This window comes from Lycium barbarum, chromosome 2 (genome assembly GCF_019175385.1).
Source record: "Lycium barbarum isolate Lr01 chromosome 2, ASM1917538v2, whole genome shotgun sequence".
NCBI classification, from domain to species: domain Eukaryota; kingdom Viridiplantae; phylum Streptophyta; class Magnoliopsida; order Solanales; family Solanaceae; genus Lycium; species Lycium barbarum.
This window is the reverse complement of record NC_083338.1, coordinates 8,345,621-8,488,943: the sequence shown is the minus strand read 5'-3', so window position 1 is coordinate 8,488,943 and position 143,323 is coordinate 8,345,621. Positions and strand designations below refer to the sequence as shown.

The 143,323-nt window shown below is 35.5% G+C and overlaps 13 protein-coding genes, 1 long non-coding RNA gene, 4 other non-coding genes and 2 pseudogenes across 20 annotated transcripts; 16 read left to right on the top strand and 4 right to left on the bottom strand.

Moving 5' to 3' along the window:
- The first annotated feature begins 14,503 nt into the window (after positions 1 to 14,503).
- LOC132626064 (uncharacterized) lies at positions 14,504 to 23,173 on the top strand. The gene is made up of 10 exons (XM_060340790.1): positions 14,504 to 14,637; positions 17,581 to 17,660; positions 17,751 to 17,860; positions 18,562 to 18,680; positions 18,801 to 18,898; positions 19,984 to 20,071; positions 20,188 to 20,322; positions 20,555 to 20,663; positions 22,414 to 22,565; positions 22,673 to 23,173. Exons 2-10 carry the CDS (start codon positions 17,599 to 17,601, stop codon positions 22,715 to 22,717), a joined length of 918 nt encoding a protein of 305 aa, XP_060196773.1. The 5' UTR covers positions 14,504 to 14,637; positions 17,581 to 17,598; the 3' UTR covers positions 22,718 to 23,173.
- Positions 23,174 to 25,628: 2,455 nt separating this feature from the next.
- On the bottom strand, positions 25,629 to 28,297 carry LOC132629293 (uncharacterized). Its single transcript, XR_009578166.1, has 3 exons — positions 26,644 to 28,297; positions 26,288 to 26,568; positions 25,629 to 26,204 (listed from the first exon to the last, which is right to left on the bottom strand). It is a non-coding gene; the product is annotated as an uncharacterized LOC132629293 (long non-coding RNA).
- Positions 28,298 to 30,849: 2,552 nt separating this feature from the next.
- Positions 30,850 to 37,694, top strand: LOC132626063 (serine/arginine-rich SC35-like splicing factor SCL30A). The gene is made up of 6 exons (XM_060340788.1): positions 30,850 to 31,005; positions 34,242 to 34,404; positions 34,763 to 34,840; positions 35,740 to 35,907; positions 36,741 to 36,872; positions 37,242 to 37,694. Exons 2-6 carry the CDS (start codon positions 34,262 to 34,264, stop codon positions 37,510 to 37,512), a joined length of 792 nt encoding a protein of 263 aa, XP_060196771.1. The 5' UTR covers positions 30,850 to 31,005; positions 34,242 to 34,261; the 3' UTR covers positions 37,513 to 37,694.
- Positions 33,144 to 33,223, top strand: LOC132629659 (small nucleolar RNA Z102/R77). The gene has a single exon (XR_009578419.1). It is a non-coding gene; the product is annotated as a small nucleolar RNA Z102/R77 (small nucleolar RNA).
- LOC132629661 (small nucleolar RNA Z102/R77) lies at positions 33,693 to 33,769 on the top strand. Its single transcript, XR_009578421.1, has one exon. It is a non-coding gene; the product is annotated as a small nucleolar RNA Z102/R77 (small nucleolar RNA).
- LOC132629660 (small nucleolar RNA Z102/R77) lies at positions 34,020 to 34,097 on the top strand. Its single transcript, XR_009578420.1, has one exon. It is a non-coding gene; the product is annotated as a small nucleolar RNA Z102/R77 (small nucleolar RNA).
- Positions 37,695 to 51,945: 14,251 nt separating the features above from the next.
- LOC132628315 (uncharacterized) lies at positions 51,946 to 54,627 on the top strand (annotated as a pseudogene).
- Positions 54,628 to 63,185: 8,558 nt separating this feature from the next.
- Positions 63,186 to 70,124, top strand: LOC132626062 (glucan endo-1,3-beta-glucosidase 4). Of its 2 annotated transcripts, XM_060340786.1 has the most exons (6): positions 63,186 to 63,561; positions 64,023 to 64,132; positions 65,294 to 65,434; positions 67,475 to 68,722; positions 69,521 to 69,548; positions 69,826 to 70,124. In XM_060340786.1, the coding sequence occupies exons 3-6, from the start codon at positions 65,362 to 65,364 to the stop codon at positions 69,956 to 69,958; spliced, it is 1,482 nt and encodes a 493-aa protein (XP_060196769.1). In that variant the 5' UTR covers positions 63,186 to 63,561; positions 64,023 to 64,132; positions 65,294 to 65,361; the 3' UTR covers positions 69,959 to 70,124. The 2 variants fall into 2 exon arrangements, with proteins under 2 accessions (XP_060196769.1, XP_060196770.1); XM_060340787.1 differs by lacking the exon at positions 64,023 to 64,132.
- A 1,966-nt stretch (positions 70,125 to 72,090) lies between these two features.
- LOC132626060 (constitutive photomorphogenesis protein 10) lies at positions 72,091 to 75,450 on the top strand. Of its 2 annotated transcripts, none has more exons than XM_060340785.1 (4): positions 72,091 to 72,434; positions 73,066 to 73,139; positions 74,163 to 74,310; positions 75,052 to 75,450. In XM_060340785.1, the coding sequence occupies exons 1-4, from the start codon at positions 72,275 to 72,277 to the stop codon at positions 75,147 to 75,149; spliced, it is 480 nt and encodes a 159-aa protein (XP_060196768.1). In that variant the 5' UTR covers positions 72,091 to 72,274; the 3' UTR covers positions 75,150 to 75,450. The 2 variants fall into 2 exon arrangements, with proteins under 2 accessions (XP_060196768.1, XP_060196767.1); XM_060340784.1 differs by having other exon boundaries at positions 72,101 to 72,479.
- Positions 75,451 to 75,590: 140 nt separating this feature from the next.
- Positions 75,591 to 78,230, top strand: LOC132626059 (extensin-1-like). Its single transcript, XM_060340783.1, has one exon. It carries the CDS (start codon positions 75,994 to 75,996, stop codon positions 77,932 to 77,934), a length of 1,941 nt encoding a protein of 646 aa, XP_060196766.1. The 5' UTR covers positions 75,591 to 75,993; the 3' UTR covers positions 77,935 to 78,230.
- A 1,661-nt stretch (positions 78,231 to 79,891) lies between these two features.
- LOC132628314 (extensin-3-like) lies at positions 79,892 to 81,328 on the top strand (annotated as a pseudogene).
- A 2,324-nt stretch (positions 81,329 to 83,652) lies between these two features.
- Positions 83,653 to 84,876, top strand: LOC132628313 (extensin-3-like). Its single transcript, XM_060344110.1, has one exon. The coding sequence runs from the start codon at positions 83,653 to 83,655 to the stop codon at positions 84,874 to 84,876; it is 1,224 nt and encodes a 407-aa protein (XP_060200093.1).
- A 3,563-nt stretch (positions 84,877 to 88,439) lies between these two features.
- Positions 88,440 to 89,882, top strand: LOC132628311 (extensin-1-like). The gene has a single exon (XM_060344109.1). The coding sequence runs from the start codon at positions 88,452 to 88,454 to the stop codon at positions 89,880 to 89,882; it is 1,431 nt and encodes a 476-aa protein (XP_060200092.1). The 5' UTR covers positions 88,440 to 88,451.
- A 2,561-nt stretch (positions 89,883 to 92,443) lies between these two features.
- LOC132626058 (fatty alcohol:caffeoyl-CoA acyltransferase-like) lies at positions 92,444 to 96,481 on the bottom strand. The gene is made up of 3 exons (XM_060340782.1): positions 95,608 to 96,481; positions 93,509 to 93,780; positions 92,444 to 92,830 (listed from the first exon to the last, which is right to left on the bottom strand). The coding sequence occupies exons 1-3, from the start codon at positions 96,423 to 96,425 to the stop codon at positions 92,565 to 92,567; spliced, it is 1,356 nt and encodes a 451-aa protein (XP_060196765.1). The 5' UTR covers positions 96,426 to 96,481; the 3' UTR covers positions 92,444 to 92,564.
- Positions 96,482 to 102,657: 6,176 nt separating this feature from the next.
- LOC132628310 (uncharacterized) lies at positions 102,658 to 103,941 on the top strand. Its single transcript, XM_060344108.1, has 3 exons — positions 102,658 to 102,759; positions 102,920 to 103,285; positions 103,375 to 103,941. Exons 1-3 carry the CDS (start codon positions 102,658 to 102,660, stop codon positions 103,939 to 103,941), a joined length of 1,035 nt encoding a protein of 344 aa, XP_060200091.1.
- Positions 103,942 to 114,134: 10,193 nt separating this feature from the next.
- LOC132629292 (feruloyl CoA ortho-hydroxylase F6H1-3-like) lies at positions 114,135 to 116,952 on the top strand. The gene is made up of 2 exons (XM_060344991.1): positions 114,135 to 114,675; positions 116,062 to 116,952. Exons 1-2 carry the CDS (start codon positions 114,170 to 114,172, stop codon positions 116,642 to 116,644), a joined length of 1,089 nt encoding a protein of 362 aa, XP_060200974.1. The 5' UTR covers positions 114,135 to 114,169; the 3' UTR covers positions 116,645 to 116,952.
- A 5,578-nt stretch (positions 116,953 to 122,530) lies between these two features.
- Positions 122,531 to 124,251, bottom strand: LOC132626057 (probable polyamine transporter At3g13620). Its single transcript, XM_060340781.1, has one exon. It carries the CDS (start codon positions 124,116 to 124,118, stop codon positions 122,706 to 122,708), a length of 1,413 nt encoding a protein of 470 aa, XP_060196764.1. The 5' UTR covers positions 124,119 to 124,251; the 3' UTR covers positions 122,531 to 122,705.
- A 2,446-nt stretch (positions 124,252 to 126,697) lies between these two features.
- On the top strand, positions 126,698 to 131,481 carry LOC132626056 (uncharacterized). Its single transcript, XM_060340780.1, has 5 exons — positions 126,698 to 127,006; positions 128,932 to 129,066; positions 129,468 to 129,505; positions 129,658 to 129,724; positions 130,997 to 131,481. The coding sequence occupies exons 1-5, from the start codon at positions 126,776 to 126,778 to the stop codon at positions 131,354 to 131,356; spliced, it is 831 nt and encodes a 276-aa protein (XP_060196763.1). The 5' UTR covers positions 126,698 to 126,775; the 3' UTR covers positions 131,357 to 131,481.
- Positions 131,482 to 131,624: 143 nt separating this feature from the next.
- On the top strand, positions 131,625 to 131,785 carry LOC132629476 (U1 spliceosomal RNA). Its single transcript, XR_009578255.1, has one exon. It is a non-coding gene; the product is annotated as a U1 spliceosomal RNA (small nuclear RNA).
- A 2,630-nt stretch (positions 131,786 to 134,415) lies between these two features.
- LOC132626055 (probable polyamine transporter At3g13620) lies at positions 134,416 to 136,044 on the bottom strand. Its single transcript, XM_060340779.1, has one exon. The coding sequence runs from the start codon at positions 135,991 to 135,993 to the stop codon at positions 134,554 to 134,556; it is 1,440 nt and encodes a 479-aa protein (XP_060196762.1). The 5' UTR covers positions 135,994 to 136,044; the 3' UTR covers positions 134,416 to 134,553.
- Between the last annotated feature and the right edge of the window lie 7,279 nt (positions 136,045 to 143,323).

The window sequence follows — 143,323 nt, the reverse complement described above, 5'->3', positions numbered from 1 at the left end:
TTTTTTCATAATTATTCTTTTATATTACAAGCATTAATATATGCTTAAAAGGTTTTTGTTCCCTTTCATTCTCAATTAAGTAAATGGAATTTTAAGTTTTGGTTACTATTATTAAAAATACTTATATGAACAAATTTTCTAATTAAAATGTCATTCTGCTCAATTATCAAAAATACATAAGTTGAAAAATTATTTTTCATATTTTTTACTTAGTTTATTCTATAAATAAGTTAGGTCCATAATATATATTTGGTACTTTCGGATACTGTATTTGGGACAATTGTTCCTTATGGGAAAAAAGGTGTTGTGCGGTGGGGGGGGGGGGGGGGGGGGTTGAACGTGGGGGCTGTTAAACGAGAAAATAAATCATAATATTTTAAAACTAAACAAGAACAGATTAATAATTTAGAGGGTAAGAAGGTAAAAGTTTAATTGAGATTTGTGGTGTGTGGGGGAGGGGGGTCCAACTTCGGTTGAAGGTGTTTGACTTTTAAAGCTAAATTAGAGGGAAGAATGATTTTTATCCATAAAAATGGTGATATAATTTTGATCGAAATTAAATAAAAATATTATTATTTAAATATTTTGTTATTAAGTTCGTTGCATTAAAAAATAAGGTGAGAATTGAATTTTCTTGAAGTATTATATGATCCAATGTTATTAAAAAGGCCAGATTACAATTTGTCATAAATACATTTTTTAATAGTTTCCGCGTATAGCGCGGGTACGAATACTAGTTGAGATAAAGGGACAAACATATATTATTCAAATTTGGAGGAAGTGTTTGATTTTTAAAAGCAGAATCAAAAGGGAATTTTTTTTCGTCGAGGGTAGGCATAAAACCGAAAAAATAAAACACCATACCGAACAAATTAATTTAGTTCTTCAAATTTTTAGGTCGATTTTTTATTTTCGTTTTTAAAAAAATCGATTTTACCATTTAATTTCGGGTCATTTGCTTTACTTATATTTTGAGTTGGTCTTTAATTTTTGCCTCCGGCGGGGCATAAGTTTATATTTTCGCATCATTTTATTCACAGAACCACAACCTCGCTAGATATAAGTTTGATTTTGAATGACAAAAATTAAAGACCTGCCTATTTGAACGACAAACTGTGCAATCTCTTCTTTTAATTTCGGCCAAAATAATGGATAACTTCAATAAGATACAATCCATCATAAAATATTTCATCCACATAGCCATATTTTTTATTTAAATCTTCATAGCCATTTTTTTTTTTTTTGCAGCAGTGTTTATACAAACGATATACAACATTATCCATACTGTAGACAATGTATAAAAGTGTATAATGATGTATAAAGGTGTCATGTCGGCTAATATTAGAAATATGGGCCAGCGCATCCCTTTTCTTGCTCGTTAGCGCTCTTTGTTGATTTTGGAAAGAAAGGGCGAGGTTCAGCCCTCAGCGTGGGGATCTGCAGGTGTTGCGTTGTTGTTGTGGTTCGCCGAAGACGGAGTCACCGGCGGTGAAGAGCAGTTAACATATCTGGAGGTGTTGTTGTTGTTGTGGTGGTTCGCCGGAGACGGAGCCACCGGCAGTGAACAGGCGTTCACAGGAGCTCCGGAGCCAAAGTAGTGAAGATAAAATAGATTTATAAATAATAAAAATAAAGCATTCTATTATAAATATATATATATAGCTATTAATTGTATTTAATATATTACTCTTAGCTATAAGATGTAATTAATTTAAACTATAGCTACTAAATATAATTACTTAGTAGAAGTTTGTCAAGTCATGTAGATTTCCCTTAGAACAATGGCTGGACTTTAATTGACAAGGTCATACTACCTAATTTTCTCGTTAAGTTAGTCCAAAGCCCAATACCCCTTAAGTCCAGGTATCAATTCCTAAGGGCCCGTTTGGCTATAAATATCAAAAACTTTTTCACTTTTTTTTGGAATTTTTGAAGTTGGAGTTAGAGTTGGAGTTGTGTTTGGCCATAGTTTTTGAAATTGTAGTTTTTGATGAAATGTAGTGTAAAAAAGTGAAATTTTTGTGAAAAACTTTTTTTTTTTTTTTACCTGAATTGCATTTTTTAATCTAATCTGCCCCTCATATGTATTTAGTTTCTTACAGGTGTATTTGTTAACTTAAGTCACAACTGAATTGGAAATAAATTTGTTAAATGAAAGCTTGTTTTATCCATTCCTCTTAAATATAAGGTGACAACTTTACTACCAAATTACCACTCAATTGAAAGATTTATATAAAATGCTTAGATAGCACATTAAAAGATTCTTTTTTGACACTTGGTTTAAATCATTCTATGAGAATATCATTAGAAGACTATAAACATAAATGTGTTATTTTGTGATGTATTTTACGAAATAAAAAATATTTGCGAACCATTTGAGGGAGGATTTTGGGCCTACTTAGTTCACTTATGATATTTCTTTTAATAACTTGCATAATTTTATCATTATTTTACTCATGCCACGTATTTCAAAACTTTTTCACTATTTCATTATTGGTATATATTTCAAATTCCATGAAAAAAAATTGGAGTTTGAACCTTTATAAGTTCATACTCCATAAATAGTTTTTCGAGTTTCAAACTTCAGGAACTTTTTGACTTCCAACATCGTTTTGTGAGGTTGTTTTTGTATTTAGCTAGAAGTATTGTTGTTCCAGATGTTATTTTCACATTTTAAAATTACTACTTTCTAATTACATTTAAAACAAGGGGAAATTTCATAAATGACTACATTTTAAGGGTTAAAAATTTGGCATAGCTACATTTTGCTTAGTTGCAGCTCGTAGCTACTTTTTTGTTCGCTGTATTCAATTTTTACTTTCGCTGTATTCATGAATACAATGGTTTTTTTTCACTGTATTTATGAAATGACTATCTGTATTCATAAACGGACTCGCTGTATTAATGAATATAACGAGTAAAACTGAATACATAAAAACATAGATACACCAAAAATTAACAAATATACCACTAAAAAATTGAATACAATCTAAAAATTTAACAAAAAATAACTCAAAAATGTTAATACAATCGCCGTATTCATGGATACAACACCACCAACCACTAGTTCCAGCCAGATCTACTGATGATTTCCGGCCAGATCTGCCGGAAATTTCACAACAATAACAGCCCTTATGCTAACAAATACACCCTAAAAAAATGAATACAATCTACAAATTTAACAAAAAAAACTCAAAAAAGTGAATACAAGGGCGGAGTCGGATTCAGTGGAAGTAGTTGTGGTGGTCGGGGTCCAGATCTGGAGGCTCTCTTTAAGGCTACCATCGGAGATGGCTTCATTTTCACCGGAATTTGCCTTTGTTTCTGCGATAACACCGTCGTCTTCCTTCTCACAGGCGTGGTGGTTGTTGTGCCATCTCCGGTGGTGGCGTGACAGATCTGCAGGTGTTGCGTTGTTGTTGTTGTGGTGGTTCGCCGAAGATGGAGTCACCGGCGGAGAAGAGCAGTTAACAGATCTGGAGGTGTTGTGTTGTTGTTGTTGTGGCGGTTTGCCGGAGACGGAGCCACCGGCAGTGAACGGGCTTTCACAGGAGCTCCGGAGCCAAAGCAGTGAAGATAAAATAGATTTATAAATAATAAAAATAAAGCATTCTATTATAAAAATATATATATGTAGCTATTAATTGTATTTAATAAATTACTCTTAGCTATAAGATGTAATTAATTTAAACTATAGCTACTAAATATAATTACTTAGTAGAAGTTTGTCAAGCCATGTAGATTTCCCTTAGAACAATGGCTGGACTTTAATTGACGGGCCATACTACCTAATTTTCTCGTTAAGTTAGTCCAAAGCCCAATACCCCTTAAGTCTAGGTATCAATTCCTAAGGGCCCGTTTGACTATAAATATCAAAAACTTTTTCACTTTTTAAAAAAATTTTGAAGTTGGACTTAGAGTTGGAGTTGTGTTTGGTCATAGTTTTTGGTAAAATGTAGTGTAAAAAAGTGAATTTTTTTAAAAAAATAAGTTTTTCTTGTTTTTAGTATTCCGAAATACAACTCCGGAAAAAAGTGAATAATTTTTATGACCAAACGCTAAAAGTAAAAAAAGTGAATTTTTTTTTGGAAAAAAGTGAATAATTTTTATGGCCAAACGCCCACTAAGTTTTAGCACTTACTAGTTAGATTGTAGTAGACTTGTGCTAACTGGTAAAATCTCAAGCTAAATATTTCTGCAATTTGATTTTCTTTTTTGTAGTTTAATTCTTTGATTTTCTTAGAGGTGATAACTTGCTTGTATAGTTTGTCAGAGCTTTGAGGATTTTTTTTTTTTTTTTTTTTTAACGAACACTCCGGCCATTTTTATATTACCATTTTGTGTGTGTTGATTAACATACATAGTACTTTAATTTTCAGTAAAGGTGATAACTTTTTGTGTAATTTGTAAGAGCTTTGAATGCGGTTATAATTCAAAGCTCTTACAAATTGCTCTTGCTAATCTGTAATTTTGCATACTTAGTATGATAATCATCTAGTTAATAAAAAAAAAAAAGTGAGTGCTTCAAATGATTACATACATAAAGTTAAAAAGGGAAGATATTCATTGTGTGCATTAGAGAGCGACATTCAGTTGTAGAAAGTTTCAAATGGATCAACTCTTGCGACCACAAGCTTCAGCAGTTTTGAAGTCAAAAGATCTTCAAGGAGATGATTATTGTTCCATGTATTATACGAAATTTCAGTATATATCTTACTAGTGAATTAGCCCGCGCTTTGTGCGATCGTAAGACACTTTGCTAAATTTAAGAAATAATAATTTTATAAATTTAATTATGATAAAAAAGATTTTATATATCTACTTACAAAAGTAATTCTATAAGTTGATCAATAACGAATGTAAATATTGTAAGTGATTTTCAATTTTTATGGTGCAATTTACATACTTCAAGTAGTACTGTATATGTTATAAGCTGTAGTATTTCAAACTTCTATAAATGAGTTAATCAATTGAAAGTTATTTTGTACATATTAAGCAATTTTTTTAATTTCTAAAAATTGAAAAGAAGTTTGAACAATTATAATAGAATTGTTAACTATAATGTGATTTCATTGAGAAAAAGAACATGATAAATCAATATAGGACGGGGAGGAAAAAAAAAGTTAGCTCGGAATGTTGGCAAGACTATGTGTTCTCCATGCTGTAACCATGCTATGGAGTACATACATTAGGTATTCTCTTTAAACCTTCTGAAAAATAATATGACTCTTTGTTACCCTCATTCAATATGACTCGTCATTGTCCTTCACAACTCTTTATTACCTCTATTACCATTATAAATAAATTATTTGGAGGAGGGGAGATGACCCAAAAATGAAGAAAAAACTAAGATCAATGAGAAAAAAAGATAAGTACTTTATCTTGGCCTATAAACTATGATCACTTATTGATATCAGCTTTTTGATTGGATATTAATGTCATATTGATTCTACTATATATCTTTTCATAGTTCCTTTAATAATCTATATAAAATTCTTTGAAGAAAGAAGATATATCTTTTGTTGTAATAGCGGAAGACTTAATCCTTAGAATTAGAAAGAGAGAAAAATTACACAACAAAAATACGGAGCAATGGAGGAAGAAACAACATTACTAAAATACTGAAATGACTTTGAGAAGGCTTCCGTGCAATACCTTTCTAGTTAGAAGGATCTATGAAAAGAACTTCCATTATAAAATTCTTATCATATTAAAAAACTATAGATTGAAACATCCAGGTAAATATGAAACAACTCTTAAAATCATAAACTCCATTTATTTTTGAATATGTAAGACAAAAAAAAATTATCAAAAAGATTTATAGAAAAAACTAATGAAGAATATTAAGAACGCAAACCTAAGATGTCACCCACTTTTTTATTTTTCTTCCTCTAAAGCGTTCTTTTTAGTATTTTGTTTTTTTTACGTGAACTACGCACAATTAAGTTAATATTAACATCATTTACATTCCCTCAAATAAAATTTATAAGAGAAGGACAAAGAAAAAAAAAAGACCTGAAAAAAGTAAAAAAAAAAATAAAAAAAAATAAACAATTAGTATAAGTGTTCCGTGTTCGATGGAATCAAATTCCCTAATTTCTAGTACTTACACGGTTTCCTTTTTTTTTTTTTTTAATTCCATTTATTTCTTTCCTTTCTTTTGTAGATCATTTTTAAACAATAAAACCGAGAAGTAATACTACAAAACATTTTTCTATATTTCATGAACTTAATACTAATTATGAAATAATTAACATCAGATGGCAAGAGAATGGCAAGTATTATAATTTTTATTGTCTAAGAATTCCATTTACATTATTCACAGAAAAGAAAAATAAATAAAAGTGAAAGAAGACCCAAAATGAAAGGAAAGTAAATTTTGAATTCCAAATAGCAAAACACGTCAATGACGAAATTAATTTGTCGCATCTGGCTTACTCCTATTCCGTATACTTTCTTTGCTCTTCTTCTTTCTGTAAAATATTCCTATCTATACTTTTGTCCTTTTATGTCTGTTTGTTCCCTAATTTCCTATAAAGTTCCATATATTTTTTTTCGTTTATTAGTTTTCTTACCATTTTAGAATGGCCACTGCATACATTCTCTCTATATAAAAAAGAAAAGAAAAAAAAGCGAAGAACGAAAAAGACATAATTTTGAAAGGCAACATACATAGTTTGTATTGTTCATCTATCTCGAATGGTGACTTGGTGCAAATTTCTTGCTTATTAGCCACTTGGTAACGTTCCTTTCTACTCCACCCGTTCGAAGAGAATGAACACATCCACAATAGACCATGTATAACTTTTAGCTACTAATATTTTTTGGAGTGCTTTGTGATTCTTTACTTGATTTTAAATATCATTGCCCGTCAGATTGATCTTGTATGTATATACAGAAGAGATAACTCTTGCTCTCCTCACATACACGTTCAAGCAGTTTTTTCTTTCCCTTTTAATTCTCAATCAATTACAATGTTATAACTCCAGCAATTAAAAATGTCATAACTGCAAATTAAAGGTCTGTTTTCTTCCTTTTATCTTCTTCTTTAGTGTCGCTTTTAAATCATAAAAAGAAGGAAAAAAAGGAGAAAAAAGATAAATACAATTGCTAGCCATAGAGAGGTGCCACATCACCTTGTCTATGCCTAGTTTTATATTATATATAGATTCCAGGTGGGAGGACCTGGACCAGACTGACACAATAGCGGAGCCAGGATTCATATTAAGGGGTGTCAAAAATTATAGATATGTCACAACCCAGGTTCAAACACGGGACCTTAGGGAATTTTCGCAACCCCTTAACCACTGAGTTAAACATTGCTTGTGTCAAGGGGTGTCAGCACTGTTATATATACCTATAAAGCTAAAATTTCACCAATCTATATAATGTAATTTTCTGGCGAAGGGGTGTCGCTTGACACCCCTCGGGCAAGGGTAGCTCCGTCCAGTGACAGAGGTACTGGAGCAAGTTGTGTGATGTAAACACTATTGAATTGTAGAAATTGAAAGGAAATAAGCTAAGAACTAGAGAAAACTAATTGGTATTTCTTAACCGATAAAACTGCTCAACGAGCATATGAGCTACATATATCCCTTTCCAGATGGAAATAAAAGGATTGAAATGTAAATACCAAAACATGATAACTAACTTAACCACCCGAGCATGTACAACCACTCAAGCAAACGTACAACCCTCTGAAGCAGCAGAATAAAACAGGTCATGTAAGTACTCCCCCCTCAAAATATTCCTTGACCTCAAGGAATAAATGCAGGAAACCTCACTTTGAGAGCATTGACATCTTCCCGAGTAGCATGAGCTTCACTGAGTTGATCCATTGCATAAGAAATTAAACTACTGCTTTGTTCCCTTTCTGAATCATCCTCCGGTCCAACACCTTAACATGAGAGGGGCAATAAGGACTAGCTAGATCCGAGGATGAGAAATGTTGACAGGAACCTCGTAACAGTATTTAAGAAGGAAATGGTGATTGGAGAAGCAAGTGAGGGGAAGGGGAAAAGTGGTAAGCAATATTATACAAACTTATACAAGAGTTGTTTATACACTCTTCTACACTGTATAAAATTGTATAAGAGGTGTTTATACATATTTTATCCGGATCGGATCAAATCAGTGACGGGATAAATCTAAGTGAAGATGAAGATTAGAGGTTTATGGGTGGAGATCCGGCGGTATAGGGGTGGTTTGATGGTGTAACAATGGATCTGGATAGCTCAACGATGAAGCTGAAAAACAAGCTTCTCAGATGGTGCTTTATTGGTGGTGAGAAAGAAAGGCAAAGGATGGAGCTCAAATTGTGATTTGGTTGTCGTACTCTCAGCGGAGAGGATGAAGGAGACGGCCTCTCCGAAGGCTAACGCGGGTGAAAAATGGGCTAAACCGGATAATTACTTTTCCCAAATCAGCATATCCCTATATTTATGTTGTAATATCAATCAGTTTGTATAACCGTGTGCCTTCATTATCTTTTAAGATATTAAATAAATGACGTACAAGTACTTTGTCACCAACATCTATTACTTAACTTCCCATTACATCAAAAGGTTCAACAAAAATTAAACCACAAATAAACGTTTAAATAATTAATGGTATAAAATGCGCTAATTATTGGCTTGCGTTGGTAGGTCTTGCCATATTTTCAAATGTAAAAAATATAACTGTATAATATTTTAAAAATATTTACGATTTCTTAGTAGAGTTACGTAATTTAAATTCTTTAACATATATATACATGCATTTCAAACTAGATTCTAAGTTACCCCGTATCCTCATCACCGATCCACGATTTTTTTTTTTTTTTTTTAAAAAAACTTTTTAATTACATAGGGGGTAGGAAAGGGAAATAGGGAGGGGATGACAGGGTGGGAATCGAACCCTCGCCAACAAGGTGAAAGTTCAGGTAGTCAACCAACTGAGCTACTAAGATTCTTTCCCGGCGAATAATGTTATCTTTCTTTCTCTTCTTTTTTTCATTATTATTGTTATTATACTCACAATATATTTGCCATTCAGACCTTTTGGACCCAGAATTTTGTTTTGCCAAACAATGTCTTGAAAGCTATTGAATCCATATGCAGAACCTTTCGTTGGACAAAGAGTGATGTGGCTTCCAACAAGGCTATGATCTCTTGGGAGCAGCCCTGTATGCCAAAATCCCTGTTGGAGGACTTAATATTTTGATGCTATAAAATTTATGCAGAAAAGAGTATAAGTTATGACCGGGGACAACCAATGAGGGACGGTCATAATAAAGTTTACAAGTCATTTTCTGATGTAATTGAATATTAAGAGGGTTCATTCATACTATATAAAAGGACAACCTCTTTGGAATTGCTTGCCTGCTCAAGCTTCACGGATGCTATCAACAAGTTCCCTGGAGAAGGCTTATATGCAACAATGATGGGGCACCTAAATGGATCTTCATTGTGTTTCTGGCTCTCCATACGAAGTTATGAAGGGATAGGCTCAAGAAGTACTGGAATATGATTAATCACAATGTATGTCCACTATTGATGAAGATTATGTTGATCACTTATTTTCAATTGCTCTTTTTCTACTTCTGTAAGGAATAAGTTGATGTCTTTGCAAAACTACACCAGAAGAGCAATGAAATGGACTGGAGAAGGTAGTTTAGAGTGACTCATCTCAATGGTAGAAATGCACAAGCTGAAATGTTTAGAATTGTGGTAGTTGACACTGTGTATATACTATTTAATTTGACAGGAAAGGAACAATAGAGTATTTTAGGCAAAGCAAAGGGGCCCATAAGTTTACAAGCAGTTTGAAGTCAAGGCCAGCTAATAGGATATCTGAACTTCATTCTACCCCTGAATGTGCCCTTAGCTTGTTCTTAATTTTAAAGGTTTGGTTTCTCTCTGGAAGCATGGGACTATGTCCAAGATCCAGTTTAAATTTTAATCTCTGTACATAACTACTCCATTTTGGTCAAGAAATTCTTTATTACCAAAAAAAAAATCATAATATTACCGGTACAATTAGTATTCTCTTTGTCCCAATTTATGTGAAGTAATTTGGTAAAGAGAGTCAAAACACTTAATTTTGACCATAAATTCGGGTGTATATTCTTCAAATATTTTAAAATAAAACTTACATATTTAAAAACTACACGAAAAGTAATACAAATCAACATAGCTAATAGTTTGAAATATTTTAAAAACGCTTGAAAAAATTATAGTAAAGAAAAACTGTCCGACTCTCCAAATAATTTCACATAAATTGGGATGGAGGGAGTAATATATATTATTGTACTTATAAATATTACTGATTAATTAGTAATATACATTATTATAATTATACTCATAATATTATTAGTATACTTCGTAATATATATGATTATACTTATAATATTACTGATATAATTATTAACATACATTTTCATACTAGGAATATCATGGACGTGGAAAAGTTTCTATAAACTCATGCCTCGCAAATTAGTTAATACATAACTTATGTCGAATAATTTAGTTCCTACAGAACTTATGCAGGATAAGTAAAAGGTTCTCTCAACTTAGGCCTTGCGAGTTTTTTTTTTAATTATTATTTATAAGAAAACAACAAATTCATCGCCTCTGCTGGGGATCGAACCTAGAATCTCTGGTTTTATAGACGAACGAATGAGGGTACGTTGGCCACTGATTTTCATTAAAAGAGAGGCAGGGACAAAAATTAAAGACCAGTTCGTAGGAAGGACAAATCGCGCAAAAAAAATAAATTTGAAGGGGCAAATGGTCATTTGCACTTTCCCCCTATTTTGTGTTGGTATTTAATTTTTACGCCTCAAGGCAAATAATTTTTTCGCGGGGCATAAGTGTCACGACCCGACTAGGGCCGCGACGGGTACCCGGGGCTAACCACCGAGCACCGCTCGTTTCCTCACTTGTCATAACCATTTTACACTTCTTTATCATTCATAACCTCATAATCATAAGACAACCATTTTTCATTTGACAACACAAATGATTTTATATGCATGTGCCCATTAGGCCATCAAAATAACATATACAAATATAATATAGTAATCTTGTGAGACCATCTAACCCGCACTGCGTGTCTACGAGCCTCTACTGACATATTTTACATATAGACGGAACAGGACTCCGTCGTGCGCGAAATACATAAAGGAACCAAAAGAATAAACATAAGCACCTCCGAACAATGGAGTGCTCTCAATCAGCTGACAGCTACTAAGAATCTGGATCAAGCTCACCTCCCTGTTTACCTGTGGGCATGAACACAGCGTCCGAAGAAAACGGACGTCAGTACGAATATTGTACTGAGTATGAGAGGCATAAACAACAACAATATATCAATGAAATATGAAGGCATCAATGAGATAAGGAGGCCTCAAGAAAGAGCAATCTGTACTGGCTATCAAGTATAACTGAAATAATGCATGCTGACTTACTTATAATCATTATCATGTCATGTATCTATACATATATAAGCTGCCCGTCCATATAGGTACGGTGTGGTAATGTATAAGCTGCCCGTCCATATAGGAGCGGTGTGATAATCATAGCCTGCGTCCAGGCCTCCCGCGTCCGGGGTATAAGCTGCCCACTATAGTGGTGTGCACATCTACGTGCCTGCTCGGCCGACTATAGCGCGACGCGGTGTGAGAAAATACATACATATATATATATATATATATATAAAGCATGCACAAGAGCCCAATCAAAAGTCATAACTATATCGGAGCGACGTAAGGTCGGTGGCTTCCGACGTCATTATGGAACATTCATTGACATCCTGCCTCACCTTGAAGGAATTAGCATATAAGGTGAGTGTAAGTAATAAATAACATCATTAACATCATAGGATCATCACAACATGAGTATTGGGATTTCTATACTTTACTCATTACCTTGTGTGGCTAATTATGGACATAGACTCATATTTTTCGGAATTTAAGGAAACTCATGGATAAAAGAGAGTCAAGCTATAAGATTCATGTCATAGAAAGAAAGGACTAGCCTCACATACCTTGAACTCTATCTAATGTCCAACGTCTACTTCTCGAGCTCGCCGGTCTAAAATTAAGATAACATAGGCCACATTTAGATTATCCACATCACTTACTAACCAATCCAAGTACGAATGAAACTTAACAAAATTTGGGCAGCATTTCCCCTGTAAACTTGACAATCCTCGAAATTCCAACTTAGCCAAACATCAATAAAAATATCAACAACAACAATACCAACAATTTCATATCAAACTAGAATTAAATCCATTCTTAAATTACTCCCAAAACAGCCCAATATACATTCGAATTCCAATACTTGTGTACACTTCTTTATTTCTGTATATCCATAATATAACAACAAACACAATAACAACAACTACAGCCAATCCCACGATATTCCAGCACGCCAAACAATTTATAACACCCACCAAACAGTCCACATGATGACAATAACAGTTTATCCGATTTCCCGCAATTAATTTCGTATTTCCCATTTCACAATTTAGCTATGACTGGGATGAATTTAAATATCTCAAGAATAAAAGAATCCTTACCTATGAAGCTCTTGGACAAGCGGAATGAAATCCAAGTCGTATTGGAAAAGAGTTGCTCAATTGAGTGAGCTACTTTTGATCAGAATGTTATATCCGTGGAGGAACAGAAAAGTGCATATCTAATCGTTTTATATAACTTGGGAAAGATTGAGAATTTTTTTTGTTTTTTTCCTACTATGTAAAAGATATATATATCGTCCAATTTAGTGTAAAGAAACATGTTCATCATTCAATTAGTGGACAATCACGTGTAGGGAAACTTAGACACATAATTGTCTTACACGAATAAAGTAATGGGATAATTATCTTCTCCTCCCTTTCTTTTACTCTATATAAATGGAAAGTGGGCCAATTTAGCATTTAATATAATTGCAACACACAGCCACCAAATTGTATATAAAAGAGTCATTTATTCCCCTTGCATAAACGTGCCACGTGGAAATTCATGGATTTGTCCACTAATAATCTAGTTAATCCCTTTTGTCTTTCTCTATCCAACAGAATGATGAATTATACACCAAAAGATGGATATGTTTTCATCCACCTAGTGGACTGTGGGAACCACATGCTAATTAATCTATAATGCCACCACCAACTCATACATTATTAGTCACACGTTTTTTTTCCCCTTGTGTTTTACAGGTAAGTTTTATTTGGCCCACCCACTATCATAAGATGCCACTACACATTTTAATACAAATAATCTCATCCCAAAAGCTATGCCAACAGATTCTATACATGGCATTAGTCATCTAATTCTTACTTGAAATGGACCCACGTGTCCATGTTAAATATAATAGTTATCCACTTAATCTTTAATTAGTTCCTTTTTCCTTTCCACTACAATCCAACATTTAATTACTTACCCATATAATTAATTTCTTGATCTCAACTCACTTAAATAAGGAATTATCCTTCACACACTTTCTTATCACTTGTTCAGAATTACATCAATACTTATAACCTCGAATTTAATCTTGTCCTTGAACCTACGTCGGTTAACTTACGAATAATCCAACGTACAAAAATACAGGATGTAACAATAAGTTTATACCTCCATATTATAATATTTCATAAATTATGTCCCGCGTCAGAACTTATGCCCTGCTTGACATAAGTTTGATTAAAGATCAGCCCATTTGAAGGGCAAAAATTAAAGGGAAAAACAACACCAAACACCCCTAATTTAAAAAATATTACCCGCACTATGCCCCTCCTACAGTAAATTTGCTTCTACCCCAGCAAGCCGAAAATATTTACCCGACGTACCCCCTCGACCGTACCCCATCCTCCGTGATACCATTGCAGTATATTTATATATCATGATGGTATCATGGAGGACTAAGAGAAGGACTAAAGCAATCCTCTATGATACGAGATTAATATATTTATATACCACGATGGTACTATATTCCTGAGGAGTGTCTCATAGAAGGACTGAAGCAGTCCTCCATGTTAGCACCATAGTATATGTATATAAGACGATGATATCATAGAGGTTTTTTTCGAGAAAAGTGTGTCTTTTTGAATAACTGAACATGATCATCCATAATACCATCTCAGTATATTTATATACCATATCAGTATCATAATTAGGGGCATCTCAGGTAAATACTTTTGATTTGACGGAGCCAATTTTTTTTTACTAAGGGGGTTAAAAAATATAAAGAACTAAACACACGAAGAAGCCAAGAGGTTCAACATCTATTATAAATACATATTAAATATTTTTCACCTTATATATATAGTATAATTTTTCATCGAAGGGGGTTCAGATAACTCCACTTAGTTCCGTCCCTACTGGGGGTACGAAAGTAATGGAAATATAGGCGAGTAATTATTTTGATTTGTGGGGACACACGCATTCTCTTCCCAAAATTAAAGATCAGTCCATTTGAAGGCCAAACCGTGCAATTTCTTCTGGCCCAACCCAATTAAAATACCCACAGCCCAAAGTCTATTATTTTTCCAAGCCAAGTTCTGTAGTCTTTACACTTTCTCTATTCACTTTCAGTCAATTAGTATAACTCATATTTCTAGGGTTCCAAATAGTTCATCTTCCTCGTCGTAACTCAGGTAAACTTCATAGTTTTTTTTTTTTTTTTGTTGTTGTTCAAATGCGTATATAACTTTAAATCAAAGGTTACAGAAAGTGCAAAGCCTAGCTCTTTTTTTTTTTTTTTTTTTTATGACATGAGAAGCCGCAGCCGCTACCCTTCGGATGCGCACAAGTAAACTCAGCTCCTGTGCAATAACTCGCAAATCACATTGAAGAGTTAATCCGCACTATCCCGTGCCACGAGCTTGACCCAGAAGACAAATCCCTTGCTGTCTTGCTGTTATAGGCAGGGGGTTTCGAACCTAAGAATGAAAACCCCATGCTCAATCAGCTGATGGTTGTATTATTAGTTAAATGATATTTTATAGGTGAATTTTAGGGCACATGAACCCATAGTCACTCCGCAAAATTAGATATTTTTGGTATATAGGTTTTTTAAAATTGATAGTATCTGCTGGCACCCATGAAACAAGAAAACTAAACGGTGCACTTGGGTTGAATGTTGAGCAGTGTTGTGAAAGGCGAGCGCCATCTCGCTCGCCAAAGGCTAGAGGCGTGGCGAGGCTCTACTGCCTTTTATGGCTGTGGCGAGGCGACAGTCCTTTTAAAAAAAAAAAAACAATTAAAAGAAGTAGAGGGCTTAAATGAAACTTATTTTCAAAAGAAAAACAGCAGCTAGGGTTTTTTTTTGCCTCCTCCTCTCTTCTCCTTCAAGGTTTTCAGGTACCTCTATTTCCGGCCACCTCTGCTTTTTTTTTTTTCCTTCTTCTATTCTCTTTTTCTTTTTTTTTCTCCTCTGTTTTTCTTTTTCTCAACAGCACCAGTGAGGCAGTGGCTGTTTTGCTCCTGTTTTTTCTGTTCAATAATTGTTTAACTTTTGTTATAAACTTTTGTTGACTCATTCAAGTTCTAGACTTTTAGTATCTACTATCTACTTTTAATTTTTGAATTGAAATATTTGCTAATATGTTATTACTAGTGAGATTTTGATTATTTACATATGCAATTATATATTTTAATTTTTTGGTATTTATTGGCGCCACACTTCAAAAAGGCGAGCCCTTGTCGCCACGCGCCGTCCAAAACACTGATGTTGAGTTATTTATAGGGCACGAGGGATCAATTCCTGATAAATACATTTTTTCCTTTTTTTTTGTTTTTGTTTTTTAGTGGTGCACCCATTATCTAGAAATCCTAGATTGGCGTCTGTGACATGCGTTGATACAGCCATTTAGAGCGAATGAATACAAGTGATATAAGCTGGTAATAATTGAACATTAACTACCGAATGATAATTAGGCAAACTGTAGTGCTTTATGAAAATTCCTCGTTAGTAATTATCTTTAATAAAAATTGCAGAAAAGTATTATCTGTAGCTCTGTTTTGTTCTCGAGTAATGATTTAAGAGTTATTATTTACTGACAGTGTGATGTTATCTCCTATAGGATTGAGCGTATGTATGTTTATTGTTCCATATAAGAAATTGATCACGTTTTCTGAAAATTTTGATCTGTAAAGAACAATGCTTTTAAGGAAATGAGGTAGAAATAATATCTTAAAGTTCATCACTATAGACTTCATGGCTATAAGCATCCATGCCTTAGCTCCCGTTCGGCTTTAGATTTGAAGTTGGAATTTGATACTTGCAAATTTGAGTTTTTGAAGTTGTGTTTGGACATGCATACTACTTGGGAAAAATTCAAAGTTTTGTGAGTGGAAGTGAAATTTCTCTCGAAAACTGGTCTGTTCCAGTTTTTGGAACTTGAAAATTGAAGATAAATTTTCAAAATATCATTAAATTTCATGGCCAAACAGATATTTGAAGGTAAGTTTTCAAAATCTGATCCAAAATCTATGGCCAAATGCTAGCTTTAGCTGCTACAGCTCTATTTTTACCCAGGAATTTCGCATAGCTGCTATGTATTTCGTGGCTGCTACAGCTCTATTTTTACCCAGGAATTTCGCATAGCTGCTATGTACTTCGTGGCTGCTACAGCTGAATTTTGCACAGCTGCTATATAGCTTTATTGTTGCACAGGAAGGTAATATGCAGCTTAGCAGGAAAGGTATAGAGTAGATATTTTACCCCATTGCTCAGCTTCAGCGAACACATGTGCAATCAGGAAACCAGCACTATGTTAAGGGCAACGGGTCCATTTTTAAGGTTGTTTCCAAATAGATTTGTGACCTGACGCACTCAGATGTTTGTTCCTTGGTGTAGGGAAAATTTAAAATAAGGCGAGTAACTATCTCCAGATAATTAGGTGACATATTGACCGAGGTTTGATATGGGTGCAATCAATTTCTAGACCTTATTATGTGGGGGAAAAAGTCCAAATTAATAGCCCAATATGGCAGGCCCAAATCGACCAAACCTAACCAAATTAGCAAAAAATCGAAGTAATTTCGGTTCGGTTATTGGTGCACCAAATGAAAAACCAAAAACTGAACTGAATTTCTTAATAACCAAACCAACAGGTGCTCACCCCTAGTTCTAACAGTAGTTATGTTAAGAGCCCGTTTGGATTGGCTTATAAGTTACTTATAAGCTGTTTTTAGCTTTTTTGAGTGTTTGGTTGGCCAGCTTAAAGTCATTTTGTGCATAAAATAAGCTCAAAAAAATAATTGGGCCCATTTGGCTTAGCTTATCTAAAGCAGCTTATAAGCTGCTTATTTTAAGCCCATCCAAACAGGCTCTAAGTGACCACTTCTGCTATCCATATCAATGCATTGAGTTATTATCACTTTGTTAGTAAAGTACCAATTGAGTTAGCTTCTGTATTTATTTTACATCCGAAATTGTACTGTTATAGCATCACTGACGTAATTCCAATGAAGGAATACTTAAGCATTGCTGAAATTGTATGTTCAAACAGTGTGTATGTTGTATATTACTTAAAGAAATTAGGTTTGAATTTGTCCGCTGTTATTATCCTGAGTTTAAATTTGTCTCTAACTAGGTTTAAAAGTGAGAAAAGATGCAGCACGATGAGGTTATATGGCAAGTTATCAGACACAAGCATTGCAGCTTCATGGCCAAGTGAGTTCTTTTTAATTTGAGTTTCATTTCGTATACCATTTGTTTGACTGTAGGTCTTTATTTGATTTCTTTTTGTTGCAATATTCACAGGATTGAGACTGGGATATTTTGTCGAAACCCATATAATGTAACTGGGATTTGCAACCGTAGCTCTTGCCCTCTGGCTAATAGCCGGTACGCCACCATTCGGGATCATGATGGTACTGATTTGCAGCTTATTTTCTTGTCACTGTTGAAATGATATAAAGATGCTGCAGTTTTTCTTTAAATAAAGAACACACACAAGAAGGTAGCTGCTTTTTCAAGTTTCAGGGAAAAAAGGAATAAGAAAAGGCTAGTGAAAATTAAGAAAATAGTTTTCATCGGAATGCTACTATGCTAGGGCATTCAGGATGTATGAGTTAAAGGTCCGGCTGGTTGTAATAGGAAACGTGTTTATGTAGTCTCATTAATGAATAACTTGGCTGCTACAGGAATTACCATATACTTTATCTCAAAAAGAAACAGGAATTACTATATACTTGGATTATATTGGTTTAACATTTTCTTCTGGCTTTTGAGTTATAAATCATGAGGTTAACTTGAACTTTTTGTTGATGGGATATTAAGCTAATATGGTCGTCTTAAGTGTTCTGATATTTATAGGAAGCTGTCTAAAGAATCTAGTCTAGTTTGTCAGAAGGTTCTCCAAGACTGCTTCTTTCTGGTTTGGTAGTTTTCTCAATTACTATATTTTTAGTGGAAACCGGTACTCTGCTTATCTTAAGGATTGAAAATTTCTAATCATGCACTTTGGTAGAGTGACTCTATCGGAGGAACTAGAACTTTCGTTTGGATCCTCTGATGAACTCTAGTTGGTGTGCTTTGCTTATTACCTGATATTTTTATCCACGCTATGCAGGAGTGTTCTATCTGTACATGAAAACAATAGAAAGGGCTCACATGCCAAACAAACTTTGGGAAAGAGTTAAATTGCCAAGAAATTATGAAAAGGCTCTTGAAATCATTGATAAACATTTGGTAATGAAATTAACTTGTTTTTCACTTACCATTGTATACCTATTGTTCTTCAAAGCAATAACTTCTCTGCCTTCCTCGTTCTCTCTCTCTCTCTCTCTCTCTCTCTCTCAACTACCACAGATGTACTGGCCAAAGTTTCTTGTGCACAAGGCAAAACAACGATTAACAAAAATGACTCAGATGCGAATAAGAATGAGGAAGCTTGCTTTGAAAACAAGGTTCGACCTCCCTTCTAAGAAATCTGGTCTAAAGTTAAACTTTTCTCCTACACTCTTAAAATGTGTATATTATTGGTGATTTATTGTCTTAAGTTTACCTTTTTTTACGGCCTTGAGCATTACTATAGAGGAGATTAAAGGTGCATGCTTGAAAGTTATAGATTCTCGTTTGTTTTATCAATCTGTCCCTTCATTCCGTTTCACATTCTCTCACCCTTTTTCCAGAAGAATGAATATAAAACAAGTAATGTTCTGGCTTGTTAATGAGCAAAAGCTGGAATGAACTTGTAGTTAGATGTTCATCTAACAAGCCAGGAGAGAAAGACAGTGTGCTGCTTTGATAAAAAAGGGCGGGGATGTGCTGCTTCATCAAAGAACCTTTATTTATTACATCTTCGTATTACTACACGTCTATACCAATGGCCTGCGATATGGGATAAGGACATACCCAGTGTATGCGGAATCATAACTATCCCAGCTTATCAAGTTAGAAAAGTTTAGCTGCAATTTTTACCCATGGTGCGTTTATGCAGCTAATCATCCGTGGAAGAATCTGCTCTGATAAGTTTCTTTGAATTGCATAGTTATTGCTATTGACATCATTTAGATAGTTCAAATTAACTGGTCAATTGGTCATTGCTTCTGACAAGGACATGAGCATTCTTTTATTCCTTGCCATCCAGATTTATGTACTACATAATCGCCATAGCTGTAATAGCACTATGTTCTTCCTTTCAGTATTTGATATGATAATGAACCTTTTAACAGCTGCGTAGTGTGAGACTTGTTTAGGGGGCGAAATCTCCCGTGCAATTAGGTGTTGGTAGGAGAACATTCATTTTCCTCCGAATTCAAACCAGTACTTACAGAAAAGCTTGCTTTAAACCCAAAATATTAACGGTACCACTTGTGTTTTGAGCTCAAGAACTGTCATAAATTCTCCTCCCAACTTTATCTAGAAGGGACTTGTTTACTTCCATTTTTTGGTACCTCCACCTTAGGAAATAGATTTTTGCTTATGAATGTTTGACTGAACACATTTTCCTGTACTAGCTAGTATATCTTTTAATTTGTTGTGTGTTCAGGGAGAAGATAATGACCACACCAAGAAAAGAAACAAAAAGAGAATCTCGTCGACAGGAAAAGGCTGAAAAAGCGGCTCTTCTCGATAAAGTGAGTTTATGCTTATAATTCTTTCTTTTTTGTTCATGGTAGTTTTGCTGTCTTCCTTCTATTTTTTAGATCATCTGGCTATTTCCTTTACAAGTAATGCCATTTGTATTCTGCAGAGTATTGAGAAGGAACTGCTAGAACGCCTTTCAAAAGGAGTGTATGGTGATATATACAATTATCCCGAGCAGAAGTATCAAGAGATTCTTGACAGGGAAGCATTGCAAGTGGCTAGCGAAGAAGAAGATGAGGAGGTCTTGGTTAAAAATCCTTGTGATGTTTTCTCCTAAATTTTCCTTGTCTTTTCCTAGTTTTTCCATCCTCTCTTGATTGCTAACCCCCTCCCTGTTGTTTTTTGGGGTTTTGGGGTGGGGTGTTGTAACTACCCTCTCTGGCGAAACCTATCTAAGGAAATTGGTTAACTTTAGTTGATACAGTAAGATGAGTCAATTTATTCATTCTTCTGTTAATGTCTGAAATAAGCAGGAACCTGAAGTGGAATATGTTGAAGGCTATGAAGATCTTGAAGAGGAAGATGATATGGAAGATTTTGATGGTCTTGGAATTAGAGACAATGGCTTGGATGATGATACTGGTAAACTTCTAGATGGATGTGCTCTCCTTTGCTCATCCCATCCCCCCTTCCCACTGTTTCATTAGTGTAATATATTAAGGACACATCATCCTTTTGAGTGATGACGCAATGCACATAATTAACTCAGAATTAACAGTTCTCATAGTTTACCTAAACATCAGGAAGTAAAAGAATATGCATTTGTATTCTTGTGATGTTTAGTACGCATTTGGACAATACATTTTTTTTTACAATGGTAAACAGTATATATTTATAATAAAGGATACTTACAGAAGTTGTGTTTGTGTCCAGAACACAAAAGGGATTACAATAGGAAGACCAAGAAGCTTACTAAATGTAATCTAGGCACCATCTTTATCTTCTGGATAGAGTTTTCTTTGTCTTCAAAGCATCTTTGATTCCTTTCCTTCCATAAAGTCCACCAGATACATGCAGGGACAATTCTCCACCTCTCTTTCTGATTGGATAGCCTTCCTTCTCTGTTCCAACTAATTAAAACATCAGTTAAGACTGGTGGCATCACCCAACTAATCCCCCTCAGGTTGATGGAAATTCTCCAAGTTGGTCTGCCCATTTACAATGTAAAAAGAGATGATTGATTGTCTCTGCTTTCTCACCACATACGAGACATCTTGAGCATAAATGATAACCCTTCTTTGCTAAATTGTCCTGAGTAAGGACTCTGTTTTTTGCCAGTAACCAAACAAAGCAAGCCACGTTGTGAGGAATCTTGACTTTCCATATCAGTTTCCAGGGCCAACCTCTATCACAAAATTTGATCTATTGAGAACTTTATACGCTGACTTGACAGAAAATAAGCCGTTGCTATCCTTTTGCCACACCATACAATCTTCACTAGTAGACAGCCCTGAATTGCTCTACGATGTTCAGAAATTCTGCCGTTCTACCAATATCCCAGTCATTTAAGAGTCTTCTGAAGCTAAAATTCCATCCTTGCTCTGACCACATTTCTTCTAAGGTTGTTGTTGCTGCTGACAGAGAGCACAAATGTCTGGGAAGGACTGTTTCAAAGAAGATTGTCCAACCCACCAGTCATTCCAGAAAGAGATTTTCTTTTCATTTCCAGCTTGATAGTTTGATCTGCTATGAGTGATTGGCCAAAGGTTGATGGTTCTCCACACACTGACCATAGGGGCTGGTCACCATGTTTGTAGTCCAACTGTTTTCCTCTCCATAATTTCCTTTGATCACCTCTTTCCATAGGGATCTCTGTCCTGATGCCATTCTCCAATTCCACTTGCTGAGCAGGCTCTGGTTCTGAGCTTTAAGATTGCATATGCCTAGCCCTCCATCTTTCTTGCTATTCAACAGAATGTCCAATTTCACCAAATGGAATTTCCTTTGTCAGACTTTTCTTGGCAGAAATAGTTTCTTCTCAAGGCATCTATTCCATTGGCAATCTCAACAGGCATGGGACACACTGTCATCATGTATGTAGGCGTTGAAGTCGAAAAAAGTATTTGAAGATGAAAAAGAGTACTAGCTTGCACCGGAATGAAGTTTTCAGCTTTTGAAGTAGAAGTTGCAAATCTGTATCAGTCACATCCTTCCGGTGTATTGTGGCTGATACACATTTTTATCTCGGTTGAAGCATTTATTCATGTCCCAATGGATTAAATCCATAGTTGTGAACTGGTTATCAATTAGATTCTTGTGTCTTTTAACTATAATGTTAATCCTTGTTTATGCTTTATATATACTTTGTTTGATGTCTGAATCACTCCACCAGGAATGGACGACGAAGATGATGATGATGACGAAGAAGAGGCTGTTGCAGTTCATCGGAAGAGCGGTAGAAAAGATTCTGCTTTAGCTAGAAGAAGAGCCGAGAAAGATGATCCGAGTGCCAAAGCAAAGAAAAAGGCGAAAGTGCTCGTGGAGGTAAACATTAATAATGCATAATCTGTTTCCTAATGCGTATTGCTTTACACACTTAAGTCTGTCTTTGTTTAAAAAAAATCACTTTTGTTTTTGTTTTTATCTCCTAGGTTGAGCATGATGATACCGGTGCAAGACAGACAGCAGTACAATGAGAGCTTGGACAATTATCAGAATGCTTGCTTTTAAGTGGTACAGTAAAACAAATTCGGTTGGAAACACAAATGTTACGCGAAGAGATGCTAGTTTGTTTCTCAGAGTATGCGCCTGACTTTGAAATGGACATATGAGCGAACCGAGAGTCGTACTAAATTTTGATCTTGTAATAGCAAATTTTGTGGTAATTGCTTGTGTTAGAGTGGAATTGTACTAAGAGTAGCCTTTAGTGACATTTATGAAGTAGATTTACAAGACATTACGAAGTAATTTATCATGCCAAGCATAAGCTGATCAGTTTATGATTTTCATGAATTTTTCACAAATGGATTGTGCCTGGCCCAATATTTGCGGGCTTGTAATTTCATTTTGCTAACGTGTCAGGCAACTGGGCTGTAATTTTTAGTTGTTTTTCCTTTTGTGTGACAATTGTTTAGTAAATGGCTTTTTTTTTTTTAATTGATGGATCTTTTAGATCACGGTCTCTTTTGAGGAAATTGAATCTTACGAAAAAAGATAGACGACAGATCTAATTTTTTTTAAGTTATTGCAATGTTAGACAATAGTCTAATGTCTTGTGTTTATAAGCTTCAGCTATATGCGCAAGAGTCAGTCTTGGTTGTGTTGGTAATTTTTTCAGAGTTATATTTACATAATTCGTAGAAATAGGGATAAAATCTAAATAGTGACCTCAAAAGGACATCTGGATAGAATAGTCCCAACGAGGTGACAGGTCAAAAGAAGTCCACCCTAAATGCTCAAAACATTTGTAGTAGGTACAAGAATTACACCCAATGACTTTGAAGGTGGGTGATCTTGAGCTTTTGATACCTCGTAAAATCAAAACTTGAAGTTTTGTCATGAGGGAGCCCGGACTAAAAGTTTAAAACCACATATCTCTAAGGCTATTTTTGTAAATCATCTAACTATTGGTATTGGGCTTAGCACTAAATCTTCGGGCCATATGCAATATGGCCCAACTTTTCCATGAGAGCTCTCAACCTATTTACCCAATCCCAGCATAGCCCGATAAGTGCTCCAAGACAAAAAGTTATCGTGCTAAAGTCATACTAGTATTTTATTCTTCACCTGAAAAAAGGCAATTTATGTTGTTTTTGTTAGATTCTTCTCAAAATGTGATTGGCATTATACTATGCAACTGGTTTTTGTTTTAGAAAATATTAGAAACGGGAGTTTGGGGTACGAATAGGGATACCTTGGGGATTTCATAAACTTTTAAGGGTAAAGTGGTAATCCTACGTGAGTTGCCACGTGTGCCACAAATAACTTTTACAAGCCACGTATAGTGCACAAATTCAGCTATAATAGTACTTCCTTTCTTCCACGTCTCTCTGTGATTCTTTAATCATGACTTTTTCATGTTTCTGTTTGGCTTCAATTACTAATTTAACTCTCTATTTTTTAAACAACCCTTACATTCTTGTCATTATCCAAAGGAAATATTATACGATGAGGTGTTTTCCCTAGCCTACATGTCCGCCGTTGGATCAAAATCCAATCGACGGCCTTAAATCAACCTGCCAAAAACTCTGAAAGAAAATAATTTCTACTGGAACGGCATAGTACGCATTAGAGAGAATCAACATTAAGGAATATTACGCATTACAATTTTCTAGAGAACTAAACGGAGTACGATTACGCATTAATGACAGAGAATCAACATTAAAAACACATTACAATTTTCTTAAGAACACATTACAATAGAGAAAGTAGTACTAGAAACTGGAAACATAAAGACAATAATTAACCTAAAAATTATCTCAAAAAACAATAGAACCCAGATTTATTACAAAGATGGTATCCTCCTTGAATAAAATTTTCGAGCATTTTGTCAAAACCTATAGCAATGAATAATCATCTGGGAGACGTTTTTATGGATGCCTGAATTATAGGGTAATCATCTTTCAAATTACTATACATTAACCTATATGTTTTTTCCATTAATCATCCGGTTAAATGGTGTGATTTAATTTTTTTCAGATTACTGGTCGTGTTGCTTGTGGATTCTTTGGTTGGTATGATGATACATTCCCAGCCCAAGCAAAGGCTGTTATTCTTGGCTTGAAAAGGGATAAGAAGGAACTTGAGGATGAATTGAAGAAGAAGAAAAATTTGAAGATGTTGTTGTTTATTAGTGTATGTTTTAATGTATTTTGTTGTTGTTGTTCAAATGCTAGGGAGCCTTGTGCAAGTTTGAATATTTTTGTGTAATATGAAATTGGTGAATGTAATATGGAATGGTATTTTGTGTAATTTGTTTGTGTAATCTGTGCAAATCGTTCTCCATGAAAGAATTATCAAAGACAGAAAATGCCTATGTTAAGAAGAAACATATTGGCTTATAGTTTAGCTTGGGAAGTAATAGAGGTGTCATCTCCAAAATAGTGACAAATTCTAATTGAACCATACTTGCATTAGCAACAATTAAGACTGTTTAAGTCTTAGAGCCCGTTTGGATTGGCTTATAAATTGTTTATAAGTTGCTTATAAGCTGTTTTCAGCTTTTTTGAGTGTTTGGCTGGCCAGCTTAAAGTCATTTTGTGCTTAAATTAAGCTCAAAAAAATAATTGGGTCCATTTGACTTAACTTATCTAAAACAGCTTATAAGCTGAAAACAGCTTATAAGCCAAAAAAAAATAAGTTAGACTACCCCAACTTATTTTTTTTAGCTTATAAGTTATTTGCAGCTTATAGGCATAAGCCCATCCAAACAGGCTCTTAGCAACATTTGTGAAAACTCCATAAATTTATTCTAAAACCTTTGGTCTCGCACCGTAATCCTCATTTCAAGAAGTACAACAACAACTATTTTAATACACACACTAGACTATTTGAACAGAACTATTCATACGAAAGAATCTTCATAGCTTCCTCTCAAGCTATTTTAATTTCTTGTACCTCAATCTTATCTCTATTCACCAACAAAACTTCCTCCTTTTGTTGTTCTCACATAACACAACAATAATCATACATTAAAAACAACATTCACTTAAAGAACTGAACTGAATGTTAAACAACACCATTCAATAACTACTAGTCAAAAAGCAGTCACCATACAATAACTATTTGGGCTGCAAATCAGTCACCATACATGACCAAAAATCAGTACTACCATATTCACAATCAAAATACATAACTTAAAAATAGTTTGAACCACAACAAAAAATCAGTCTCGTCTTTCCTAAACACTTCTAGTTAAAGTAGTTCGAACCGCAACAAAGATCAGTTAAGTCTTTCCTAAACACCTCCAGCTTTTGTTGCACTTTGTGGTGAAGCTTGTGACTTGGTTTTCATATACCTAAGCGATACACTTTTATGTTGAAGTTGCCTTCCTGTGATTGCCTTGTTTCCATTCTGTTTGAGACCTTTACTTGGTGCATAACCAAGATCACCAGTCACAACTGCTGAACTTATCAATTTCTCTTGTGCTCCACTTTTGATTACCCTACTGGTAGGTCATCCTTGCTGCGAAGTAATAAAAGAAATGTTAAACTATTTTAAAGAGGTGTCATTAAGGAGATAAATTTACTAATGTTCCTTGTTCTTACCTCAGCACAAGTAAAGCCGTTTTTGCTCACAAACACGCCATGGACCACTACTCTTGGCCTCTTAAATGTATTGTTTGTACCTTTTTTACTTCCACTACCACTACCACTTTTCACTGTTGCTTGAGATGGTTGAGAGGATTGAGATTGTTGCACTGCTTGAGAGGGCTGAGACGAATAGATTGCTGCTTGGGACTTCCTTTACCACCGTTGCTTGTAGCATCTTTTTCTATGTGCGCCCTTGATTTTTTTACACTGGTGGATACTTGTGATGTAGCTACTCCCTTTGCAAAAAATAAGTTGAAACTGTTAAAGATGTTAATATGCTATAAATAAACATTAATAGATATATAATGTACCTTTGAAGTGGCGGGAGGTTTGTTTGGACATGGTCTTATATTGTGATTTGTTGGCCTACAAACTGAGCACCTCGTGATTTTTCCCCTCTTTGAAAGCTTTCCACAATTTGATACCTCTCCAAGCTCCTTCTTTCTCTTTTTTGAAGGCCTTCTGGGCATTTTCCTAAAAGGAGGTAGCTCAACTTTTGGATTTGATGTCTCAGGCCACATCTCTATATTGGTTATTGGTTGTAAGAAATTTTCATAAGCTCTCAGGTAGGTCTCTTTTCTGTACTATGTAGAAACTGCGTCAAAGGGATTGGCTTCATCGTGATGCATGGCTGCTATTACATGTGCACAAGGAATCCTTTTCAGTACCCAAATTCTGCAAGTACAAGTTCCCTGAATTAGGTTAACCACATGTTTACATCGACCATCCTTCACTTCATATCCAATATCACCATTCCACTTAATGTCCACCCTAGTTGACATCTCCACATTTGTATTTAATACCGACATTGCCAATGGGGAATGTCATAGGTCCAGCTATCTGCAAATGCTGCCACCTTGGTGAACCTATTCATTACCTTTGTCCTAATCTGTTCAAGCATACTGATAATAGTCTTGTGCCTAGTACCCAACACCCAAGCATTGAAGCTTTCAGCCATATTGTTATCCACACTGTCACATTTTGAAGTTGTCTTGAACATTGCTTTGGACCATCTTTCAGGATTAGAGCTTGCTAAGCTGTTAGAAATACCTTCACCTAATAGTGCTAATTTGTCCAAGTTCCTCCTGAGTTGAGCTTCAAATGTTGATCTGGCACAAGCCCAAAATTTTTTCTTGTTTCAATACCCTTCCAATCTTGTGACCATCTTGCAAGTATATGCCTTGCAAACATTCACATTCTGGAAGTAACTCTTGAACAACTGGATTTAATCCTTGAAAAACAGCTCAAAATCAGATGCTAAAACAACAAAACTAAGAGCTGAAATTAGCTAAAAAGGAGCTGAAATTATTTCAGCTAAAACAGCAGCTAAAAAGAGCAAAAATAAAAGCTGAAATTAGCTAGAAACAGCTGAAAACAACAGCTAAAAAGAGCAAAAAAAGAAATTGAAATTAGCTAAAAACAACACCTAAATAGCAGCTAAAACCAGCAAAAAAAAATGAAATTACCTAAAAACAGCAGCTAAAACAACACCTAAACAACAGCTAAAAAGAGCAAAAAGAAGAAGCTAAAATTAGCTAAAACCAGCAAGAAAAAAAAATGAAAAATTGAAATTAGCTAAAACAGCACCTAAACAGAGCAAGAAAAGAAGTTGAAATTTGCTACAAACTGCTGAAAAACAACACCTAAAAAGCAGCTAAAACCAACCAAAAAACTGAAATTAGCTAAAAAGAACCGCTAAAACAGCACCTAAACAGAGCAAAAAAAAAATGTTGAAATTAGCTAAAAACAGCAACTAACAAGAGCCAAAAAAGAAGCTGAATTTAGCTAGAAACAACACCTAAACAGCAGCTAAAACCAGCAAAAAAAAAAAAAACTGACATTAGCTAAAATAACACCTAAAAAGAGCAAATGTTATGTTCTATGAGTCCTTTCAGATCATTGAGGTATTTGGAACCAATATGACTTGGATGACCTTCTGCAGCTAAACCATAATGAAAATCATACGGTGCTCCAACCATATTTTCGCCATCTTTGTAGCCTTGTTCTCGCAAAGCTAATATCAGTTTGTCTAAACAGTAAGTAAAACAAAATCATTTCCAGTGTTATTATAAGAAAATAACACTAATATAACAAACTAGGAAAAAGTAAAACAAAATCATTTTCAGTGTTATTACAACTAAAATAGTAGTTAAAGAGACCTAAAAATAGAAGCTAAAAAGACATGAAAACATAAACTAAAACAATTAACAGTAGCAAAAATATAGCTAAAACCAGTTTGAGAATCATACCTTTTGCATGTCACTTATGATTGTTTATCCTGCTCCTTCATCATTAACATCCAAATCAAATTTCAAAATCCTCGGAAACCAAGTCCAAGTATCTTTACTTTCAGTTCCAACTACAGCCCAAGCTATTGGGGACATCTAATTATTTCCATCCTTTGCAATAGCAACAAGCAATTGGCCCTGAGATATCCCCTTCAAGAAGCAACCATCTAACTCAATACACTTTTTACAACCCTCAATAAATCCTTTTTTCAAAGTTGAAAAACAAATATAGAAAGAGTGGAAGAGTTTTTTTCCATTATCACAATCTGTCACCTTTACCACACAAGTGCTTCCTGGATTTGATTCAAGAAGCACATCTCTGTAGTCATAGATTCTACTAAACTCAGCAATATGATCACTCATTACCTTTTTCAACACCATTTTCCTGGCCTTCAAACACACAAACTTACCAACATATAACCCCATATCTTCCCTAACCAAATCTTGTATTTCCCACCTCTTTATGCAAGGTTGAGAAATAATCCTATTTCTATAGTACTTAGCCAAATACTTATAGTTGCACATTGTATTAGTGTTGGTCTTATAGCACTTGTGTCTTGGATTATAGGTTCTTATAATGAAATCGGGAGATTTAGTCTTTGCTAGTATAAAGTAGCCAAGGACATTCACCAGTTTTCCATTTAACTCTTAACTTTTTTTTGATCATTATGGATCTTATCTAGTTGACAACCTCTCTCAATTGCATACCTACTGATTGCTTTTCTGAATTTTTCCACGTCCCCAAAGACCATATCTAGTTGCCACACGACTTGTTTCCATGTTGGATTATATGAGACCCTTTTGTCCTTCTTCCTTGCTTTTAAAATACCAGTTTTTTCAACATCTGCTTCCCCATCACTTTCACTCTCAAAGCTGTCCGCATCTGAACTGTCATAAAAAGGCTCATCATCTAATAGCTTACCAGTCAGATTTTTCTTGGGTATGTCAATATCTTGAAAACCTGGATCTATGCCAACTTCTCCCAGAAAACACTCAGCAACTTTTTTCTTTCTTGGCTCCATTTTTTTCTTCACATATGCTTTCAAATCTGCCTTAACTATGTTTAGCTCTTCATGAACATCATTTCCATAACCATTCTCATCATCAGAAAGGTTAATATTTTCATTGTCTTCAAAAACACTATGCACAATATCTTTTACATCATCTTTCTCTTTACTAGACAACCCAAATTCATCTTCAATTTCATCCCCTAATATAAACAGGCCCTAACTCACTCACAAGTATACCACCAATATGAAACCTTAAATTTATGTATTTGTCGGTCATTTTCCTGGAACAATAGATATGTGCAAAGTTTAATAAGCCAACTATCATAAAAACTGTATCAAAATCCTTATAAAGCCCTGACTTTTTTTAACATAAATGATAAAAATAGGAGAAAGTTAGTTCTCAAGTAAAATTCAGATTCAGCCCTAATTTAAAAATAAAGAAATTCCTGGGTGAAGAAAGAATACCTGTATGTAGTCTATTTCTACTTTCAACTCTTTTCAGAAGAGACGAATCACAAAACCCTAAATTTTTATACAAAATCCCCAATATTTTGTGACACGAAGAACCCTAACTTTTCTTTTTTTTTAAGAAAATCAGCAACTAATATGGAATCCACGATGAAATTGAAGCTTAATGGGGGAAAGCAAGACAACAACCACAGCAGAGATGAGATCACAGTCGGAGAAGAAGAGAATATCCGATGTAAATATTACAAATTTCTTACTATGACCGGTGATTTCTAATTTTACCCAAATATATTACCCCTTTAACTTTTAACCTTTATTTATACATGTGGAATTAACTTCTGCCACAGTGGAATTATTTATCCACGTGGAGTGCCACCCGACACTATTTTTAAACAAAAAAAGAGAGCAGTACACGCACCATAGTATATAAGTCCAGGTGTGTTTTGCTAACTATGTAGTATTAATTTATGTGTGTTTTGCTCACTTCGGATAGTTTAGGTATGAAACACACAAAAAAAGTGATAGTTGAAGTGTGTTTTTGAGCCTTTACTCTTTTATTTAACTTCAAAAATCTGATTACTAATTCATCCAAAATTTATAGGATTAGAAAATTATTCGTACTTTTAATATACGTAGATAGATAGATATATTATTATATATAGATAAAGCAAGAAAAAAAAAAAGAGAGAGAGAGAGTGAGGAAAACAAAAACATTTTGTATAAATGGGAGGTTGGAGTTACACATAATCATAACTTTGGGGGTTACAAAAATGATTTTCACCCAATTTGGAGACCATAAAGAGAAAATCAGACAAGAATATATACCCACCCGTTTTCCCTTCAATTGTAATCTCCATTTGCCCTAAACTTGTCTCTATTCGCCGTCATCTTGTTCTTTCTTTCATAGGTATAAATTAATTAATTCTTTCAAATCTCATAGTTAATGTTTTTTGAATATCTATTGTGGGTTCTTTGAATCTTGATTTTTTAGGGTTTTCAATTCCTTTGCATTTTTCTTTTATTTTTTGCTTGTTCTTTCTTTATAGGTATAAAAAAAATTCTCTCAAATCTCATATTTATTGCTTATTCTAGTTAGTTTTTGTGAAAAACTATTGTGGGTTCTTTGAATCTTGATTTTTTTAGGGTTTTCAATTACTTTGTATTTTTTTTTTTGCTTATAATGATTGTTTGTAACGTGTCAAAATTGTTTATTAGCTTTTATTTATTAGGGGTTTGCTTATAATGATTGTTTGTAATGTGTGTATGGGTTAAGTTGTTGGTTTTTTGGATGGTTGAAAGTTAAGGTTTTTATTTAATCTATGGTTAATTTTTTTTGTTTTGTTTTTATTTGAATATATACTTCAAATCAGTTTGTTATTTCTTTATTGGTATAAAAAAATCAGCTCAAATCTCATATTAGTTGCTTTTTCTAGTTAAAGTTTGTGAAAATTATTGTTGGTTCTTTGAATCTTGATTTTTTAGGGTTTTCAGTTACTTTTATTTTTAATTTTTTTGGGTTTTGCTTATAATGATTTTTTGTAATCTGGGTATGTGTTAAAATTGGTTCTTAGTTTTTTGATGGTTGAAAGTTAAGGTTTTTATTGAATCTATACTTCAAAAATCAGCTTGTTCTTTCTTTATAGGTACATAAAAATCAGCTTAAATCTCATATTTATTGCTTCTTCCAGTTATCTTTGTTAATATTGTTTGTTAGTTTTTTGGATGGTTGAAAGTTAGGGTTTCTACATGAATATCTTGAGAACTGAAATTGCCTAAACACCTAATTATATGCTTGTTCTTTTTAGGTTTTGGTTCTAATATTTGTTTTGTGATGTGGGTTTTTGTTAAAATCTTTAATGGTGAAAGTTTGGGGTTTTCTGGAAGGTTCTATTAATAGATTAAGTCAAATGCTTAGTTAGTGTGGTGTGTCTAATGTTGGAAATTATTGTTAGGTATTGCTCCCTTTGTCCCAATTTATGCGATGCATTTTCCTTTTTAGTCTTTCCCCGAGAGAGTGATACATTTCTATATTTAGAAATAATTTAATTCAAAACTTTCCCTTTTACCCTTAATGAAATGATTTAAGGTCACAGAAATATCACATAAAATTACAATTTCTTTTTCTTGAACAGTTTAGGGTGTCAATATTTCTAACTTTCTGGCTTTGCTTTGGTTTAATTTGCTTTGTGGTGTGGGGGTCTGCACTGAAATTTATTTTTAGAGTTTAAGTAGTGGAAAGATTGGGTTTTATGCTGGGATTATCTGAATGGGAAGGACTAAATCTATCTTATGTGTTCTTTTTTGTTGATTGTATTTGCTATATATGGACCTTCTTTGGTGAGTCATTTTGATATATATATATATATATATATATATATATATTTTTTTTTTTTAATTTTTTTGATGGGTGTTGGAGAAGGATGTGATGATTATTATAACATGGAATGCTGAGATGACAGCAGCTTTTATTGTATTCGTACTGTCTGATCACTTCTGCAGCAACTACCCATATTGTTTTATTTTGGTCTTAATTTAATTTTGTAGGGATTTGACCATTTGCTTTTTTGGTCTTCTTTTGCACGTCTTTAGTATGTTTTAGATTCAAACTGTCCTTGAGCTTCCGATTTTTTTTAAATCCAAAATATTAACTATTTATTATTTATGCGGAAGAGAACGAAATGACGAACAGTGTACTGTCATGACTGCTGTATGATGCCATTTATCATGTATTCGTACTGGCTGATCGTTCTTCTTGAATTATATCTGTGTGTGTTTATTAATATATGGTTTATATTTTGATTTTGGGTTTTGAAATGTTTTTCTTGAATTACCTACTTGTTGAATATGGCTTAATAACTGAAATCTTTTCACTTGTGTTTACCTACCACATTTTGAACCATTCATTATTGTGGACTATGTTACTCGGACTCTCCTAAAATGTTGTCATCAGGTGCGTGTCGGATCCTTCAAAGGTAATGTATTTTTGGATGATCCGACATTGGTGCAACAACACATTCGAAGAGTCTGAGTAACTTAGATTGTGGAGAATGAAATGATGAGTGTTATACAAGTTTGATAGCTGATATGATGGCAGATTATCATGTATTAGCTCTAGCTGATCATTCTCTATGGTGCCTTGAATTGGTTCTTCCTGCGTCTTGACTAGACTTGTTATTGCATTTGGCTGACGTGCAGCAATGACTGGTCGATCTTCCTTATAAACATACACACACATAGAACTTCAAAAATAAATTGCATTGTCTTCATACTTTTACCTTTGACATTTTATCCTCCTAATGATCAAAAGGTAGTTTTTTGCATGTTGGCGCACTACCCCAAAGATAGATCTTCTATACCTTATAAAGCCTGAAGGCATTTTGGCTTCTTTTTCTATCAACACTTTTTTTTTTGTTTTTCTAATTGGAATGTCAATCCCTTTTTCCATTGATTGAACTTTCCCTTGTGTTATTCATAAAATTTTATCCAGTGTCGACTCTTCCTGCCTTTATGCACATACATAATTGAGTTTGATGAGCTGATGAATGTCTTTGAGAGAAGTTGATTTCTTTTTGGGTTTTATCACTTGTGGATTGAGAATGATATGATGAACTTCATACAAGTGATTGCTGATGTGATAGCATTTATCATGTATTAGCTCTAGCTGATCATTTTCTTTTCATCCACTCTAATATTGTTTCTTTTCTCGTATCGATTTCCTTTGTGTTGGCTCTTTTTGGGTTTTTGCATTTGTGATTGAGAATGATGTGATGAACTTCAGACGAGTGATTGCTGATATAACAGCATGTTATCATGTATTAGCTCTAGCAGATCATTTTCTTGCCATCCGCTCTAATATTGTTTCATTGCTTGTATCTATTTCCTTTGTGTTGACTCTTTTTTGGTTTTTGCATTTGTGATTGAGAATGATATGATGAGCTTCATACGAGTGATTGCTGATATGATAGCATGTTATCATGTATTAGCTCTAGCTGATCATTCTCTTTCCATCCACTCTAATTTTGTTTCCTCTTATATGATTTCTCCTTTGTGCTATCTAACGTTATAATTTATGTATTGGTTGATTTAGTTGTGGCTTTTATGTTTATATAAGTTTTTCCTCAACTCTTTCTGTTCTGTGGACAGGTCATTTTGATTCTGGTACAATGAGGAGGAGAAGTTACAGCCCATCACCACCTAGAGGTTATGGCAGGAGAGGAAGGAGCCCGAGCCCCAGGGGTCGCTATGGTGGTCGTAGCAGAGATGCTCCTACTAGTCTTTTAGTTCGAAACCTTCGCCATGATTGTCGGTATGCAATAACTAGTATCCTTCAAATATTTGATATGTTGGTCTTGAAGTGTGCATGTATTTTTGGGCCAATCCAGGACTGAATAGCTATATCAGTTCTTAAAGTGATTTCATGTTTGTAATGGATCACGTAAACATAATACTTTTATAGAAAATTCTCAGATGATGTCCTTTGGGGAGGGGTAAGATGTCAAATCGTTCGTATAACAGAAACAGCTGTTAAAACTTCTTATTGAGGAGATTCAATCAATATAAGGCTTATTAATCTGATTATGCTACTTTCCTTCATTGTATTACATTACATATATTCTTGTACTTGTGTAAATCGGTATTCCACACAGTTTGCTGCTTTCGTGCAGGCCAGAAGACCTCAGAAGGCCGTTTGGGCAATTTGGCCCTGTCAAGGATATTTATTTGCCGAGGGACTATTACACTGGGTGAGCTTGTTTTGCATGTGATTGTTCATCTGCTCAATTCTTCCACCTCAAAAGGAAGAAGAAAGAAAAACAGAGTGGAAAGCATAACAACCCCCCCTCTCTGCCAGATGTCTGCCAAAAAAATAATACTTAAGATTTTATTTCGTCAAGCACACACTGTTTTGTACCTTTTCCCCCTTAAAAGTTTTTGCCTAAATTGATTTTGGTGATACCATAATTTTTTTTTTAAATTTGAAATTTAATGGTTATTCTTTTTCTTATTACAAATTGGGCTGTTCTTTATTAAATTGTGAAATTTAGCAGCGAAACTAAGAGTCTTGAAGACTTCAGTCAAGTAGTAAGAGTTCTCTTGACATCATTCAAGTAATAAGAGTTGAAGGTGAAAGTTAATGGTAGTGAAGATTTGAAGGAAATTGGATTTGAATACAATGTGAAGATTTCAAGATGTCAAGTCTTGAAGAACTTCAAGTCATAAGAACTTCAAGTCATCTTTAAACTGATACATTCAAGGTCAGCAGCCATGTGCTTGCTTATGTGCTTATGAAGACATTATATTTTAGTGGGATTATTTGTACTTATGTTGTTTTGGGGCTGTTTGAAACTCTTCTTACTCTGCAGGCTAGTTCTTTACTTTCTTTGTTGCATCTCTCTTAGTGTAGAGGTCCTGATATTCTGTTCTTGGGCGTGCCTTTTGGGGTGAGGCGGAAGTTCACTGATGCTTGAAAATTGTGGAATTTAAGACTTTATCAGACTTATTTTATGATTAGGTCTTACTTTTTAAACAGTCCCCAGAGGACTGTAGCTAGAGTGGTCGTCTGCCGAACTCCATATTATATTATACTTTTAAAAGATATCTAATTTTCTAACTCTGTTCATGTGTTCCCACCTCTTTTTTGTAGTGAACCGCGTGGCTTTGGATTTGTCCAGTTTGTGGATCCCGCTGATGCTGCAGAAGCTAAGTATCAGATGGATGGACAGGGTTTCCAAGGTCGGCAACTCACTGTGGTTTTTGCAGAGGAGAACAGGAAAAAGCCAACTGAAATGAGAGCCAGGGAGCGTAGTGGAAGGTACTACTTTCTATTTCATTTGCTTACATCATAGTAGTTCATTTAAATTCTGTCTTGAATAGTCAGGGGTACAACTGCTTGAATATTGGTTTTCTTGCCATGGATGGTTTCAGACGAGGTAGGGGTAGGCCAAAGAAGTATTGGGGAGAGGTAATTAGACACGACATGGCGCAGTTACAGCTTACCGAGGACATGACCTTAGATAGGAGGGTTTGGAGGACCCATATTAGGGTAGAAGGCTAGTAGATAGTCTCATTACCCTGCCTTATTAATAGTCGCATTATCGTAGTATAATTTCTTGTGCTCTAATTTATGCTATTATCTGTTATTTTTTGTGCTTTGATTATTCTATGTTATCTGTGTCGCTTGCGTTACTTCATTTCCATATCGCTTTGAATCTCTTAGCCGTATCTGACCTCTTTTTATGTTTTTATTGAGTCGAGGGTCTCTCGGAAACAGCCATCCTACCTTGGTAGGAGTAAGGTCTGCGTACACCCTACCCTCCCCAGACCCCACGTTGTGGGATTTCACTGGGTTGTTGTTGTTGTTGTTGTTTGTTTTGTCTTTCATGTCAGTATTCAAAGTTTGGTGCTGATCATGATGTTCGAAAACAAGATATCAAGTAGTCTAGATTGTTGCTATACAATAATCTTCACCTTCACATTTCCTGTTTCCTATATCATTTGCCAATGAGTTTAACGTTCCTGCATATTTTAAACAAATTTTGAATGATATTAGATGTGAATATGTGATTCGATCAGTAGATGTGAATATGTGATTGGGTGATTGTTCTGCATTTGGATGTTTATCCATTTAATTTGTTTTTCTTACAGTGGTAGGAGTAGCCGTAGCTATAGCTATGATCGGAGGCGGAGTCCCCCTCGATATTCCCGATCTCCACCTTCACGCTATGCACGATCACGCAGCCGTGGCTACTACTCTCCCAAGAGAAGGCACTACTCAAGGTAGACAAAGATTACTTTTTTAAGTTTTATCTTACATGCTCTTGATTTATTTAATGACTTGTGTTCGCATTCAGCTAGGTGTTTGGAACACGGTTTGTGTGTATTTGTATCTTCTGATTCATTTTAGCTGATAAAGCATGTTGCCTCTGGTTTGTATTTATCTTTATCCTTTTTTTGCTTGTGAAATTAAGTTCAACCTGTTTAATTGCATGTGGATCTTTAGGAGCTTAATCTGACGTTTTAGAAGATCATATTTGACTGACTGGCTGATTGAAACTTGGAATTTTGCTCCTTCGAAATTCTTACTAATGTTCCATTTTGAACAAAGGCTATTTTGCAGTTGGTGATTATTTACCCTTCACTTTGCAGGTCTCTTTCACCTGAAGACAAAAGATACAGTCGTGAGAGATCATATTCGCGTTCCCCAGCGCGTGAACTTTCTCCTCCACCATACAATGGGTCGAGGAGTCGCAGTCAAACTCCGGTCAGAGAGCGTTCACCATATGATGGTGGTCCAAGGAGCCGCAGTAGAACTCCCGTTGGGGATCGTTCTCCGGTGAGGAGCCCCAGTAGAAGCCGTAGCAGGAGCCCTGATGATGCTCGCTACTCGAGGGATCCAGACCGCGATGTCTCTCCATGATACTGACCTATGTTTTTAGTAGATGAATGCTGTAATTTGGATCACCTTCTAGTTGTATGACTCTTTGGTGTTAGTTTCTAAACTTAGTAGATCTAAGTTTGGCATTTAGACAACATGAATTCTGATTGGTTATGCCATTGGATTATCTATGAAGTATGGTAAGAGTGTGCTTGTTACTGTGAGTTTATGAATGTTTTGTGTCCGATATTGGGCTGGCGGTAATTGTTCGAAGGGAGTCTATAAAATATAAATAGTGTTTTGGAAGATTACTGCCAATTGGGGAATAGTTAAGTAGGAAAAAGTAGTGCATTGAGCCTATGTGTGTTCTGTTTAACCTAGAATTTCAAAGATTTAGTGTCTTATCTGATCTTAACTTGTTCACAAATGAAATGAGGTTGTCAGATTTATAAAAGTCGAGACAAGATTCGCAGATCAATAATGAGTATTAAGTAGTGAACGTTTTTAGCAGTTTACATGATACCGTGAAGGCTCAGAAATTGCATTTAGTTTATAAAGTTGATGTCGCTGCTAAATATGTTTGACGGGCACCAAGCTAATCTGTGATCTTGACTGCTCGGAATGACACAGCCTTGGCCAATTTTTTTCGTCAGTGACACCGGGCAGTCACTCACAATGACAGCCTTCACTCTTTCCTTTGACACTTGTTTGACACTTAGGGGTCGTTTGGTAGATAGTCGAAATTATCTCGGGATTATAATCTCGGGACTAATTTATCCCATCTATTGGGATAAGAAGGTATAAGCTGGGATATCTCAGCATTAATTTTTATACCATGTTTGGTACAAGGTATAAATTTATCCCAGCACTAATTTAGACCTTGTACCAAACATGATATAAAAATTAGTGCTGCGATATCCCAGCTTATACCTTTTACCAAACGACCCCTTAAAATATTTTTAGGCAATGAAGCATAACACAAGACACACGTTTACCAGAATCACTTCCCAATTTTGTATTAACTCATCCACAAAGAACATTTAAAAAATGTTTTAGACCTACACAACCTAATCTGTCTATTGACAAGGCTGCCTGTGCCTTTATACGTATACTCCGGATTTTCGCACGTTAAAGTCGCATCATGAGTTAGCCGACGTAAGTTCAAAAAGAAATTATGTTGAGGATAAAAGGGATTGAGTTTATTAATAAAAATGATTACAAGAGTATAAATAATATTAGTAAGTGGCGGAAGATTTGGAGGGTGAATGAATCAAAGAAGCATGAGTTTCGTTAAAATTCGGCAAGTTAGAAATACGATAACTTGTAATTTTTGGGTGAGATTAGGAGTGCTCCACATGGTAAGCAAGTAATGATATGAAGTATTTGAATTGTATAATCGTCTCTTGTTAAGTTTGGAAGTCAAACGAGTTGTAATACGAAAGTCGACAAAGGGCGTCGTAAGTTAAGTTTGTAAATTTCACTGAAATTTGGGTCAGATGTGTCACGACCCAGCCCCGTGGGCCGCGACTGGTGCCCTACTTGGACACCCAAACAAACTTACATGCCGGATGATCGCATCCCACACTGAATCAAACTTAGCATACATTAATTAAAGCAGATACTGGAAGCAAATATTGTCTTAAGCGGTTGCCCGTAGAGAAGCACCATATCAAACCCTGTAGACTGGCGGAATAGACATCGCCCAGATATACGCACATATACAAACAGATGGGCCATTTGGCCATAATAGTAAACGGGACCGCATTAAGACGCAGATCATAATCACACACGGACAAACATGACCCATGACCCACGTACATGACTACAGGCCTCTACAAAACATGACAAAACATATGACGGCACAGGGCCCCGCCGTACCCAAATAGTCATATATACAGAATGGGTATAACAGAAGATATGTACCAAAAATATAAGCTCCGAATCAAAAGGAGTGATCCAAGTGGCAGAGTATTTATCCTATACTGGGGGGTCTCCAAAATGAACGTCCGTACCTGCGGGCATGAAACGCAGCCCCCGGAGAAAGGGGGTCAGTACGAAATATGTACTGAGTATGTAAAGCATGAAATACTGAAGTCAGAATCATAACCAAAGTAAGGAGTGCAGAATATGGATATCGAAGAATATATCAAAATCTGTGCAGAAGACACACATATATATATCATGCAAATAAAAATCGTGCATACGGCTCAGGAACGTGGTCGCCACTCCGACGCTGGCGCCACAATACATCATACTCCAGAAAGTTTCAGATCTCCGTACAAACCGCGAACATATCATATCATCATAACGCATCACAACACCAAAACATGTCATATATCATATCACATCATAACGCCGTATATAAGCGGAACCCGACCCTATGGCGAGGCCTCGGGAACCGTAACACATCATACTGCCGAATATCACATAGTGCGCACGATCACAAAACCGGCCCGGGACCCGGTGAACGATATCATAGTAATAGGCACGAGCGGAGTAGTGCGGAAACCATATGCATACACGTAAATAAATTCCAAGGCTCGACGAATAAATATATATACTGATAGCAGAAGGCTCAAAGTAAGTATAGAGTCCATCGGAATCATTATACAAATGCTGCGAGCTTTTAAATTACCAAACTTTCGAAATCACTTCATAGGTCATTTTCTTGAAAATTAAGTATCATTTATTTTTAAGAAGCTTTCAAACAACCTTATACAGTACTTCAAATGGAGCCTTAAAATCATATGCACATCTCTAGAATATACATATCCAAACTTTGGCCATAGCAAATATTTTCCAAACCATATCCGGAAGCGTACCGACTAATATTTCAAACATCATAAGTATGTGACAAGTCATATGAAATAGTTCATGGAAATCAAAGACATAGGCCATCCTAGTGGCTCTAAGAGTAGAATTTTCTTTGGAACATACATACATACATACATACATACATATATATATATATATATATTATTCATTTACTTCATAAGGGTCATGCCAAAAAGGAAGAACGCTAAGCCTTACATACATCGATCGCTCACTACCAAATCTCGATCGCTTGCCAACAAATCCCGACTCAGGTCTCGGGCTCTCCAATATTTACAATAATGTTATCAATTTTCCAAAAAAATAGCTACTAGTACTTAGAATTTTTAATTCTAATTAGTATTTGTCTACCGAAATTTCGGCAGCACCTCTCCTGTAAATTCAACATCCCCGAGAATTAAACTCGGCCAAATTTATCAACAACCATACCAACAATACCAACAACCAAACCAATAACATCAAAGACCAATCTAAAATGCGTTCCAACACTAGTAACCTTCCTTTCAACATAATTCATCGACATTCAATTTAACTACGAATTTTTCAAGCCAATATCGACACATACACATTCATTACCAATTCAAGATCATTCAAAAGCATTTCAAGGCATTTCATACCATTGTACAAAATATACAAAAAATCCCACCAAGACTAGAATTCATCCGGAATCTCCAACCTTCGACACAACATTCACAACACATTTTTTTTCATCTTCCCATTTCATCAACAACAACCACAATTACTCTTTAACAATTCCATTTCCATAATTTCATAATCTATAGTAACATCACATACTTTCCGACCACAACTCAACAACAAATTTTTCATGCTAACTAGAACCATAAATCTTCATTCACATCACAAGGTCACAACAACATAATTTAACATACTAAACAAACTCAATTCATCTCCCTTCACAAAAAGGGCACCACACGGCCACAACCCCCCCCCCCCCCCCCCCACACACACACGGCTCACACACCACACACCACATCTCCATATTTTTCATTAAATTCTATTCACTATAACAATATAAATTTCCATAAGAAAGGAGTGGAATTCTTACCTTTTTCCAAATTCTCCTCTTTGTAAAAAAAGTACTCTTTTGCTTCCAACTTTGTATCACCTTGAAGAGGGTTTCCAACTTAATAGGAATTCAAAAGAGATAGATTTCAACCCAAGGATTAAGGCTCCACAATTTATTTATTTTTCTTTCAATTCGGCCAAGAGGCCTTTCTTGTAGCCTTCCTCGATATTTTCATATCAACATTTCATAGACAACACACATATTTCAAATAGAGATCAAATTATGGCCTTATTTTTTACAAGTCAAAATTATTTCGAATTTTTCTGAGCATGCGAAAATACGGGGTATAACATTCTCCCCCCCTTTAGAACATTCGTCCTCGAATGTTAAATTAGCCTTATAGGTCTTATAAACATTTTGGGGGAGGTTCTTTATATGGCAACATATATAAATCATTCAGTAATCAACATAACCAAACACGGAATTTAGATTACCTGAAGGCAGAGGAAACAGGTGAGGGTACTTCTTCTTCATCTCGTCCTCCGCTTCCCAGGTCATTTTTTCTCTATTATTATTTCGCCACAAGACCTTAACAGAGGGTACATCTTTGGTGCGTAGTCTCCTCACCTGACGATCCAGAATAGCTATAGGTTGTTCTTCATAAGATAATTCCTCCGTTACCTGAATATCCTCTATGGGGAATACTCTGGAAGGATCCCCAATACATTTACGGAGCATTGACACATGAAATACCGGATGTACTACCTCCAGATCGGACGGTAAGTCTAGCTCGTAGGCAACCTCGCCTATCTTTCGAATAATCTGATAAGGCCCAATATACCGCGGCCTGAGCTTTCCTTTTCTGCCGAATCTCATCACACCTTTCATAGGTGACACTTTCAGAAATACCCAGTCACCAACCTGGAACTCTAACGGTCGACGTCGTTTATCTGCATATGATTTCTGTCGACTCTGAGCTGCTAATAACCGTTCCCGAATGAGTTTTACCTTATCGACTGCTTGCTGGATCATATCAGGTCCGATAAAATTTGTTTCACCCACATCGAACCAACCGATCGGAGATCTGTCCTTTCTACCATATAAGGCTTCATACGTGTGACGATCCCCTTTGGGTCCCACTACTCAAGGTATTGTCTATGCCAGGGTACAGCCCATCCACACAGGGGCTTGCCCCATTATCCCTCTTCACGCTGCAGCGCTACGGGGGGTCGAACGCGGAACCTCTGGCTCCTTTACATTCCCCAGAGGGAATCGCCTCTTACCAATTGAGCTGCAGCTCAATTGGTAAGAGGCGATTCCCTCTGGGGAATGTAAAGGAGCCAGAGGTTCCGCGTTCGATACCCCGTAGCGCTGCAGCGTAATGAGGGTTGGGGCGAAGGCCTTGGGCGGACGGGCTGTACCCTGGCATAGACAATACCTGAGTATGTAGGACCCAGAGGGGATTCCTCACAATACGGTGCCATCTGGATACTGGAATGATAACTGTTATTATAGGCAAATTCAATAAGCGGCAAATGATCCTCCCAACTACCTCTGAAATCAATAACACAGGCCCGTAGCATATCTTCCAGCGTCTGAATAGTACGCTCGGCCTGTCCGTCGGACTGAGGATGGAATGCTGTACTAAGACTCACCTGAGTCCCTAATCCCTCCTGAAATGACCTCCAGAAATTTGCTGTAAACTGAGCACCTCTGTCGGTGATAATAGATATAGGAACTCCGTGAAGCCTTACTATCTCTTTAATATACAATTTGGCATAATCCTCAGCCGAATAAGTAGTCCTGACCGGAAGAAAATGGGCTGATTTCGTCAGTCTATCAATAATAACCCAAATAGAATCATACCTGCGTGGAGTGCGCGGTAAACCTGTAATGAAATCCATATTAATTATTTTCCATTTCCAAGTTGGGATTTCCATTTCCTGCAATAACCCGCCGGGCTTTTGATGCTCGATCTTAACTTGCTGGCAATTCGGACACTGAGCAGTGAACTCTGCGATATCTCTCTTCATACCATCCCACCAATATAAGCATCTGAGGTCGTGGTACATTTTTGTGGATCCAGGATGAACAGAATACCGAGCATAATGTGCCTCTCCCATAATCTGTCGCCGCAGTCCTGCAACATCAGGCACACATAACCTGCCACTATATAGCAATACCCCATCAGGTGACATCTCGAATTGGGTCTTTTCCTTATCAATGGTTGTATCTCTGTAATGTACGAAAATAGGATCCTCAAACTGACGCTGTTTTACCTCTTCCATAATTGATAATTCAGCAACTTCTCGGACAGAAACCCCAATATCTCCAGAATCGGCCAAACGGACTCCAAGGCTGGCTAACTGATGAATTTCACGAACTAATTCCTTCTTCTCTGGCTGCACGTCGGTCACACTGCCCATAGATTTACGGATAAGTGCGTCTGCTACAACATTAGCCTTTCCCGGATGATACAAAATATCGACATCATAATCTTTCAATAAATCTAGCCATCTTCTTTGCTGCAAATTTAGATCCTTTTGCTTAAAAATATACTGAAGGTTTTTGTGGTCCGTATAGATATCAACATGGACCCCATATAAATAATGCCGCCATATCTTCAAAGCATGAATCACCGCTGCTAATTCCAGATCATGGGTGGGATAATTCCTCTCGTGCGGTCTGAGCTGCCGGGAAGCATAGGCTATAACTCGACCGTGCTGCATTAGTACACAACCTATCCCAATACCAGAAACATCACAATAAATAACATACCCGTCTGGCCCCTCAGGAAGAGCTAGAACTGGAGCTGTAATCAATTTTCCTTCAGCAACTGGAAACTGCGTTCACAAGCATCGGTCCACTGAAATTTTGCTGCCTTCTGAGTTAATTTTGTTAATGGTGCCGCAATAGAAGCAAAATTCTCCACAAACCTCCTGTAATATCCGGCCAATCCCAGAAAACTGCGTACCTCAGTCGGTGTCGTGGCCTAGGCCAATTCTGTACAGCCTCGATCTTCTGTGTATCAACCCGAATACCATCTGCTCCGACAATATGCCCCAAGAATGCCACTGAGGTTAACCAGAATTCACATTTAGAGAATTTAGCATATAATTTCTGTTGCCGAAGTGTGCCAAGTACGGTCCTCAGATGATCTGAATGTTCCTCTGCTGATCGTGAATAAACAAGTATATCATTAATAAACACAATCACGAACATGTCGAGGAACGGCCTGAATACCCGATTCATCAAATCCATAAACACTGCTGGGGCATTAGTTAGCCCAAAAGACATCACTCTGAACTCATAATGCCCGTACCAGGTCCTGAAAGCAGTCTTTGGAATATCTGCCTATCGTACTTTCACCTGATGGTAGCCCGAACGCAAATCTATCTTCGAAAAATATTTAGCACCCTGCAGCTGATCAAATAAATTATCAATTCGGGGAAGGGCATATTTATTCTTGATAGTCACCTTATTTAGTTGTCTGTAATCAATACACATCCGCAGCGACCCGTCTTTCTTTCTTACGAACAATACCGGCGCTCCCCAGGGCGACGTACTAGGTCTGATGAAGCCTTTTTCTAATAGATCTTTCAGCTGCTCCTTCAATTCTTTCAATTCTGCAGGTGCCATTCTGTAAGGAGGAATAGATATAGGCTGGGTATCTGGCAATACATCTATCGTAAAATCTATCTCCCGCTCAGGGGGAAGACCTGGAAGCTCGTCCGGAAACACATCTGGAAATTCATTAACAACCGGAACTAACTGGAGAGTAGGTGTTTCTGCTTTAGTATCATGCACTCGAACCAAATGATAGATATACCCTTTCTGGATCATCTTCTTAGCCTTGAGGTATGAAATAAACTTACCTCTCGGCGATGCTGTATTTCCTGCCCATTCTATAACTGGTTCCCCTGGAAACTGGAAACGAACCACCTTTTTCTGGCAATCAACATTAGCATAACAGGAGGCTAACCGGTCCATACCCATAATAACATCAAATTCCATCATATCTAATTCTACCAAATCAGCCTTAGTGCAACGACCACATATAATCACAGAACAATCTCTATATACCTGCCTCGCTATAATAAAATCCCCAACCGGCGTAGCTACCTCGAATGGTTCTATACGTTCAGGTGTTATCCCAATTTTACTAGCAACGAGGAGAGAAATATACGATAAAGTAGACCCTGGATCAATCAATGCATATACGGCTCTAGAAAAGACCAATAATGTACCTGTGACCACATTTGGCGACGCCTCCTGATCCTGTCGGCTAGCCAATGCATAAATGCGGTTCGAAGGACCGCTAGAATCAGAAACCCCGCCACGGCCTCTACCGCGGCTCCCTGGTGCTGGCATACCTCGCCCCGCAGGGCGTATAGCTGAAGGAGTAGAAGACGAACCAGCAGCTGATCTGGTCGGCTGAGCTGCACTACCAGAACCACCCGCCAACGGACAGTCTCTCATAACATGTCCTTGGCGGCCGCAAGAAAAACAGGCACCTGTGGCCCTGTAACACTCTCCTGGGTGCGACCTCCCAAAATAAGAACATCGGGGCATAGGTGGCCTGGACTGACTGGGACCTCTGCTCGTCTGAGAACCTGAGGCTCTGGAACTCTGACCCGCTCCAGAATACCCTGCACTGCCAAATCGTCTACCCGTAGACTGTGTACCTTGGCCTGACGAAGGAGGATATCTACTAGACTGCTGCTGCTGAGGCTGCCCGCCTCGAAACTCTCCAGAATACCCGGCTGACCTAGCCCGCTTGGGCGGTCTCCTATCACGATCTCTGCCCGACTAATCCTCTCTGTGCCGGTCCTCCATCCCTTGCGCATAAGCCTGTAACCGGGCAATGTCCATACCAGTCTGCGATGTCATCGCCATACAGCTGTCAATCAAATAACGATCCAATCCTATCACATACCGGTGCATCCGATCAGGCATCTCAGCTACTATGGCAGGTGCATATCTAGCCAAAGAATCAAACTCCAAGCTGTACTCTCGGACACTCCTGCCTCTCTGCCGCAGCTGCAGAAATCTATCAACTCTTGCCCGCCGCAACTCTGGGGGCAAAAAGAGGCTGAGAAAGGCGGCTAAAAACTCATCCCATACGGCCGGTGGAGCATCCTCACCTCTGGACAGCTCCCATGACTCGTACCAATTGATCGCAACATCTCGTAATCTGTGTGAAGCTAACTCGACAGACTCGGTCTCAGAAGCCCTGACCAATCTCAACGAGCACTGCATCTGTCGGATGAAATCCTGGGGGTCCTCATCGGGCTTTGACCCGTAAAACTCTGGGGGACCACAAGTCAAGAAATCCCGAACCCTCAGACTGTCACGTCTGTCCATATCATCACCTCCTAGCCCGCGTCTGCGAGCCTGACCTGCTACTAGTGTCGTCAATAACTGCACAACCTCTCTCATCGCCCTGTCCTCCGCCCCTGGCTGAGGAGATGGAGGCTCGGGTGCTAGAGTCTCTGGGGCTAATGGTGGAGTTGCTCCAGGCTCCTCTGATAATGACGGCATAGTGGAGCCCGCTGACTGCGACGCAGTATCAGACGTAGTCTGAGTATGAGTCCGAGTAGCTCTCTGTGCCTGACTGGTCTCTCCTGCCACTGCTTTTCCCTTCTGGGCAGCCGTCGCCTTCTTTGGAGGCATCACTGAAAAAACAATATAACAGCCGGTCAGAAAAGAGTCATCCTAATAGCACAGCTCTATCGCACGATCTAAGATTCAAAGAAAGGTAACACCCTAAATGTCCTGTAGCCTCCTGTTTATAGATGTGGTGCACAACACATCGATAAACAAGACTCTACTAGACACGGCCTATAGACATTCCGAGGACAAACCGCTATGATACCACTTCTGTCACGATCCAGCCCCGTGGGCCGCGACTAATGCCCTACTTGGACACCCAAACAGACTTACATGCCGGATGATCGCATCCCACACTTAATCAAACTTAGCATACATTAATTAAAGCAGATACGGGAAGCAAATATTGTCTTAAGCGGTTGCCCGTAGAGAAGCACCATATCAAACCCTGTAGACTGGCGGAATAGACATCGCCCAGATATACGCACATATACAAACAGATGGGCCATTTGGCCATAATAGTAAACGGGACCGCATTAAGACGCAGATCATAATCACACACGGACAAACATGACCCATGACCCACGTACATGACTACAGGCCTCTACAAAACATGACAAAACATATGACGGCACAGGGCCCCGCCGTACCCAAATAGTCATATATACAGAATGGGTATAACAGAAGATATGTACCAAAAATATAAGCTCCGAATCAAAAGGAGTGATCCAAGTGGCAGAGTATTTATCCTATACTGGGGGGGTCTCCAAAATGAACGTCCGTACCTGCGGGCATGAAACGCAGCCCCCGGAGAAAGGGGGTCAGTACGAAATATGTACTGAGTATGTAAAGCATGAAATACTGAAGTCAGAATCATAACCAAAGTAAGGAGTGCAGAATATGGATATCGAAGAATATATCAAAATCTGTGCAGAAGACACACATATATATATATCATGCAAATAAAAATCGTGCATACGGCTCAGGAACGTGGTCGCCACTCCGACACTGGCGCCACAACACATCATACTCCAGAAAGTTTCAGATCTCCGTACAAACCCCGAACATATCATATCATCATAACGCATCACAACGCCAAAACATGTCATATATCATATCACATCATAACGCCGTATATAAGCAAAACCCGACCCTATGGCGAGGCCTCGGGAACCGTAACACATCATACTGCCGAATATCACATAGTGCGCACGATCACAAAACCGGCCCGGGACCCGGCAAACGATATCATAGTAATAGGCACGAGCGGAGTAGTGCGGAAACCATATGCATACACGTAAATAAATTCCAAGGTTCGACGAATAAATATATATACTGATAGCAGAAGGCTCAAAGTAAGTATAGAGTCCATCGGAATCATTATACAAATGCTGCGAGCTTTTAAATTACCAAACTTTCGAAATCACTTCATAGGTCATTTTCTTGAAAATTAAGTATCATTTATTTTTAAGAAGCTTTCAAACAACCTTATAGAGTACTTCAAATGGAGCCTTAAAATCATATGCACATCTCTAAAATATACATATCCAAACTTTGGCCATATCAAATATTTTCCAAACCATATCCGGAAGCGTACCGACTAATATTTCAAACATCATAAGTATGTGACAAGTCATATGAAATAGTTCATGGAAATCAAAGACATAGGTCATCCTAGTGGCTCTAAGAGTAGAATTTTCTTTGGAACATACATACATACATATATATATATATTATTCATTTACTTCATAAGGGTCATGCCAAAAAGGAAGAACGCTAAGCCTTACATACCTCGATCGCTCACTACCAAATCTCGATCGCTTGCCAACAAATCCCGACTCAGGTCTCGGGCTCTCCAATATTTACAATAATGTTATCAATTTTCCAAAAAAATAGCTACTAGTACTTAGAATTTTTAATTCTAATTAGTATTTGTCTACCGAAATTTCGGCAGCACCTCCCCTGTAAATTCAACATCCCCGAGAATTAAACTCGGCCAAATTCATCAACAACCATACCAACAATACCAACAACCAAACCAATAACATCAAAGACCAATCTAAAATGCGTTCCAACACTAGTAACCTTCCTTTCAACATAATTCATCGACATTCAATTTAACTACGAATTTTTCAAGCCAATATCGACACATACACATTCATTACCAATTCAAGATCATTCAAAAGCATTTCAAGGCATTTCATACCATTGTACAAAATATACAAAAAATCCCACCAAGACTAGAATTCATCCGGAATCTCCAACCTTCGACACAACATTCGCAACACATTATTTTTCATCTTCCCATTTCATCAACAACAACCACAATTACACTTTAACAATTCCATTTCCATAATTTCATAATCTATAGTAACATCACATACTTTCCGACCACAACTCAACAACAAATTTTTCATGCTAACTAGAACCATAAATCTTCATTCACATCACAAGGTCACAACAACATAGTTTAACATACTAAACAAACTCAATTCATCTCCCTTCACAAAAAGGGCACCACACGGCCACAACCCCCCCCCCCCCCCCCCCCACACACACGGCTCACACACCACACACCACATCTCCATATTTTTCATTAAATTCTACTCACTATAACAATATAAATTTCCATAAGAAAGGAGTGAAATTCTTACCTTTTTCCAAATTCTCCTCTTTGTAAAAAAAGTACTCTTTTGCATCCAACTTTGTATCACCTTGAAGAGGGTTTCCAACTTAATAGGAATTCAAAAGAGATAGATTTCAACCCAAGGATTAAGGCTCCACAATTTATTTATTTTTCTTTCAATTCGGCCAAGAGGCCTTTCTTGTTGCTCTCAAAGTTTTTTTTTTTTTTTTTTTTTTTTTAATCTTGTTGGTTCTAGAATGAACCATTTGGACCCTTATCTATTTAATAACTTAATTGATTAGTCACATGGGCTTGGGCCATGTAAGTTGGCCGGCCACCCCTAGGAATTGGGCCCTCTTGTTTTGTTTTGTTTTTTTTTTCTAGCCCAATTCATTTAGGGGCTTATTTGCTAATTCCCGAAACTTCAATTTTTGCCCTTAGCCTTCCTCGATATTTTCATATCAACATTTGATAGACAACACACATATTTTAAATAGAGATCAAATTATGGCCTTATTTCTTACAAGTCAAAATTATTTCGAATTTTTCTGAGCATGCGAAAATACGGGGTATAACAAGATGTCTCAGAGATTTTCTCTCAATCTACTTGGAGTTACGGGGTGATCCACCTACCAAATCGAAGGTCTACGAGTCTAGTTTCCATTGCATTTTACCGTTCGTCGACATGACACCGGAGTAGAGAGATATTCGCATTTTCGTCCATGGACGCAAACTACCGCGGGAACAGTATGCTAAAGTCGGTGGCTTTAAATTTGCCCAAGTATATATATGCCCTTGCACGAATTTTTCTTCCATTTTCTCACCATCCCCAACCTAGAAAACCCTCAAACCCTCTTCAATTAATCCTCCATCAATCTCAATCCAAACCAAGAGCAAATATATCAACTTTAACATGAAGAACAACATGACAACTTCGAAATTGTGATTTCTTCACTATTTCACCTTTCGAAGGAAAACCTTGCTTTGAAGTAACTTGGAGTTTGAAGTGATTTTCATGACCTAAGGTATATTTTAACTTCCTTTTGATCTCTTTGAACTTCTACAAGTAATTGATCATAGAAATTGGTGAAAACCCCCATAGAACAAGCTCTTCTATATTCTTATGAAACTTTCATGAACTTAGCTTATTTGTTGGGCTGTTTTATATGGTTTTGTTGTGTTATTTGGAGTTATGGTGATATGGATGGGATCAAATTGAAGAGGAGAGGTAGAAAAGTAGAATTTGGTAGCGTTTTACGGGAAAATTTCGCTACAAAAAGGGCCTATAAGTTTCTCGATTAAATGTCTAAATGAAGATTTCTATAAGCTATGACCTTGGTTTTGATCTTGAATAGTCTGTATTATGTAGGAAATCATTCGTAAGATGTTCGAGGATTTGGGGAAATGTATATAATTCCATCGATGAGGTATGTAGGGCTTTCTATTCTCTTTGTGGCATGACTAGATTTCAAATGACGTTTCATTGAAAAGTTGTTCCGCTAACTTGGATCGATCACGTTCCATGATAATTGAGCTGACACATACTCATCTATGACTTGTACCAAATTATGGTCCACATCTCCTTTTGGCTATCGATTAAAAGACTTTTCGTTCAACTTGTGTCGATTATGTCCCAAAATGGTTAAGCTTACCCTTTTCTCATGAATAACTTGTATTGAAGTACCTTTCACATTTCGTATCCCTCTTGTTTATCGAATGAAGAATGATATTAGTTATGGTACTCTTCACATCAAAGTTGAGTTGATTATACTTCCTTTAATTGAGTTAATCCTTATCTTCTTGTCTATTGCTCCAAGGTGACGAACCTCTCGTTGGCACACTCTTTCCGTAACAGTTGTGTCGATCATATTTCATAAGAGTTTGGCTAACTTTGGCCTCGTGAATAATTCATAACAAGATGTTTCCTTGTACTTTTACTTCTTTGGCCTAATGATCAAATAATGATAAACGTAGCGATAATAATGATAGTCGGAGGGTAACGACGATAGGTCACTCCGACTCTTTTTATGATATCTCTTCTGAGGTCAGTCTTGCATTGCACTTATATATATGTATTTATTTTCATTACCGAGTCGCGCTATAGTTGACCGGGTAGACACTTATATGTGCACCTAGACATGTTTCTTTCTTTACCGAGCCGTGTTTTAGGCGGCTGGGTAGGCACATAGCTGTGCACCTAGATGTATTTCTTTCTTCATCGAGCCGTGTTGTAGCGCGGCCGGGTAGACATGTAGCTGTGCATTGCCATTGATCAGTTGGGCAAATATGATGTTATGAAGATGAGCTCACCCCATAGAGGGATTTATTATTGTTATATGATATGATATATGCCTCCACAGTGAGGAATGATTTTACGGGCATGCATTTACATTTATGTGATGATTATGGTCGCCTTCAGTGGCCTTGTTCAGAGCTGCAGGTTGTCTCTACATCTTTTCCCAAGTTATCTGTATCTCTTATGCTTATGTTATGTTTATGCTTACCGCCTTACATACTCGGTACATCTTTTGTACTGACGCATTTTGTGCGCTGTGATCATGCCCACAGGTACGGTAGACGGATTGGTGTACCTTTCTCAGTAGGATACCAGAGTTCAACAGGGATGTTCGCACTCCATTCTCCGAAGTTGCTGGTCAGGTATATATATATATATATATATATATATATGTATGTATGTATGTATGTATTACGAGTATGGCTATGGCTATGTCAGGGCCACTGTCCCGACCAGTTGCTGCATATTAGTGCTCTTAGAGGCTTACAGACTATCAGTCAGTGTCCAGGTATTGTGTTTGGCCTTGCTGACCTTCTGACTAGTTGTCTTTCTTGGTTGTGGCCTGGTCGGCCCTAGTTATGCATATATGTGTTGTTAGGCCTTTTTTGCTTGCAGGTTGTTATGATGTACTTCTTACTATTGTTATTCAGCGGCCTTGTCGGCCTATGATTCACGTTACAGGGTTTAGATATCACAGTTGGTTCTCTCGACCCTTTGGGTGCAGGGTGCTGGCCATTCCCCAAGGTTGGGGTATGACATTATATAGGCCACAACAACCTAGTCATGGGCTAAGCATGTGAGGTAAATTCCCACTAAGGCAGTGCCAACATGGCCATTTTATCCGAAAATGAGGAAAACCGCTCAACTTGCCAACTGCTTGCATGTGCCGCGCGCCTGCGCGAGTCTTTGTAGCATTTTGGCACCAATGCTTGGCACCATGCTCGCCTTTCCTGCCATTAGCCTGCGCAGCATGCCTTGTGCACATGCCTGCCTTTGCTGCACGCCTAGCTCGCCCATGATACTGCCTAGCTCATGCCAACAACCTTGCCTTGCCTTGTCGTGCCACATCTTGCCTTGTCTCGGTCATGCCATGCCATGTCTTGTCTTAGCCTTGCCTTAGCTTGCCCTTCCCCGACCTTGCGCATAAACTCTTGTTGTTCGGCCCTTCCCCGACCTTGCACATTGCGGGAGCTGAGTGCACCGGGCTACCCATTAAGTGTATTTATAAGCAATTCACATCTCTGAATACTTTATAACCTTAACGTTTTATAGTTAGTACTCTCTCCGTCCCAATATATGTGATATAGTTTGACTAGACACGGAGTTTAAGAAAGAAATAAAGACTTTTGAAACATGTGATCTAAAACAAGTCATAGACATTTGTGTGTTATAAATGATTTTATTAAGGCTAAAAGGGGAAGTTTTAAGTTAAATTATTTCTAAATATAGAAATGAATCATTTTTTGGGACAAACTAAAAAGGAAAGTGTATCACACAAATTAGGACAGATGAGTAATTTTTATTCGGCGATTCTTTCACTTGGCACCATCTTAAGATTATATCTAGCTATACCATTCAAGTGTAGATATGTCAGAATCAACTTTGGTGAAATGGAACGCGACTGTCTTATATAGCTTACGGTGCTGCAGCCAACCTGCACCAACGCCTCTTCACAATCAGTGGCCTCCTAATGCACATCGCTTCAATTTGAAATATACTTTCGCAAAATCGTTGTATTAAAGCATGACTTTGCTATAATATTACATTATTTTCTTGATTTTAATCGTTTACTTTTAGAATTGGATTTCAATGTAGTAAGTTCTATATTATCCTTTTTCCGTTTTGAATAAAAAACAGTTGAGTTGACCAAATAAAAAATCCAAATGTTTGGGTCGTGTATCTACGTGATAGATTATGTAAATATTTTGTAATATTTTGTAATCTCTTATTTTAGGATAGAATATTTTGTATATTTGTAATCTCCTATTTTAAGTTAGGATATTTTTGTATATTAACTAATTCAAGGAATGAAAGGAAACTACGGAAAATAATTCTTTCATGGTATCAGCAGTCTAGGGTTTTATTTTTCCTTCTCCTCTCTCCTCTCCGCTGCCCTAGCTCCGTCACGGCTGCCACCCTCTTTCCGCCACTATGTCTGACTCAAAATCATCCTTCCACCCCGCTTTCGCCGTCTCCAACATCCGTAATCACATTCCTGTGGTTCTTGAAATGGAGAATGCACAATACGGTACATGGGCTGAATTTTTTAAAATCCACGCCAAATCCCATAAGGTCATACACCATATCATCGCACCAGAGAAAGGGAAGCAGGCAGCCCCTCCCTCCGATGACGAAAAAGAACTTTGGTAGACTCTTGATGCGACTGTGCTCCAGTGGATTTATTCCACGATTTCGAATGACCTCCTTACTACTGTTCTTGAACCTGAAGCAACGGCCATGGAAGCCTGGGTTCGCTTGCGTGACATCTTCCAGGACCATCAAAACTCCCGTGCCGTCATGCTCGAACAAGAGTTTTCCACAACTAGGATGGAAGACTTCCCAAACGCGTCCGCGTATTGTCAAAGGCTCAAGAGCATCTCCGATCAATTAAAAAATGTGAGGGCTCCAGTTTCAAATTCTCAGCTTGTTCTTCAGCTTGTTTCGGGTCTCACCGAAGCGTTCAAGGGTGTGGGAACGCAGATTCGTCACAGCAAACCATTGCCTCCATTCACCGAGGCGCGCTCCTCACTCGTTCTGGAGGAATGAGAACAGGCGATGCAGGCGGCCCACACTACTCCTTCGGCGATGGTGGCTGCCACAGGTGGTGAGGGTTCCACTTCTTTTTTTGATAATACTCACACTTCTGGTCATGCTGTGAATAACAAGGGCAAAAATAACAACGAAGGCCGCAATTCTGGCCGTAGGAACGACGCTGACCGTGGTAACGGCGGCGGTAAAGGCGGCCGTGGTGGCAGCCGCGGTCACAGCAGCGGAAATTCCCAGCCACCGCCAGGCAGCTGGCCGCGTCACCCTTCTTCTCACCCGTGGCAGCTTCCGAATTATGCATGGGGATGGATGCCCCAATGGGCCGTGCCACCTTGCCCATATCTGTCAACTTGGACGACATCTGCGCAGGGCCCCTCGGCTAAACAGCCGGGCATACTAGGCCCTACTCCCCAGCCTCCGCAGCAGGCGTTTGCTGCTGCCCCGTATCAGCAGATGTATGCCCCATCTTATGCTCCAACGGACATCGAATCAGCAATGCATACGATGACTATGAATCCTCTGGATCAGAAGTGGTACATGGACAGCGGTGCCACATCTCACATGATATCCACGAATGGTAATCTCTCGTCTTATTCTAATTTGAGCAATCATCATCATGGTATTGATGTTGGTAATGGTCATTCAATTCCAATTCATGGTTGTGGTCATACTCATTTACCTCCCCCAAACCCTCCTTTATCGTTGAAAAATGTCCTTCACGCCCCAAAACTCATTAAAAATTTAATCTCAGTTAGAAAGTTCACTACTGATAACTCTGTGACTGTTAATTTTGATCCATATGGGTTTTCTGTGAAGGATTTTCAGACGGGGATGCCAATAATGAGATGTGAGAGCCGGGGCGATCTATATCCCATCACCACCACCATCACAAACACAACCAATTCTCCATCAACCTTTGCTGCTTTGACTTCTTCTCTTTGGCATGATCGTTTGGGTCACCCGGGAGCGTCAATTTTGAATTCTCTTAGGATCAATAAAAGCATTAAATGTAATAATTCTAGTTGATCTAGTATTTGTCGTTCTTGCGTGCTTGGTAAACATATTAAGTTGCCTTTTATTCCATCTAATTCGAACACTTGTATGCCTTTCGATATTATTCATAGTGATTTATGGACTTCTCCTGTCTTAAGTTCCATGGGTCATCGGTATTATGTTATTTTCTTGGATGATTTCTCTAAATATTTGTGGAATTTTCCCTTAGCTAAGAAATTTGATGTCTTTGCAAAGTTCTTAGAATTTCGGGCCCATGTCTGAACGCATTTCGAACGAGAAATAAAAAATGTCCAATGTGATAATGGGAAAGAATATGAGAATAATGATTTTTGGCGTCTTTGTGAGTCGAATGGGATGTCTTTCCGTCTTTCTTGTCCTCATACGTCCTCACAAATTGGGAAGGCCGAAAGGGAAATTCGGTCTATCAATAATGTCATGCGGACTCTTCTTGCCCACGCTTATCTTCCACCTTCCTTTTGGCATCATGCATTGCAAATGGCAACTTACCTACTCAATATTTTACCAAGCAAATTATTGAACCAAAAGTCTCCCCTCCATGCTCTATATCAAAAGGAACCTATGTACTTTCACCTTCGGGTTTTTGGGTGTTTGTGCTACCCCCTTTTCCCATCAACTACGATTCATAAGTTGCAGGCCCGGTCTACACCTTGTGTATTTTTGGGGTACCCATCAAACCATAGAGGCTACAAATGCTATGACTTATCATCAAATAAAATCATCCTTAGTCGTCATGTTATTTTTGATGAGACTCAGTTTCCTTTTGCGAACTTTCCTACCCCTCAATCCCATACATACGATTTTTTGGATGAAGGAATCTCACCTTATGTTTTTCATCACCTCCAAAATTTCGGAGCTGCCCCTTCACCGCCCTCTGCCCAGCCGAGCAGTCCCCCTCCACTGCCTCCTGTTATCACTGCTGGCCCCACGGTGCAGCAGGCTGCCCACCAGGCCCCTAGCCCGATCGCCAGTCCCCTTCCCCATGCCACAGCCCAGCCGCCTATCCCCACTCCCCGACCCACCATGGTCACACGCAGCCAACGGGGTATTGTCAAGCCTAAACGTCAGTTTAACTTACATACCACGGTTACAAAATTTCCTCTACCTCGTAACCCATTGGCCGCTCTTCGTGACCCAAATTGGAAAATGGCTATGAATGATGAATTTAATGCTCTTGTTACAAATAAGACGTGGGATTTGGTCCCCCGTCCACCTAATGTTAATGTTATTCGTTCTATGTGGATTTTTACTCATAAAGAAAAGTCTAATGGTGATTTTGAGAGGCATAAAGCCCAACTTGTAGGTGATGGCAAAACTCAGCAGGTTGCCATTGACTGTGGTGAGACGTTCAGTCCGGTGGTGAAACCAGCGACTATCCGCACTATTCTTAGTCTTTCTTTGTCAAAGCATTGGCCTATACATCAACTGGATGTGAAGAATGCTTTTCTTCACGGTGAGCTCAAGGAAACTATGTATATGCATCAACCTATGGGTTTTCGGGATCGCACACATCCTGATTATGTTTGCCTATTGCGTAAGTCTCTCTATGGGCTTAAGCAGGCTCCACGTGCTTGGTATAGACGATTTGCAGATTTTGTGTTTTCCATTGGCTTCTCAAATAGCAGATCTGATAATTCTTTGTTCATCTACCATACGGGGACTGACATGGCATACCTTTTACTATATGTTGATGATATTATCCTCACTGCATCCTCAGACACTCTATGTCGTTCCATCATAGATCGGCTTGGTTCCGAATTTGCTATGAAGGATTTAGGTCCTTTGAATTATTTTCTTGGCATTGCTGTGACCCGTCACAAGGGTGGGATGTTCCTCTCTCAACGTAAGTATGCCGAGGAAATCATTGATCGCGCGGGTATGTCCTCTTGCAAGCCCTCTCTCACTGTGGTTGACACAAAACCGAAGGTCAGTGCTACTTCGGGTGCTCCTTATGAGGATCCCACTCATTATCATAGTCTCGCAGGTTCTCACGAGACCCGATATTTCATATGCTGTTCAACAGGTGTGCTTACATATGCATGATCCGAGGGACGATCATATGCATGCTCTTAAGCGAATTGTGCGGTATGTTTAGGGCACTCTTGACCATGGATTGCATCTCTACCCCTCATCAGTCACCGACCTTGTCTCCTACACCGATGCAGATTGGGGTGTATGTGCGGACACTCGTCGTTCTACGTCGGGGTATTGTGTATTTTTGGGTGACAACTTGATTTCTTGGTCGTCAAAGCGACAACCAACTCTTTCTCGGTCTAGCGCTAAAGCGGAGTATCGAGGTGTGGCTAATGTTGTCTCTGAGTCTTGCTAGATTCGCAATCTTTTATTGGAACTACATTGTCCGGTTCGCAAGGCTACGTTGGTATATTGTGACAATGTGAGTGCCATATATCTGTCCGGAAATTCGGTGCAACATCAACGCACCAAACATATTGAGATGGACATTCATTTTGTGCGTGAGAAGGTTGCACGGGGACAGGTTCGTGTCCTTCATGTCCCGTCTCGATATCAGATTGCAAATATTTTCACTAAAGGTCTTCCTCAGGTCTTTTTTGAAGATTTTCGAGACAGTCTAAGCGTTCGTAAACCTCCCGTTTCGACTGCGGGAGTGTGATAGATTATGTAAATATTTTGTAATATTTTGTAATCTCTTATTTTAGGATAGAATATTTTGTATATTTGTAATCTCCTATTTTAGGTTAGGATATTTTTGTATATTAACTAATTCAAGGAATGAAAGGAAACTACGGAAAATAATTCTTTCATTACGTCCAACCTACGGTAGAAGAGAAGGTTCCATCGGAATAATTATGTTTTTCAATTCATGGTTTCTCATCTTTTTTTTTTCCTTTAAAAAAGAACAAAAAAAGGGGGAGGCTGTGGGGAGAAATGACAATAAGATATTGGAACATAAATTTGGAAGAGATGATGGAGGCAGGAGTTCATTTTGGTCGTGGTACTAGGAAATTGAATCTTAAAATGACGCCTTATATCTCTGCAAAGTGTAGAGGTATTCATATTTATAAATCTTATTAGAACTGCTTGTTTTTTTTTTATTAAAAGCTCGTGATTTAGTTTTTGACGCAGCAAGTATAGGGGAAAATAATTCTTAATTGTTGGTACAAAAAATAAAGCAATTGATTCAGTAGAGTGACTGCAATAAGGGCCAGCTATCATTACGTTAATAAAAAATGGCAGGAAGTGCAAGAACATGGCGAATGTAATAGAGAGGCCCGTGCAAGGTGCACTACCAAAAAGTCATTTTTCCCACTGAAATTTTTCACTGAAAAATATTTATATTCGTGACAATTCCTACTGAATGTTGGTGAGAAAAACCTAAATAATAGTGTTTTCACACGGAGAAACCTAAATAGTAGTGTTTTCAAGAAGTTTCCCAACGTTTCAATAAGAAACTATTTCCCACCATGTGTTTTCCCAGTGAGCTGATTCGGTGGGAATGATATGGGGAAATCATGCTTTGTAAATTTTTCACTAAACGTCGGTGGGAAAAACCTGTATTTCTAGTAGTGGTGGTAAGGTAAGGGGTCCGTTTTGCTGGTTCTGTGAATCATTTTGAAGATATAGTGAAAGTTAATGTGCCATATGGTGCAAAGCTACAATGCCAGGAACTCTTCAGCCTTAGTTTATCTCTCAAGTTGGACACTGAGATTTGCTAAAATGTCTGATTAAGTTTCATCTTCCATATTATACTTGTGATGTTGACATGTTGTTGGTTGCACACTTATCTGTATTAACTGTATATATCTCTAGTTTTGATGGGAAAATAAAACGTCTCTTGTATCTAAACTAGTTGGTTATCAAGTTGAAAAAGTGTGTTTTTCTTTTCAGGCCCTGGTTAAGATCTCAAACTCCTTTTTGGTGTTATCTTTTTGCAAACATAATTTTTTGATTGAATATATTGGAAAAAAGGAAGACTGAATCTGAAGGAGCATGCAACAAAATTAAGCAATGGATTTTAGGAGAATTTCACTTTGAAAGCACGAATTTTTTTCCTATTTTTGTGCTGGATTTAGTTTGTATCTTTTCCTCTTTCAATTGAAACACTTAATGCAGATAGCTCTGGTGGCCCCGCTTTTGCCTCTAGGCAGAGACAACCCCCTCCATGCCCATAGCATAGAGGAGTTGCTCCAAGCCTCAACATCCGCACTACAATAGCTCACTAGAGCGATATATGATACTAAACCAAGACCGAGATAATAGAGAGGACTGTCCTTTTTTCGTTGATCTGAGGCAGTGGGTAGCTTATAATTTCAGTTTCTTGAGGAGTAATTACAACATGCAAAATTTGAGTGCTTACTCTTGTAAATACATATATTCAAGAGACTACTTTGAACTTATACTAAAAGTAAGTGATCATTTTTGTCATTGATGGATGTGGGTCCCACCAGAAGCGTATGCTTCCTGACAGTAAGATTAAAGTAAATAGGAAATCTGGAATTTGGAAAAAAGACAAATATCAACAAAATGTGAATGATGTTGGCCATTATTGAAAAATTGTCACTTTCCAACTGGTATCATTTGCCTGCCCTGGCAAAATTTTTGCAAACATTTGACCAAATTAATGACTTTCTTCCTATTATCTAAATCAAAATGTTACAATAATGGGAAAAGGAAAACATAGAATTCTTACATATGAATTATAAGATTGAAAAAAAAAAAAAACACGAATAGCAAATTCCTTAGAGGGGTGGTTATAAATTACTAGGTAGCCTAGCTCCTTAATCTTAAAGAAGATTTATATTTAATCTACATGCAGTTAAATAATTATGTAACTATATTAACTATTATGTATTGTTTTTAGTGGAGAAGTTTCCCTGCAATTAATATAAAATGCAATTTCATTGAAATATAGCGCTGATAAGTTTGAATAGCCATTCAACCACTCGCTTAAATTCAAATAGCTGGCGAATGTATAATATGTGTGTAATTCATGTTATAATCAGTGTATAATCGTAGATAATTAATGTATACTGGCTAGAAAAAATAAACTGTGAATTCTATCAGCTATTTGTTTAAAAAATTATCACTAGTAACATTCAAATTTACCCTTCATTTTTATTAGTTGGAATTTCTAGGGAAGAAAATAGTCATTATCCGTTGTCACAAATAGTCATAAGTACAAGGGAATTATAGTTCAATTCTTAGTAGTACCAATAACTTTTTCTAAGCTTTAAAATATTTACACTACTAGAAAGTTCAAATCTATGAGATACTTTCTATTATGTATGATATTAGTAGTATTACAAACTAGTGGGGATTGTTATATAGCTTGTAATATTGGAGTAATAATATTTTAAATTACTTGAGTACTGCAGTTGAAATAACTAGTTTGGGTACCATAGATGAAATAGGTACCATCCTTAAAAACTTGTTTTGAATACCACCGCTGAAATGGGCACGGGTACCAAATATTCCAACAGGTACCATTAGTGAAATATTACCAATAGGTACCATTGTTTTGCATAAGGACACAACCTTTTCGGAACAAGTGTCTATCTGAACTACTTATCTTCTCTATAAATAGAGAAGTAATCACTCCATATCAGTCACTTTTAATTCAATTGATAATAGGCTTGTTATATCTCAAAGGAGCGTTGTCTGCTACATGCAATCATTCTTTTGAGACAGTGATAATATCACGCCTCAAGCCATTCCTTTCTAGTCTCTTCATCTAATTTCTAACATGTATTGTTTTTGTGGAGAAGTTTCCCTGTAAATAATTTAAAATGCAATTTCATTGAAATGTAGCTGATAAGTTTGAATAGCAGTTTAACCAATCGCTTAAACTAAAAATAGCCGATGAATGTATAATATATGTATAATTCATGTTATAATGAGTGTATAATCGTAAATAATCAATGTATAACGCCTAAATAAAATAAATTATGAATTTTATGAGCTATTTGTGTAAAAACTTATCACTAGTGTAGTCACATTCAAATGTACACCTCATTTTTATTTATTTGAATTTCTAGGGAAGAAAAATAATCATTATCAGATGTCACAAAAAGAGAAATTGACTCACTTTATACATCACTATTTCATGTAGTGGGCCGTTATAGCGTTTGAATGGTGAGTTCAAGTGAACTCAATGTTTTTTATGCGAAACATAATTTTTTATGTGAAAAATGATAAATATTTTAATTTTTTTTTTTTTTTAATGATTGAATCTATCAAATTAAAATTTCAAATTCATGTTGCATATTTTGTTCTTTTATTTTTGTTTTTGTTTGAATTCTAAGAACCAAAGGCTCCTAGTCCACAGTACACACATGCTTAGTTGTCTTCAACTAAGGAAAAAAGATAGGAATCTATTCATAAATATCAAATCATTCTTCCACATTCTTCCCCATTCTTCCACATAGACTTTTCACGTTCTTTTTTTTTTTTTCCCAACCTGAAATTATTGACTGCTTTTGAGAGGGAAAACATCCCAAAGGTCCTTTCTTTGCACCTTTTGTTACTTTCTTTTATAATCTTAAAATAAAAGAATATTAATCTTCCATTTGTTTTAACAGCAACAAAAATAATAAAATTAAAAATTCCTTTAATGTTTATAATTTATCTTATATTTGCAGTTCGTTAACCTATTGGTTTATAAATCCTCTTAACATAATTTTTTGTATCAAATATACTGTGAACAACTTAAAAAGTTCAAAGATTTGTGAGGGGCATATTCAATTTTTTTAATTATTTAAGATACATTTAAGATAAAAGATAACGTTAAGAATGTTTATGAAAACATAAGATAAATCACAAACGTTAAAGGATACTTTTGACCATCTTTAGAAAAAACAATAAAACCCACCAAATAATTTAAAAAAGAGAGAAAATAAAACAAAGAGGGAATATAAGGGAATGTACTAGTATGGTCACTAGATACACGGCTAAAATCTCGATATGTCTCAAAATGTCTGTCACAGATTTCAAGAATCATTATTTTTAGATCTAGAGAAGAGAAAAAAGTAAAAAAAAGTTATTTATTTTTATTTTTTATGTTTTTCCCTTTTCCATATTCCAAGAATTTTATAATCTTTTATTTCAACCATCTAAAGACAAGTAAGAAAAACAAAATGGTATACACTATCTGTTTAACACAAGCACTACATTTAAGGCCTCTTTATACTTTCTTGTCTTCTTCTCTCATATAGTATGAAAAAAATTAATCTTTTTAATTGTGGATATGTACAATGACATGAATAAAATAGTTTATTTAGTCCACAAGAGAAAAAAGTAATTTTTTTCCCCTTATATTTGTGCCTTTTCCATATTCCAAGAATTTTGTAATCTTTTATTTCAACCATCTTAAAGACAAGTAAAAAAAAAACAAAATAGTATAGAGTACATATCTGTAAAGTTCTGGAATTGAGATTAAAACAAGCATTTTAATTTAATGTATCTTTATGCTTTCTTGTCTTTTTCTCCATATATAGCAGTATGAAAAAAATTAATCTTTTTGATTGGGGATATGTACAATAACATGAATAAAATAATTATTTGGACAATACTGTACATGGGTGTTTGTGTTTTTTAAATATAAGTATATTGTTTAAGATTTAAAATTTTAATCTCTAAGCAAGAAAGTTAAAGTATTTAGCAATAACTACATAGTAATAAATGAACAGCTCTTTTTTGGGTATTGGAGTTACTGCAGTGAATTAGTGTCATCCTTTGTTCTTCTAGTTTCCTTTAGGCAAAGTTTGTGACCACTCATTTCTCTGTTTTTTGTAGCCAAAGTGAGAACTGTCAAAGTGGGGTTAAAGGGTTTTTCAGGGTTTTCTTGAAAATTTTGTTTTTGTGTTGTCAGCTTTGTCACTTAACTATACTGGTGTTTACATTTGAGTTTACTTTTATAGGATCTTGGTAAGTAGATTTTCTTGGTTTTCTTCAGTGGAACAAAGTTATATTCAGGCACTTTGTCTATTTTTATTCTTTTGTTCCTTCATTTTATGCTTGTGTGTTAAATGTTGTGTGCTTCCAACATAGTTATGAGATGTGGGGTTTCTTAATCTTTTAATATTTCTTGGGGTTTTGGTGTTCTTTGTGTTTTTTAAGGTGTAAGATAATGTTAGTTTTTGATGAAGTTTAGTTCTTTGAAGGCTTTCAAGCATTTCTTGCTTAGGAGAAGTGGATGAGAGTGACTATTTACTGGTTATTAGACACTGTTTTGCTCTTTTTGAACTGATATAGCAAATGTCATAATCAATGTTACCTCTGTAGTGACAATATCATTTGTTTTGAAAGTGCCATGTAGTGGATTGATAGCTATATGGCAAAATTTGTGCACTAATAATTAGTTAATGATTTGTTTTTTTGGTTGACAGATTTGTCACTCAACTATACTGGTGTTTATATCTGAGTTTTACCAACTCTTATAGGATCTTTGTTAGTAGATTTTCTTGGTTTGCTATAGTGGAGTTAAAGTTAAATTCAGGTACTTTGTTTCTTTCTTTTTTCTCTTGTTCCTTCATTTTATGCTTGTGTGTTAAATGCTGTGTGCTCCTGAAGTAGTTTTGAGATGTGGGGTTTTTGAACTTGAGGTGGGGTTTTTGAACTTGAGGCTAAACTTGTAAAGGGTTTCTTAATCTTTAAATATTTCTTTGGATTTTGGTGTTCTTTGTGATTTTTAAGGTGTAAGATAATGCTAGTTTCTGATAAAGTTTAGTTCTTGAAGGCTTTTAAGCATTTCCTGCTGAAGAGAAGAAATGAGAGTGGCTGTTTTGTGGTTATTGCACACTGTTTTGCTCTTATGAACTGATAAAGCACATCTCATAGTCAATGTTACCTCTGTGGTGACAATTTTTTTTGTTTTTGTTTTAAAGTGCCCTGAAGTGGACTGATAGCTATATGGCACAATTTGTGAACTAATGATTAGTTAATGAAACAGAAATGCCAAATTCTTGGGAATCCTGTGACCTATTATTTGGGTAGACAAGCATGTTAAACTACCAAAAATTTGAAATCTTTTGTTATGTCTTTGTTAGACGGAACCAGACTGAACTAAGTGCTGTTTGCTCCTGGAATTTTGGGTTCAGCTAGACATCCTTTAGTGGACAAGTATGCTAAGATTTCTTATATTATGGGTGTGTGCGTTCCTTTTTTCTTTTTAATTGCAAGGGGTGGGTGGGAATATAGTATATATTCTTCTAATATAGTTCATGTTGGTAGTACAAGATTCCCATACTTAAGCACAGTGAACAAGTTAGAAAAAAAAAAGCCTTCTATTATCTTTCCGAAAGTGGTTTTGAATTTAATTACTTTGGTCCTCCGTAGAAATAATGTGGTCACTCAGCCAAATCCCTTGAGCTCTTGGCATGTTTATTTTCTTTGCTCAGCCTCTCTACCCGTCAAAAGGTTGAGGGTAAGGTCTGCGTACACTCTACCCTCCCCAGACCCTACCTGGTGGGATTATACTGCGCATGTTGTTGCTGCTCAGTTTTTAGATTTCTGGGGTCGGTTTTACTGGGAAGAAAAAACTTTTTGCCTTTTAAGTTTTGCAGATCTGCTTGTCTTCAAAGTTATAGTCATAAGGCTACGCTCATTTACTTTCTTTTCGATCAAATAGCTTTAATTTCTTGTTCTCTTTTTTGTGTAGCACTCTCTTGACAAATACCGTTTGAAGCAACAGCTGCCGGCTGATTGATATTAGAGTTGGACTTTTGGATGATTCTGATGACGCTTAAACCATGGCTTGCCATCGCTATACTATTTTCTTTCTGTATCTCAAATGTAATAGGTAATGCAATAAGTTTCTACCTATCAGCTTAATAATTGATTCTGAGCATTGGTTAATATCATGCAAGGGTCTTTATTTGGTTATATGTGGAATATCACTAAATATGAGGACCCGCACTTGCATCATCGATTTTGAATTATTAAAAGTTTAGTATAGTGTTGTCTGCATCGTGTATTGAATGCTTAATTGAACTCCTCCTCGTTTTATTTTTATTTTTTTCTGTTGTATTGTCATGCAACTTAAGTGTAAAGATCATCTATTTCCTACTTTATTGGCTTTCTAATTTAGCTTATTAAATAAATGTTCTAATATATAAAACGGGTCTGTAAGCTTTGAGTAAATATGTTAACTTTCAAAGATGAATTTTTTATGAAAAAGAAATTCATAGATGAAGTTAAAGTTAACTGAATATAGTGAATATCTAGTGATATCAACCATCTCCAGTTTTCTGTTATGCTCAGGTAATGTGATTCTGGTCGAGCACATATTATATAGTTACTCAATACACTTAGTTTTAAATGATAGATTAAGTTATCTAGTAGCTTCTAGTTAGAACTTAAAAGGCCTTTGCTAGGTTTCTTTTTGACGTGGCTTATATGCAGTACCATTCATCTATGTTACTCGGACTCTTAAAAAATGGACACGGGTGCGTGTCGGATCCTCCAAAAGTAGTGCATTTTTGAAGGATCCGACACGGGTGCGGCATCATTTTTGGAGAGTCCGAGCAACATAGCCATTCATACCTCCTCAGAGAAGACTTCTCATACTAAGTTTTTCTGCCTCTGAACAAAAGTTAATAGGTTGAGCTTCTATCAGTAATTATTACTATGATGTCTTTAGTTATCTTGATAAAAAATGCTGTCTTGGCATGTTAATTTTGTCAACAGTGCCTCTAGAGAGGCTATGCCTTGAGCTTATTCAAACTACAAGTACTTGACTTCCCCGCTTGTGGAAAGCGCCAGGAATACCCTTAGTTGCAGTATTGCTGCTTTAGGACTGAACTTTCATTCTGTATGAAAGCTTGCCTGAATATACATTTAAATATATGCATGCATTTCTCTTTGTGTTAGTCTAAAATATTTAACATAGTATACATGCTAAGTTCTGCATTGATGCAAACCACTGCTTTTAGATGTCTTCTTACAATGATCTGTCAGCTAGTGTGTTGGATATAGCATGAAGGCTCAGTGGCCAGGACAGGTTAACTGTATAAAGATTACTCAGCCGCTTAGTTAATGTCCTTAATTTTCTTTATGCTGCAGTATATTGATATCGGAATTGTGTGGTTCAGTAGATATATTTCTGCCCAATTGGTATAGCACTAATTTAATGAATCTCAAATTATACATGTAGTGTATTTCCATAATTAGTACTTGACAAATCTAGAGCTTTGAGTCTTTAAGATCCTCAACCTTAAGGTAAAAAGCCAGAAGGAATTTGCAAATCCTGCTTCACAAGCTATTGACAGAACTGAACCAACAACAACAACATACCTAGTGTAATCCTCCCACAAATGGGGTCTGGGAGGGTAGAGTTTACGCAGACCTTATCCCCTGCCTTGGCAGATAGAGGCTGTTTCCGGAAAATGCTATGGAAAGCATTGAAGCTGCTTACAAATTGCTGGTGTCTTATTGACTTGATGAAGAAACTATTAATATAGTAATAATGGCAAGTCGGAAGAAATCTAGAAATCTGGTGTTCCCTTGTTATTTTGTACCTACAAAAGTAGGTGGATATAGCTTTTTTGGAGATGGGTTTTATTTGTGTATCTTGAGCTGGTAAAGCATACTCTGCTTTTGTTCTTTTTTCACTTTGACCGTTTGACTTTACACGAGAAAAGAATTGGAGGAGCAAATGGAATGGCAGCTTAATTTACATGATATATATATTATGTTCTTTGTTGTTCCTGTCTTTTGTGTTGTGTTTTCTGTTGTTCATGTGATTAATTTGTTATAGGATCCAACCGTTTGAGCTTCTAACATATTGGCCGTGCTTTGATTCATTTGGAGTTTTAATGTGTGTGTTATTTCAAAATTGTAGGTGCATTTGTTGGAGTAAACATCGGGACTGATGTTACAAATTTACCCCCAGCTCCAGATGTGGTTGCACTCCTTAAAGCTCGTCAAATAACTCACGTGCGCCTATTCAATGCCGATGCTCATATGTTGAAGGCTTTAGCCAATGCTAGTATCGAAGTTATTATCGGTGTTACAAATGAAGAAGTCTTAAGGATAGGAGAATCTCCGTCAGCTGCAGCTAATTGGGTAAATCAAAATGTTGCAGCTTACATGCCCGGGACAAATATTACAGCTATTGCTGTGGGAAGTGAAGTTCTCACAGCAATCCCAAATGCCGCACCCGTTTTGGTTCCCGCTATGAATTACTTGCATAAAGCATTAGTGGCTTCGCGACTAAATAACCAAGTTAAAGTTTCAACTCCGCAATCGATGGACGTGATTGCTAAGGCATTTCCCCCTTCCACCGCCACTTTCAATTCTTCATGGAACTCAACAATCTTCCAAATCCTTCAGTTTCTAAAGAACACAAACTCATATTACATGTTGAATGCTTATCCGTATTACGAGTACGTTCACTCGGCTGGAATTTTTCCGATCGAATACGCTCTTTTCCAGCCGCTCTCTGCAGTGAAGCAAATTGTTGATCCGAACACCTTGTTTCACTACGAAAGCATGTTTGATGCTTTAGTTGATGCTACGTACAACTCTATGGAAGCGTTCAACTTTTCAGATATTCCAATTGTTGTGACAGAGACGGGTTGGCCATGGGATGGCGGTTCCAAGGAGCCAGATGCTACTAAGGAAAATGCGGAAACTTTTAATAATAACCTTATTCGGCGTGTTTCAAATGATACCGGTCCGCCTAGTCAACCGAAAAATCCGATCAACACCTTTATTTACGAGATGTTCAATGAAGACAAAAGACCCGGGCCTATCTCGGAAAAAAGCTGGGGGATTTTTTCTACAAATGGGACTGAGGTTTATTCCATTAGTCTGGGTTCGTCTGGCGGTATTTCTGATAATTCTAGTGCAGTTTTTTGTGTAGCAAAATCGGGTGCGGATGAGAACAAATTGCAAGACGGAATTAACTGGGCTTGTGGCCAGGGACGTGCAAATTGCAGTGCGATTCAATCTGGGAAGCCTTGTTATTTTCCGGATACTTTGCAAAATCATGCTTCTTATGCTTATAATGACTATTATCAGAGAATGCGTAGTGCTGGTGGAACATGTGATTTTGATGGTACAGCAACAACGACAACGAAAGATCCGAGTAAGTTACCATATCTGGTGTTTTAGTGCGTAATTTCCTTTTTTGTATTTACACGGAGTTTCGGATATTTTTTGTTGATAATGTTGTGGTAAATTCACAATTAACGACATGTTGATATCCCTCTTTTTTTTTTTTTTCACTCCCATATCGTTAGAATCTATTTTGCCAATCTGGCTAAAAGGGAAATGCACTCTTTGAGATCTTTATTATTCCATGCTGAATAAAATAAATATAAACTCCGGTCGAGTTTGGCATGATGTAATATCACATACTCTAGTTTATATTACTTGAACTAGAGTATAAAATGTGTTTTCTATTGAATAAGTCGGGTTTCATTGCTCCATACAGAGGTCATTTCTTTTTCTTTTTTCTTTGTGGAGGGGAGAGTAAGTTGATAAAAATGTCGTTTTAGACTTTTAGTTCTTCAGTATCTTTATTTTTACGGCTACATTAGATGAATGGCTTTGATTTCGTGAAATGTTTGTCTATGAGATATGGGACTGAAACATTGCTTATTTGCAAGAAAAATCTACTTGTATCTATTTAATTTCTTACAGATTAGGCAATAATTAACGTGCAAAGTATGCGTTTTCTGCAATACCGTGAAATGCTTTTAGTCCTTCTGCTCTTTTTTTTTTTTTTGGGCTCCTTCTCCGAATCACTTACATAATCGTCGATAATGATCTAGGCATAATTCATTAGAATTAAAACTTCTTTCATCCGCTTTGTATGTTATCAGAGCTGTCTTTTCACTTTCTTTTCCAAAGCCTGATTCCTTTGATGGTTATCCTTGTGCAGGTTCCAAAACATGTAAATTTACAGGAAGGTGAGACATCTAAACACTTACAGTGCATAAATTATCTTTGTGAATACAGTCAGGCTTCTCTATAACAACCATCCTCTATAATAAACGACCAAGTTTCCTTTGGAACCGATTCCTTATGTTATATTATATGTTCTCTGTAACAACATTTCGCTCTAGCAGCCATAAAATATCTGAACGAACAATGCTGTTATAGAGTAGCTCGACTAGACTAAAAATGCTGCATTTGCACAAATGTTGCCTCTATTTGCACTGATTTTTCTTCCTTTTTATCCGACAGTTCGCATCCAGGTGGGGTGTTCCCTCCTGCAGCATTTGGACCAATCGGTGCGATTTCTCAGAGTTCAACGATTCGAGCGCCTGTTATCATGTCCACAGTGGCTGTATTTTTTGCTTTGTTGATGCAAATGTGAAATGCACATTTTGTTTTCTAGCATGAGCTCTTTGCCTTTTTTGGATTCCCTGGTATTTTTGCAGGAAAACTGAACCAGCTCTGTAGTTTGTTAGTTTAGATGATTGATATTTGTCTGACACTCAACTAGATGATTGAATTCCATTTTTTTTCCTTGTTGGTGAAAAGCCTCCTTACTGTGCCCCCACCCCCCTGCTTTAATCGTAATAATGGTGGTGTTTTGGTCGGCTTGGATGCGCCTTTACTCCTATCAGTACAACTATGATAAGAACTCTATCCATCAATGCTAAGACATACGAGAAGACGTAACTATTCATGAGAAACAGTCACTTTCTATCAAAAGCTTAAACGTACCAAAAGAAATTACTTCCCATTAAAGCTTAGACATATTGAGACGAAATTATTTAACCAAGCTAGCATCTTATTTATAAAATTGTGAATAAAAATACCTAATGTTTTTTAATCTTTATTTTTGAAGAAGAAGATGTGTTAGGATGATAAAATTTGCAAACCCTTTTGGATGAAGTTCTTTTGGATGTTGGGAGTCTAAAAAGATAGAACTTGACAACATGGTTCCACCAATTTCAAAGTTGAAATTCTTTTTGGCAAAAGATCATTATCCTTTTGCGAACAGACAATGAAAGGAACTTCTCTTGTTTAAGGAAATTAGAAGCTTACAAGTATAACCTGTGTCACACTTAATTTTTCTATTATGATAATCGTAATGTTCGAGTCTATTTGTGTAATTTTGTCTTTCAAAACTATAAGGATGAGAAAAAAATATTTATTTTTTGTATTACTTAGAACGAATCTTTATAAAAATATAATTAATAAAGTGCTTAGGGTGTGTTTGGTATGAAAAATATTTTTCAATTTTCTCATGTTCAGTTCGTCAAATTTTTTCTTTAGGAAAAGAAGTTTCTTAATAATGAGAAAAATAACTTCCGGAACTAGAAAAAACAACTCTCACAAATAACATTTAACATTAATGGGTTCCTCCTCACATCAACTTCACCAACTGCCCCCACCAGCCAGGGCAGAGCTATCGAGGGGTGTCAAGCGATACTCATTCGCTAGAAAATTATATTGTATAGATATGTGAGATTTTGATTTTATAGCTATTTATATAGTATCAACACCCCTTAACACAAGTTAAGCCTCATCGCAAAGGTTAAGCGGTTGCAAAAAGTCCTTAAGGTTGCATGTTCAAACTTGGGCAATGACATATCTATATGTTTTGACACCTCTTAATATCCCACAATATTTTCATCACGACTATAATTTCGAAAGAGATAATGGTCAAAAGCACACCTCAAGTGTCCTTTTTTTTTTTTAGTTTCGTACTTGAACTATTAAGCGTGAGAGTTTCCTACCTAAACTATCTCCAATTAGTTTGCAAAACACACCTCAATTATCAGTTGTTCACTTTTTCTACCTAAACCATCGCCAACGAGTTTGCAAAACATGCCTCAACTATCAATTGTTCTGAGTCGTGTTTTGCAAACTAATTGGAGATAGTTTAGGTAGAAAACTCTCACACATGATAGTTCAGGTAGGAAACTCAGAAAAAAGTGATACTTAGGGTGTGTTCGATATGGAGGAAAATGTTTTCCTGAAAAATGTGTTTTTGGAAAATAAGTGAATTTCTACTTATTTTCTCATGTTTGTTTGAATAATGAAAAATAAGTGAATATCTTACTAATTTTCTCATGTTTTTTTAGTTGGTAGAAAACATTTTCCGGAAAAAACCCACCCAAGCCCCACCAACTCCACCCCACAACCCCACCACACCAACCCCTCCCGCACCCATTCCCCCCTCCCCCCTCCTGCACCCATTCCCCCCTCCTCCCTCCCGTAACTTTTTTTTTTTCTTGGAAGTTTTTTTTTTTTTTTTTCTGAAGTTTCTACACCACTACATCCCTGCGCGCGGGGACCCATATCACACCCACCCCCCATTTTTTTTTTGAAGTTTATAATTTTCTTTTTTGGGTTTTCTACACACCACATGGGTTGCGGGAGTGGTTGGGGGTTTGGTAGTTGGGGGTTGGGTGGTTGGTGAAATGTCATTTATGGACTTGTTTCCCTACTTTAATTAAAAAAATTATTTTTTTCTAATTTATTTTTCAAAAATTTTGACCAAACGAACGTGAGAAATTTGAAAAAATTTTCACCAACACACCCTTGATGTGTGTGTGTTTTTTACTTCAGAATAATTTAATCCCGTACCGGAACGACGTCATAGGGAAGCTGGATAAGCCAAAATTCATCAGAAGTAGCAAAATCCTTCCACTTGAGAGATAATAATCTTCTTCTGAAAATGTACGGCGGAGCACCGTCCGGCGGCGGCGGAGGAAGAGGAGGAGGAGGAAGGACGTGGCAGTCGACGACGTCGGTGTCATCATCAGGGAAGAGAATACAAAAAGAAATGACAGAATTAAGTATGGAAGCACCACCTGATTGTGCTGCTGGTCCTAAAGGTGATAATCTTTATCATTGGGTTGCTACTCTCTTTGGTCCACCTGGTAATTCTTTCTTCCTCTTCTATTTCCAGCCTTCTTTTTTCTTGTTGATAAGTATTACAAAGTCTTGGAAAATCAAATATTTTTCACTTTATTTGGAATCTTGAAGTTGGAGTTGTGTTTGATTATAGTTTTTTGCAAAGAATATTTGGTCGTTTGAATGTATTGAAGCGTTCGGCCATATCATGGTTTTGTTATGCGGCTTAAACGTTACTGTTAGTGTATCTTGTATCTTTAAATAATAGGAAAAAAGGATGTTGATCTTTGATGAAAGTAATTATTGTATCCTTCATGTTTATGTGGCTATGCTGATTGTCTGGTTTCCTTATTCTGTTTATCAAGTGTATTGTTTTTGCAAACTGAGTGCTACTATAAGTATTTCTTTGAACTGATTTATGTGATAGTTCCAAATATCATGCTCTAGATAACCATTTTGAGTGCTTGGTGTTTAATTGGTTTAAATGGATTTTAGTAGTTTAAATTTGATTCTATCTTTCTGCTTGAAGATGGATAAGTTTATTGCTTCAATTTACTAAAGAATCCCTTGTGCTTCTCTAACTGCTGAAGCCTATCTTCCTGTTTGTTGCAGGAACACCTTATGAGGGCGGCATATTTTTTCTTGATATAACCTTTCCTTCTGATTATCCATTTAAACCTCCAAAGGTATGTTGAAGATTATACAGTGAATATACTGTGTGTCCACTGTTGTATTTTTTTCAATCCAGGCATCTACTTTTGTATTTTATCTGAACTGCAAACTTCCAATATTCTCCATGAGTTATAACCATAAAAAAAGTTCTTTCTTCTGATGAAAACTTTAAACCTAGGATGAACTTTAAAGATCTGCGCAAAGATCCTTGTTCACCCTCTTCTGATAAAATGTTGCAGAATTCTTTCTGCTGAATAAAATTAACATAAGAAAGGGTAATTGCTATGAACTAGTTGCTTCCCTTCCTTTATGAAGGCTTTCACTTATGTTCTTTTATTTTTGGGTGATGTTTAAATTTAAGGTCACTATGGGAACTTGTTACTCTTGATGAATCTTCTATTTATTTCTTCGAATGTTTGGTGAATACATCACACAATAGCTGGACACTAATCGCTTCTGAATTCCCTTATGAATACTAAACATCATTCCTGAGAATTCTGAAGTGCGATGTCTTAAAATGGTAATTCAAATTTTTTGGTTTACATGTTCTTTTACCCACAGAGTACTGTCATGGTTGAGAATAGGAGCTCCTGTATACATTTACAGGAAGTTTCTTTCCCATTATTAAATGAGAATAATCAAGCAGTTCATTTCAAATCTCCTATTTCTCTACACCTTACCTGATAAAAGAAGAAGAAGATAAATTTGCTCCTTCCTGAACTTTTATTTGTTGTACAGTAAATGAGTAAAGTGAGGTAAGAATTCCGTAAGATCTGGTATCTGTATAGTTGCTTTCACCTTTATACTGTACCATGCTTCCAAATAACGTAGTCGTTATTGTAGTAAAATTAGAAAAGAAAATTATGGCTTCCTTTTGTTTGAAACATTTCCACCGCCAAATTCAGCCGATAAACAAGAATCATCTTTACAGACTTAATAATAGTTCTTGTTTATCGGCTGCATTTGGTGGTGGAAATGTTCCCTGGAAATTAACTCTCCCCCCCCCTTTTTTTTTTTCTGACCTCAGGCTTTTGCAGGTTGTATTCAAAACTCGCATATATCATTGTAATGTTGATCCCTCCGGCAATGTTAGCTTGGACATCCTAACAGAGAATTGGAGCCCAGCATTAACCATCTCAAAAGTGCTACTTGCTCTTAGATCAATGTTCAACAATCCTGAAACCTGTAAGAACATCCGTCCTCTCTCAACTGAAGTGAACAGACAAAAAAAATTACTTATTAATTTTATAAAGAAAGGAAAAAATAATAAACCTAGAAGAGTCTTTGATATATTGCTTGGTTAAAAGCGTTTACGGATTCATGTTGGATGCCAACACCCTCCCCCCCCCCCCCCCCCCCCCCCCTAATTTGTTTGCATGGGTTAACAGGAAAACGAGTTGTTAAAAAAATAAAGACCTAATACATCGACAGCCCCTTGAACTTGCCAGTAAATTTCATTTAGATGCTTGAACTAAGGTTTGTTCCAATTGAGCACCTGAACACATGACAGTTTTCCTATTAGACACTTTCCGTTCAAAATTTTGGAAAACCTTTACTCATGTTTTCAAGTTCTATTAGATAGTTAAGTTAACCACATAAAATATGTGAACTCCTTTAGTTATATACATCAGCCTCAATTGGAATAGGCCTAATGTTTTACGGCTTACTGTGGCTAATGCGTATAATTAAAGAAGGTGACATATTTTAAGTGGTTAACTTATCTACGTACGGGCACTTGAGAACACACATTTTTTTTTTCAAATTCGAACCAAAAGTGTCTAATAGGAACACTTTATCATTTGTTTAGGTGCTCAATTGGAACAAGCTATAGTTCGAGAGTTTAAATGAAATTTACCGGCAAGTTTAAGGGTACGAAATGTACAAAACTTACCTTTCTTCTGTGTCTTACGGTTCTGATTCTTGCAGATAAGCCGGTTGTTCCTGGAATTGCACACCTATACTTGGGAGATAAAGCCAAACATGATGAAATAGCTGCAGAGTGGACACTGAGATTTGCAAGGTGAAAGAAGAACTTGATGTGGACCTTATTTAAACAAATTCAGGTCAGCCACTGCTTAGTTTGAAGTTATCCCTAGCTTTGCTAGTTGACGAGCATAGAATAGCTGTTGTAGACGATATTTAAACTTACAACTTGTATATAATTTGTATAAATAAATTAGACTTCCATTAGCTAATTTTCGGAATTTTACATTGAGACCAGTTGCTTTATTTGTTTGTTGAACACTTCCCTTCACACTACATTTGTAAGTCCTTGAGGATGAACCAGTAGAAGCAGAATGTAACTGGGTGACAGGTTTTAGACAATTCGATTGATCTTGCATCATGTGAAGTTTTAGGTTTGAGATATACGACTCTCAAATCATACATGTATGACGTGTATTCAGTATTCACTGTTTTTCTATGTTCAATATTTAATGTTATGGACTTATGGTGTAGATAGAGGAACATAGAGAATTTCCTTTTTAAGCAAAAGTCAACCTTCTTCTTTGGTAGTAGGATGCCATAACTTGGGGGTATCCTGCCTTTTTCATCTTAAAATTTTGTTTTTGATTTAGTTTTTCGGTGTTACAATTTTTTCCAAGACACCAGAACCAACAAGTACTGACCTAATTTTTATTTGGAATTTTCTATCATATTAGTGGGCAACCATGAAGGCATTATATTGATGTCACATTGCTAAATAATGACCAAAGTTCCTTACTAAATTAAGCAAAGACAAGTCTTAATACTGACCTAGTTTTTCTTGGGAATTGGCTATCAACTTAGTGGTTAACCATGAAGCAAATGCATAAATGTTTAAAAAGTGTGTCATAATGTAGTATAAAAACCAGAGTTCCCTACTCAACTATGCAACACGTCTTAGTTCTTTCCTTCTCTTCTTCAAGTTGCAAAATGAGAAGCTTTGGGAATTTGGGTCAATGGCCTCTACTTGCATTTGCTTTGGCAATTTGCTTTGTAGCCAGCACTGTATTTGCTGATTACTCTTATGACTATACTTCTCTTACACCTTCTTACAACTCTAAGAAGTACTACAAATCACCATCTCCACCCAAGTATCAAGTGCCTACTCCTTTGAAGCACAACTATTACAAGTCGCCTGCTCCTTCAAAGCACTACGACAAATCCCCAGTAGCAGTGAAGTATTATAAATCACCGGCACCTTCAAAGAATTACTATAAGTCGCCCGCCCCTTCAAAGAATGACTACAAGGCCTCAACTCCTTCAAAGAAGTACTACAAGGCCTCTACACCTTCAAAGAAGTACTACAAGGCGCCTGCACCTTCAAAGAAGTACTACAAGGCGCCTGCACCTTCAAAGAAGTACTACAAGGCCCCCGCCCCTGCAAAAAAGTACTACAAGGCGCCCGCCCTTGCAAAGAAGTACTACAAGGCCCCCGCCCCCGCAAAGAAGTACTACAAGGCCCCCGCCCCCGCAAAGAAGTACTACAAGTCGCCTGCTCCATCGAAGCACTACTACAAGTTACCATCCCCAACAAAATATTACAAATCGCCTGCTCCTTCAAAGTATTACAAGTCGCCTGCTCCTTCAAAGCACTACTACAAATCCCCAGTAGCAGTGAAGTATTATAAATCACCGGCACCTTCAAAGAATATCTATAAGTTGCCCACCCCTTCAAAGAATTACTACAAGGCCCCAACTCCTTCAAAGAAGTACTACAAGGCCCCCGCCCCTTCAAAGAAGTACTACAAGGCACCCGCCCCTGCAAAGAAGTACTACAAGGCCCCCGCCCCCGCAAAGAAGTACTACAAGGCCCTCGCCCCGGCAAAGAAGTACTACAAGGCGCCTGCCCCCGTAAAGAAGTACTACAAGTCGCCTGCTCCATCGAAGCACTACTACAAGTCACCATCCCCAACAAAATATTACAAATCGCCTGCTCCTTCAAAGTATTACAAGTCGCCTGCCCCAACAAAGTATTACAAATCGCCTGCTCCTTCAAAGTATTACAAGTCGCCTGCCCCAACAAAATATTACAAATCGCCTGCTCCTTCAAAGTATTACAAGTCGCCTGCCCCAACAAAGTATTACAAATCGCCTGCTCCTTCAAAGTATTACAAGTCGCCTGCCCCAACAAAATATTACAAATCGCCTGCTCCTTCAAAGTACTACAAGTCGCCTGCTCCAACAAAATATTACAAATCGCCTGCTCCTTCTAAATACTATAAATCGCCGCCGCCACCAAAGTATTACAAGTCACCAGTTTACTATAAGTCTCCACCCCCACCTGCTTATTATGAAAAATCACCTTCTTACGACAAGTCACCTCCACCTCCTTCAAAATACTATGAGCAATCACCATCTTACAAATCTCCACCACCTCCTCCAAAATACTATGAACAATCACCTTCGTCCTACAAGTCACCACCACCACCTCCAAAATACTATGACCAGTCACCATCTTCTCACAAATCTCCACCACCTCCACCATACTACAAAGAATCGGCACCTTCCTATAAATCTCCTCCACCTCCACCATACTACAAAGAATCAACACTTTCCTATAAATCCCCTCCACCTCCACCATTCTACAAAGAATCTACACCTTCCTATAAATCTCTTCCACCTCCACCAAAATACTATGAGCAATCACCTCCAACCTACAATGTACCATCTCTATCAGCGACGGTAAAACTACCATCATACTACTTACCTCCACCACCAACGGAATATTACAAGCAAACTCCAACCTACACCTCACCTCCACCACCTAAGAAGTACGAGCAATCAACCACATATGCTTCACCTCCACCCCCACCAAGCTACTATTAATAGCCACTAATTCTATCAGTTCCACCATTTCCATGACTTCTAACTCCTTTTACTCCTAATTGGAGTGTCTCTATTTCCTCTGCCAATAAGTTATGTATGCTTCAAGAAGGTTTTGCTTGTTTTGTTTGCTCCTTTCTTTTAATAATTTGTAATATGTATTGTTTGAATTTTCAGTAAGATCCTCAAGATCTCCCTCACTTTGGCTCATTGTATCAAGATTCTTTTTGGTGTAACCTCTTGAGAGTTCCACTTTGTGTAATACTATCTTCTTCTTTGTCTAATATTGTTTTATCTAATTGATTGAGCTCTTTCATGTTCCATAAGCATTCACTTTGTGGACATCCATTCCAAGCTCTTATATGAAGAGAAACCACCTCTGAGTATAGTCTCTGGTAGTTGTACTTATCAACTTTTGAGAACTAACAGTATAAGAAAGAAATAAAGAGGCATTTGAATTTATGCAATTCATTTCAACCAAAGCTTAAAGAGATGGAAAGTAACCATCTAGCGTTCGAAGATGCCACTTTTCATTATTGAACTTCTTGTTTGAGATGCAACCAAACTTAAATCAGAAAAATGATATTTAGCCTTTTAGGAACTATCACAACTACATAATAAGTTTCCAGTTCTAGTACTTCCAACAAGTTAGTAAATTTAACAAATATATCATAATACTATGATTCTTCTACAAAAAAGTAATATTTTGATATGCATGGTCATTTGTAAGTTGTTACTCGCTAAAACTGCTAGTTTCCATACCCCACGAAATGAGGATAATATTGTTATCAACCAGAATAGTGTAAAAATAACAAGACTTGGAAGAAAAAATATGGAGATTGTATAATGAAGATCTTGAAAAGGTTAAGGCATCAAGATTTTTCTTACGCAAGGTTCCATCAAAATTCACAATTTTGTAGACTACAGTATAAGGTATAATGACCTTTAATTATTAATTTCAATGTTCTCAACCTCAAATTTATGATCAATAAGAATGACTTTTAAAGAGTTAAGGGTCAGTTAAGGAGTTTTTAGAATTACAAGGCTAATGACACTGGTCTCCCAAAATCAATGGGACGAGCCCCGTGCATTGGGTGTTGGCGCATTGAAGGGGTAAGTGCGAGTGCTCAAGACCCCCTGTGTCCAGCTCATACCTTTTAACAAGTGCCTCGCCCCACGCGAGCTCCTAATTTTGCCTTTATACGTGGCAGAAGATACTTGATTGACTCTATATTCATACCCTGTCTATGTTGACATATAGATAGGAATTACTCGAGGTCTAGTTCTAGAGTCCAAAATGAACTAGTGGCTGCACATTAATTACTAGGTTGAATGATTTTTTTATTTTTTTATTTTTTATTTATTTACAGTTTGACCAATTTCTTTTGCCTTTATACTTTTCTCAAATCGATATATTTAAGGTATACTCTGGTGTGTGTATTCGCCGTTTTTCCATGTTGTATTTGAACTTCATGTTCAATATACCGTACTTATTTGTATAAGTCAACTTATATATTCTTGCCTTGCATTTAAATGGAACAAAGGACGCAGTCTTGACATCCTTTTTTTTTTTTTTCTCTCCATTTGTAATATTTATTTCTAAATTATTCTTTCAGTCACAGAAAAAAGCTTGCCACCAAGTATTGTACCTACTCTTTGATTGGACTTTACTATCATCTTAGTAGGTAACAATGAAGCCATTACATAAAATTAAGAAGAGTGTCAAGTTGCAGTATAGGAACCAGAGTTCCTTACTAAATTATGCAAGACAAGTCTTTGTAATGGCATAGTTTTTCTTTGGAATTTGCTATGGACTTAGTGGGTAACCATGAAACAAATACATAAATGTTAAGAAGGATGTTATGTTGCAGTATAAAAACCAGAGATCCCAACTCAACTGTGCAAGGAAAGTCTTAGTTCTACCATTCTCTTCTCCAAGTTTAGTTGGCTGCACAAGCAAATGAGAAGCTTTGGAAATTCGGGGCAATGGCCCTTGCTTGTTGCTGCTTTAGCAATTTGCTTTGTAGCCAGCACTGTTGTTGCTGATTACTCTTACGGGTATGCTTCTCCCTCACCTTACAACTCTAAGAAGTATTACAAATCACCATCTTCACCCAAATATCAAGTGCCTATTCCTTCAAAGCACGACTATTACAAGTCGCCTACGCCTTCAAAGCACTACTACAAATCACCAGTAATAGTGAAATATTACAAATCACCGGCTCCTTCAAAGAAGTACTACAAGGCGCCCGAGCCTGCAAAGAAGTACTACAAGGCGCCTGCTCCTGGAAAGAACTACTACAAGGCCCCCGCACCTCCAAAGAAGTACTACAAGGCCCCCGCACCCCCAAAGAAGTACTACAAGGCCCCCACACCCCAAAGAAGTACTACAAGCCCCCTGCACCCCCAAAGAAGTACTACAAGGCCCCTGCACCCGCAAAGAAGTACTACAGGGCCTCCGCCCCCGCAAAGAAGTACTATAAGGCCCCCGCCCCCGCAAAGAAGTACTATAAGGTGCCTGCCCCTGCAAAGAATTACTACAAGGCGCCTGCCCCCGTAAAGAAGTACTACAAGTCGCCTGCTCCATCGAAGCACTACTACAAGTCGCCTGCCCCAACAAAATATTACAAATCGCCTGCTCCTTCTAAATACTATAAGTCGCCACTGCCGCCACCAAAGTATTACAAGTCACCAGTTTACTACAAGTCTCCACCAACACCAACTTATTATGAAAAATCACCTTCTTACTACAAGTCACCTCCACCTCCTCCAAAATACTACGAGCAATCACCATCTTACAAATCTCCACCACCTCCACCAAAGTACTACGAGCAGTCACCATCTTCTTACAAATCTCCACCACCTCCACCAAAGTACTACGAGCAATCACCATCTTCATACAAGTCTCCACCACCTCCACCAAAGTACTACGAGCAATCACCATCTTCTTTCAAATCTCCACCACCACCTTACTATAAAGAATCTACACCTTCCTATAAATCTCCTCCACCTCCACCAAAATACCACGAGCAATCACCTCCGACTTACAATTTACCAACTCTACCAACGACCGTAAAACTTCCATCATACTACTCACCGCCACCACCAACAGAATATTACAAGCAAACTCCAACCTACACCTCGCCTCCACCACCTGAGAAGCACGAGCAATCCGCCACTTATGCTTCACTTCCGCCCTCACCAACCGACTATTAATAGTCACTAATTCTATCATTTTCCCCATTTCCATGACTTCTAACTCTTTCTACTTCTATTTGGAGCGTCTCTATTTCCTCTGCCAAAATTTCATGTATGCTTCAAGAAGGTTTTGCTTGTATTATGTGTTCCTTTCTTTTAATAATTTGTAATATGCATAATTTGAGATTTTAGTAAGATCCTCGAGATCTCCCTCAGTATGACTCAGTGTATCAAGATTCTTTTTGGTGTAACCTCTTGAGAGTTCCACTTTGTGTAATACTATCTTCTTCTTTGTCTAATATTGGTTGCTCTAGTTGGTTGAGTTCTTTGATTGTTCCATAGGCATTCATCTTCTGGACATCTATTCAGGGGCGGATCTACTAAGGCCCGTGGGGATGCCACGCCACCCGCAAGCTTCGGTGAAAACGCTGTTTATATATGTATATATATACATAAGAAATCGTATAAATAGTTAGATTGCCACCCGGAGTAACAAATGGCCTCATGGTGCCAGTGGCAAAGCGCGTTAGTTTCCTCCTTGGTGACCAGGGTTCGAACCTCACTTACAACATTTAATTGAACTTTTGGCTTGCTGCAGTAAATAGACATTACACATTAAATTCTACAAATTGACTCCACAAATTTATGAACCCATTTATATCAGTTGCCTCTTTCTTTTTTTCTTTTTCTTTTTCATTTTCTTAATTCCTCTTGACTTGCTTTTAATAATTACTATTTTTATTTTCTGGACTTTTTTTCCTCTCTTATTAGTTATTCGTTTAAATATAAGAAGTTAAATTATCATAAGTTTTATAGTCCAAAGTTCTAATCCGTGTGCCAAGTTGTTGTAATTATTACGTGTTTTCATTCTATCGTTTTGTCTAATATAAATGGAAAAAACTAATAACCTGACCCGAAGCCCAACGTAATTGACCAAAATTTTACTCTATTTGGAATCGGAAAAAAAAAGTGGCACCCGGAGCCTCCAAATCCTGGATCCGCCTCTGCATCTATTCAGAACTCTTATATGAAGAGAAGCCACTCTGAGTATACTCTCTGGTAATTGAACTTATTAACTTTTGAGAAAGTTATAAGAAAGAAATAAAGAGGCATTTGAATTTATGCAAATGCATCATTTCAACAATTCTTTTTTCTTACATAGAGAAGAGGAGAAGACCGCATAGAGAAGCCATTTATTGACTTTTTCTCTTCAAAGACTACTCTTTTCATTATTGATTTCTGTTTTGGTGGAGATGAAACTAGTTTCAGATGTCGGAAAATTATTCTTGGTTTTCTAAGAAAAACTAAAATTATATATGCAACTCCAACATTATGGATTCCATATATGTAGTTAATAAGATGATAAACCCCTAACAACACTATGATTCATCTTTAAAAGAGTAGTCTTCTCATATAGATATTCCTAAGTTGTTACCCGCTTACATCTAACTCTTAAATAAATAAGTTTCATATATACATCATGAACATGAAGATGACAATATTGTTATCAATTAAAATTAAGTAGAAAAACAGATTTGTAGAGGAAAATATAGAGTTTGAATAATGAAGACCTAGCAAAAATTAAGACATCAAGATATTTCCGATCAAAGGTTCTATGAAAAGGCTGTCATTGGCGTTCTTGTCGGGGAGAATATGCGACGTTAGACTCTAATAATTGCAATTTTCTCAATCTTTGTTTTGTGATCAGTAAGGGGGGGATTTAAAAAGTCAAGAGCTAGCTATAGAGTTTTTGGGGTTTACATGACCGATTACATACGAGGGCACAGGAGCTACCTTACAAGCCAATATGTGGGCGTTGAACTCATATTAGGTGTAAGTCTCGCGAGACAAAAGCCTCCACATCTGTCCCAAAGTACCTCATCTCGCTGAGTCCCTGGGAGTCTCAAGTTTGTCTTTCATGCGTGATCTTCAGACCGATGTATTTAAGGTGTATTTTGGTATGTTATCCGCTGTCACTACAAAAAAGGGATAATTTTCGGATGTTGAAAGTTGCAATTCGCGGGAGTTATAGTCTCCGTTAGTTGCTAAAGGAGGCTAAAACCTCAGCGATTGCAGCTTTCAACCTCCAAAAATTACCCATTTTTTTGTAGTGTGTTTTTCCCTTGTAGTTTTTCAATTGTACTAGTCAACCTATAGATTCTTGTTCTGGAAAACAAAGAACCTTTGGAAATGTTCATTCTTCTACTCTGCCAATGGGATGGCAGTTGTGGCATTCCTCTTCTACTCTTTTTTTTTTTTCCATCTTTAATTTTTGCTTCTAAATTATTTATTCAATCATCAGAAAAAAGTTTTAAGAACGAAGTCATGGAAAAATGCTTCCCACTAAGTAGTGACCTAGTCTTTATTTGGACTTTGCTATCATCTTAGTTGCTAACCATGAAGCAATTACATGACTGTTAAGAAGTATGTCAATTTGCAGTATAAAAACAAGAGTTCCCTACTCAACTATGCAAGACAATTCTTTGTTCTAACCTTCTCTTCTCTAAGTATTGGCTAAAGCAAATGAGAAGCTTTGGAAATTCGGGGCAATGGCCCTTGCTTGTTGCTGCTTTAGCAATTTGCTTTGTAGCCAGCACTGTTGTTGCTGATTACTCTTACGGGTATGCTTCTCCCTCACCTTACAACTCTAAGAAGTATTACAAATCACCATCTTCACCCAAATATCAAGTGCCTATTCCTTCAAAGCACGACTATTACAAGTCGCCTGCGCCTTCAAAGCACTACTACAAATCACCAGTAACAGTGAAGTATTACAAATCACCGGCTCCTTCAAAGAAGTACTACAAGGCGCCCGCGCCTGCAAAGAAGTACTACAAGGCGCCCGCCCTTGCAAAGAAGTACTACAAGTCGCCTGCTCCTGGAAAGAAGTACTACAAGGCCCCCGCACCCACAAAGAAGTACTACAAGGCCCCCACACCCACAAAGAAGTACTACAAGGCCCCCGCACCCGCAAAGAAGTACTACAAGGCCCGCGCCCCCGCAAAGAAGTACTATAAGGCCCCCGCCCCCGCAAAGAAGTACTACAAGGCCCCCGCCCCGGCAAAGAAGTACTATAAGGTGCCTGCCCCTGCAAAGAATTACTACAAGGCGCCTGCCCCCGTAAAGAAGTACTACAAGTCGCCTGCTCCATCGAAGCACTACTACAAGTCACCATCCCCAACAAAATATTACAAACCGCCTGCTCCTTCTAAATACTATAAGTCGCCGCCGCTACCAAAGTATTACAAGTCACCAGTTTACTACAAGTCTCCACCACCACCAGCTTATTATGAAAAATCACCTTCTTACTACAAGTCACCTCCACCTCCTTCAAAATACTACGAGCAATCACCATCTTACAAATCTCCACCACCTCCACCAAAGTACTACCAACAATCACCATCTTCTTACAAATCTCCACCACCACCTTATTATAAAGAATCTACACCTTCCTATAAATCTCCTCCACCTCCACCAAGATACCACGAGCAATCACCTCCAACTTACAATTTACCACCTCTACCAACGACTGTAAAACTTCCATCATACCACTCACCTCCACCACCAAAGGAATATTACAAGCAAACTCCAAATTACACCTCGCCTCCACCTCCACCATACTACAAAGAATCTACACCTTCATACAAATCTCCTCCACCAAAGTATTATGAGCAATCACCTACAACCTATAGCTCACCACCTCCACCACCACCAAACTATTACAAGCAAACTCCCACCTATGCCTGACCTCCACCTCCTCAAAAGTATGAGCAATCTGTTACCTATTCTTCACCTCCACCCCCACCAACATCTCCTCCACCAATGTACTACTAACATTGAATAATTCCATCATTACCATGACATTTAGATCCTACTTTTATTCCATTTCATCTTCCAAAATTTAATGTATGCTTGCCGAAATGATCGACTTTGCTTATTTTGTGTTTGAAATTGTTTTGTTCTAATGATTTGTATTATGTATTACTTGAGAATTAAGTAAGATCCTCGAGTTCCTTCATTAGTTTTTCTCATTGTGTCAAGATTAATTTGTGTGCTCTTGAAAATATTACTTATCTTAATACCATCTTCTTCGTTGTCTAATATTGTGTGGTTTAACTTCTAATTGACTGATTTTTTTCAAGTCAAGTATACCTCCTGAACATCTATTCTGAACTGTTAATTGAAATGATGTGGTATTGTCTCTAGAGAATTTCTTCCCTATAATAGTTTGTAACCTATCTACTAAAAAATTGTTAAAATTAAAAAAATATTAATTTGGTTTTCATTGACGTGACAAAAATGAAAGGCATTAAGATGGGCCGCTTCAAGTTCTAAGATTTGACGGCGTAAGCTCCGAGACATGTGCAAGACCATGAATCCTTAAATTTTGCTACTTCTTAAATAAAGAGAAAAGGACGCTGTGTGTCCACTCACCCAAACTAATCCTACATTTAACCACTGTTTGGGATTAATCCCACTAGGTATCCGGGCGGTCCAAATTAATGCCAAAAAATGGCCCATCGGCCCAAAATAATGCCAAGGCTGGCCGGCCCAACAGCCCAGTGCTTAAAAAAAAAGAAGACCTTTTGTGGCGACTTACGTCGCAACTAAAGGGCTGCTGCAGCATATATACATATGTTGGAATTATATATACACTTTATATACAAGAATTATACATTTTATATACATATGCTGAAATTAATCTTACATTTATTATACATAAATTATACATTTATTGTACACATATTATACAATAATGATATGATATTTATTTTTAACATATACAATAGTGATACATATTATATACCACAATGATACGGTTTCTATGATACATTTTTTATACATATGATACACTTTCTATACATGACTGATATAGTTTGTATACACATGCTGGAATTATATATACACTTTCTATACAAAAATGATACATATTATATACAAAAATGATACAATTTTCTATTCTATAATACACATTATATACACAAATGATACATATTATATACAAAAATGATACATACCTTAGTTATTCATATTTTATACAGTTTCTATACATTACAGATAGGTACTGATACATATTTTTATACACAAACGATACATATTATATACAAAAATCGCCTCTGAGTTTTTTGGGATATTTCTTACTAAATATACACATATTATGCATGTTTTGGGATATTTAACCTTTAGTGGAGACTTTTTTAATTGTCACTAAAAAGCCTGATTTTTCTGTAGCAGCCCTTTAGTGGAGACTTTTAGTCGCCACAAAAAGCTGACTTTTTAAAAAAAAAAAAAAAAAGGGTGATGGGGCTGTTGGACCGGCCAACCTTTAGTGGCGACGTTTTAAATCCTTTGTGGCGACTATGCTACAGATTTTGGCTACCGGATGGGAATAGTTTATGGGCTAATTTTGGGTTTGGGAATAGATGGGTCAGCGCATGGGATTATTTATGGCCCAGCGGCCATTTGTGTCCTTTTCCCTTAAATAAATAGTTAGATTGTTAAAAATACATTAAGACTACAAAGTTGTAAAATTAAATAGAACACCAAAAAGTAAGCATAAGTTTTAAATTCTAATATAACTATGTGATTTACAATCAACTTTATATAATATCATGATATGCAAATTAGTATGACACCCTAACAATCCAAACATCAGAAGGAAACAAAGTTTATCTTGGAAACAAAATGTCATATGTACCTCTTGAGATATATATAAAACAAGAAACATTTTCTTAAATGTTGTCATTTGAATCTCTCTCTCTCTCTCTCGTAACAAGCGGTGTCTGGACTAACTTGCATGTACCATAACTATTGCAAACGTACCTGCTAACTAACTCCACCAGTACAGGTACCAAGTAGTTAACTCTATCCGCCAAGATTAATTAGGCAGATGGAAAGAAATCCTTTGATGTTTAGAAACAACTCTTTTCATTATTGAATTTCTTGTTTGAGATCCAACCACACTTAAATCAGAGAAATGGTATTTAGCCTTATAGGAATAATTACAATTCCATGATAAATTTCCAGCTCTAGTACTTCCAACAAGTTAATAAATTTAAGAAATATCTCACAATACTATGATTTTTCAATAAAAAAGTAATATTTAAATACGCGAGCAAGCTGACCTGGACACCATGATTATCAAATAAAAAAAGAGAGTAATATTTAGATATGCGTGGTTATTTGTAAGTTGTTGCTCGCTAACACTTCTTGTTTCCATATTCCATGAAACAGGACTACATTCTTATCAATCGGAATAGAGTAGAAAACAAGAGTTGAAGAAAATGTATAGAGATTGTATAATCAAAACCTTGAAAAAGTTAAGACATCAAGATTTTTGTTATGCAGGTTCCATCAAAACTCACGATCATAGCATTTTAAGTGCAGAGTATCCGATATAAGGACCACTATTTTTTAGTTGCAATGTTCTTAACTTCTAATTTATGATCAATAAAGATGCTTTTTGAAGAGATAATGGTTAGTTAAATAATTTTTTGGATTTATGAGGTTATATTACACTCGATTGCACAAAATAATGGGACGAGCCTTGTGCCTTGCGCTTTGAATGCATTCTCGAAGCGTTCGCGAGGCAAGAGCCTCACACGTTTGACTCGGACCGTTTTACTAATAATGCCTCGTCCTATATTATCTATGTCACAGGTTTGATGATTACTAACGCACACAAACCAATCTCATAACTTTTTTTTTTGTGCAGGCAGAAGGAAAGAAAAAAATGAGTGAAACGAAGCGGAGCGAGGAGGAAGAGTCTTGATTTGAAGTATAAGGAGAGACTGAATCAGTTGGTTCAGCTCTGAAAACTGAGTGACGAGATGTCTTCATAAACCTGCGAAACTTTCTGAACAGATTTCCCCATCAGTAATGGGATGTTCGGAATGAATTAAGCCAAGGCGAGTTTCTACCGAGTCTTAATTTTGTCTTGTACGTGATTTAAGGTATAATCTAGTGTGTGGTTTATTCTTTTTTCCTTATTGTTTTGTACTTCATGTTCAATAAACCGTAATTATTTGTACAAGTCAAACTTATATATTCTTGCTTTGTAAATTGCAAATGGTCACTACTTTATTTGTAAATTAACCCACTTGCAAATAATTTTTTCAGTCAGCAGAAAAAAATGCTTGCCACTACTTGCTACTTCCAACCAACCCTTTATTTGGACCTTGCTTTCAGCTTAGTGGCTAACCATTACATTAATTTCAAGAAGGGTGTTAATTTGCTACTATAAAAACCAAAGGTCCCAACTCAACTATGCAACACAAGTCTTACTTCAATCCTTTTTATCTCAAAGAATAGCTGGAAAGCAAATGAAAAGCTTTGGGAATTTGGGGCAATGGCCTCTACTTGGATTTGCTTTGGCAATTTGCTTTGTAGCCAGCACTGTTGTTGCTGATTACTCCTATGGCTATACTTCCAATTCACCTTCTTACAACTCTAAGAAATACTACAAATCACCATCTCCATCCAAATATCATGTACCAACTCCTTATTACAAGTCACCTGTTGTAGCGAAGTATTACAAGTCACCCGCTCCTTCAAAACATTACTACAAGTCACCTGTGGTAGCGACGTACTACAAGGCACCTGTCCCTTCAAAGAAATATAACAAGGCGCCATCCCCTTCAAAGAAGTACTACAAGGCGCCCGCCCCTTCAAAGAAGTACTACAAGGCGCCCGCCCCTTCAAAGAAATACTACAAGGCGCCATCCCCTTCAAAGAAGTACTACAAGGCGCCATTCCCTTCAAAGAAGTACTACAAGGCGCCCGCCCCTTCAAAGAAGTACTACAAGGCGCCCACCCCTGCAAAGAAGTACTACAAGGCCCCCGCCCCTGCAAAGAAGTACTACAAGGCCCCCGCCCCTGCAAAGAAGTACTACAAGGCCCCCGCCCCTTCAAAGAAGTACTACAAGGCCCCCGCCCCTGCAAAGAAGTACTACAAGGCCCCCGCCCCTGCAAAGAAGTACTACAAGTCGCCGGCTCCTTCAAAGAACTATTACAAGTCATCTCCTAAAAAATACTACAAATCGCCATCGCCTGCAAAATACTATAAGTCACCATCCCCGTCAAAATATTTCAAATCGCCTGTCCCTTCTAAATACTATAAATCACCACCTCCACCAAAATATTACAAGTCACCGGTTTACAACAAGTCTCCACCGCCACCAAAATATTACAAGTCACCAGTTTACTACAACTCTCCACCACCACCAAAATATTACAAGTCACCAGTTTACTACAAATCTCCACCACCACCAAAATATTACAAGTCTCCACCCCCACCAGTTTATTATGAGAAATCACCTTCTTACTACAAGTCCCCTCCACCTCCTCCAAAATACTATTCACCATCTTCTTACAGCTCTCCACCTCCACCGTACTACAAAGAATCTAAGCCTTCCTACAAATCTCCACCACCTCCCCCATACTATAAAGAATCTACTCCTTCCTACAAATCTCCACCACCTCCACCATACTACAAAGAATCTACGCCTTCCTATAAATCCCCTCCACCTCCACCGTACTACAAAGAATCTACGCCTTCCTATAAATCCCCTCCACCTCCACCAAAATATGACGAACAATCACCTACAACCTACAACTCACCACCTCCACCGAAGTCTTATGAACAATCACCATCATACTACTCACCACCACCACCAGTGAACGACTACAAGAAAACTCCCACCTATGCCTCACCTTCACCACCCCCTCCAACATCTTCCCCACCAATCTACTAGGAATATTGATCAAACCACTCATTTCAATTATTTCTCAAGATTTCCTTGACTTTTTAGCTCATTTTCATCCTTCTATCTGGAGCATTTCTATTTCCTCTTCCAAATGTTTATGTGTGCATGCTTTCCCAGAGGGTCGATTCTTCTTGTTTTGTGCTCTTTTGTACTGAAAATTTATAATGTGTATTTTTGATATTTATGTAAGATGCTGAGATCTTCAACATTTTGGCTCATTGTATCAAGCTCCTTTTGATCAAATCGGCTGAATTATTTCCTTGGTCTATAAGTATACCTTGTCCACGGTGGACCAAAAACTTATAAATGATTCAAAGAATTGCATTCCTAGAAACATATATAATCCTAGTGAAAGGACCTATGTTAATACAAAATTAAGAAATCTCCTAGTAGGAAAAAGGATCAATGAGAATTAATTACTGATTTGGATTTTCCAAAAGATAAATTCATAAGACATTTCTCTACCAAACATTTTATAAATGGGCAAATGGAGAATGCATTAAAGAAGAAGGTTTAATTGTTTATAGATATACTCAATCAAGTAAAAAGACATGATTCTTTTGTCAAATGTCGATATAGCTTGTAGGATAATGTTAGTAGTTCCAGTAATCTGCTACCTCGGTGGAAAGATTTTAAAATTTAAATTGATAAAATCTTAATTAAGATTAATAATGTCTCAAGAAAGATTAAACGGATTGGACATATTACCAAAAAGAATTATTAGAAGAAATTTGCATCTTAAAAAGCTAGAAAAAGAAACTTCAAATAAAATTATATATCAAGACTTCCCGAAAAAGATTTAAGGCCCCTTCTTAAGACATGCCGATTTCATCTTGCAGTAGAAGGGTATCATCAGTGATGTCCAAAATGTCTTTTACTATCATATATCAGTCGATATATCGATTCATACTTGTGTACAAGCAAAAGTTTAACACTGATAATAGATTAGTTATATCACTTCTATCAGGTTACAGAATAATGCACATCATAAAAATTATATATATATATATATATATTCTACGTAGCTAATGCATAGAACATACACTCTCTACTTTTTCTTAGTAAGCACATATATAAACTTTGGCTTAAGGAAGAAAATATTAGTAATTCTCTGATCAATGAAGGGGCAACAAGAAAGAATGTAACCTGCATGGAGGAGCCAAAATACAGTAGCCTCAATGCCTCATAACTAGAATCACAAATCACAAAAGCTATATAGATTTTTAGAAACGTTTGTATTATAACAGAAAAATAACAAAATGAAATCATCTTAATTCTCATAATATAGTTCTTTTCAGGTCAGATCCTTTTTCAATTATGACTTGCTGGGGTGGAACGTAGACGAGCGAGCAGAGCCAAGGAAAGAAAGAAGCTCGCCATTGAATGGAGACGTATCGGTCTATATTTCCACCAATGTGATCTCCATTACTGACGGACGAGTCGTATTGATGACCAAGAAAAGTCTTCTGAAGAAGCAAGCTTCAACGCTTCCCAAGACAACAGAGCCATCCAACCCAAAGCGGCTCATGCCTCTCTACCATATCCTTAGAAAGTGACAACGGATGACTTCCATTACTAAATGGAAGAACTTTTCAAACTAGTTGATAGTTGTTCCCCAGGTCTTTTATCGAAATGGAATGGCTTTTCTTCTATATATAACAATCATTCTTTATAATCCAGTCAAAGCTCTCTATAACAGCATCAGTGAATCCAAATTGTTTTGGTTGTTATCGAGAATGGTTGTTATACACCTATAACAACATGAATTGTCATTTAAATAAGAGTTGGTTGTTATAGAACAAAAGATGCATAAAATCTAATTTATTTTTTATTTTTTAAAGTTATAAAAAATAAAATTATTTAAATTTTAAACAAAGATATGCATACTTCACTAACTAAGTATTAAAGAAAGTTAATACAATTTCAATAAATTCGTAACTACATGTATAGAGTTTTAATCTCTAAGGCACACATTTTAAATCTACTTGAAAATTAAATTCAAGATTGATGGAAATTTTTTATAATTTTAGCTTGTTTCGTAGATTCCGATCTCTTAGTGGTGCGCATGTTTTCCTTTTTGAAAATTATTTATAAATAAAAATAGAAGACAATGTTATTTTTAGATTATAAATATGTATTCATATGTAATACTCTTTCAATATAGTATACTAAAGTATCACATTAAATATTAGGTCAAAATCTCTACACTTATTATTGGTAATCATAGATTTTCTATTTTTATAAAGATGGTTAATTATTATATTATAAAAAAAAAAGATAGTTATTATATGCGGGGTAAATTTACAAAGAGTGTACTGTTATAAAGTTGGTTATTGTTGTTATAGGTAAAATACTGTTATGGAGAAGTAAAATATAACATAAAAAATCAGTTCCGAAAAAACTTAGCTGTTATACAGAGGTATTGTTATATGTGGATGTTGTTATACAGAGTTACAAATTTTTTATTATAACAATATATATATATATATATATATATTCTATAACAATTTTTCGCTATAAAAGTAAAAAAAAAAAAATCTGGATAAACAATGCCGTTATAAAGAGATTTAACTGTATTTGATGATCATTCTTGATTTCTTATACTACCTTACATATTAAAATCATAAAACAAAATCACATAATTAATTTCCTTACAAACCCCTCAAATAACTAAAATCTAGAAAGACCAATAATATGCTCCAATTTCTCCATCTCTTTTTTGAAATCAGCCATTGCTTCTTCTTGCAAATACACCAAAACTTTGAACCCATCTTTTTTCCCTTCACTAGCAGAAGAATAAGGCAAGAAAAAACAAGGCTCAATGCTCCCAACTAAGTGTCTAGAAAGAGGGAAAACAGTCACTGGACCACCCCATCCAAAATCAACAGTGGCATGTCCCAAATGTCTCCAATCAGTGAAACCACTCACCCTTTCACCTGCAGAGGTGGATTCAGAATTTAATTAATGGATTTAACTGAACTCAATATTTTCGATAACTGATGCGAATATCAAAGACAGACCCATAATTTTTAAGTCGCAGCTGGATTTCTTTTAGTATAGACTTACTACCTAAGATTGAATGCTCAATCTATATCTTTCTATGCTATTACTAGTTTCCAATATAAAAATAGTGTGCGGATAAAAAATAGCAATCATTGACCACTTTTTGGTTGTATTTGAAAAATAGTCATTATCATGAAGTTTCAAATTCCAAAGGTTCATAACAATATCTTAGAGTTTCAAATTCCAAAGGTTCATAACAATATCTTGGAGTTTCACTTGTAGAATTTGAAACTTTATGACAATGGCTAAACACATTATATTAGGACTGTTATAGATCAATATTAATACCCTCAACTATGAAGCACAATAACTTAACACATGGGTATTTAGATGATGTAACAATAAATAATTTGTGAAGCTTTGCAAGCAGAAGGATAAAAAATGCAGGTTTCTGATTGAACAGTAAATGTAGTTAGCTAGATATCAGAAGAATTATAATATCGAATTTGTCAAATTTTGAGGGACTAAAAGTGCAAATTTTTTCTTTCAACACATATTAAATTTTGAACCGATTATTTCAAGAGTACGATGAGTTCAACGCTAAAATTTACCTGCCGTGATCCCTTCGTGGTAATGCAGCTCCTGGAAATCAATGAACGATCGAACGTATTCATCGGTCGTGTTGAATTTACTGTTCTTGATTGAATCTGCAGTTTTTGACAGTGGTTGATTTACAAGTTCTTGTGCAAGGAGTTGAACATACATAGGCACACAGCCATTTCCCCAGTAGCCATGGGGCAATTGTGGTTTCATTGTTCTTCTTATATTTGTTGCATATGCAAATTTGACAGTCTCTTTACTTGGGATTTTAGAAGCCATTACCCTGTTTTCACATTTTAAGAGAAATTAGTCCCTAAGTTGGAATTTAATTCGTTGAATATCACTAGCACGGGCTGCGTGAATTACAAGATTTTAAGTCAGTAGATGCAGATTATATCACTACGTGACAACTACTTTTGTGAAAACTGATATAGAATGTACAAGTTTACTTTATACAGTCACATCTGATCTCTTTAATCGTCCTTTGTAACAATGTTTCACTGTAACATCCAATTTTTCTTTCGATCCAACTTTTTATGTTATATGTTTCAGCACATGTGTCATTATCGATCATCCATTGAAAAATTATCTCTCTATAACATCATTGCTAAAATATCTATGTAGTAGTTTTATAGTGGAGTGATAAAAAATATACGGAAAAAGCTCAAATATGCCATCGAACTATCAGAAATAGCTCATTTATGCCACTCGTTGAAAGTTTGGCTCAAATATGCCACTGCCGTTACCTTTTTGGCTCATCCATGCCATTATTCACTAACGGTGGTTTTAAAATACCAGATATGCCACGTGGCAAAAATTTATTGGTCCACGTCACTTAAATGAAAACCAGCCAAAATAAATCCTAATTAAACCAACGGAAAAGGCTCAAATATGCCATCGAACTATCAGAAATGACTCATTTATGCCACTTGTTGAAAGTTTGACTCAAATATGCCACTGCCGTTACCTTTTTGACACTCCGCTTGGATTTATGAGTCACTGGATTTAAATAGTTGCTGGTTATTGTGGTTTGCTGGTAATAGTTGTTTGGTTGACAGAAGAAAAAAGCTGGACAAATTCCAAAGAAGGGGAAGGGCAAGGAAAAAACTGGCCAGACCTCAAGAAGCAACTGTTATGAACTTGAATTTGGTACACAACAATCTCAACAATCGGGCTTCGAAACTCAAATTGGTACTAAACTATCAATAACATATGGACCTGATATTGGCGATGACGAAGACCCGACATTGAGGCCAAAAGTCATATCGGAAGCTGATACATTGCTGGCCATGAGGAAGACAAGAATGAGGCCACCAACTGGTGGTAAAAGGATTCAATTCACTGGAGATCCAAGCGGAGTGTCAAAAAGGTAACAGCAGTGGCATATTTGAGCCAAACTTTCAACGAGTGGCATAAATGAGCCATTTCTGATAGTTCGATGGCATATTTGAGCCTTTTCCGTTGGTTTAATTAGGATTTATTTTGGCTGGTTTTCATTTAAGTGACGTGGACCAATAAATTTTTGCCACGTGGCATATCTGGTATTTTAAAACCACCGTTAGTGAATAATGGCATGGATGAGCCAAAAAGGTAACGGCAGTGGCATATTTGAGCCAAACTTTCAACGAGTGGCATAAATGAGCCATTTCTGATAGTTCGATGGCATATTTGAGCCTTTTCCGAAAAATATATTATCTATTCATTATGTTGTATTGGAGATATAACTCTGATACATATTATAAGTTCCTCGAGGAATCTGTAAAATAAAAAATTCTTGTAAACTGAAACATCATTTGAGTTTAAGAATTTTTTTTTTTTCTCATATCCTCCATAACATAAAAACTTTGAAAGAATGATTGCTTGAGCAATTTTTGCTTATAATAATCAAATAAAATTTAACGTCAAATGATGTTATAGGTAAATAACGATTCAATGACTATATATAACAGGCGAAAATATTTCGGACAAATGGGACTGTTTAGAGATTTTTTACTATATACGTTTATTGAAGATAATCGATTGCATCTGCAATTTGCAGACTGCAAATGATAAAATAATTTGTTTTGCTATAAAAGTACAGCAAATTAATTAATAAAAGTTAATAACATACCTTGCTCGCCATATAAAAGCTCCCAATGCTTCAAAAGTAGTATAATTTGAACCGGACTGTTCACGTAAAAAACCCTTAAGCCGGTCCAACCATTCATCCTTCACTTTAAAACACTCTCGAACCGCAGGTTTACTCGGTTCCATATATGGCAAAGAGTTTTTATCCAAACTTAGAAACTCATGAAACGGGAAATCGACTCGGGGCGGGTCCCTGGGCCCGAGCAAACTTGACCGGGCCCAGACCGGTTCAAGCTTTACCTGACCTGCCCCACGAGCCAGTTCCGCCATTGCATTAAAAAAAATAGTCGCCCCGAGTCCATCACACAACGTGTGATGGATCGCGGCTCCAAGAACCCACCCGCCACACTTGAACCGGGTCACTTGGAGAATAAACGGTCGGGTCAATGCATCTTCACCTCTCGGGTCGGGTACCAACTTTTCGGTGAAACTTTCATCCGGGTCGTCAAGGTAGTTCATTTCACTCAAGGTACATGCAACCACAGCTCGTGTCACTGGGACCCCATTGCCAGCCTGGCAGTGGAGCTCCAAGCGATCATCGGGTTCAACACGATGAATGAGGCTACCCGTGTAGTGGTAGTACTGGACAAGGGCAGAGGAGAGAGAAGATGTGACGACATGAAACGGGTTGGGTTGTTCTCGGGTTTGGGTTTCCGGGTCGTTTACGTAGACACGAAGGTAACGAAATGTGACATGGAGGTTTATGTCAGTGTCTAGGTGGGAAAGAGAGAGGACATGATCATCGTTGAAAGGTGGTGTTGACGGGTGAATTATGGTTGTTTCCTCAATTTTTACGTCCATATTAGCAATGGTGGTGGTGGGAAAATAATGATGTTCTTAATTATAGTAGTCTTCTTGTTTATAGTGTTTGAAACATTGGGAAGAATTGGTAGGTAGCAAAAAGTTGAATGATGCATGCACGTTAACTGTTGATAGTTTCTTTATTTATTTTTTTGGTGGGGAATGGGGTTGTTGATGACTTTTGTTTGAAATTATTTATTTTGACTAATCATGCAATAAGTTTAAATAGTTAGGAGAAAAGCAGGAAGCAGGTTTTATGTCGTCCGAGATAGATAACCGAGCACAATTAGAAGTCAGTTGTATGCAGAACTTTTCACAATAAGTGTTAATATTTGGAAAAACAAAAAAACAAATGAACGAATTACTATAATGCCAAGCGATGTCATTTTTTATATGGAAAAAAGGTAAAAAATACCCCCTACTTTGGGAAAAGAGCTAAAAGTACCATCCATTACAAATTTGGATCAAAAGTATCTCTCCCGTCATTAAAGTTTTCAAATATACCTCTATCTTAACGGAAATCCCCAACATAATCCGATTTTATTTTTAAACCCGACCCCAACTAAATAAAAAACCTATATGGGTTACCCGCTTCTGTGCCTAGTGGCTCTAGATGTAGTACTCGAGAACAAGTTGGTCGCAGATGAGTTTTTTATGTAGTTGAGTCAGTTTTAAAAATGAAATCGGGTTATGTTGGGGATTTCCGTTAAGACAGGGGTATATTTGAAAATTTTAATGACGGGAGAGACATTTTTTACCCAAATTTGTAATGCAAGATATTTTTAATCCTTTTGCCAAAGTAGAGAAGTATTTTGACCCTTTCCCCTTTTTATATGTATACCCAATATTTTATTTCTTATTGTTATATATATACATACATTTAACGTTTTTTTTTTTTTTGACAAAGTGGTGTCCGATGACACCCCATAGGGCAAGGTATATACACCCTATATCTAATTTAAAAAAAAAAAAAAAAAAAAAAAAACACGAATCGGTTTCCTCTAATACCACATGACATAAGGTGTATATCTTCCCCTGTTTTAAGTTAAATATCAAGACAAAAATATTTACTTGTATCAGATACTTACACCTATAGAATTTGCTTGAATTCCTTATTTTACATTTGCTTCACTTCTTCTGTATGGGACAAAAATAGCTATTATATTCTAAGTAAAATCGGTAACTATGATATGTATACTTCGTCCTTTTTTTTACATATTTATTTTGAGTGAGAGTAAATCAACAACCTTCCGTTTTCATAACTATTGTTTTAACTTTAGCAGTGGGAATAATCAAATATATACTCATATATGTACTCGGACATGTTCTGAAAAAGTCGAGACATTTCGAATTATCTGTCACAAAATCAGGGTTACATTGTAGCATATATCTCTATTGTTTGGTTATATAGGCGTGAAACTTTTAAGTCAAATGAAGTCTTCAAATTTTGTAATAATGGAGAAAGTTCTTGTAAGCTATAGTCTGTACTATAGACTTGGAATAAAAATTTAAGAGTTGGAATAAAAATTTGGGAGTTGGAATGCATGATTCCTTGGGTCAATGAGTATTATATTGTCCTTATATTGCTTTCTACCAAGAACTTTTGGTGCATCAACACTAAACTTTTAAGTCTCACATACATGTTTAACTCAATTAGAAGTGGTGAGAATATTGAAGTTTAGTTATGTGCCTTATTAACGCCTATCACATTTGAATGTCTAACTCATGCTTGTAATGTTTCAATATGTTGTCATAATTTCAATTACGTTAAAGGGTTTTAATTATTACAGAATTTTAGTGTGTAATAGATTGTAAAAAAAGTGTAAAAGGAGTTTTTGTGCAAGTTGGAAGGGAAAATCTATATAAATATATAAACCAGGGACATAGGCACGGTGACGTGACACTCTTAGAAGTAAGAAAACTTATTTATCTTTTTCCTTAAACTAGTTAACTTGACCGCGCTTCACGCAGTTGAACATGTCTTTTCTAAAATTTATTTAGTTAATATAGAAAAGATAAAAATAATTAATAACAAAAAAAAAACAAATAGTAGAATGTTAACTCTGTATATGTACTATTAGAAGAAAATCATAACTTGGTATATGTCCTATTAGAAGAAAATCGCCAATATTACTTCAACTTATAGAGCCATGACAAAAAAAAAAAAGAAAAAAAAAAAGAACTTATAGAGCATAAACCAAGAGTTTAGAAAATCAAAGATGTTTAAAATATGCGAGATACGATTGGATCTTTGCCTCATCTTTCAGCTTAATCTTACAACATAATTCTAAAGATGGAGTTGATAAAAGAACATTTTCACCAGTTAGAGAAATGCCTTTGGCTGACTGACATCAAAAGCAATCATAAAAATTTTGTACGCTTTTTTCAAATCCCCTATTCATCCCAATGACCCAATTTCTATAAGATATATACATGACAGACCCGTTGAATCCACCAACCTCTCTAATTCTGCAGGCTTCTCGAAATATGGTCTATTGAAATGAATGGTCTGATCAGGCATTGAGAATACGTGACTGAAAAGTGCATTCAGAAAATATTTACATCGTCCAATAATGACCAAATTTATTTACAAACACCCTCAAGTATGGAATACAAACAGGCATAAAAAGAAAAGTAACGTTAGAGATAGGAAAGGAGCAGTCAACAATGATTGTTGAATGATAAATGCACAAAACTGGTAGTTACATCTCTTCACAAATGACGTGATTTTTAATTTCCTTAACATAGATATAAATTTTTTAAAAAAAAAAAGAAGAAGGGAAAAAGTCAAAAAAAAAATGAGAGAACGATGAATAGAATTCTTGCCAAAGAAGAGGTGTCACATCATCTTGTCTATACCTAATATTTATATATATATATATATATATATATATATATATAGAGAGAGAGAGAGAGAGAGAGAGAGAGAGAGAGAGATGCTTAAAATTGAATTTAATTGAATTGAATTGAATGAGGGAAGGTTCATTGCTTTTACCCAAAATAAATTTAATACAAAATAATCACAATAATTATAGGGGAAGTGATGGAAAAGATAATGCCATTAAATAGTGAGTGAGTCTTTATTATGGATAAGTGATGAAACCTTTAATATTTTATTTTATATAGTAAAATAGAAAATGAAAAGGAAAAGGTCAAAAAATTGAGAAAAGATAAATGTCAATGGAGGTCATAGAGAGGTGCCACATAGGATTGTCTATACTTAGCTTTATAATATATATTTATATTGATTGATTGATGATTGATGATTTTTGGATTTTAATCCTTATTTTTCATTTAAAAAACTAAAATTTAAAGTTGGTTGATTTACTTCAAGAAGCTGAAAAGTCACGTCATTTAGTAATTTAGCCCAAAAACAATTGAATCGGTACAGTTACTTCACAAAGACAAAAAACATATGGAAATTTCATAAATGTTCAACAACTTACATTTCAAAGCTCCACCAACCATTTTTTTTTCTTCTTCCTTTTCTACTCTAGACTTCTCCAGTATTAGACAAAGCACTTCAAACCCTCTTCATTTAGCAAGCGTTTGGCAGTGAAAATCAAATAGTTTTCACTTTATTTGGTATTTTGGAATTGGAGTTGAAGATGGAGTTGTGTTTGGTTATAGTTTTTGCAAAAAAATATTTGATTGTTTGAATGTATTGGAAGTGAAAAAAGTGAAAACAAGGTTTTAGTTGTTTTTCAAATTCCAAATATAACTTCATGGCCAAACACTGATTTCCAATAAATAAAGTGAAATAATATTCCGAAAAAAAGTAAAAAATTCTCATGGCCAAACGGGCCCTTAGTCTCCGGCAAGTACCAAGCTTTAAATTTTACGTGCACCGCAATGTTACAATAACGAATCTGCTCCGGAACATGGATTGCAAAAGTGGGCAAATTAATTGAGGTTCTTGAAAATAAGATTAACATACAAGGGTAACGCATAATAGTATGATCTTTTTTGTTTTTTGGTTCGATTTTTTTTTTTTTTTTTTTTAAAAAAACTTCTACTTAACAATTACTTCATGATCTACTCCAAATTCACCAAAACATTTACCTTTACAACTAATCAGAGGCTACTTGTAACTGTGATAGTAATGAAATAATGCTCGTTAATTTTAGCACATTAGCAGTTACAATTCTGATATTCTCAAGTTAACATTCATAGTCCAATCGGAACAAATTAAAGGCCTTTGGCATTTTAAATGTTCAAGGTTTTTGGGTTCAAGTATTAATTGTTATACATACATATAAGACTGACTTCTTGAGTTGAAATTAATCTTCTTTCCGGAAAAAGAAAAGTAATTGGAGCAAAAGAATCGTGTAGTTGTATGTGAGTATGTGACTTCATTTGGCTCAAAAAAAAAATAAATGAAACCCTTACTCTCTTTAGGTTCTATGTTTTTTCCCCTTCATGCTTTTATAAATTTGTCAATAACACTGTATTTTTCTTGTAGCTTGCAGTACTCCCACAACACCAATAGGATTGGTGATTTACTTCATTCTTCGTCCCTTCAAATGGCAGGTCAATTTTCCAAACGTTTTCCGTTTTTATAGTTTTGTTTTATGTTTTTTAATTAAAAAAACCAATGATGCTGATGTTATTCATTTGAAGCTAATGGGAGAATTTAGTTGTTATGGCAAGATGCTGATGTATGTGTCAATGTAGTGGAGGTTCATGGACAATACATCCATTGCGATATCACTGATAGGAACTCTGTTTTTCATAGTGTTGTCACAGTAGTGTATGGAAGCACATGTAGTGTGGAGAGGCAAGCTCTATAGGCTGGTTTGACCAGGATTGGAAGTACGATGACTGATCCATGGTGTGGACTTTAATACACCATTTTTGCCTGAAGATAGAATCGGGGGTCAAACATGTTGCAGAAAGTGAGACAAGAGAGTTTCAACATCTTATAGATAGCCTTACTCTAGCTGATATGAAAGCAACATGAAGGTATTTTACTTGGTCAAATAGACATGTCTGGAGCAGGATTGATAGAGCCATTTGTAATGGGAAATGGATAATGGATTATGGGAATGTGACTGCACAATTTAAAGAAAATTTCTTCTCTGATCATTCCCCTATACACATGGAAATTACATTACCAATAGGACAGCACATAAAGCCTTTTCGGTTCCTAAATATTTTGGCTGATGATGCCCAGTTCCTCCACATTGTGACACAGTGTTGGGGTGAATATATTCAAGGAAGTCACATGTATCAGCTATGGAACAAGCTAAAGATATGCAAAGAGCCTTTAAAGCAAGAGGGGATTGGTAGCGTTGACACGAGGGTAGAGGAAGCTAGAGTTGAACTAGAGGACATACAAGTACAAATAAACTTCCATCACAATCAGGAGTTGATGGTGAAGGAGAAGGAAGCTCAGCAGGGTTTGAATAAATGGTTGACTATACAAGAGAGGATCCTAAGGAAAAAGTCAAAAACACATTGGATATTAGATGGTGATGGGAATAATAGATATTTCTTCAATTGTATGAAGGCCAGAGCTAGTTCAAATAGTATTTCAGTACTTAAGGGTGAAAATGGAAACTTGATAACAAAGCAGACTGATATAGAAAAGCAATTCCTTATGTTCTACAAGGGTTTGATGGGTGCAGCTGCTGTAAATCTACCTAGTATTGATATCAGCATTATGAGGAAAGGACCCAGGGCGACTATGCAGCAACAAAGGGACATGTGTGGGCCAGTTACAAAAGAGGAAGTAAAAAATGCTCTATTTGCCATTGATGACAACAAGGCCCCTGGAATTGATGGGTTTAATGCCTATTTCTTCAAGAAGTTATGGAACATCATTAAGGAAGATCTATTTGAAGTTGTTCAGGAATTCTTTCAGTGCAACAAATTACTAAAGGCAGTAAACAATATTGTGGTTACATTGGTTCCAAAAACTTCCCATTCTGAGACTGTAAGGGATTTCAGACTCGTTGCATGTTGTTCTACCATATACAAAGTGATTGCTAAGATCATTTCCAACAGGATTAAAGGTGTTTTAGATGGGATAATTGGACAAGGCCAATCAGCATTCATACCAGGAAGACTTATCACGGATAATATAATCTTGAGCCATGAATTGATTAAGGGATACACTAGGAAACATGTATCACCCAAATGTTTGATCAAAGTGGACCTGCAGAAGGCATATGACTCCATTGAGTGGATGTTTATTGAGTAGATGCTAAAGGAGATTGGTTTCCCCAGTATGATGGTAACATGGATTATGGTGTGTATTAGAACAGTCAGTTACACTCTCATGCTTAATGGTAATCTATCAGAAACTTTCCCAGCCAAAAGGAACTTAGACAGGGTGATCCAATGTCCCCTTATATCTTTGTTATAGTTATGGAATATCTAGCAAGATGTATTGGGACTTTACAAACAGAACTTGATTTTAATTATCATCCTAGGTGCAAGAAAATGGGAATTACTCACTTGGATTTTGCTGATGATTTGCTAATGTTTGCCAGGGGGATGAGCCACCAGTGAGTTTAATCAAGGAAAAGTTCCTCCAGTTCTCAACTGCTTCTGGCCTGAAGGCTAATATGTCCAAAAGCCAGTTCTATTTTGGAGGAGTTACTACGCAAAAACAACAGGGTATATTAGGTATTCTGGGATATAAGTTGCGTGAACTCCCTTTTAAGTACTTAGGTATCCCGCAATCAACCAAGAGATTGACTGTTTTACAATGTAAACCACTGGCAAATAAGATCACTGCTAATATTAATAATTGGATGGCTAAAACACTATCTTATGCAAGGAGAATTCAGCTTATTAAAGCAGTGTTGTTTGGGGTTCAAGCCTATTGGGCCCAATTGTTCCTACTACCTAAGAAGGTGATAAGTTGATAGAAGCTGTGTGTAGAAGTTATCTTTGGACTGGAGAAGCTACAATCTCTAAGAAAGCATTGGTTGCATGGGATAAGGTGTGCTTACCTAGAGGAGCAGGTGGATTGAATCTCCTGGACCTGAAAATTTGGAATCAAGCTGCAATTTGTAAGCTATTATGGGCATTGAGACTAAGGAAGGAGAAATTATGGATAACATGGATCCATACATATTACATTAAAAGGCATGTTATCAACAGCATGAACACTCCTAGCCAAGCTTCCTGGATGGTAAGGAAAATCTTCAACATGAGGAAAGTCTGGCATACAATGGTTGCAACGAAAATGGTTCAAGATAGTAAATTCCTCATTTCAAAGGTGTATACTGCTATTAGAGGTGATGTTCAAAACGTGGAATGGAAACATTTAGTTTGCCATAACAGCGCAGAACCAAGACAAGTATTTATTTTGTGGCTACAACTGTGGGGAAGGCTAAGGACAAAAGAAGTGCTATTGAAATGGGGGCTGACTGTTTCTCCTACTTGTGTACTATGTGATCAAGCTCCTGAAAATGCAAATCATCTATTCTTTGAATGTCCATACTCTCAGACACTGTGGAGGGAAGTCTTGAAGTGGCAGACATGGTGTAGAAGGATTAGCAGCTAGGAAAATGAATGGAAATGGATCGTAAAACATTCTAAGGGCAGCGGGGCTAGAGGTATTATCCTGAAGGCCAGTTTTGCAGTTGTGGTGTACTCCATTTGGATTGAGAGAAACACAATGGTGTTTTAGAACAAATCCAGGCCAGTTGAAGTTGTCCTCCATCATTTGCAACTGGGATTGTGCACTCAAGTTAGGGATAATAGGAGACTAGTGAACTGCATTGAAACATACTAGTGTGTAGATAGGAATTTGGGTTGCAAATTTTGATGTAGTGGTAGATTTATTACTTCTAAGAAGAGTGGGTTAGGAAGATCCCTCTTGGTTCTGTAATTTGCACTTGGTGATTAATAAAATTCTCTTTAATTGCCAAAAAACAAAAACAAATGATCAATGAAAATAATTTCTGAAATGAGAACACTGATGTGACATCTCAAGCAGATCTATATTTATCTTTTTTCATGACTTTTTAAAATTTTACTCCTTATTTCAATACAATTATTCAATTATTAAAATACTTTCGCTATACATAATTATGATTATGACTTATGAGTCTTAAATGAGGAAATATAAGGAGATTCTGAAATTGCATTATGCTTTCGTAAGGTTAAAATATAAAGGCTCCTTTTTACAAATTTAATCCTCCTCTTAATCCTAAACATAGGGTAGGTACTGCTGTAAATTTTTCTTTTTCAATTTTTTTTTCTTTTGTATTTTGAAGTTGCAATATGTAATGTAGATTTTGTTCGTCACATAAATATGTTTGATATGACACTGTGTTTACTTGAAAACATTAATTAGGTATATTTTGGCCTCTCCAGACCCCACGATGTGAGATTTCACTGGGTTGTTGTTGTTGTTGTTATGTTTCTTTAGAAAAGCAATAACTGGATATAAAAGCTTATTTCTATGTCTAATTTTAGGATGTTATTACAGGAATTGTTTCAGAGAGAGTGAGCCATTCACGAAGATCGAAAATTTATAGGTATACCCATTGTGTATTTTATTATTCTCTGATTTTTTTTCATGATTATTTGTTATTGGTTATATTTTATATTTCAGACCCCACTTTATGGGATTTCACAGGGTATGTTATTATTGTTGTTGGTTATATTTTATATTCTAGAAATTAAGATTTAACTATAAAATATTAATTACGTACATACTAAACTAAATTTTGTGTTGAACTTTTGTTCTTATAGTTTCAAAATTGATATTTTCTCAGATTTTATTTAGTATTTTAGAAGTTATATTTATCTTATTTTCCCTTTTATGTTATACCTTATTTTGGAAATTCAATCTTATAAATAGAAAAATAATTTATTTTTTTTTAAAAAAGGAAGGATGATACAAAGACTATAAAAATTAAATCTTAACCTTGTGTTGATTTTTTTTTTAAATATTTTGTTATTCATGAAACTAATATTATATCATAAGATATAACAATAATACGCAAAAGAAATTATATGTTTTTTCAATTTCTAATTGAGTGTCCTACATGAAATATAATGTTTAATTTATAGTTCATTTCTAAAGAATCGAATGTCTAATCGTGATAATATCATTTCGTCAGTAAAATATATGATATCATCCAATTCTGACAAATAGTAAAACAAGGGATCGACAGTAAGAGTTAAACGAGGTTGAAGGATACAAGAAAGAAACATTCAACATCGAGAATACTACTATATCAAGGAACCCTGAATAATATTACGGTTGGGGAATGTAAATAAGACAAAATTGATAAAAAGTAAAGATGAATGTTTTTACTATTAAAATTATAACAAAAATTCCTTAATCATAATTTAATTTTTTAAACGACCGCCCAAAGCGCGGCCAATCTCACTAGTATCTATTATATGAGTACAATTTTTTCCCTTATGTCATCATTAATCATTATTGCGGTATAATAGCTTGAAATTATTTGGTAGCATATTTGTAGGGAGATAATTACCATATATTAGTTAGTTTCCTTGTTTCACTAATTATCATATATTAGTTAGTTTCCTTGTTTCACTAATTACCATATATTGGTTAGTTTCCTTGTTTCACTAGGGTTCAAGATTGTATCCTATATATATTCTCTCTTGGTGAATGAATGGAAGAAGTCAAGATTGTATAGTTTCTACATGGTATCAGAGCCTCACGGTTTTTTCTTCTCTTCATCGTAAATTTTCATGGCCGGTGACGCCGTACCTCCTCCACCACCACCCAAAATTGAGTCTAATTCTCCCTATTTTCTCGGTCCTCAAGACCGACCCGGGACTATATCACGCCTACTCGTTTCAAGGGCGACAATTTTGATGAATGGGCAGCCGACATACAAATGGCGTTGGAGGCACGACGTAAATTTGAGTTCTTGGACGGCACTATCACTGAACCGCAACCTCCTTGTACAAAGTCCGATTGGACTGCAATTAACGCAATGTTAATCTCTTGGATCACAAATACCATTGATGCTGATGTCAAATCTTCCTTGTCAAAATTTAGGGAGGTAAAACCCTTTTGGGATCACCTTAAAAGGAGGTTCGCGCAGACTAATGGACCACGAGTTCAACAGCTTCGGTCTTCCCTGGCTAAATGTGAACAGACCAAAACCATGTCAGTGTCCGTATATTACAGAAAATTACATGCTCTATGGCAAGAATTGGATCATTATGAGCCCCTGATTTCTTGTACTTGTTGCTCCGTCACACGTTTCAACATCTTCACAATTGGCAGACATTTTTACCAAAGCTCTCGGCAAAACTCAGTTTGACTTCTTGCTTTCCAAGTTGGGCATTTTTTATTCCCATGCTCCAACTTGAGGGGGGGTATTGCGGTATAATATCTTGATATTATTTGATATTATTTGGTAGCATATTTGTAGGGAGATAATTACCATATATTAGTTAGTTTCCTTGTTTCACTAATTACCATATATTGGTTAGTTTCCTTGTTTCACTAGGATCTTAGTTTCCTTGTTTCACTAGGGTTCAAGATTGTATCATATATATATTCTCTCTTGGTGAATGAATGGAAGAAGTCAAGATTGTATAGTTTCTACAATCATGCAACTTTTCTTGTTTCCTTCTTGCTGCTATATCATTCATTATTTGGTGGGACAATAATCCATTATACATGCTAGTAATATTTGACTTTGACTTTGGAGTTAGCAGGAATTGACAATGAAGAATTTACGACTGCTCCCACCTTCTCCATTAAGCAAGTATACCTCAAGCTTAGAGGATGCCACCAGAAGGTACGTTGGAGAATGCTTATTTGCAACAATCACGGCTCCCCAAAGTGGGTATTCATACTCTACCTAGCACTCAATAGAAGGCTTTACACCCGAGATAGACTAAAAAAAATGGGGCATAACAAATCAGGTTGCTCGCCCTCTATGTGGAACTGAATCGGAGACGATAGACCACTTGTTCTTTCAATGTTCCTTCTCTGCAGCAGTCTGGGAGAAGCTACTGATGTGGCAAGGGTACCAACGAAAGGCAATGGACTGGACAAATGAGGTGCTATGGATGTGCGCACAGGTAAATGGTAAAGCTGCTCAATCCCAAGTATGTAGAATGGTGGCTGCGGGTAGTGTCTACATCCTATGGCAAGAAAGAAACAACAGAGTTTTTCAGCAAAAGGAGAGGACACCAGAGATATTAATTAGGATGATAGTGCAAGAGGTGATGGTTCGAGGAAGCTTGCAACCACGGTTAGCACACAGCATGGCCCAACTGGACTACTATCCCATATAGAGATTTGTGGCTGTAATAGGCTGCTGAGCTAATATTGGACCAGGACCTTGGGACTTTGTCCATGTGCCTGGATTAAAACATTTTGAGCTCTGTACATACTTGCTTTTGGTCAATAAAAATCTTATTTACCAAAAAAATATTTGACTTTGACACATTGTGTAGTCCTCTCTAACTACTAATTTTTTTGTTTGCAAGTAATGAGGTGAATTCATTAAAGGGTTGTGAAAGATTGCGTTTCTTTGATTTTGGGTGAAAATGGGTTTTAACTTAGATAACAGTATATCATTAGGGTAAAAAGAAAATTCACTGACAGTCGTATATATAACATAAACTCTAAAAAAAGGTGTTGCTATGGAGAGCGACAGAAGAGGCGAACAGGGCAAGATAAAATACTTTGGAGTAAAATTATAATTAATAAAACTTAGGAGAAGTGAGCAAGCGTTTCTTCTGTTGTTTTCTAAAATGTAATTGACACGAGATGTGTAGCACTATTTGCCGTGGACCGCTCAAAGAGTTTGCCGTTACCGAATTTTCACCTTTGACAAAAAGTTGCACGGTATATATAAGGTATTTTTATATGTTTTATGTAAATATATAAATTTTGAACACTCTGAACACAAGAGTAAGGGTTGGTTTAGTGGTTTAGGGGATTCAAAATTCACCTTAAGGTTCCAAGTTCAAAGCCTTGGGCACTACATTTTTATTTTTCGAATCCTCTCAGAGAATATTCTAGATCCGCCACTGGGCCTCACAAAAAAAAATGTATAAAAGGATTTTTTGTGCAAATTGGAGAGAAAAGTATATTATCACATTTAATTGGTTTTTCCTTAAGTCACCCTTAATCATGCAACTTCTCTTTGTTTCTTCCTTGCTGTTATATTATCCATTAGTTGGTGGAATAATATTCCAATATCATGCATCCAGTAAAACTTGACTTTGACGTTGAAACATAAAAATCTTGTCAAAAAATTGGGTAGTCTTTCACCAGTGACGTATGTTGGATTTTCACGAGGGATTCGAAAAATAAAACTTCTCTTTGTTTCTCCCTTGCTGTTATATCATTCATTAGTTGGTGGGATAATATTCCAATATTATGCATGTCAGTAAAACTTGACTTTGACATTGACACATAAAAATCTTATCAAAAAATTGGGTAGTCGTCACCAGTGGCTTATGTAGGATTTTCACTGAGTGGATTCAAAAAATAGTGATTGGAATTTGAATTTGGAACCTCAATGAAAATTCTAAACACCCTGGACCGCTAAACCAATCTCTTCTCTTGTTTTTATGGTGTTTAAAAGCTATATATGTACATACAAAATGAAAAAATATCATATATATATATACGGTATCATTTTTTGCCCCGTGAACACCCTCGGCGGGCCCTAGATCCGCCCCTGGTCGTCACTAACAACTACTACTCCCTCTGTTTCAATTTACGTGAACCTATTACGTACTATTTGGGGAGTCTTCGAGGTAGATCTTTGACCATATTTTCCTTACATTTTTTTTAAATTATTTGAATTATAAATTATCACGACTTATAGTACTTTTTATGTAGTTTCTAAATATATAAATTTTATTTTTATAAACTTGAAAAATCTATTTTAAAATTTAAGGTCAAAGTTATAAAATTTGACCCTCATACTCTGAAAAGTTTCATATAAATTGAAACGGAGGGAGTATGTTTTTGTTCTTTGTACATCTATCAAAGAATCTTCTCCATCACAGGGGCCCGTCATATATTTAATTTTAACAAAAAAAGAGTTTAAAGTTCTGTGAACTGATAATATATAATTTTTTTAGTCTATCAATCTAAGTTGACATGTAATAATATATATAGTAGTTGTTATACTAATGCCCCTCCCTCTAATACAGTGGTACCTACATTCTTTGATTGCGTCTTAATTGGGGAACGAAACACTAATAGTCTTGGTCATGATCACAAGAATTAAAATATATATTAATATTTCTCCAATTAATGTATTTCTTATTACTGAATATTTTATCAGGTGAAAAAAATGAGACCTTCTAGAGTTCTTTAATCACTTTTTAATTACCATTAAAAATTGTAGTAGGATGGATAGGGTGTCTTCATTCTTAACCCGAGGTTTCGAGAATTTGAATTTTTGGGAATGAATATCCGGATAATAAGCTCTTCCTCCTTCAATAGGCCTCACGCGGCGCGAATCGGATTAATTGGGACTCCAAATCGAATAGAAAACAAAAAACAAAATCACTTGTTTACAAATCTCTATCATTTTTTTTTTTTTTTTTACCTTCTTTTTCTTTTTATGCCGTAGTTTATGGTGTGTGGGTGGGGTGGGGTTTGGGGGGGGGGGGTAGAAGAAGAAAGTAGTAAATTTTCACGCCTGGTACATTGAACGGTTGAAAATTGATTGAACCTGAGGGAGAAGTAAAATTCTGTTCAAGATCAAACATTCTATTGCCACCTAACAAAAGCATTGAATTTACCCACACAAAAAAAGGCAATGAATATTAAAATAAAATCACGCACTCAAGAGTCATGTGGTTCATCTAGTGATCAATGAAGTAGATTGAGAATATAAGGTCTCGTGATATTCAAATTTCAGCAGAGGTAATTAAAAATGTTAGGTGATTTCGTCTCATATATTCAAGCTTAGGTGGAGGTAGCAAGTACTCCGTGAAATTAGTTGAGATGCGTGCAAACTGATACTGACATCATTATTAAAAAACTTACTATAAACTAAACTAGTGTATGTAACACGTCAATTTATTTGCAATATTGTCAGCTTTGAATCTATTCGTTCATAGTTTAAAATGCTTCGATAGGATTTAAGTCTTAGATTTCTTAAATATCCAATATTTCTCTCGTGTTCTTCAACGTTAAACTTGTTCATTACATTGTTATATACATATCCTTCTTCGAGACTCAACATTCTCATTGAGGTTTGTCTTACCATTAATTATCATTATTAATTAAGGTTTACTGGTATATATATAACAATAAACTCCATTATGGATAAAACTCCCTCCGTCTCAAATTATTTGTCGTTTTTTTATTTTACACGCTCCTTAAGAAATATTAATTAGGAGATGTATTTGACTAACTTTACCTATTTATGTCTAAGTTAATAATTCTCTCAATTAAATGTTTACTCTATTTATGTGTCATCTTCATTAACGACAAAATTCTACTAAGGGTAAAATGGGAAAAAAATTGTGGGTTGAACTCTTAAAACGACAAATAATTTGAGACAACTATTTTTAGTAAACACGACAAATAATTTGAGACGGAGAAAGTATATATTGTCCATTTTAGGCCTAATCAACCCTCGAAGTTGTAAAACGTGTCATTAAAATCTAAGGCTGTTTGCTTCCTTAAATATAGAATACTTCTTTCATGTTTTTCCAATATAAATTTTGACAACATTTAGTTAGTTTTTTATCCAATATAAACCTTTTTTTTAACTTCTATAAACAAGTAATTATTAGTAAATGTAAAACAAAAAAGTTCACACATTTAATTTGTGTTCTGACTTGGCTTTTCCACGTCAACGTAGACCTTGGATTTGAGTGGTAAAAAGAGAGAAAAAGACACAATAATCAAACAAATTTACACTAGTGAAAGTGGAGACAAAATAATCAGACAGATTTTCCACATTGAAGCATACATTGAATTTTTTCCCTAGCTACATGATTGTATGATAGGTACAATGTACATATAATTTACAAATGTCAATTGACACTAGTAATATGTTGGAAATGCATTTGGTAACCAGTTTTGATACATTATTTAAGTTATATTTATTTTATTTTTTCAAAATTATATGCTAATGAGATCAAAGTTAAAATTATAATTATATAATTACTTATCTGTGTTACCACAAAAAAAAGGTCTTCTACGCATATTTTTATTGTTAGATGATTGTTAATTATTTTTCTTGTCTACGCATATTTTTATTGTTATTTTTATGTAACAAGATATATGTTTGTTTAAGAAAAAAAAAAAAAAGGAGTTCCTCTCCATGCTCTCTTTGGGACTATGGTATATTGGAATTTGAAACTTCAAATTTAAGGGTTTGAAGTTTAGGATTGCAAGACAAAACATGTATGAAGTTTGGGATAGACTAACAGGTAAACTTCATACGAAAATATCTGAAGCTGTTTGCCTGATTTTCAAGTTGTATAAAGTTTTGCTTTGGCAAGCCTAACTTTGGACCTGTATGTCTGAAGTTTGTAAGTTTAGACCCAATTTTTTTTTAATTTCAGTCATGTAAGTTTGAAGTTAATTTTAAAGTGGCTACATTACTCGTTGCACTTGAGCCTTGTGTAATACTCCTATCCCAAACATGCATGTTTTAACATCTGGTATTTCGAACCCACTATTTGACTATTAATCCATATTCACCCCGCTTAAGACTCATTTAAGAGGAAAGCAATTTCTAATAGAGATTTATTCATTCTCAGAACCTCAAACCCAAGACCTCTGATTAATTTGAAGAGATTTAATCCAGATACAAAATCCCAAAGTTAATTCACCAATTAGAGACCAAGTAAAAGAGACCGTATAAATACCTTTTAGACCAATTGAAGAGTTAATTAGGAGGCGCTGTCGTTTAAATGAATGGACGTCCAAGCTATAATTAATACGATTTGCAAAATTATTTGAACACTAGATAATGGAATTATTCAATATTAATTTTTAAGTTCCACTTGTATTTTTATTTATCATATAATATTGTTTACGGGTTTTAATTGCCCCTTTTATTTTCGAAGTGACCAACTCAAATTCATAAGAGCCTACTCCAAATAAATTTAAGAATAACTAATTACAATGCAAATTGCTAATTCTTATATTAATTAGCAGGATAAATAGATTACCAAAATTATTAGCAACTGTTAGGATATATAATGACCAACTCAATTTCACAAGAGCCTACTCCAAAGTCCAAACAGAATTTTATGAATAACTAATTAAAAGGCAAGTTGCTAATTCTTAATTTGATTAGCAGGATAAATAGAGTACATTACCAGAATTATTAGTACTAGAGCTTGAACGTGCATACAATTAAACCCAAAATTATGATCTCTTTTTGAATTTTACTTTTTATTCTCAAAAGGTGTTTCTATACCCTACGAAAATATATTAAATATAAATCCGTCGCTGGTATGTTGCTGAATAGCCCATAGCTGACTAGATTATTTATTTAGTTCATCGCTAATCCGTCCATAAATGAAATCATGATCCACAGATTTTTGTTGTTTAGCTGTTTAGCGATAGAAATCATCTTTCGCTAATTTTTTTATTTTTTTTTTGGTAATGATATATGGTTGACTTATAAGCTATTAAGTGATTTGTAATCAGCTAGCACCTTCAGGAATTAGTCTTTTTTTGTATTTTGGCAGACATGGTTACAAGTTATAAACTTAATATATAGTAAATTTGTTCTGATTAAAATGGCAATGTTAAGGACATTAATGGGGTGCACTACTTAGAAGTAGAACTCTAATTTATTACTAATGACTTTTTAACAACTTTAATTTGGTCAGTTAACCGATAACGATTGTTAGACACTAACCATTTGCCTTTGTTATTATTTCACTTATACTCCTTTATGGATTATTTTATATGGCGGTGTTTGACTAGTCATGAAATTTAAGAAGAAAGAATATATAGTCGATAACATGGCATGACATTTATATGTTATTAAGGAAAAATGAGCAGTTTAAAGTAAAAGATTTTCACATACAGTTTAGCACATATAAACGGGACACTATAAAGTCACCTAAAAGATATGTGCACGTAATACTCCATAAAAAAGTTGGATTTGTAATCTTGAAATAAGGTAGTTAGGTTAATTACCTGCTACAACATGCAAAAATGACCCTTCCAAATATAGAAAAGTAATGTGTCGTTCTTGTTTGAACAATCTTAAGAAATGTTATTGTCACGACTCAAGCACATGACACGTATTTCCCGCTTTTGCCTAATATACCTCACGGATATATCCCTCGGGCTATGCTACCATCGCGTCCAAAAGTGTGCATATCATGTGAACTTGTGGTTATCGCTTATGATTTTATGCACCCCTTCTTCGAAAGCTTGTCAGCTCAAATAGCCTAACCATCTTTTTTTTTTTTTTTAACCCGTCCTCGTCTGCAACCCCCCCCCCCCCCCCCCACCATGAGCATCCTATAAATGAATCAAATGGAATAATTAACAACTTATTTTTTGTCTCATTGCTGAGATGATCATAGAACTAATTTCTTCCAAACATGAGAAAAGAAATGCACAACTACTAAACAAGGAAACTTTGTACATGCATAGCACTTTGCCGCATAAGCTGACCACACTTTTTGTTTAATTTTGGTATATAATAATACAAGACTTTTAAGGATGACACCTACCTTATGTGCCTATAAATATTGCAAATTTTTTAAGAACTCATCATCAAATTCTACTAGCTAAAAAAACATATACTGCTTAATTTCTATAGACCTCAAAAATGCCTACTACATTGTCCTCAATCAATTTTTCAGACGTTACAGACTTTGTGGTGAATGAAGGCCACGGAGTTAAGGGTTTATCGGATATGGGACTCAAAACCCTACCAAAACAATACGTTCAACCCCTTACAGAACGAATCACTACAAGCACAATAATCGTCGATGACTCTATCCCAATCATCGATATGTCCAATTGGGACAATAACGGCCCAAAAATTGGCGAAAAAATATGCAACGCGGCTGAAAAATGGGGATTTTTCCAGATTATTAATCATGGAATTCCTCTTGAAGTTCTTGACAATGTTAAGGCCGCGACTTATAGGTTTTTTAAACAGTCCGCGGAGGAGAAGAATAAGCATTCAAAGGATTTTTCACCTACGCATAACGTAAGATATGGTACAAGTTTTACTCCTCAAGCTGAAAAGGCTTTGGAGTGGAAAGATTATTTGAGTCTTTTCTATGTTTCTGATGAAGAAGCTGCTGCTCTTTGGCCTTCTTCTTGCAGGTAAATAATATATTTACACTATCAAATTACTTATAAAAACAATATGTAACATGTTATCACATGTTACACTATATAGATAACAAAAGAATTTTTACACGGTCAACGTATATAGTTAAAATACTAACAGGGGCAAATATAGCTTTTTCTAAGCAGTGTCACAGGGTTCATCGAAATTTATTAGTATTAGATATGTATATATAGTTAATCAGTAAATAAAAATATTGTATATAGATATATAACAAAGACAATGCTTGTCGTTATAATGATTTATTCATTTAATCGATTCTTCATATGTTGACAACGTTATAAAAAATATTGGATATAGATATATAACAAAGACAATGCTTGTCGTTATAATGATTTATTCATTTATTCGATTCTTCATATGTTGACAACATTATAAAAAATACAATAAGGTCTTTTTGCCACACTATTTTCGTCACAATGGCCCAAATGGGGTAAATTCATATGACTATTTAGGTCAAATTTAATAATTTATGTTTATTTAATGTCATTTCTATCTTTTCTTCTCAAAGTTTATCTTAATTTAAAATTGTACAATAGAAGTTATGGTGGTTTTTACATAAGTATGGCTAAATTTGAGTCAAATTGGTGTGACAATTTAGCAACTCTCTAAAAAATATTGGATATAGATATATAACAAAGACAATGCTTGTCGTTATGATGATTTATTCATTTATTCGATTCTTCATATATATATATATATATATATATATATATATATATATATATACGAATTTGTTTTCTCTTTTTTCAGGACTGTTTATTTATTTTTACAATTTACATACAGTCACTCAGTCGTTTGACTTGGACAAGTTGACTAGCCTAACTGTAAAAGTCGTGTTAAGCATTCGGGAAAATACTATTCTGCCTACCCCACTTGTCAATAAAATAACTTTACCAACCATCACTCATGTTTAAAATAACTTTACCAACCAATACCATCACTCATGTTTAAATGAAAATCACTTTCCATACAAAGACGAAATGCGATCATTATTTACCACAAAGGGATCACGGATGAAATTCCTCCAACCTTAACTCGAGATTTCGAGTTTGAATCTTGAGAATAAAGAAATTTTTGTAGAGAGCATTTTTCGGCTCCCGGCTTGATTTTGAGCTAAGTTTCGAATACCATATGGTTCTTAAACAAAAAGATTTCTCGAGATTAAGGAGAAAATGTGAGAAAAAAAAAGGGCCAAAGATTTAACACTATTAGAAAAACACGAGTCTCCGGCAAACGTTCTCATCGATCGGAAAATCCTTCGAAAACGTTTAATTTCGTTACAAATTCGTATTTTTTAATAGTGAAAAATATAACATACTTCATTTAATGTTGATTTTAATTGTGAATCTTTTTTGTAGGGATGAAGCACTAGACTTCTTGAGAAACTCTCAAATTGTCATCAAGAAGCTCTTGGAGGCACTTATGAAAGGACTAAATGTAAATGAAATAGACCAAACTAAAGAATCACTCCTAATGGGTTCAAAAAGAATTAACCTAAACTACTACCCTAAATGTCCTAATCCTGAGTTAACAGTTGGAGTAGGTCGTCACTCTGATGTCTCAACATTAACAATTCTCCTCCAGGATAATATTGGAGGATTGTACGTGAAAAAACTTGATAGTGATGACACTTGGGTTCATGTCCCACCAATTGATGGAGCTATTGTGATCAATGTAGGTGATGCTCTTCAAATAATGAGTAATGGAAAATACAAGAGTATTGAGCATCGTGTTATGGCAAATGGGAATAATAATAGGATCTCAGTGCCAATATTTGTAAACCCTAAACCTAATGACTTGATTGGTCCATTGAAAGAAGTGCTTGAGAAAAATGGAGAAGAGCCAATTTACAAGCAAGTTCTTTATTCGGATTATGTCAAGCATTTCTTCAGGAAAGCTCATGATGGAAAAGAAACTATTGATTTTGCTAAGATCAATTAGAACAAGAAAAAGAAAAAGACGGCCTTGGTGGAATAATAACTAATTTTTTTTTTCTTACTACTATAATATTATAAGCTAATGCTGATCCTAATACATTCTGTCTTCTTGTTGTAATGTAATTTTATTTATTTTGTAATGAAAGTTTGATATCTATTACTATTTCAAATGCCTTGGGGATCAACTTCTTGTTGGGAAAAAAAAAAAAACTATGCCACAATTGGAATCAGAGGGGGATTCAGAATCTGGAGCTTATGTGTTTCCTAAACAACCTCAATCTAATATACGATAATAATTGGTTCACAATTAAATATTTATAGATACTTAGTACTCCCTCCGTCTATTTTTACTTGTTCAATATACTAAAAAAAAATTCACTTTTACTTGTCCAGTTTGAAAACCAAGAGATAATTTACCTTTTTATAACTATTTTACCCTTATTATTAGTTATTGGGTAAGAAACTTCAAGGGATTGTTAGTGGTTGCACACCTTTTAAGATATCTCTGATTGCTTTCAGTTAGTTGATTTATAATAATTAGGAGTAATAGAGTAAAATTGTCATTTTATTTATTGTTCTTAAGGGATGTGCCAAGTCAAACATGAACAAGTAAAAAATGAACAGAGGGAGCAATTTTTTCAATATAAATATATGCTAAAGCTATTGGATTCCCTTGAACTGATGTCACTGATTGGAATCAACTTGCTTTGGAGAGATACCTAATTAATACTTTTTTAGGTGTGTATTTTTTTTCAATTACGTTTTCCATCATTTGCTTTAGGCTACTGATATGGACTTTAATTTTGTTATTAATTCACCTCATATTTACCTGATTTTGTGTAATGCGAGATAAGATTATCATATTCTTGTGGTAATTATATCATTTTCCCCAGCGCAAGAGAGTAGAATTTATAAGATAGATAACACATCTTCTTGATTAAACTAAGTTCGAATAAACATGCAAAAAGGTCTGGGGCTGTGTTGTAGATTGGGCTTTAGCAACATACCATGGCTGGCCCAAACTGTGTAGAGCCCATGAACTTTATAGTTACAAGGAGAGACATGTTTTATCGTTAAGGTGTAAAATTTCAGAGGTCCAGCTAGATCTCTCTATAACAGTCATTCTCTATAACAATATTTCACTACAACAATCATATTTTCAATGGAACTAATCTTTCATGTTATGTTATATTATATGTTCTCTAAAATAGCCTTTCGCGCCAATAACCAAAAAATATCAGGACAAACGACGTTGTTTATAGAAAGGTTTGACTGTATCATATTTACACATTGTTATTTAACACGTGTCCACTTTTTAATGCATATCCACTTCAACACGTGCCACATAATTTTTTTCGACATTTATTATAATATAACTCTCGAGGCCTCACATGGGTCGTTAGTGCATATAAGTTAAATCCTAAAATCACCATCCAAATTTATGATTAACCCGTGATTAGTGGTGGATCTACCCCTAGAGTAGGGTGTCACATGCAAGGGCGGAGCCAGGCATAGCCAAGGGGTTCATCCGAACCTCCTTCGACGAAAAATTACACTGTATATATATGGTTAAAATTATTTTTTTATGTATATTTAGTAGACGTTGAACCCCCTTTGACTTCTTCGTGTGTTCACTTCGACAAATCTTGAACTCCCTTAGTGAAAATCTTGGTTCTGCCACTGGTTACGTGCCTCCGGTAACCTTGAAAAAGATATACTCCCTCTGTCCAATTTATGTGATATTGTTTGACTAGGCACGGAGTTTAAGAAAAGAAAGACTTTTGAAACTTGTGGTCTCAAATAAGTCATAGATATTTATGTGGCTTTAAATTATTTCGTTAAGGGTAAACGGGAAAGCTTCAAGTTAAATTATTTCTAAAGATAGAAATGTATTATTCTTTTTTGAACAGATTAAAAAGGAAAGTGTATCACATAAATTGGGACGGAGATAGTAATATATTTTAAACATAAGGTTTGTATTTGTTGAAGAATGAAAAAAAGTCCCCCATCGGTGGTTAATGAGATCGGTAGTCTCCTTATATAGACTTGGACAATCCTTCCCTCATAAGCTAGCTTTTGGTTGAGTTAAGCCCATGATCTATTTTTTTCATGGTATCAAAGCAGGACCCATCTTACTCAAGGTTGGGCCCCCAAATTAAATTGCACGCTCCAGATGTCCAGCTTTGGGCGTGAGGTGGGTGTTGAAGAATGAAAAAAAGTCCTTCACCGGTGGTTAATAGATGAGTGGTTTTCTTATATGGACTTGAACAATCATCCCCTCATAAGCTAGCTTTTGGGATTGAGTTAGACCCATAATTCATTTCTTTTCAGTATTTTGATTGACACCTTCATTTACAAAGGTCGGGTAGCTACACTGGTTGATATAGGGTGCAATGATCTTTTAGTGCACAGACTACGGTTCGGTTCCCACTCTGCATCTGCACAAAAAAAAAAATTCCCGACACTTTTGTAGGCTGGAGCCACATACCAATAGCGCCCCTACTACTTTTAAATCATAGGTCCGCCTCTGCCAATAATTGCTTAGATTTCTAGACACCATGTGAAGCACATGTATCATTCTTCATAACTTCTCAATAGCTGCCAAAAATGGGGGAAACAACAGGGACCAATTCACTATTTCATTGAAAACTTGAAGGCTTCTTAATAACTTTTGCATCAGTAATAGTATACCTACTCTTGAAGTATTTATTTTGCACGTGTTGCTCATTTTTCACAATAGTAATGACTGGCTTCTTAAATTCAGTGCCTAATAAGTGTTCACTTAGTTTTTTTATTTTTTTAAGGGTAAAAATAAGTGTTCACTTATCAAATCAAGAAATAATTAATCTTATTTTTTCAAATTTATCCCTATTAAATGTTATATGATCAAATCTCAATACCTATTTAATTAGGGGTAGTTTAGTCAAATTACCTATTTTTGTCTAGAAGTTACAATTTTCTTAATGAGAAGTTAACAAAAATACTGAAAAGCGTAACGACAAAAGGTTTTATTTTAGGAAAGTAGAAACACATTTACACATTTATTTTCAATTCTTCATTTTATGTACCGTCTCCATTTCATAATAAGTATTTCCTCCGTCTCAAAATATTTGTCATCCTTATTAAAAATATTTCTCATTTTATTTACCCAAAATAAAATTGAGTAACTTTTTTTTTCATTTTTCCCTTGTATTAATTACATCAATGCTTGATTCTGCGAGTTCACATACCAACATTTAAAAGTTTCATCATTGATGGAGTAAATATTTATGGAGGAGAGAAAACATGATGAAACATGTTAGGAGGGTAAGATAGTCAAAATGCTACCCTTATAAATGCTTTTTTTAATGGGCATGTAATGAAAAATGCAAAAAATATCTTGAGACGGAGGGAGTAGTGACGCACTCCTTAAGAAAATTACTCACTTTTAAAAAGTAAAAAATAACTCCCCTTAATCAAATGTCTTGAAAAAAGAAGTAGCTCTTTAATGGGTTTTGATTATCTAAAACTTCATTCACTTAAATAACGGTAAATTTGGAAGGAAAAAATCAATGCCTTCTTGATTTTGTGAAACACCACTTATTTTAAAACAAAATATAATGGTACCACTTATTATGAAATGGATGGAGTATTGATTTAGGAGCCGTTTGGACATGATTTGAAATCATGATGATTTGAAGTTGAACTTTTGTTTGGACATGCAATTTGGATTACTTAAGTTGTATTTTTTTCTTATAGACCTAAAAATCTCACAAGTTGTGAAAATCATCAAAACTTTCCAATTCTTATACAATCTTACCAAATGAGCAATTAATAGTTCATAACAAAATTAATACGCTACTAGAAGGCATTTCTAAAAAATATAACATCAATATCAAACTTTAGTTCAATAAAATAAAAAATTGAACATGAGTTGTAATGTAACTACTCTTTAATATTATCCTCTCACATGGTTGGCAAGAGTAGATTTGTTATAAATATACTACCAACTTGTAGATCTTTTAATATTTGATAGAAATGGTTGGTAAACATAATTGGTAGATTTATCTATTTTTACAAAATATAAACTTATGGGATAACTTTTACATTTAAAAAATTTGAAATCCCAAATCATGCCTTTTTGAATGATTTGGAATTTTATCTCATGAGATAAAATCACATGTCCAAACGCTGATTTCATCTCATGAAATGAAATCGCATGTCTAAACGTCTACTTAGAGCAAGTGAATCAAGTGTGACTTGCCTCAACTGCTAGATATGGAGCAATTATTACTTTTACATTTTTCTTTTTTAAACTAAGAAATCCGTAGCCGCTATCTTTTGGGTGCGTCCTGGGTAAACCCCGTTTCTAGTGCAATAGCCCGCAAATCACACTGAAGATGTAAACAACACTAGATAAGCCCCGTGCGACGAGCTCATACTGAGAAGGTTGTTGGCGAGGGGAATCACATTTTACGTATTGATTGCACGCATTCTTTGCTTTTCTTAGAATAAATTCAATGTATTTAAAAGTTTTCACTATTTTTTTTATACATTTCAATCATCATGTTGCAAATATTTGAGCAATGATGGAAAAATTCACAACTAACCACTTTTCAATTAATGTAATTGAAAAATAATCTATGTCCTGGAGTTTAAATTATACAAGGAAGTTCCATGATAATGTCGCAGAGTTTCACTTGTGAAATTTAAACTCTAAGACCATAGCTATTTTAAAAAACCTGGCCGAAAAGTGGTATTTCATGAAAATTTTAGGATATCAATACCTTTTAGCATTAAATCAACAATTTTGAGATCCCAATGGGAACCAACTTGGCTTGCATCTTGGACAAAAGACCACAATAATTGGAGACAAATCAACAAACAAATCCTCAACTGAAATTAAGAAATAATCACATTATTCATGTTCCCAATACTTTATATCACAAATAATAAATAAATCATGCTAAAAATCATTTTCATATCGGGAAATCCTCGAGGGCCAGCTGGTACACAGTTCAAAATAGGCAGATTAAAAAATCTCATCAACAACCTTGTCCTTGCCAATTTCAAAACCAAACCATAGCTTGGTCTTATAATACTCCATGAAAAAATACCAAGCAATGCACTAACTATATACACGGTCCTCTGAGAGACAACCATAACATAAATCAGAAAACAAGACGGAACGAAGCGCATCACGATGAAGTCTGGCATTGCCAATGGCACTGGGTATGGCCTCTTAGCACTAGGCATTTTCCTCCTCAACCACAAAAACGATGCGAACTCTAGCAACATCCCGAGACTATACAAGAAATTCACAGACGACACGATGTCTGTGAATGTCAAGTAGGACACAACCAATGCTACTAGTGTTGGTACTAAAATACCAGTCCAAGGTGTGTTCAAGGAATCACATTATTCATATCCCCCATAGTTTACACTAAGCAAGATACATCACAAACATTTAATAAATCAAACTAATGTTTCTTATATTTATATCGAGAGATCCTCGAGGGCCAGTTGGTACACAGTTCGAAACTGGGCGGAATAAAAAATCCCATCATCAACCTTGTCTTGATCAACACTCTCAAAACCAAACCACATCTTGGTTTTACAAAACTTCATGAAGAAGTACCAAGCAATGGCGAAATAGTGAGCAATGCACCAACTATGTACACAGTCCTACGAGCAACAACCATAACATAAAGCAGAAAACAAGGGGGAACGAAGCACATCATCACCAAGCCTGACATTGACAATGGCACTTGGTACGGCCTCTTAGCACTGGCATTTTCCTCCTCAACCACAAAAAAGACGCGAACTCAAGCAACTTCCTGAGACTATACAGGAAATTCACAGACGACACGATCTGCGAATGTCAAGTAGGACACAATCAATGCTTCTAGTGTTGGTACTAAAGTTCCAACCAAGGTGTATTGAAATAATCATATTATTCATGTTACCAATACTTTACAACAAGCAAAATACATCACAAATGATAAATAAATCAAACTAACAATTCTTTTTTTAACATCCAGAAATCCTCGAGGCCCAGCTGGTACACAGTTCGAAACTCTGTGGAATTAAAAATACTCATCATCAACCTTGTCTTGATCAACACCTTCAAAACCAAACCACGTCTTGGTTTTACAATACTCCATGAAGAAGTACCAAGCAATGGCGAAAACGGTGAGCAATGCACTGACTATATACACGGTCCTATGAGCGACAACCATAACATAAACCAGAAAACAAGACGGAACAAAGCACATCACCACCAAGCCTGGCATCGACAATGGCACTCGGTATGGCCTCTTAGCACTAGGCATTTTCCTCCTCAACCACAAAAACGAGGCGAACTCCAACAACATCCCGAGACTATACAAGAAATTCACAGACGAAACGATGTCTGAAAATGTCAAGTAGGACACAACCAATGCTACTACTGTTGGTACAAGAATTCCAATCAAAGGTGTGTTGAACCTTTTGGATCTAAGACCGAAAACTCGAGGCAAAAGCCCCATCTCTGCCATTCCAAGAACTTGGTAAGCACAACTACTCAACTGAGCCTCATATAAACCAATCACAGACAGAACAATCCCAAGTTCCATCCAATATTTCAACCAATTTCCAGCAATCATAGCAGCCAAATTAGCAAAATACCCATCAGTCCATTTACCTTGTTCCAATGGGACAGCTCCAGTAGTGCCCAAAAGTGGCAAAACATAACTAAAACATGTAACAATCCCAGCTGAAAAAAGTGCTTTAGGAAATGTTTTTTGAGGTTGTTCAACTTCACCAGCTAAAGTACTAGCATTATCCCAAAAATTCAAGTTCCAAAAAAGGGTATTAAAGAACAAGTTCCAATCTTTTTTAACACCCTTTTGACCTAAACTCAACCATCTACTAGGATCAATCTTGGGAATTGAAAACAATGTAATTAACCAAAAGGGACAAAGGGAAAGTACACCAAGAACAACAGCAGTATAACCAACAATAGACAAACCTAAATAATTCAAGAAAGACAACGACATAGTAATCAAGAAAATAGCAATATACCTAGGTAAACCAGAATCAAGAATTGGAAAAACCAACTTAATGTAATCTAAACAAAGTACAGGATAAGAAGCTAAGTTACAAACAGCACTAAGTAACTTCCAAGAACCCATCAATGAACCATAAAATGGTCCAAATGCTTTATCAGCCCAAATAACAAAACCACCATTACCAGGAAAAGCAGTGGCAAGTTCAGCTGTAACAAGTGCTTCAGGTACACTCCAAATAAATGGGAAAATCAAGAAACCAAGAATTGCTAGTAATGGACCAGCTGCACCTATTGCTGCTTCAGCACCATATGGTCCACCAGATACCTCAAAAAAGATTATGAATATAAGTGGGATTAGAGCTAATTTTTTTGTGGGGGTAGGTGGGGTAGTGGGGTGTTGTTCATTTTCAAGAAGGGGTTGAGATGGAGAAGGGATTTGAGAAGATGTCATGGTGTTTGTTGTAGAGGAAATGAGGAAGGTTTTCTGTTTTTGTCTTCCCAAAGATGGGAAGTTGAAGATTGTGAGGTGAATGTCTAGGGGTAAGTGTAGATTGAAGATTTTTGATGTAGTTTGATGACTTTTCATTATATTAGTGTGGGGTCTAATTTGACATTTTCATTGTGATCCTAAAACTTAGGATGTTAGGTGTTCTTTTTTCTTTCTTTTTTGGTCAAATGGTGAGAAAATATCTAGGAGCCGTTTATACCAGTGTTTTAAAAGGCGGGGGCGTAAGGCGGGGCGTTTTACATACGCCTCGACGAGGCGTAAGCCTCGAGGCACGGGGCGTAAGCCCCATGGGTATTTAATTTTTAGTATTTCTTAAAATAATATAATTACAATAAATATTTTTAAATAGGTAAAATTACATAAAAAATAAAAGAAAACTGTATATATATATATATATATATATATATGTGTGTGTGTGTGTGTGCGCGCGCGCGCGCGCGCGCGCCCATTGATCCTCACAAAAAAATGATCAAAGCAATCCATTATACACCGCTTATAACTTGTAATTATATATAGCATAATTTTACAAGTATAAACAATACAATGAAATAAAAGCTATTATGAAATGCAAATCAATTCTAACATTTTAACTTTCAAACACGGAAAAAAACATAGCTTCTTAAAACACTATTACTATCATACTATTCATTTTATCTCCCTATAAGCAAATAATCAATAAAATTTATCAATATTACAATTAAAACATAACTTCTTCATGAACAAAAAATAAAATTATATGATAATTCTGATACATAGGACTTATGACCAATGACAAGTGAAAATGTACAATTCCGCTATGTGTTTTTTTTTAAAAAATTAAGTGATATTCACCCTCACGACGTTCTCAAATAGTAAATATCCAATACTACGACTTGTTAAATGAGTTACACCCAATCTTCTATTTCTATAGATGAAAAACTATTAAGTATCATTATTTTTTTAAACAATTATGAGGGTGAATGATTTTAATTAAGGAATTTAAAATATAATTTGTGTAAGAACTGTTAGGCGAGCCCTGGGCGTTAGGCGTGTTTTGGGCGTACGGTTGGGCGCTTAGGGCGTAAGCCTCATAGGAACTAAGCCCCGCACGTTAGCCCCAGGGCGTTTTGCCACTGCCCTGCCCCGAGGCGAGTCTTAACACTGCCTTTTAAAACAATGGTTTAGACATTGACGAGATAAAATCAAGATTTGAAATCATATTTGGACATGTAATTTGAATTTGTTAAGTTGTATTTTTTCTTATAGACATAAAAACTCATAAGTTGTGAAAACTATCAAAATATTTTCAATTCTTATAAAATCTTACCAAATGAGCAAGTCATAGTTCATAACAAAATTAATACGCTACTATAAGATCTTTCTAAAAAATACAACATCAATTGATCAAACTTTAGTTCAATAAAAAAGAAAATTTAACATGAATAGTAATATAACTACTCTTTAATATAATCTTTCCACATGGTAGACATAATTAAAGGTTGGTAAATGGGTGGTGGGAGTATTGTTAAAAATATCTACCAACTTATAAGTCTTTTTTTACAAAATATAAACTTATGGGTCAAGTTTTATATTTAAAATTTTTGAAACCATGATCTGAAACATCAAATCATGCCTTTTTGAATGATTTGGAATTTCAAATCATGGTTTGAAACCATGAGATGAAATGCATATCCAAACACTAATTTCAACTCATGATTTCAAATCGTACGTCCAACGCCTACTTACAATGTATATGTAATAGGAATACTATGAGTCATTTCAACTTAGCAACTTTTAATACAGGTGAAAAACTTGAAATGATTCATATTATATTTCAAGTTGGAAAAGGGAGCTACTTGAAGCAAATTTCAAACACCACCAAAGGTCATGGTAGGATGACTCTTTAACTAAAAATTTCAAGTTTGAGCTCTAAAAATAAAACTGTTTTTTATGAAAAGCATTTTACTCCGGATTTGATACGTTGTTCTATTCCTACAAATATTTTTCTTTCTAACCAAACTATCACCAATACAGCTATTATGATTCCTAATACTCTCAAAAGCCCTCGTCCAATCAAGATAAATATCGGTTGCTCACCCGAGTCAGCCTCTTTGCCAACCGGGGTGGAACGACTCTTAACGAGATTGATGGACTTGACTTAATCTTTAGTCTCACGGCTTTCTGAAGCCGTGGGCTCAGTAATGCTTTTTTATATTAGATTTCCTGGTGAGAATTCGAATTAGTCGAACCACAAAATGACTGCCGAACATCGGGTGTAAAACCAAAAAAATCAAATCCTACCCCAAGTTATTTCTTGTTCTTCCTTTCCCTTTTAATTATTCATGAATTACCCCTTCCCCTCCCCCACAAAAACATACAAAAAGAAAGAAAACAATCAATAAGGGAAAAATAATGAGTACATAAAAAAGTGTGAATGATAAGAGAAGAAGAAAAATAAACTTTATTAGTTCCACAAACTTATTTAAAATAAACTTTATTTAAATAAGTGTAGGGCTGAAAAGGTAAATTCCACAAACACCATCACTTTTGTTAGTTCATTTAGTTGGTGGAGCAAAGCAAGCGTGGAACAAAGCCAAAGGAAAACTTCTGGTCAGAGAAACATGTTGTTATTGCAGAGTTGGGGCTGTCCATATGCTACTTCTTTAAGGCTATGCAACACACATAATACATCAATTTACAACAACCCAACAACCAAAATCTTAGCATTTCCTTGTCTTGGAAAACATGGTAGATGTTTTTCTTCATCTTCTTTCAACTATAAACCTTTGCCTAAGTTGTTGTGTCTTCATGGGATTGGAATAGAAGACATTACTGATGTCATCCATAACAAGGTTAGTCACTTCACTTCATAGCTTTAATAAAATAGTTGTCTTTTCTTTTTTCAATCTTGGTATTGTTTTTTGTGTAAAGTATGTGTCTTAATGTATCAATTGGGCTAAAGTTCAGTTGGGTTGTCATTGTTTATGGTGAGAGTTGGAGGGTCAGTCTCAATAAGATGATTAAATCACTAAGTTTTGTTTGTTTTTTTTCTTTTTGATAACTTAGTAATAATGTGTGTAAATTTGCCAATAGGTAATTGGATGGATTTACAAAGTTATCTTTTTTCAATTCTTGATGTTTTCTTTTTGTTGGTTCTTTTGAGCAAAGTTGGAATCTTTATGTATCAATTGGGCTAAAGTTCAGTTGGATTGTCATTGTTTATGGTGAGAGTTGGAGGGTCAATTTCACAAAGATGATTAGATTAAGATATAATCTTTTCTTGATAACTTATTAATAATGTATGTAAACCCGTCAAATAGATCCAAAATTGGTTGTGCTTCCCATTTGTCGAAGCCTTGGTGGACAAAGTTTACCGGTACATGTGCTGGTGGGAGGTAGCAAGTACCCGTGGAATTAGTCGAGGTGTGTGCAAGCTGGTCTGAATACCACGGTTATTAGAAAAAGAAGAATCCCAAAATGATTGAATTTACACTATGTTATAAAGTTGGTGTTTATATGTATCAATTGGGCTAAAGTTCAGTTGGATTGTCATTGTTAATGGTGAGACATAATACTTCAATTTACAACAACTCAACAAAAAAATCCTAGTATTTCCTTGTCTTGGAAAACATGGTAGATGTTTTTCTTCTTCTTCTTTGAACTATAAACCTTTGCCCAAGTTGGTGTGTCTTCACGGGATTGGAATAGAAGACATTTCTGATGTCATCCATAACAAGGTTAGTCACTCCACTTCATAGCTTTAATAAAATAGTTGTCTTTTTTCAATCTTGGTATTGTTTTTTGTGTAAAGTATGTGTCTTAATGTATCAATTGGGCTAAAATTCAGTTGGATTGTTATTGTTAATGGTAAGAGTTAGAAGGTCAGTTTGACAAAGATTATTAAACTAAGATATAATCTTTTCTTGATAACTTAGTAATAATGTGTGTGAATTTGTCAATTAGATGCCAAATTGGTTGGATTTACACTATGTATGGTGAAAAATGTCTATCCTTGGTTCTTAATTAGCGTTAATGTTTATACTCTGAGGGAGGAGAGGGGGGGGGGGGGGTGGAGAATCAACTCTTCCATTCTATCTAAACAGCCCAATTTGCTCAAGATGAATAGATGCAATGCTCATGATTAGAAGTTGGAAAACCAAGAAAGAATGTAGGCGTTCGCTAAATAGTTATATTGGAAATAGTTTAATTATCTATCGTCAAGTCTGCATTTGAAAAGAACACTTAGTCTTCATATTTGAAGCAGAAACAACAAACATGTTACTAATCAAAAAAGAAACTTCAAACACGTAAAGTAGGCAAAAATCTTCTATATGTCAGAGCAGACCATGCATCATTTTTAACATAATCACTATGCCATTAGATCAGATGTCAAGCTAGAACTCTCCCATGTCTCTCTTTGTGATTACTTTGTAACGAGCTGTGTAGGAGCTCTACTTATTTGGTACACAGTTCCAGAAAATGACTTGACGTCTCACAAACTGAAACATCTTTTTCATTGATATGTACACATTTATTTTATAAATAAGTTAGTCATAGTGTGGCCTAACCTGTGGAAATGGGGAACCTGTCTTGAGCTTGAACAAATTATGCTCTCATATTCTTATTGAATCCCAAATGTAAAAGTTATAATTAGGCAATTTAAGGCGTGAAAGCAACGCTATACCAAAAGTAGCATCAATGTGTTAAGATTCGTCTCAGAAATCACATTGCCGCATGAGGTTATTCCTTTAAATGTTATTAATTTGTTGACCTACAGGTTTTGGTCGCAGCAGCTATATCTGCAGCGGTTGGTCAGCTAATGAAGCCTTTTACTTCAAGTCTATTTTATGGCAATGAGTTCAATTTCAAGACTGCCTTACAGGCTGGGGGTTTCCCTTCCACACACTCATCTGTAAGATTATTACCCTTCTTTGCTTCCGCAAACTTAACCTCACCTATCATTTACACGATGTGCTTTCAAAACTGAAGTCTACATTAAACGCGTCAATCCTTAATTAGTCTATGATAAACTAATAGAGAGGAGTTTTAAGTTTTATACAGCATCAGTATAAACAATTTTTCACACCATCAGGTTATCCGAAGGATATCTACGGGTAACCATCCTTAAAATGTGAGATTTGAAATCTAGGAAATAAGATATGTCACCTACTACAACAGGTAAAGGTAACCTAATGGTGTAAAAATTGTTTACAATGACGGTGTATATTACTTAAACTCATAAAAACAAAAACCAGGTTTGTTGTCATTTTTTCATTTCTGACTCGTCTAATTACATCTATATATGAATGACAGGCAGTAATCGCCACAGCCACGGCCCTTGGCTTGGAAAGGTATTTTGCTCCTTTTCTATTTCCCTCCAGAGGAAGTTACACATGAACTACAACTTGGGATAAAACATTACAGCGTTGCAATTAATTCTGTTTTCTTGACTAGTTGGTTTTGTCTAGCTATGAGTGACATGCTATCAGTGCTGTAACTGCAGGGGTTTTTCAGATTCGATTTTTGGTTTAGCAGTGGTTTACGCTGGCCTTGTGATGTATGATGCACAGGTATGTGTTGGAAACTTGAGCGTCCCTCCTTTTTTTTCCCAGCTTCACTTCAAAACAAAAATTCTTTTAGAGTTTGGACGTTGTTTGAGCCACACAATCACAATATGAGAAAATGCTAGATTTCTTCTTGTGCTAAGATACAGAGGCGGATCCAAGATTTTAAGTTTATGGGTTCTGAATTCTAGGACAGGACAATTTACTTGGTTTGGGATAGATAACTTTTATATATTAAATGAATTTCTTAACACAAATACAGGGTTTGAGCCAAAGCTACTGGATTTTGCCGAACCTGTAACTTGTATTGTAGCTCCACCTCTGGATAAGAATGATAGTTCCCCAATTTTAAAAAGGATCGGAGAGGCGGAAAACGAATGACATAACTCTTAGCAGTGCAACTTGATGTTATTATCAATATAAGTTGGATTTTCGAAGCTCAAAATCTGAGCAGAACAGGTGTTCGAAAGTCTCTCTGACATAACAAGTCTAAACACAAACATTGGAAGTGTAAAATTTAGCAGGAGACAGGAGTGATGTTAGTCGATGTTCCCTCTAGAAGGCATTCATCGTTGTTTTTGATAACTTTGTGGGCGCTCTTCAAATGACAAAGAAAGGATATTAACTTCGTGGAATTAGTCGAGGTGAGGCAAGCTAGCCCGGACACCATGGTTATTAAAAAAAAAATAATAATAATAATTAACCTCGGAAGATAAGTTGTGGTTCCCAGTTATTTACCCCGCTAAAGGGATGTGAGCCATCTATGTTTCAAATAAAGGATCAAGGCTATATGAGTTGGGTTAACTTGCTCTTTGTGCTTTATTTTTTGTTGAAAGCATACTTAAAAGTATAAGTTTTCCACAAACTGCTTGTCCTTGTGCCGAGGTTCTACCGGAAACAGCCTCTCTACCTCCCAACGTAGGGGTAAGGTCAGCGTACACTCTACCCTCACCAGACCCTACTTTGTGGGATTTCACTGGGTATGTTTTTGTTGTTGTTGTGTAGTCTGGACCAGCTTGCGCGCACCTCGACTAATTCCATAAAGCACCTGCTACCTCCCACCAGATCGGTGTCCTTGCTGATTTAGATTCCAGTCCTGGTTTAATTTGAAGGTCTTTAGGTTTTAAAATTAACTGAAAAATTGCATTTTTAAAACTTTTCAATCATGATAAGAATAGGACGATGTATTCCATGTTCTTCCTTTTCTTGCTCTATTTAATTCTTTTTCCCAACTTTATACACCTGGTTTGTCTCACCATCAATATTTTGCTTCTGTAGGGAGTTCGAAGGGAAGTAGGAATTCATGCAAAAGCATTCAATAAAGCTTTTTTGAGAAATAAAATAAACTCAGTACAATCTACTAATGAACTTGATATTTTGTCGGATTCTATACAAAAGAAATTATCCTCAGATGCAGAGAGGGCCGATCCTCAATTATCAGACAACTCAAGTCCTTTTCAACCAAGCTTGAAGAATGCTACTCTATTGCTTAAACCCGATGAGAAAAAAGTCTCATCGTCTAGTTTTGCTCCGTTGAAAGAACAGGTCGGTCATACAGAGGTTGAAGTCATAGCTGGTGCATTGTTGGGATTCTTTGTAAGTTTGGCGGTAAGTTTAGCGTCACCCCTTAGTTCTTAGAGCTTACTTCACATTATTTTTTTTGGCCAACGAGATACCACAGAAAATCTGTATACGACGTATTTACAATGTAAAGTGCAACTAAAATCCTTCTATAAATTGAAATATCGAGAAAATTTCACTTCCATGGCTTTCATGAGACCTTTATTTTTTGTGCACAATTCTTGGGGGAATTTGGTTATCGTAACCTGATGTTAATCTAGATAGTAGCACCAGATGAACGGATGGAATTGACTGTGGTATAGAAAGCAGAAGCACGACCACCTATTGACTTGCCTGGACGGGATCAATGGGCGATCAAGAAGGCCCATGGCCTAGGCTGGCAAACTCCATTACACTTGGGAGGGGTGCCAACCTAAGGTTGGATCGAGTGGTCGAGCTTACATTATAATTTCTAGCAGTGTGGGCCCGTGTTCCCGCGGCCCCTGTCTGATATTGAATCCAGAAAAGAAAACACGATCCACCTACGAATTTTGGATCATGTTCATGCTGGTTCTGACTCTTTTCTGTATAATCTGAATCATGAAACTGGACACTCTCACATCTTCTTGAATATAGGAGGATTGGCTTTTCAGACACAATGAATAGTGACTATTCATCTTGACTAGAATTTAACTGTTATACAGCAACAGTGTAAACGACTTTTGTGCGCCATCAGATTACCTAAGAGATGATTATAGGTAACTATTAATAATGAGTAGATTTAGCAACTTGAAAAATGAGGTGAGTAAATCATTACGGCAAGTTAAATTACATTGACACCGTCGACATTTTTTACACTGTCAATATATATATATATAGTGTGTGTGTATATTAAATCCTAAGTACAAAATTGAACATGCAAATGGCTGAGCAAAAGATATTTTGCATTCAATTCTTTGAGAAGTAAAGCAACATTTTTTCCAAAAACAATATGAACTCACGTATATAAGAAGTCTTCACAATCACAAGTGTTAAAAAATGAAGCTTATAAGTACAGTGATTACTGACTAGTGAGCATGTTACAAGCAGGGTTGTTCACGGTTTTGGTTAAAATCAAAACCAAATCGAAAATTTAACCAAATCGAATAAAAAAATCGACATTTGGTTTGGTTTGGTTTGATTTGGTTTTAAATTTTAAAAACCGATAATATTTGGTTTGGTTATGGTTATATTAAAAAATAACCGAATAAATAACCGAACCAAACCGATAAATTATATACACAAATTTTATAATTATTTATATATATAATATTAGTTTTTCATAAATAATTATAAATATTTTATACCTTTTAATCATTAATTTGATTTCTGGTCTACTTATTTCATATGATTGTTTAAGACCCGTGTTTTTAAGAATATGTCCAAGCCCATGTTTTTAAGTCTTTTAACTCTTTAAGTGTTAAGTGTAAACCTATTAACAGAAGCTCACGTTAGAGTCTAATGTCTAACTTAAATTTTTAGCCTTTCTTTGTCAGCCATTTGATTTTAGGTTTTTTTTTTTTCGAATTTATACCTTTCTTTTTTTCTTGTCTGAATGGGTTCTAAACTTCTAATATTTTTCATATGAAAAGGATAGAGGTTGTAGATTTGGAGGTTCCTATAGAAGATACTTCAGTAACATCAGCATTTGCTGCAACTCAAGCACATGGTAATATCCAAATACTTCTTCCGTGGGTAATCCTCCTAAAAAGCATAAAAGAACAACTCCTTGTAGTCGAGACCCTAGCCTTGGGGATAATAATAGAAAAACATCTGAAGTTTGGATCATTACAGAAAGTTTTGGATCATTACAGAAAGTCTTTTTAATAAAATGGGAGAATTGAGGGCAAAATGCAAGTACTGCCCCAAAGTTTGGGATCATTACACAAAGTTTTTTTATTTCATATATTTTCATTTTAATTTTAGGTAATCTTTATGTTTAATTAATATGTATGTTTGTAACAACAACTAAAAGCTCCTATGCTCTACTTTATTTCCAGGTATGTATATTAAGATGATAAAAATGGTGCAGCCACTACTTAGTTAGTTTTTAGCTTTATATGTAATAGTTTAGCAACTTTGGGTAACTTAAGTATGACACTATCACTAATAGTGAAAATGTTTCTATGATGTATGTTCCACCTTAAACTATAAATAAAAGATATCGTTTGAACAAAAAAAAGACATGTCTTTTTCAACTTTTTAATGTTTTACTGATAAGTCTCATGATTGCTAGTCATAAACCGAAAAATCCAACCAAACCGAACCAAACCGACGATAACCAAACTGATGGTTATTATTTTATTTGGTTTGGTTATGGTTTTAGACATTTAAAAACCGACTAAATTGGTTTGGTTATGGTTTTAATCAATAACCGACTCAAACCGAACCATGAACACCCTAATTACAAGACTAACTTCCATGCAATAACAGTATAAAAGATATTTTATCATAGATAATTTGATAATACAAATTACAGCATTAAATTACACTAATAATAAGTGGAATTAGTTACTTGAAAAATAAAGCGACTAAGTCGTTACGACAAATTAAATTACACAATAATGTCAACATTTTTTACACTGTGAATTTACATAGAATAGAAGTTAAATCCAAAGTACAAAATACGAAATAAATTGAGAAAATTAATGAGACAAAGCAAGGATATTTTTGCATTCAATTCTTTGAGAAACAAAGCAACATTTTCCCAATATATGAAGTCACATGACTCACATCTATGAAAAGTATTCACAGGTGTCTTTCCTTGCCAAAAAAATAAAAAGAGAGAAGAAAAGTCTTACAACTACCTTCCTATCAATGATTCCTCATAATTATCATCTGACTTGAGAACAAGAATCCGTAGGTGTCTCGACTGTGCTATTGGAGGCTTTGAAAAAGTCAAAATAGGAAAGAACATATAATACTCGATTACATTACATGCATCAAGGACAATTAAAAAAAAAAAAAAAAAGCACTTCTTGAACTACTAGCTACCATAACTACTATTTCGACTTTCGCCACCACAAATGACCCAATAACAACTGTCATTGCGCATGTATGTTAAATCCCAAGTATAAGATACAAAATGAGAAAATGAATAAGGCAAAGCAAAGGATATTTTTGTATTCAATTCTTTGAGAAAGAAAGCAACATTCTTCCATTATATGAAGTTACATCTATGACAAGTCTTCACAAGTGTCTTTACTTGTAAAAACAAAAAACTACCTCCCTATTGACTATTCAGCATAAATATCATCATCAACCTTATTGTTGAACTTAAGCAACTTCTTTGACTTACAAAACTTCATCAAAAAGTACCATCCTATCCCTCCAATAGTCATCAATCCACTAATCAAGTACACAAGCTTGGTTGCTATAGCCATGATGAAAACCAAAAATCCACAAGGAATCAAACACATAACCACCAAAAGTGGCAATCTCATAGGCACCCTATAAGGCCTTTTGATCAATGGAAATTTCCTCCTCAACCAAAGAAATGATGCAAATTCCAAAAGCATACCTAAACTATACAAGAAATTGGCTGATGAAATGATATCTTGAAAATCCATATAAGACATTCCCAATGAAATTGCAGTTGACAACACTATCCCAACCCATGGTGTATTAAACCATTTTGACCTTAGTCCAAAAAACTTAGGCAAAAATGCAATTTCAGCCATGCCCAAAAGTTGAAATGCTGAACTACTCAATTGTGCTTCAAATAATCCAATGGCTGATAGAACAGCACCGATTTCGATCCAAAATTTCAACCACTTCCCTGAAATCATCTCCGCGGCATTCGCCATAAACCCCGTGTCCCAATCATTCTGGTCAACCGAAACAGCGCCAGTTATTGCCAGAAGCGGAATAATATATCCCAAACAAGTAAAAATCACACTAGAAAAAAGTGCCAAAGGAAAAGTCTTTTTTGGATTCTCAACTTCACCTGCCATAGTACTCACATTATCCCAAAAATTCAAATTCCAAAAAAGGGTATTAAAGAACAAGTTCCAATCTTTTTTCACACCCTTCTGGCCTAAACTTAACCACCTATGAGGATGAATCTTTGGTATAGCAATCAATGACATTATAATAAAAGGTGCTAGAGAAATAACCCCAAGTGCAACAGCAACATAACCAACAATTGTCAAACCAGTATAGTTAACAAGTGACAAAAACAAAGTTGATCCAAGAATTGCCAATTTTCTTGGAACCCCACTAGAGAGAACTGGAAAAATCTTTTCTAAATAACTAATACACAAAACTGGAAAAGAAGCAATGTTTATAACGCCAGTAAGGAACTTCCAAGTGCCCATTAGTGAACCCCAAAAGGATCCAAAAGCTTTATCAGCCCAAATAACAAAACCACCATTACCAGGGAAAGTTGTTGATAATTCAGCTGTGATTAGTGCTTCGGGTACACTCCAAATAAATGGGAAGATTAAGAAACCAAGAATTGCTAGTAATGGACCAGCTGCTTTAACTGCTGGTTCTTCACCATATGGACCACCAGCTACTTCAAAGTATATGAGGAAAATTAGTGGGATGAGAGTGAGTTTATGGTTTTTTGTGGTGGTTGTTGTGGTGGTTGTTAGGAGGTGTTGGATGGTTTGTGGTGGTTCTACGGTGGTGGAAGGATGTGAATCAAGATTCTTTGATTCAATCTTTTGTGTCATTTTTGGCTCTCTTGGTTACGTGTGAAATGATTGACCAAACATATTTCTCGGAGCTAGTTGTATATATATATTACTTTACTGCTATATATATATATATATATATAAAGAACTTTGGTAGTCCTCCCAAAACTTTCCAAATTAATTTTTCTATTAAACTTTTCAATTAAGTATTTTTAGGTCTTAATCTTATTTTTTGAATTAAATATACTTTTTGTTCTTATGATCTACTTTTTAAAACCAGTCGAACCTCCTATATTATTTCTCTTGTTGTTTTCTTCTATTAATTTTATCTATTAACCTAAAAAATAATTAGATATTCTTGCTTCTTGTTGCTCTCTCATTTTTCCCCTTTTTCATTTGTTGCTTATTATTCTCCAATTTTTTTATCTTATTCTTGTTGGTTCGTTTGTTATAGATTCTTACATGTAGACATTTCTTTTGCTTTATATTCGCATTATGAAATTTGAGACTGAAAATTCTTTTACTTACGACATTTCTTTTACTTTATATTTATATTTGATTATGTGTTTAAATAGATTTGTACTAAAATGATTTTCAGGTATAGTTTTAAAAATTACTTAGTCTTTCTGGTATATTTTATCTAAAATATTTGTTATTTTAGAAAATTAAGAAATAATTGATTTTTTTTTTTTTACCTTTACCCTTACTCTGAGAAAATATAGAGAGAGATAAATGTGGCGAAAGAAAGATTACTATTATTCGATTTATGACCCCTGCAAGTTATAATTATCATACTTTATCATCTTAGTATAGCATATCGAATCACTTGTGTCCATTTGAGATTTGCTCATTTTTTTCTACTTCACTTTCTTCCTTATAAATATTTTTTTCTTAAAATCATCTAATTGTGTGACGAAGAAAGTTTAATAATAATAAAATTTATCAATAAGATATCATTAACCTGCAAATACATTAAATTAGTTATGCAGTAGAAAAATGTGACATGTTATATTTATTTAATAAAAAAAAAATTATATTGTGAGTTTGAGCCCGGGCTTAGCACGGGCCTGCTGTAACTAGTATATATAGAGAGATAAGCGTCAAAAACACACCTCAATTATCACTGTTTTTTGAGTTTCATATCTAAACTAGCAGAAGGTTGAGAAAAATACCTAAACTATCACTATCTAGTTTGCAAAACACAACTCAAATTATTCTTGAATGGCATGTGATCTACACTCTTCATTTTATATAAAAATGTTGCCAAGTGTTATCCACGTGGATAAATAATATCACAATGACACCTACATGGAAATTAAAAAAAAAACTATTTATTTTGAAAAACAAACTGAAAAATAATAATTTTTATCAAAAAATTATAGAAAATGAAAAAATAGTTTCAAAAATGGGTTTTTTTTTTTAAAATAAGAAAACTGATTATTTAGTTTTCACTTTTTTAAAAAAAATCAACTTTTCCATTTTTTTAAATGATTTTTTTTCTAATTTTCTAAATTTTTTGATATTTTTTTTACAAAAATTATTTTTTTCAGTTTTTTTTTTTTAAATCCAGATTTGTTTTTTTTTAAATGCTGATTTTTTTTTAAAAAAATACAGTTTTTCTTATAAAAAAATTATTTTTTAATTTCCATGTAAGTGCCACCATAGCATTACTTATGCCATGTGGACAAATTTTTTGAGAAAATTTCAGCTTCACTTGTCTTTTGGAGAGTGAGTTCACACATTTAGTTCAAGTGTGTTTTGCAAACTGGATAGTGATAGTTTAGGTAGTTTTCTCAACTTTATGATAGTTTAGGTATGAAACTAAAAAAAAAATGATAGTTAGGATGTGTTTTTGACCCTTATATATATATATATACAAAAAACAGTGTTTTGTAATATTTATAATAGTAGGTATGTTATGAAGTATTTGTTTTGGGGCCCGAGTTAATTTGGATTTGTACCGGAGAGTTTAGAATAAATTGCTCCTTGCAAGAGGTAATTATATTTTTAAAAACTCAAACCGAAGATCTTTGTTTAAGAATAAAAAAATACTTACTACCACAAGTTTTTAGTGGTATAAATATACAAATGTGGGATGTGATTCAAGATTCTATGATGCAATCTTTTTTGTCAATTCTTTTTGGCTTAGATTTGGTTTTGGGTGGTGAAGTAATTGACTAAACAAGTGTATCGGAAGCTGGAGTAGCAATACAAATATACTAAGTGTGGAATAATCTCAAGTAGTAGGATTTTTTTTAGAGGAATAGTGATCAAAAACACATTTAAACTATCATTTTTTAGGGTTTTCATATCTATCTATTTAATTTTTTTTACCTACTTAAACTATCACTCCATTTGTATTAAGACACACCTTGATGTAGAGTTGGCCAACTACTTATTGTTGTCTTTACCTACCTAAACTAGCTATCACTCCATTTGTATTAAACACACGTCGATGCAAAGTTGACTAACTGTCGGTTGTTCCCTTCACCTACCAAAACTATCACTTCCTTTGTATTAAAACACACCTCGATATAAAGTTGGCCAACAATTTGTTCTTTTTACCTATCTAAACTAGCATTGATCGAGGTGTGTTTTAAGGAGAAGGGAGTGACAATTTAGGTAGGTAAAAGAAACAATGGATAGATAAATTGTGTTTTTGACCATTAACTCGTTGTTTATATATAGTAGTGGTATCCAGGCCAGCTTGCACACACCTCAACTAATTTTATGGGGTATTTGCTACCTCCTATCAGTATAAATAGCAGGTAACTTTATTCACCAAGGTTTGCTACCTACTAACATCACAGATATCATGTAACTATATCCTCCAAAGCTTTAACAAATAAAACGAAACCTGTCGGTCATGAGAATTTTTCACTTTTTTCTGAAAATTTCTTTCATTCTATTTGAAAATCCGTTTGACCACGAAAATTCAAGTTGTATTTGGAATTTAGAAAAACATCTAAAACTCTATTTTCATTTTTTTTTTTTTTTCATTTTCAGTACATCAAACAACGAAATATTCTTTGCAAAAATTATAACCAAATACAACTTCATCTTCAAATCTAACTTCAAAATTCCAAATAAAATGAAAAATATTTTATTTTCATGGCCAGACACTTGCTTAATATTGTTGCCTAGATCTTTATGGTTGTCACGTGCGGTATGGGGATGGTTGTATGGTGGCAGTCACGGTGGAGATTTGTGATTCAATCTTCTGTGTCATTTTGTTCTTTTTGTTGAAATAATTGAGCAAACAGGTTTCTTGGAGCTGGACTAACAATATAAAAATGCAAGTGAAATAATCTTGTGGAGCAGGACTAGCAATAATCTTATGTTCGGATCAGCTTGCGCAAAGATGGAGTAAGAATTTAGAGTTTATGAATTTGGAATTCTGATTCTTTTAAGTTTCTGACTTTTACACTAAATAATTTATATATATTTAATTAACTTTCTAAGAAAAATACATGATTTGAACTAAAATTAGCTTTGCAAACTCTACACTAGTTTCGTCTCTGCCTACGCACGCTATCGACTAATTTTATTGGCTAATTGTTGTAGCATAAATATTGAAAACTTTGTTTATTAAGACTTGAACAGCTGAAAAAGAATCATATACGTATTTAAATTTTATTGGAATTTGAACATAGAACTATGAAGAGTATTGATTTTACTACAATGTTGATTTTACTACAAACACATGTCATTATTGTCTCAATTTTTTTTCCTTTCGTAATAACATTAGTATAATTATATTAAATGTTATTATTGTTATCACCAATGGGTGTGATAGACCATTCCTCTATTGACTAGATGTTTCGAGTTTAAGTGAGATTGGAAAAATCCCGAATGAAGACACTTCTCTCTATAATTAGCCTTAAGTGGCAATTAGCTGAACTAATGATAGTGAATACCACATGATTGTACAAAAAATAATAATATCATTATTGTAATCATCGTCGCATGATTATATTATTTATATTTCTAAAATCTTGTTATGGTGTTTTCAATATTTGCACATGGTGCTCAACTCGAAAGTGGACTGCTCCAGCAGTTTTTTTATTATTATTATCAAGTGGACGATGACCTAAGAGGATCTAAGAGGAGTAATAATTTGTTCACGTTATTCATTAATTATAGTCTACAAGGAAACATTATCTTCAACAAGATAAAAGATTTACTTATATAGTAGGTTTGTTTATTTGGTTGTATTAATTGGCCAAAGAGCTTGACAAGTGACTTGCCAAATACTTGATTCTAAATCTTACAAACATGTTTCCACGTGAGGGCCATTTTGAAGTACTTTATTTTTTTTTTTATTTGTGTGTGTATGTGTTTTCAACTCAAGTTCTGGTATCTGCATTGGAGCTCAATATTATTCGGATTCATGTCGGGAAGTCTCATATTGAAGGTAAAGCTCTCCCTAGTAAAAGCAATTATATATTCAGTACCCGAATTTGAGACCTTTAGTTAAGGATGACGGAACAGTACTTACCTCTCCATGATTTACTTTAAAAAGAAAAATAAGAGACCCCTAGATTACTTCATTCTTGAGAAATTAGAAAAAATATTATTCAATCAATATTTAAAAGAGGTAAGTTAGAGAACTAATCTAGCCTAAGAACAAAGAGACAAAATGACAAAAATGATCCCTTGGTAGGTTAAAAATGACCTTTAAATATATTCTTAAACAGTTTTAATCCTTTAAATTTATTAAAAATAAGCATTATTTATCTCTGTCAAATTTAAAAAACTCTTGTTATCAGATTTTATGGGAAGTGTGGATAAAAATTAACCAGAAACACCTGAATCGTCAAATTTCATAAAATGCAACACCAAAATTAATGGATAAAATGCATAAGAAACTGCACCTAAAAAATTGTACTAGACTTTAGAAATAGACTAAAAATAGCAGAAAGTGCAAAAAATGGAACCGCATTCATGTTAAATCCTTTTTCCACATTTTCTGATAAATCTAATAATCATAGCTTGTTAAATATTATCGGAGACCAAAAGTGCTCACATTTGACAAATTTAGAGGACCAAAACTGCTCGTAATTATATTTATAGGATCATTTTGAACTTACCTCAAAATATAAGGTACAGTTTTACTTATTTTCTCTAAGAATTACCCCCAACTCCAAACCCCACCCCACGCCCCCAACCCCCCCCCCCCCCCCCCCCCACACACACACACACCTCTCTCCACCAAATTAGGTAGAATGAAATAATTACTGAAAATTTTTATACATCATGAATGTTTATTCACAACTTCAATGCAAAGAAAAATAGTACTAATAGTCTTCATAAATAATTGCAGTCCAAGGCCACCAAACCCGTGAGTTGAGTTGGCACCCCCAACTACTAATATTTTGGTGATTTTGCCATTTAAATGATTAATATATCAGAGAAAAAATCTTCCAGGATTTTGGCATTCTTTTAGTATAGCTATTAATAACATTTTTCATGTGATGAACATTTAGAAGCATTTTAAAATTATTTAAGGAGAAAATGGGATGCAGTCTAAATCATCTTCTTTTCCATTAAAGTGAATTCAAAGTGATTAGTTGACAAAAAAAAAAAAAAAGTGACTAAACGAAGAAACGAAGAAAAAAAGAGTTCTATATTCTTTATTTAATCCTCCGTAAATTTTACTTTCTTTCATATAATTTGACTTGACACAATATTTAATCATTTGTGTGGCTACAACACTTTTGAAACTTTTGATTTTAACCATATCTTTTTTAGTTAATTGGAATATTATATAGCTAATAATTAACTAAAAAGACTTGCAGTTGAACAGAAAACAAATAATAATCACCTATGTTTCACATGACTAATGGTGAATATAAACAATTCAAAAGTTTAACATATGAAGGCAAATTTAATGCTGAATATAAACAATTCAAAAGTTTTACATATGAAGGCAAATTTGACAAGTTGGTCGTAAGCATGGCATCTTATTATACTCTGATATATGGACATACAATCAGAACGCCAATTTGGAACTTCTATAACTTTTAGCTGTGAACATGTCCTATTTTATTCACCACCAATATATATTCTTACGTGATAATAACTAAAGTAGTAGGTATATTCTTAGAACTCCTTTTTAATGTCACGATATTTGTCTTGGCTAAACGCGCTTCTTTCTTTTCCTTTATTTTTTCTCTCGATTACATTAGTGTCTGATCCAACTTATATTTACCTTGATTATTGTTATCTCTCACTAATATAGGTAATTGGTAATCCTACCCACCAAGACTTTATAAGTAGTTGATATAAAGAAATTATGTAGCAATATTTTCTTGTCTCTCTAGTAGAATAGACAATTACTTAATGATTATTTTTTAGAGTGATCCGGTAGTGTTTTCTTAAGATACCGCATTAGTGATGTAATTCGACGATGTAAAAAATAAAAGTAGATATGTCGACAAATTTCATATTGTATTTACATTAATATGTTAATTTATACAATTTGAAAATTATAAATAAATCTTTTGCAATTGTATCGATCTATCATGTAACAATAATATATTAATCAATAATACACGATTCAATTTCTTTTCCAATTATTTATGTTTTTAATGTTTTGGTCACAAGTTGATCAAGGTGCATGCATCAAGTAAACATGTTTTTTTTTTAGTTGATCATCATGCAGTAAACTCCATGATGATTGCCCTTAATTAAATCAATATTTAAAGAAAAATCAAATGGTTGGAAGGATTATAACTTATAAGCCTAATGTACTGTATAGTTGTAACGGGAATTAGCCACACAAAATTTGTTGCTATTAGTATGTCGTTAAATAGCTCCATATAGTTAATAAAACTTGATCATCCGATCCGTCGCTAATCAGTTGAATAGGATCACCTACATATTTTACTATAATGATAAAAGTTATTTGTCGCTAATTTTTTTAAGTCATATTTCTCTTTTTATTACCTTTTTCTCTTTTTTGCCAGGATAGAACCAAAATTTTATTAGGAATAACGGCTAAAAGAGAATAAATAATTGTGGAATATGATCTGTGATTAAGTAGGAAGCTTATGCCAATATCAAGAGCATATGATACTGTTCTCAGAACAATCAGTCAATTTTGTCAATTTTTGAACTTCGAACTTCCTAAAGTTGATATAAAGGTAAAGATGAATTTACATATTCCTCATCACCATCACGATTCACGACTACAACAAGCAAGCGACAGAGCGACCGGTGGAAACGTAAAAAAAGAGGCCAATTATTGAACAAACGTCAATAAAGAGACGTAAACTTGAGGCCTTTGGTCAAAGATGGATAAATCACAACTATTCCACCACATCTCTCTATAGTATGCAATAAATAAAATCATACTATTTAATATTTT

What these genes read in the sequence shown, in the direction of transcription:
- LOC132628313 (XM_060344110.1), top strand. Translation starts at nt 83,653, where the DNA reads ATGAGAAGCTTTGGAAATTCGGGGCAATGGCCCTTGCTTGTTGCTGCT.
- LOC132626059 (XM_060340783.1), top strand. Translation starts at nt 75,994, where the DNA reads ATGCAACACGTCTTAGTTCTTTCCTTCTCTTCTTCAAGTTGCAAAATG.
- LOC132628311 (XM_060344109.1), top strand. Translation starts at nt 88,452, where the DNA reads ATGAAAAGCTTTGGGAATTTGGGGCAATGGCCTCTACTTGGATTTGCT.
- LOC132626062 (XM_060340787.1), top strand. Translation starts at nt 65,362, where the DNA reads ATGATTCTGATGACGCTTAAACCATGGCTTGCCATCGCTATACTATTT. An exon ending in AACGACAACGAAAGATCCGA is followed by an intron (nt 68,723 to 69,520) that starts GTAAGTTACCAT and finishes ATCCTTGTGCAG; the next exon opens with GTTCCAAAACATGTAAATTT. An exon ending in ACATGTAAATTTACAGGAAG is followed by an intron (nt 69,549 to 69,825) that starts GTGAGACATCTA and finishes TTTATCCGACAG; the next exon opens with TTCGCATCCAGGTGGGGTGT.
- LOC132626058 (XM_060340782.1), bottom strand. Translation starts at nt 96,425, where the DNA reads ATGGACGTAAAAATTGAGGAAACAACCATAATTCACCCGTCAACACCA. An exon ending in GCTTTTATATGGCGAGCAAG is followed by an intron (nt 93,781 to 95,607) that starts GTATGTTATTAA and finishes ATGTGAAAACAG; the next exon opens with GGTAATGGCTTCTAAAATCC. An exon ending in CCACGAAGGGATCACGGCAG is followed by an intron (nt 92,831 to 93,508) that starts GTAAATTTTAGC and finishes CCACCTCTGCAG; the next exon opens with GTGAAAGGGTGAGTGGTTTC.
- LOC132626056 (XM_060340780.1), top strand. Translation starts at nt 126,776, where the DNA reads ATGTTGTTATTGCAGAGTTGGGGCTGTCCATATGCTACTTCTTTAAGG. An exon ending in CTGATGTCATCCATAACAAG is followed by an intron (nt 127,007 to 128,931) that starts GTTAGTCACTTC and finishes GTTGACCTACAG; the next exon opens with GTTTTGGTCGCAGCAGCTAT. An exon ending in TTGTGATGTATGATGCACAG is followed by an intron (nt 129,725 to 130,996) that starts GTATGTGTTGGA and finishes TTGCTTCTGTAG; the next exon opens with GGAGTTCGAAGGGAAGTAGG.
- LOC132628310 (XM_060344108.1), top strand. Translation starts at nt 102,658, where the DNA reads ATGGTAACATGGATTATGGTGTGTATTAGAACAGTCAGTTACACTCTC. An exon ending in CCAAAAGGAACTTAGACAGG is followed by an intron (nt 102,760 to 102,919) that starts GTGATCCAATGT and finishes AATGTTTGCCAG; the next exon opens with GGGGATGAGCCACCAGTGAG. An exon ending in TGTTCCTACTACCTAAGAAG is followed by an intron (nt 103,286 to 103,374) that starts GTGATAAGTTGA and finishes GCATGGGATAAG; the next exon opens with GTGTGCTTACCTAGAGGAGC.
- LOC132626055 (XM_060340779.1), bottom strand. Translation starts at nt 135,993, where the DNA reads ATGACACAAAAGATTGAATCAAAGAATCTTGATTCACATCCTTCCACC.
- LOC132629292 (XM_060344991.1), top strand. Translation starts at nt 114,170, where the DNA reads ATGCCTACTACATTGTCCTCAATCAATTTTTCAGACGTTACAGACTTT. An exon ending in CTTTGGCCTTCTTCTTGCAG is followed by an intron (nt 114,676 to 116,061) that starts GTAAATAATATA and finishes TCTTTTTTGTAG; the next exon opens with GGATGAAGCACTAGACTTCT.
- LOC132626063 (XM_060340788.1), top strand. Translation starts at nt 34,262, where the DNA reads ATGAGGAGGAGAAGTTACAGCCCATCACCACCTAGAGGTTATGGCAGG. An exon ending in CCGAGGGACTATTACACTGG is followed by an intron (nt 34,841 to 35,739) that starts GTGAGCTTGTTT and finishes TCTTTTTTGTAG; the next exon opens with TGAACCGCGTGGCTTTGGAT. An exon ending in GCCAGGGAGCGTAGTGGAAG is followed by an intron (nt 35,908 to 36,740) that starts GTACTACTTTCT and finishes TTTTTCTTACAG; the next exon opens with TGGTAGGAGTAGCCGTAGCT.
- LOC132626064 (XM_060340790.1), top strand. Translation starts at nt 17,599, where the DNA reads ATGCAGCACGATGAGGTTATATGGCAAGTTATCAGACACAAGCATTGC. An exon ending in CACCATTCGGGATCATGATG is followed by an intron (nt 17,861 to 18,561) that starts GTACTGATTTGC and finishes CACGCTATGCAG; the next exon opens with GAGTGTTCTATCTGTACATG. An exon ending in AAATCATTGATAAACATTTG is followed by an intron (nt 18,681 to 18,800) that starts GTAATGAAATTA and finishes CAACTACCACAG; the next exon opens with ATGTACTGGCCAAAGTTTCT.
- LOC132626060 (XM_060340784.1), top strand. Translation starts at nt 72,275, where the DNA reads ATGTACGGCGGAGCACCGTCCGGCGGCGGCGGAGGAAGAGGAGGAGGA. An exon ending in ATCCATTTAAACCTCCAAAG is followed by an intron (nt 73,140 to 74,162) that starts GTATGTTGAAGA and finishes AGGCTTTTGCAG; the next exon opens with GTTGTATTCAAAACTCGCAT. An exon ending in GTTCAACAATCCTGAAACCT is followed by an intron (nt 74,311 to 75,051) that starts GTAAGAACATCC and finishes TGATTCTTGCAG; the next exon opens with ATAAGCCGGTTGTTCCTGGA.
- LOC132626057 (XM_060340781.1), bottom strand. Translation starts at nt 124,118, where the DNA reads ATGACATCTTCTCAAATCCCTTCTCCATCTCAACCCCTTCTTGAAAAT.